Raw genomic sequence first — 144,179 nt, forward strand, 5'->3', positions numbered from 1 at the left:
CAGATATTTGGCTGACAGCCAGTCTATATCCGTTTCCTAAATAAGATCTGAGACTTTAAAGTTACAAAGTCAAAAAGTCAATAAATCCTCATATTTCAGTGCCGTTGAATTCGGGCAGAAAAAATGTCACATTACTGACAATCCATGCAAAGGCATTGTGTTTTAGAGTCCTGAAAAAATTTCCGGTCTGGCTTCAAATTTTGTGCTGACGAAGCTACTCAGCGGTTGCTTTTCTCGTATGGTCTGCAATATGCCCTCAAAAGTGTGAGAAGAATTTCATGCAATACCAGTACTCGCTACATATATGTGTGTACTACTATCGTGGAAAAGGTGAACCAGTCGCAGCAACCCGTCGCTAGATGACGCGAGATCTGTGGGCAGATCGCAGATGTGTGGGCAAATCGGAGATAGTAGCGATCGATTGCTGATCCCTTGTAATTCCAAAGCAATTTGGTTGATAGCTTTTGATGAAATGTGGCTGTCTGATTGCCTCTCGTTTGCCAAATAGTAAATGTGGTACTGTAGTTTTGTTACATTTCGCTATGCCCACATGGAGATTTTTTTGTCTGTGAAACATACTGTAAAATTTATAGTTATCAAGGGAGCACGAACCAGCCCGAAAAGTGAATCTGAAGCCGGGTTTGTGACTCACGTTAAGGAAGGACACAAATTTAGAAAAAAAGAAACATTCGTACTGCCATATTTTTAGGAAGCAACATTTTTAAATTCGTGCTGTAGAAGCAGAAATTCGTTTGAACATCACAGTGATAATCTCAAAATACTACGTTCCTTACGCTAATTGTGCGTTATTTATGAAACATCTAGACGCAATATTAAACTTTGTAGTTCCCGTACAGAATAATGTACTATTATTAGGATATTTTAGTTTAAATATTTATAGCACGCCTATTCTAGAGAAATATTTAAGTACCTTGAAATTCCATATAATATAACTCTCCTTCATGTAATTTACAACAGTAACGGAAACCAGCAGTACCGGTACTACTATTGACTTGATGGCATTTCTAAAGACACATTGAGACTGCAAGGCTGTAATATAAATATTTGTAATTAAATCGTAAGACTAATACATGAAAAGGAAATTGAGGACTTTAAGATGGATTTGCGAAATCAGGAGAGGAAAGAATTCTACAGCACATTTGGCGTTACTGGTGTGAAATGGACTCTGTAAATTCTGTAAGATAGCCTACTGTTTTACAGTTCCAACAAAAACCGTTCCAATATCATAGCTGAACTTCACGACGCAGTCATGTTCGAAACACTGCTCGAAATTGCTTAATAAATCATTCGTGTGTGTCAATGTCGAAACTAACTCCCGATGACGGATAACTTCTCTCGTCTGTGCGGCCCCCAAGGCCGGTACGCTATCAAATTTCTTTGATAAAAAAAATTGATCAAGTATTCCTCATACTTATTCGACGAAAATTTTTGCGTTGGATCGAAAAGGGGTACAGCACTGTCGTCAAGTATTTTGTCATAGTTCCTTCCGAATGGCCGACGGAGGCTTCGTTACTATGCTCTGCAGTTGTGCGTACTGAAATTGCATTGTGTTTATATTTCGAAAAGGATCAGAAGCAAAGGGAAAGTACATGGGTGAAACTGTGAGTTTCACGGTGAAATAATAAAAGTATTCTACAAAATTTTTTGTAGGAGTTGCAAGTCGAGGTCGTAGAATTGTATGAAAGTTAATGTCGAATGCACGAGAGCGCATTTTCAGTATGTGCTCCTTACATACTACGAAGCAGAACACTCACATCAGATGTGCTATATCAGCAAAGGGCAGACTAGCGAGTGGAATAGGAAAGGAAATGACTAGTAGTGGTATACGGTACCCCTGCCACGCACCTTTCTGTGGGTTGTGGAGTATACACGTAGCTCCAAATGTACATGTAGAAATACTACAACAACGATTTTTCGCGACACAAGAAAGATTCTCTAGTTGACAGCATAGGCCTCGAATACCGCACTGCACATTGAAGTAATACCAAAGACGTTTGAGTTAAATCTATGGTGATGCGCTACATTTGATCAAAGAGATTTGACGAAAGGCAAAACTTGACGGAAGGTCGCTGTTACACAGCTTCAAAGATATTAGACACATCAACATTTCAAAAAAAAATTGATACTGTACTACCCTTCGACCGTAAGTATAATAGACTGTCCCTGACGTCATTTTCGTGGCTCCATCCTCTCTGGGATGAAGTCACGTGAATGTTGGCAAAACATGGTTGTTTCGTGTTGCGCTGTACTCAGCGTTTTGTCGGGGGAAATGGCATTACATTTCACGTGTAAGTGTTTCTATGATAGAGCAGATGCGTTTGTTGAAATCTGATGAAGAGACTTTTATATGTTTTTTACACTTGAAAAAGAGTATCACGTAAATTAAAGTGTTGAAAGTGATGCCTGTAAAATCAGACTCCTATTGCATTTTGGAAAGTATCTGTGATAATTCGGTTACAGAAGTAAGTATAACTGTTTCTCGTTCCTACTTCATATGTTCCCTAAGGATGAAAAAAGCCGAAGGCAGCTTTGGATACAGGCCCTTTCATCTAAAATATCTTTTTTTTAAAAACTGATAGCTTAAACTTTTGTAAAAATAATGGCATCTGAACCTTTGAAGTGCACTTAAAATTGATACTCTAAAACGGACCTGCTCCTAAAGTCGACAATTTTGGCACCTATTGTTAACATAATTCCCATATCCCATTTTCTTTTATAAGTGACTAGAACTCAAAACGCGGCGACTCCAATGTTTAAAGTTTTGACACGACCTCAATCATACTTTTTAAAAGAATTTTAACGACATTTTACTTTAATTGATAGTTTATAGTAATTTCATCCCACTGCCCAGCAGAGTGGCGTTCGATGTATTTGTTAGATTTTATAAATGGTACTGTGAACAAATCCAGGGCAAATGTAGTTCTGGCATAATTTTTCGAAAATAAAAAAGTAATTTTTGTTGGCAGTGTTTGGCAGTCAATTGAGAAATGTGGAGAAAATACGTTACAAACATAGGATGGCAGACCGCTGATTTGAAATCCCGCCACGTTTTGCCAACAGTCCCGTGGTTTATGTTGGAGCCACACCAGCCCTATAGATTCTGCACAGCAAGGCCAGTCTACTAGTATCTATGGTCGAAGGTGCTACCGGCCTAAGTCGTTTTCAGCGGCGTTCGTAAAAGCTTGCTATGGTCGTGTGTCGTCAGGCGCCGAGGGGCGGTTCCGCGACGCGCATGCGCAATGCGGGCAGCCGCAGGACGGAGCGAGGCGCTGCCCAGGCGGACCGGCAGTCGAGCGCCTGCGGCCCGGCTGAACGCATCGCAGCGCAGCGCAGCGAGCGCGCCATGAAGCGCTCGTCGACGTCATCGTCGTCGCCGGCGGCAGCGGGCGAGGTGCGCGCTGCGGCGCGGCGGCTGGCGCGCCTCGTCAGGGGCTGCGAGGCGGAGGCGGCGAGGCTGCCCGCCGGCCGGCAGCTGCTGGGGGCGACGGCAGCGGGGGCGGCGCCGGGCTCTGGCCAGGGGTTGGCTGGGGTGGCAGCGGCGGCGGCCGCATTCCTGCTGTTCGCGCTGCTGCTCTGGTTGTTGCTGCCGCACGACCACCAAACCCAGGTACTGCATCTAAACTCTGTGTATGCCGCGACGACTGAGCTTGCAACCAAACAAAACATTAGGTGCTCTAGTACAAGCGTAGGCTTCAATGTTCTAGTGACGTCAGTCACTAACAAGATATCAGGGAGGAAATTTTTCTCACGTTACGGCCACTATTGTCGCTGTTCTATGTCGCTGTTACGATGCAATTAATTTGTTACATCGTGAACTATCTTCTTAGAAAGGCTGTAGATGTTTGTGTAACAATTTAAATAATAATACGACTGCGCCAGTTACATGTCTTCTTGTATAGCACAACGTGTACCAAGGATTTATCCTCGTTTCAGAGTATTATGGTGGCCTGCGTCATTTTTGCATGTCTATGGTTCTTCCTCTGTTACCGTCGGTCAGCTTTCATTACCCACAAATCTTGATATACATAATAAATTTTCCACAGGTTTTGTTTTCATCAAATCATAACACTGTAACTTTACCATAAACATCACACTAGGAATGTTCTTAAAATTGCGCTGCACAGCTATCATAACAGATATTTTGCTGCAAAAACCACCACAAGCAGCTAAAAATTTTATTTGTATTATTCTGAAGGTTATTCCAATATTGAGGTTATCATCTGCTCGAACCTGGACGATAAGTAATATGAGCATAAATTTTATTAAAGAAGATACATAACGCAGCATGAAAATAAAATTTTTCAAAGTGAACTCATGTCTACAGTTTCAAAATGTAAGCCATGTTTATTTATCGCTAAATATACATGAGGCCCTATAAGTAAATGTAAGGTATACGAATGAACCAAGATTTTGCACTTTAACAACAGCTGGGAATGCTGTCTGGCCTGTGTCTGAATTTCTGCGTATGAAGGCACGATGCTTTTATAACATAAAAAAACGATTTCTGCGAAAAAGAGGCAGGAAAACACGCACATAGTCATCACTTCCTAAACTAATGTACAGTCTTACAGTGCTCGAGAAAGTGCACATATTGTTGAAACGCATTGTACTCCACAAGATGAAATGTAAATGGTGCACTAATATTATTACTATAATGACTGACACAGTTGCAAGCTTCCACGTTATCGAAGTCAGTACGACATGTATAACTCCAAAAGGCGGATTGTGGTTCCAAAAAATATGAGAGCACCCTTGTGTTTACATCCGAAACATAAATATAAGAGTATATTGTTGTACAAAGTGCCGAATATTATAAGAAAAAAACAGGGCTTATGCTTTATTTTGTTTACTACCTATTATATTTCGCCGGTGGTATGCATGGATTCATTTCCAGAGTAACTGTCTGCTGCCGATTTTGTCGCGGACGATACTGACGACTTACCTGCGAGCACTTCGACTGTACTATGATGTTGAGTCAGTAATCATCAAGGCTGACCATCATACGTAACACCAAAAAAAACGTCAGAAGCTACTTCACTGTAACTTTTATGTCGCATTTTTCCACCGCCATTCTCTCTTTTCCTCTATATATCTTCATCAGCCTTCGTAACCTCCAAACCAACATGTAACACCTCTCTGAAAAGTCGTTTACTGAGATCGTTTACAGCGTATTCGTTGCCGAAAAATATCAAACACCATTTTAGACCTGAAAGTGCCTGTAGCTTGCCACACATCAAGCTGCTTTCAGTTACGACTAGGAGCACCGGTAGTTTTGCTGAATAAAATCTATGCACTTTTTCTTGTTTCCTTATGATACGAACTTCTAGCCTTGCAGAGAAAAAGAATACACAATGTATCTTAAGCTGTGCTGTATAACTGTTGTGGTTATGGTGTTTAAGACATATTACTGACAACACTGCGAATTTCCTGCGTTTACGAATGATTACAACAACATTATATTTCCACAAGACAATTTAAAAGTTTACCTTCTAAGCAAGAAAGTCGCAAATAAATAAATGTACAGTAAGTAATATGTGTGAAATTTTCAGGTTTTCATGAGAATATATATGATTCCTAACACTCTGTCATTGCCAACTTCAACACGTCATATATCACAATACTTTTATTCTGCAAAGCTCTTGACTGTCATTAAATAACCTACATGGCACCAGTTAAGGACGTCAGTGTTGTTTCCGTTCCTCAGTAATGAACAAGGCAACAGATAAGGACTATACTAAAAAAATACGACGATTTACGTTTACCTTATTTTTAGCCGTTTATGAGAACTGGATGTGTCTATTATGCAGGGAACCACTATATCCATTAAAAAATCATCATTTCGATTTTAGGAAAGCTAAGCACGTTCCTCGATGTAGGATAAAGCTGTATTCTCAACAGTCGAAAATAATACCTATTCTGCATAAAATTTTGCGCAAACGAGTTTTTGGTACATTTCATAACAAGCGTTTGTATTTTGCTAGCTGCGTATAATGCACGTTGTAATAAGTTATTTAATTTGAGAATTTCACATTTTGTGACTTAACTATGTCTTAGTTTGTTGCATGGTTACATGTTTACCAATAAAAACACCAATGCGTATTTCAAAAGAGTTTAGACATCTTTAGTTTTTAGCATAAATTTTACGAATTGTGGAGCCATAACACGAGTTAGTTATGAAACTCACAATTTATTATGTTTATTATCTTTTTCCAAGATATTGGTGTAAACCAAATACCAATATAAAAAGGACATTAGTTTTCAGAGTCAATGTTGAAGAGAAAACTTTCATAGTGCTATGTGATACGGATGGTAATTACAACTGGATCACTATGACAATTATGTGATAAAACTTGATATGGTAATCTATTCTTTTCTTTTTACTTTAAAAATAGTGGAACACTATCGTTCATATTCCTCCAAACAAATTTCGACATCTTCCGTTTTGGGCTGTGTTGTGTGAGATCCATTTACGTGATGGAGAAAGTCTCGCTTTCTGACTCCTCACAGGAAACAAATATTTGCAACTGTAGAAAGTGCAAAATAACTTTTCAGTGTTTATTATTGTAGTGACTTTTACATAAACTCACAAATCTTATACAGCACCGTTAACATACCTGATTCACTAACAGTACAATTGCCCGGAAGACCTCATTATTTATTCTATCACTAGATAGGTCAAATACGTCGGCTAATTCTGAAGATCTTAATTAAATAACTCACGATATTACAGCCAATGTAATGTCTTCTTCAGCTAAAATATTTCAGTGAAGTAATTGTTCCGATATTTACAGATCTTCTTCTTATACATAGCATTTACAACGTCTTTGTTATTGTGTCATTTGCAACTATAAAGCCGCCTAGAAATGATAGTATGGTGGTACTTTGTGATATTCACGTAATTCTTATTCTGGCAGACAGCACTTAAGGCTTTATACTGTAGATGTCATAACAGATAGTATTCATTATAATTTCATACAATGTGTTGAAATATGTCCATATTAATAGCACAGTACACAAGTTGATTCAGATACTAAACTGTTTAAAATATTGTAATACTCCTTGATTATGCTTTATGACGAATGTGTGTTTTTGTGTTATGTTAAAAATTTTTTACCTCACAGAAACCTTAACAACACTATCGATTTCATACAAAATCCGCTTGGTATCCTATTGTCAGGGTGATAGTGACTATTCCCTAGAAGCAAGACAGTAGAAAACGCATGCAAGTGTTTGTTTACATTAACAAAAACTGATATGGTTCATACAAATATCAAAAAATAACAAAGCAACAAAACATAGTGTAGACCACTTGTTTATTTTATTTGTAACTGAGCAAAGAGACTAAATTCATACATGGACTACTGGGAAGCTGTGTTTTATATTGAAGAGAATGCTTTAAAAGTGAAGGAATCGATTACAGCAAAGAGTGGTACAACCGCACTCTACAGTTTACTGCAGGATAACAGCAAAACATTATATTTCCATACAATTTAAATTATGCAGAAATTAAGTTTTCGCGAATGACACCTGCCCATTTCTACGTATCGATAAATTTGCATTCGCAGTAAAATGACTTCTTTTCTTAAAGCAGACGTACGATGCGATTTTATTGGATATTTCCTAAAGATGCCTAATTAATGCTCTTAAGATTTCGCATACAAAACCCTGGTTTGACCAATTCTTGAGTATTGTTGCTCAGTCTGGGACGGATTAACGAAAGTGATAGAAAAGATTTACAGAAGGAATGTTCATTTGGTGTAAGAGTATAGTCGCACAGATGCTCAACATACAGCTTGGGGAGGCGGTACATGAAAGACGATGTGCATCGCCAATGGCCTTATTTCCTTATTTTTGAGAGTCACGATTCCAAAACGCGTGAAGAAAAACATCCCTCCAACATATATCTCGGGTAATGCAAGTAATGGAGAAATGCGGGCCCATACAGAAGGCACGACAGACGGAAGAAGGACGATATAACAAGTAGACAGCACAGGAAAATATATAATTCCATACTAAAATAAGTATCAGACACACCCCTCAACTTGTGTAAGGCATTTATGATAGTTTATGTCTGCAGTACAGCATAATGTGGAAGCGAATCATGGACTGAGACAAAACTTGAGCGGAAGAGAATCGAAGTGTTAGAGGTTTTGTTACAGAAGGAGGTTGAAAATGAAGTGAATCGGGGAGGACATGTATGTATGAAAAGCGCTAACTAGAAAATGTGATAGTATGAAAATACATCTGCGGCACTAGAGGTAGGAGCAGAAGGAAAAAATCCAAGGAAAAGACCAAGTAACTGAGGAATTTTGAATGTTGGTGCGTCTCTGAGATCAAGAGATTGGCTCCAGTAACCTGATGAACGAAACAAAACAGAACAACAAATATGTGATTCTCTTCCCATGTACCATCTGTGAATTGAAATGTTGGTAACTATGAAGCTAAATGACAGAGACGCCTAAGGAAAGTTAAGTTTGCCGTCCACGTCTAGATAATCAAAACCGAACTCGGACTAGACAAGGGAGAGGAAGATAATCGCCCACGTCTTCGTTAAAGGAAACATCTCACCATTCCTCTGATGTGATTTCAGGAAATGACATAAAATGTAAAAGGACGACAAGACTATGCAACTACCAAGTAAAAGTCTATTATGATCGATAGGATGTCAAGTGACTTCAGAATCCAGGCAACTCTCACGTGTACGGAGACACTACTTGCAGACGGTAGTGTATTGTTTGATCTTAGTTGAAATTATTGGACTCTATCGGGATGCTGTAAGTGAATTACTGGCAAACCGTCCACCAACAACTCTTTGGGTAATTTGTATGTGAGGAACCACAATCGGAATGCCGCGGGTGTGCTTCTATGCACGTATCGTAATAGTACCAACCCTTCACCCTCACATACAATGTCTCCATTAAACCAATACATTTCGACATGTCGAAGGATACCGTCACCGTCTAAACTGTGCACTGCGAATTAAATCATCAGATGTCATAATTTTCCGCATACTGGTGAGCACAACTGGTGAACACAACTGGTGAGCATCCTAACTGTACGACACTATCTCATTTACTGCCTGAGTCATTGGGAACCCACCATCTGAACCGTAATCGACTGACTACATTCATGCTCATAAATTAAGGATAATGCTGATACATGGTGAAACAACGCTCTGGTGGGCGGTTTTCGGGTTTAAATCACCTCGGGGTATGACCATGAGGTGCGTTTGACCTGCGGTCGAAGAATGGTGGCACTGGCAGAAGTCCACATACGCAGAGGTGTGCTGGCGCATGTCAGAGTACGGTGCAGCGAGTAAGGATGCAGACGTTTTCAGACGTGCTAACGGTGACTGTGTGTTGAAAATGGCTCAAAAGACATATTGATGACGTTATGAGGGGTAGAATAGTAGGGCGACTGTAGGCTGGTCAAACACAGCAGGTTATGTCCTCCGTGTGCCACATAGTGTGATCTCAAGATTATGGCAACAATTCCAGCAGACAGAAAACATGTCCAGGCGCTAAAGTACGGGACGTCCACAGTGTACTGCACCACAAGAAGACCGATATCGCCCCATCAGTGCCCGCAGACGGCCACGGAGTACTGCAGGTAGCCTTGCTGGGAGCCTTACGCAGCCACTGCAGCAGTTGCCTCCAGACACACAGTCTACAGACGACTGAAAAGACATGGTTTATTCGCCCAGAGACCTGCAAGGTGCATTCCACTGACCCCTGGTCACAGGAGAGCCCGTAAAGCCTGGTGTCAAGAGCACAGTAAACGGTCATTGGAACAGTGGTCCCACGTTATGTTCACGGACGAGTCCAGATATAGACTGAAAAGTGATTCTCGCCGGGTTTTCATCTGGCGTGAACCAGGAACCAGTTATCAAACCCTTAGTGTCCTTGAAAGGGACCTGTATGGAGGTCGTGGTTTGATGGTGTGGGGTGGGATTATGATTGGTGCACGTACACCCCTCCATGTCTTTGACAGAGGAACTGTAACAGGTCAGGTGTATCGGGACGTCATTTTGCACCAGTATGTCCACGTTTTCAGGGGTGCAGTGGGTCCCACCTTCCTCCTGATGGCCCTACAGAGCTGCCATCGTGGAGGAGGCTAATGGAGTGGCCTGCCTGTTCTCCAGACCTAAACCCCATCGAGCATGTCTGGGATTCTCTCGATTGACGTATCGCTGCACGTCTTCAAACCCCTAGGACACGTCTGGATCTCCGACAGGCACTGGTGCAAGAATGGGAGGCTACACCATAGCAGCTGCTCGACCACCTGATCCAGAGCATGCCAATCCGTTGTGCGGCCTGTGTACGTGTGCATGGTGATCATATCCCATATTGATGTCGGAGTACACGCGCAGGAAACAGTGGCGTTTTGTAGCACATGTGTTTCGGGACGGTTTTCTCAACTTATCACCAATACAGTGGACTTACAGATCTGTGTCGTGTGTGTTCCCTACGTGCCTATGCTACTAGCGCCAGTTCCAGCATTCTGCAATTATCCTTAATTTATGAGCATGAGTGTAGATGGCTGAATAAGCTCAACCATTCGAATTGTACACAACTGACAAGAGGTCTGAGAAGTAAGCTCGTCACTCTATGTACGTACTATCCTCGTCTCACCAGTGTTCGACGACCAGGCCGGCCTTCGGTGCTAGTTTATTATGGTCCACTGGGTGAAACCAAGGTCGATACGGTATTGTAGTGCCTTTGTTGTTCTGAATTACGATGCATGTATGACCAAAGCAGCAGGAACTGCGGCGACTACAGCTGTTAGGAAATACATTAAATGTTTTCGCAGTTTCGAATATGGACAACCATCATCTGTAGAATGGAATGACGACAGTGTAAATTTGTGCCGAACTGGGCCTCGAACCCGAATTTTCCGCTTATCGCGAGCGGTTGCCTTAATTTTTGGCTATCCGTGCACGACACAAGGCCGGTGCTAAACTTGCATAAGTCGTCAACTATGAGTCCACAGGGATGTTTGGGTCTGACCATGAGTCATAGCTCGCTATTCGCGGGAAATCCGGGTTCGAATCCTAGTTCGGCACAAATTTTCACTGTCGTCATTCCATTCTACAGCTGATGGTTGTCCTTATTCTCAATTACGAAAACACTTAATGAAACCAAGATGCGTCCAAGAAACGATAAGAGTCACACACTGTTGTAAAGTGTCATTCTTGTTGAGGGGAGGGGTGTCGTCACCAGTTTTCTTACTGGTTTGGTGCCACCAGCCGAGAGCCCCCTCTTGCCACCGTCTCCTACGTTAACGTCTCCATCTCAGAGTAGCAGTTGCAATGAAAGCCCTCAATTATTTGTTACGTGTTTTCTACTCTCTGTCTTCCACTACAATGTTTGAACTTCGCTACTCCACTCCAATGGACGCTGCTATTGCTTGATGTTTTAATCCATGTTCAGTCTTTATAAGCGAGAGAACTTCAAAAAGTAAAGTTATACACTATTACGGACAGGACAAATAACATTTATATAATGATGCTCTACATTTCAAACTGACACGGGAACGTGACACTATTTTTCAACTTTCATCAAGTCTTAGTAAATAATGGACGGAAGGTTCTACGAAACCATTGAAATCTGTTCCTTGGTCACGGACCATTCAATAACTTCCGTGTGAACGTCCTGCACGTCGGCTAACCTACGATTGTACCCGATCAGTTCTTCGATGGACTAGACATTACTGTCTGTGGTAGGCGTCGTTGGCCTTCCTTCTCAATCGACATCACACACATCCGTAGGGCCTTTGTCAAATTGTTGACACCATTTCATTGCGGCTGGAAGCGTCGCTGCGTTTAGTACTTATAACACCAGAATTACACTGTGAATCTTTGTGCTATTTGCCCCAAGATTGGTTCTGTCCCTCGTATTTTAACTTTGGAATACGTCTCCACTTGCCATGCAATTTCACTCCAATACTTTGCCTCAACTGTCATCCGTACCACAACAGAACGGTGTCTGCAGGAAACCCAGTATGTGACTGAGCCGTGCACGGCTCGTGTTCATGCCATTTATTGTTTGTCATCTTCTCTTGCGGTACTGACACCTCGTTTTCTTATTTCATTTACTCGCGTCACTAACTTCCTGCCTTACTTGTCTGTGAGCGGCAGCAGCAGCGCGTATCGATAAGTGCACTGTCGTAACATCTTTGGAGCGACCGATAGTATTTCCGGGTCACCGTGTGTCTGGCAGTTAGCTGGAGATCGGACCTGGAGCGGCGGGAGTTAGAAAGCGGCAGAAGTGCAGTCGGGACGTAGCAGCAGTCGGGGTGGGAGCGCTGGGGAGGCGCGGACATCCAGTACCTGCCGACCGCTCTCGACGCAGGATGAACTGTCCGAAGGATGGAGATGGCAGCGGGATCGACCGTTGGTCGGTCGTTTAGTTGGTAGCCTCTTTGGGCGACGTGTGTTTGGTCTTTTGACCGTTTCTGGGTCTCGTCACTGGGTCATCTTGCTGGACGTGGCTCGGTTCCTTCTTGTGCGGAGACGTCGTGGCCAATGGGCAAGAGTTACCTCTGCATGATTAAGTCCGAGCCAGTATGCCCGGATCGCCGTGTCTCCCAGTTCCCGACGGACATCGGGTTGCCCGCATCTCGTGGTCGTGCGGTAGCGTTCTCGCTTCCCACGCCCGGGTTCCCGGGTTCGATTCCCGGTGGGGTCAGGGATTTTCTCTGCCTCGTGATGGCTGGGTGTTGTGTGCTGTCCTTAGGTTAGTTAGGTTTAAGTAGTTCTAAGTTCTAGGGGACTGATGACCATAGATGTTCCATAGTGCTCAGAGCCATTTGAACCATTTTTGAACATCGGGTTGAGTCGGGCTGGAGCTGCAGTGAGCTCCGGATAGGCAAGACTCGCCCGACCGTTGCTGACACACATGGTTTGAGTGCCAACGACCTTGGTTGGTTGTTGGTCGGTCGTCTGGTCAGACAACATGTGTTTCGTCACCTACCGTCTTTCAGTTTCGTGTGTGTGTCCGCCTGTGATTTGTTCTAGTTGTTCATTAGTGATTCGTTTTACGAGTGCTCGAGTTTCTTGTGGTAGTGTTTCGTGCAACACTGTGTACTCTGTAGTTTCGACTGAGCAATGCTTTAAATGCTGTAATGCTGTCTTCGTACTGCAGTAGCCAGTCGGTCGGTTGCGACAGAGCAGCGAGTAAGTGTTTTCTTACCGTGTTGATGCTGTTCGCCATGGCGTGTAGTTCCACAGCCGTTGCGATGTTCATGTGTGTCAGTAGGTATTGTGCCTTGGCTTATTAACACACCAATATTTGAAGACGAGTGTTACTGGTCTCTTCGCCTCTCTGGCATTTTGGTTGTAGTGTTTTTGGTCTGGTGACCGAAATCAGGTAGTTGGTTGGTTCGTCGGCTGTCTGTCGGTTGGGTTGCCTTCCGATTTAGAGATTGTTGGTCAGGCTGCCTGTCTCACCTAAACGGGCGTTAGTGTTACAATCCCAGATCGACCCTTGGAAACTTCTGAGCGCCGTTCCTTGCGTGCTACATAGTAATTTACCTGTTTGCATTTTAGTTATTTGGTTGATGTGCTGCTTTGAACCGAGTTTTAATACTTCTTAAATTAATGTTCTTGTTCCGCCCTTTTGCATGAAATGTTTTAAGATAAGGCCTTCTGCCTTTTTAATTGAAACTGTTTTTCTAGGCCTTAAGCCGTTAAACATATTTGTTTGATATGTGGCTTTCAGCCGAGTTTTAATATTTCTTAAATTCATGTTCTTGTCTTGCCCTTTTGCATAAAATGTTTTGAGATATGGGCTTCTGCGTTGTGATTGTAACTCTCCTTATTGCTTAATATGCAGCCTCCAGCCCAGTTCCATTTAAATTAAATTGCCAAGGCATTCAGCCTGTTTTGATTGAAGATTTAGAAAACATTTTTGGGCGAAACCTCCTGAAGAACCTTGTAATTCAGTTTCTTGCTAAGGCCATGTGTCTTGGATTTTGAGGGAGGCCTATAGCCGATCTAAAGTTAATCACTGGAGGTCGATTAAAGTTTTAAGTGTTTTGCATCCTTGTTGTAATATTGTGTGTTGATAAATAAAGTTTATATGTTGATTGTAACTGACAGGAACTCATTTTGGCCCCTTTCCACAACCTAATCCGCTCTGTCCTGGTAGGCTAAGCATTTCAGTGACATTGTACTCTCCTCCGACAATGTGTCATTCTTGTTGAGGGATGATGACATATGTAAATTACAGTTCGAAGCCACTTCGTACATTGTTCTGGTTGTTGTTCTTCACATATTCCTTTTCTAGCTCATTCTGCCGATAAGCTTCTTATTTCTTATGTTAGGTGTTTTCTCATAGTGCATATCTACCATTCCTCGCACCAGATGCACATGCTAAGAAACAATCTTCTGAAATTGTATCGCATTTTTAATTTTTTTGCATGAAATCCCTTCTTTACTGTGCTAGTCTTTTTGTTATCTTGCTTCATCCGTGATGTCTTATTTGTTTTCATTATAACTTAATTCCTTTATATCGTGAACTACGTGGTCCCCATTTTCGATAAGAATATTCCCACTAATCCGATTTTTTGCTGCTTTTCAGATCTTTCACCTACCTTTGGTTTACCCTCAGCCCATACTGTGTGCTTATCCGTACGGAAATCGTGTAATGGTATACATGCCAGTGACGTGATGAACACTGATGCCGCCCTGTAGGTCCCTTCCACAATATGGAAACCTTACGCAATGACTCGAATCACTGAGAGACTCTAGAGAAAATTACCCGTATAGGGGAGACTGTCCCAATGTTCCTGGGTTTATTTACTGGGACCGAGACAGCACTCAATCATTTTTTGGGGCCTTTGTGTGAGGGGGCCGGGGGGGGGGGGGGTGAATCTGACGGTTCGTCAAGGATGCAGAGCACCCTTTAGAAGCAGAAGATACACTCGCTCAGTGCAGCTTTCCCAGTGAACGCTGAAGAAAGATTTATAGCTAGGGCAGATCTTGTCCCGTTGGACGTCTGCGGCCAAAATAACGAATCTCGTGCTGGTTTTTATTACATAATCCATCTTGCCGATAGTACCATTATTCCACCCTCTGGAATTTTCCCCACAGTCGTAGAGGATGCTGCGTACTGACGACTGGCTGCCCCTGTTCTGCCAACAACTCATCCATCATGTTATCTGAATATGTTTACTGTTGCAAATGGCTTCCCTAATAGTGTGGAACGTGTACAGCAGCCTGTCAGAATCACTGTACACATGGGTTCCCTACATGGATGAAAACAAGGTCAGCGGTCTCTTCCTCGTGAATATGACGCTGTATGCGCATTCGGGAGGGCAGCGTAACAAATCTCCGTCCGGCCTTACTGTTTACCTTATGTATGAATTCCGTAAATCTCTTAAGACAAATGCCGTGATGGTTCCTTTGAAAAGGTCGGCCGATTTCCTCCCCCATCGTTCTCCAATACTAGTTTGCGCTCCGTCTCCTGTACTGTCGCCGCCGGGGGGACTTGAACCCCTTACCGTCGTGAATGTTAGAAGTTTCTGTGTTTTTTAAATGGCTTTAAGCACTATGGGACTTAACATCTGAGGTCATCAGTCCCCTAGACTTAGAACTACTTAAACCCAACTAACCTAATGACATCACACACATCCATGCCCGAGAGAGGATTCGAACCTGCGACCGTAGCAGCAGCGCGGTTCCGGACTGAAGCATCTAGAACCGCTCGGCCACAGCGGCCAGCTTCTGTGTTTTTCCACCATGTCATGATTCGATGTTATTTCGTGATTTGCAGAAATGAGTGCAAGTTTTTCATCTGTCTTCGCTGCTACCGTCTTTATTTCGCATCCATTCCTTTCCAGTCCGCAACGTGGATTTACACTGTCGAGCCACATTAATGTTACAACTCGTCAAAAGCTTGAATAACCAACTTCTGCAGCGCGGACCACTGCGAGATGTGCAGGAAGAGAGTCAGTGCGGTTCTGGAAGGTACCAACAGGGATGTGTCGCCGTGACGACTAGAATGACGCGGCCATTTGCCTAGGTTTCTCGGATGAGAACCCATGGCCCGTACAGCCCGATAGAGATGGCCTCGCATGTTCACGACTGGGTTTTAATCCAGCGAGTTTAATGGCTAGAGCATTACGCTAAACTCTTTCCGACGCTCTTTGAACCAGGCAAATACACTGCAAATTGTGTAACACGTTGGCTAATCCTGCTGGTTGATACCACAGTGCTGAGGGAAATCAACTGTATGTAGGGAAGGCACTGTATCCATGAATATATGCATACTTGTGTAGATCAATTGCAGGCCGCGGTGGCCAAGCGGTTCTAGGCGCTTCAGTCCGGAACCACACGGCTGCTGCGATCGCAGGTTCGAATCCTGCCTTGGGCACGGATGTGTGTGATGTCCTTTGGTTAGTTAGGTTTTCGCAGTTCTAAGTCTATGGGACTGATTACCTCAGATGTTAAGTCCCATAGTACTTGGAGCCATTTGAACCATTTTGTAGATCTATTGTGCCTTCCAGAATGGAGAGATAGCCCAGGGAATTCTACGAAGACATTACCCAGACAATAATGCCCCCTCCTTTCACGCCGATGGAATATTAAATATGGTTCATCTTAAAAGTCCACCTGTGGCCATTCAGTGGACGTCCAGTTGGGGTATTGGCGTGCAAATTTCAGCTTTCATCGGCGATGAGCAGCAGTCAGCATGTGTGCTCGAACGATGCGCTTGCTACAGAGGCCCATACGTAGCAACGTTTACTGATTAATCGTTGAGCACATACAGTCAGTAGCCCCTTTGTTCATCTGGGAGGTCTACATCTACATCTACGTCTGCATGGTTACTCTGCAATTCACACTTAAGTGCCTGGCAGAGGGTTCATCTAACCATTTTCATACTACTTCTCTACCATTCCACTCTCGAATGGCGCGTGCGTAAAAGGAACACCTAAATCTTTCCGTTCGAGCTCTGATTTCTCTTATTTTATTACGATGACCATTTCTCCCTACGTAGGTGGGTGTCAACAAAATATTTCCGCATTCGGAAGAGAAAGTTGGTGATTGAAATTTCGTAAATAGATCTCGCCGCAAAGAAAACCGCCTTTGTTTCAATGGCTGCCACCCCAACTCGTGTATTATATCAGTGACACTCTCACCCCTGCTGCGCGATAACACGAAACGAGCTTCCCTTCTTTTCGCTTTTTCGATTACGTCCCTCAATCCTACCTGGTAAGGGTCCCACACTGCGCAGCAATATTCCAGCAGAGGACGGGCAACTGTAATGTAGGCTGTCTGTTTAGTGGGTTTGTCGCATCTTCTAAGTGTTCTGCCAACAAGGCGCAGTCTTTGTTTCGCCTTCCCCACAACATTATCTATGTGGTCATTCCAATTCAAGATGCTCGTAATTGTAATTCCTAAGTATTTAGTCCAATTGACAGCCCTTATATTTGTGCGATTTATCGTATACGCAAAATTTATCGTATTTCTTTTAGTACTCGTGTGGATGACCTCGCACTTTTCTTTGTTTAGTGCTAATTGCCACTTTTCGCACCATACAGAAATCCTCTCTAGATGATTTTGTAATTGGAAATGATCGTCTGATGATTTTACTAGACGGTAAATTACAGCATCATCTGTAAACAATCTAAGGCGGCTGCTCAGATTATCACCTATATCATTTATATAAATCAGGAGCAGCAGAGGGCCAACGACACTACGTTTCGGAACGCCAGATATCACTTCTGTTCTACTCGATGATTTACCGTTTATCACTACGAACTATAAACTCTCTAAGAGGAAATCACGAATCCAGTCACACAACTGAGACGATACTCGATATGCACGCAATTTGATTAATAGTCGCTTGTGAGAAACGCTATCAAAAGCCTTCCGGAAAACTAGGAATATGGAATCGATCTGAGATTCCTTGTCGACAGTACTCATTACTTCATGGAATAAAGAGCTGTGTTGCCCAAGAACGATATTTTCTCAAACCGTGTTGGTTATGTATCAATAAGTTATGTATCAATAGGTCAGTTGCTCAACAGCTGCACGTCTGTTCGCCAGTACACATCTCCACAGCCGTCGTTCACCCCTGTCATCTACGGCCCATGGTGAACCACAGTTGCCACGGCACCGGTTTTGGATAGCGCCATTTTGCCATGCAATATATTCTTTGACCACAGCGGGCGCTAACAGTTTACAAACTTAGCCGTTTCGCAAATGCTTCCACCCTTGCCCCGTAAGCCAACGATCATGTCATTTTAGACGCGAGATAACCCGCTCCGTTTCCGCATTACGACAACGAATGCACCGTTGTCCGCGTCCCCGCGACACGCTTTGGATAATCTCGTCTGCTTGTGCTACCGCCTGTCGTCTGTGAGTGGTTCCGCTTTATGTTCCCTCGACTGCTATTGCTGGCCTCTGCTCTCTGCGAGTGGTTATTGCATGTTGACGTCGAACGTAGGCGGTGGTCAAATTAATGTGACTGAACCGTGTATATTACAGTCATCGCTCTACCAACAGCTCTATACCTTTATAAAAGGACATTGCTGCCATGGCAAGCCCTCTGTCTCCTGTGGTGGCCAATTATTTTATGGAGGACTTTGAAGAAGAAGCACTACAGTCAGCCACTCTCAAACCCTCTTCTTTTCTGTGATATGTGCATGATACAGTTTTGGTGTGGCCACATGGGCTTGATACTCTACCTACGTTTCTTCAGCATCTGAATTCGCTCCATACGAATATAAAGTTCACAATTGGAGTGGAAATAGATGGTGCTTTACCTTTTCTTGCTGTCTTGGTACGAAGGAAATCAAATGGAACCTTGGGACACAGCGTCTACAACAAGCCAACGCATACAGATCTATATCTGGAGGCCACAAGCTGTCAACATCCTGCACAATGCGGTAGTGCATTACGTACCTTAATTCATACAGCACATGTGGTATCTGACACTGTGAGCCTGTCGAGCGAAATACAACATTTGAAGACAGTGTTCCGACAAAACGGTTATTCTGAGAGACAGATACGTAATGCATTCAGGCCAAGGGGAGTTCAATCTGTGGAGCAGAATGAAGATACGATGGCACCCACCACTTTGGTCTTTTTGCCGTATTTTGGTGCCATGTCGTCAAGAATCGGAAGAGTCCTCGGTAGATATAGAATTAAGTGTGATTTTCAACCTTATTCAAAACTGAGAAATCTGTTGGGTTTGGTTACTTTGCCTGAGGAAACGTGGTGTGTACAAGATTCCTTGTCAGTGTGGGGCAGCGTATATTGGCCAGACATGCCGCACAGTACAAGAACGTTGCGATGAACATCAGCCCCATACACGCCTTCGTCAACCAGAAAAGTCGGCAATTGCCGAACACTGTCTGAATACAGGACATCGTGTGATTTATGAAAAGACAGAAGTTTTGTCCTCGGCATAACCTTGCTGGGATTGCGTCATTGAGGAAGCAATACATATCCGTACAGCCGATAATCGCATCAACAAGGACACGGGATTTCAACTGAGCACAGCGTGGAACCTTGCATTGGCTGCTATTAAATCACGACTCGAAGATCAAGATTCTTCGATAACTGGCCCATCATAATGTTGACTTAGTGCAGCCGTTGGTGAGTAGCGTCTGGCCGCACTGTTGACAAACGATTTTCGGCAAAGGGAGTTTGAATATGGCAAATCATTGCGCATGCGCGATTTCCGCGGCTGTGCACTCTTCGCGCGCGTGTTCTATAAACAGGGCGTCGGCGTGCGGATAGCATCAGCCGTACCTAGCCACCAGCTAGGGTGAACCACCTGAAGATGTCGGACAGTTGCTCCGAGGAAACACTGTGGAAACTGCACAACGTGATCCGGCGGCAAACCCGTGAAGACTATTTACAACACATCCGCCGGGAAAGCTTGAAGAGTCACAGCTCTATACCAGCTTATAGTTTGACTGCTCCGCGTGTTCTTCTTTGGATGAGCTACCTTTTGCACTCTTTTTAGCTATTCATTTTCATTCAGCTTATTGAGGCATCCGTGCCAGATTACACTTCTTGATTCTTTTTGTTATTGATGCATTGCCTACTCCTACAAACCACTCCAAAAACAGTGTTGCATCTCTTTCATGATTCCTACAGTGGGTGTTTGTTTTTCTTTTTCAACGAAAGTCTCTCACTACATAACGTTTGACCATAGAAAATCGCTATGTACAGCCATGTGTATAATGAAAGTAACAGTAAATCTGTTTTCTCAGTAGAGTGAAAGTACTGTGCCCCTTCTGTTCAGTGTTCGGTCTGCCAACGTGCCTTGTACTGCCATTTCAAGCGTAGAGTACGTGTGCATTATGGCTTTACGGCAAGAAGAGGTGTCAGTAAGGGAGTAGGGGTTTGCCCAGCAAATTGATGTTCACTGGACGAGTACGACTCCAGGGACATGCCAAAGGGGAAAAGGTGGGGGAGGAGAGAGAGGGGAGGGTGTAGATGCCAGTGGCAGAGGAGAGGGGAGGGGGAGGAAAGAAGGTAGGGGGTATGGGAAGCCCAGGGAAGAGGAGGGAGGGGGAAGGGAGGAGGGAGAGAAGGGAGAGAGGGTGCCCTTGGAAAAAAAATTCAGGGGGTAGATGGGATCAAAGTTGGTACGAGGGGTAGATGGAGGGGATGAGGGCATCATCAGGGAGGGGGAGTTGGTGGAAGCCACCTTGGGTGAGGGTATGGAGAGTGGAGAGATGGAGAGCAGGTGGGACGTGGGAATGCAGGCACAGCAGCGGACGGAGGCGGGAGAGGATGGGAGGTGAGGGTGATCAAGTTTGCAGGAGGTGTAGAGGATCCGTATCCGTTCGAGGAAAAGGAGGAGGTGTGGGAATGGAATGAGGTCATACAAGATCCGCATGGCGGATGGGAGGCAGATGCGATATGCGAGGTGGACCACAAGGCGTTCTAGCATTTGAAGGGATTTGTAGAAGGTAGGAGGGGCGGAGATCCAGGCGGGATGGGCGTAGCAGAGGATAGGGTGGATGAGGGATTTATAGGTGTGGAGGATGGTGGAGGGGTCCAGACCCCATGTGCGGCCAGAAAGGAGCTTGAGGAGACGGAGGCGGGAGCGTGCCTTGGCTTGGATGGTCTGGAGATGGGGGGTACAGGAGAGGCGACGGTCAAGGGGGACGCCAAGGTACTTGAGAGTGGGGGTGAGGGCGATAGGATGGCCATAAATGGTGATATAGAAGTCGAGGAGTCGGAAGGAAGGGGTGGTTTTGCCTACAATGATCGCCTGGGTCTTGGAAGGATTGACCTTGAGCAACCACTGGTTACACCAAGCGGTGAGCCGGTGGAGATTGGATTGGAGAAGGTGTTGGGAGCGTTGCAGGATGGGGGCGAGGGCAAGGAAGGCGGTGTCATTAGCGTACTGGAGAAGGTGGACGGTGGGTGAATGCGGCGACATGTCCGCCGTATATAAAAGGTAGAGAAGAGGGGAGAGGACGGAACCTTGGGGCACCGGCGGAGGGGTAGAATGTGTAGGAATCCGTGTTATGGATAGGAGCCGTGAGCGGCGCGGGCGCGGTCTTAAATACCTGTTCGGCGGAGGTAAACTTCCTCCTGATTGGCTGGACGTCACTTTATGGGATGCAGCAAAGGGTCGTGACAGGAGCGCCCTCTCTTGGCCATTTGCACGCCTTCTGTGGTTTGGTCCGGTGTATGTGAAAGACATCTGCAGGTCGCGCAGCAAATAGTGGTGTAGGAACATTGTGTAGTCGCAGGGGCTGAGCTGGCAACCAGCCATACGGCGGTGTGTTGGCGTGCGGCATCGGCGCTTGACGGCTTTTGCGACACGCCACTTTCCTTGCGGATACATGAGAGTTGTGTCGGGTATGTATTATGTTTATGTTGCATGATGATGATGTAGTGGTGGTGGTGGTGGTGATGAAGGAAGGGGGGGGGGGAGCGGAACTTGGTGCCAGCAAACTGCTTGTGCTTCTCGAACAGCACCAAGTGGAACGCCAAGCTTAACGTCCCCATCCGATGGACGGATCACCGTTAACAGTATCACATGCCGCCCCTCCACGAGACAGTACGGAGAGGATCGGAATGTAAACATGGACAACGGCTCAACGTTTAATGATCAGCAACCTACTCCACCACCTCTCCTCCCTTTCCCGGACAAATACTGCCGATGAAATTTTCATCCACACCCAAGATTTGAATCCGCTTATCTCCGAGTCGAGCGCCAAAGTACAGGCATAACTGAGCAGCCTTGACTACGGAGGTAGATACTGGGATCGCTTTAGCATAAACTTAGCCTTTTTATTTGGAGATTTCTTTGTATTATGTCTTCCATTTCTGTCTGATTTTTAATCTGATAATGTTTAATACTGGTCTAGCTGGTAATTCCGCATGTCCCCTCTCTGTCTCCGTTGTAGACGACAGGTTTGGCTAGCATTCCTATTGTTTCTACAAGTACATAAATACTCTGCAAGCCACCTGATGGTCTATGGTGGAGGTTACTTCTGGTTCAACTAACTGGTCTCGCCGTGAAAACGGCGTACACGATATACCTAACCGTGTCTTCAGTATTACGGCAACTGACGATGATGCTCCAGCAAAATTTCTCATATGTACTGAGACCTGGTTTATCAGGATGGGGCAGGATAAGATTACGATTGTGGACGGGGCCATAATCAGTTACTCTTGGTTGCACAACAAACACATAAACTTTATTTAAAGAAATCAAAATTTTAAAACAATCTCTTAAAAAACACATTTGACTGTGTGACGACTGAAGGCCTTATCAGAGGAAAAAAATTTCACAATTTTAGGGCGTAAGGCCACCAACAATAACCTCAAACAACAAACGGCTGAAGGCCGGAATTAGAAGTCAGGAAAACAATTCCAAATAGCACACATCTCAACAAATACCTTGCTTTTAAAACAACTTTGCTTAAAAAAACTATTGTAACACGGTTGAAGACTTTATTATTAAAGAAGTGAAATTATTGCTCGGCTGAAGGCCGCACACAACTTCAAATCACAAACGGCTGAAGGCCTAAATTAGAAATCAGAAGAACAATTTCAAATAGCAAAAAAAAAAAAAAAAAATGGTTCAAATGGCTCTGAGCACTATGGGACTTAATATCTGTGGTCATCAGTCCCCCAGAACTTAGAACTACTTAAACCTAACTAACCTAAGGACATCACACACATCCATGCCCGAGGCAGGATTCGAACCTGCGACCGCAGCAGTTGCGCGGCTCCGGACTGAGTGCCTGAACCGCTAGACCACCGCGGCCGGCTTCAAATAGCACATATTAAGATAAATACTTCGTTTTAAAACGAACTGTATCACGGCTGAAGGCCTTATTATAAAAGAAGTGAAATTATTACTCGACTCAAGGTCATAAACAATTTCAAATAACAAACGGCTCAAGGCCTGAATTAGAAGTCAGGAAAACAGTTCCAATTAGCACTTTTAAAATAAATCCCTTGTTTTTTGTGGTGTCACCGCCAGACACCACACTTGCTAGGTGGTAGCTTTAAATCGGCCGCGGTCCATTAGTACATGTCGGACCCGCGTGTCGCCACTGTGTGATCGCAGACCGAGCGCCACCACAAGGCAGGTCTCGAGATACGGACTAGCACTCACCCCAGTTGTACGGACGACTTTGCTAGCGACTACATGGACGAAGCATTGCTCATTAGCCGAGCCAATAGTTAGAATAGCCTTCAGCTAAGTCAATGGCTACGACCTAGCAAGGCGCCATTAGTAACATTGCATGTATCAATGGAGTCTCACTTATATCGTCAATAGCGATGTACCAAGGATGGATTAAAGTTAAGTATTACAGAAGTTACGTATTTTTCTTTATAGCATTCATTACGTATCCTGTTACAGACCTATCTCTTGCCTGTTAAACGCGTGCCTTTCGGCTACTTCCGTGGCGTGGCTGTCTTGCTACGCCACAACATTTTTAAAACAAGTTTGCTTAAAAGAACTTACTGTAACATGGCTGAATGCCTTATCACGAAAGAAGTGAAATTATTGCTCGGCTGAAGGCCACACCAACAATAATTAGAAAATTACAAATATCCTTAAGACAAACATCACCATCTAAGGAATCACGACAAGTGGTTCTCAGAAAGTGTTCCAAGGGTCACCCTGGGAAGGTAACTCAAACATAAGGTAAGGTGAGACAGGCAGCCAAGAGTTGTAGTCACGTAACTCAAATTAGGTGCAGCTTAAGCGCCGAACTTCACAGAATTATTATTTCTTATGGTGAACAGTAGCTTGATCTGAATCTGTAAAAATGTAATTTAATATTTTTTTGAGTTACCAGTCTTCTGGCTGGTTTGGTGCTGCCCGTCACGAATTGCTCTCCTGCGCTGACCACTCCATCTCAGAGATATAAATTACGTATGCTCCGTTCTCCTCCAATTCTGCGGAGAACCACCTCATTCCTTCCCTTCAGTCCACCTACTTTCCTACTTTTAAACGTTGCTCAGCAGCAGCACAACTCAAACGTTTCGAATCCCCTCTGTTCCGCTTTTCCCACTGTCCATAACCACTGCCATACAACGCTGTGCTTCAAATGTACATTCTCACAAATATCTTCTTCAAATTAAGGTTTATGTTTGACACCAGTAAACTTCTCATTCCCAGGAGTGCCTTTTCTGCCTGCGCTAGTCTGCTTTTTATGTCTCCCTTGTTCGTCCATCGTGAGATATTTTGCTTCCCTAACTTGGCCTTCTACCTGATTTCCAGTTTCTCGTTTCTGTTACTCCTCATTATTTTCATCCTTCTTCGGTTTAATCTCAATCCACATCCTGTAATAAGTAGATGGTTCATCCCATGCAACAGATTCTGTAATTCTTCTTTACCTTCACTGAGGACAGCAATGTCATCAGCGGCTCTTGTCACTGATATCCCTTTACCCTGAATTTTAATACCACTCTTGAGCCATTGTTTTCTTGCCCTCACGTGTCTTCGATCTATAGACTGAACAATAGGGCTGAATGATGTATCCCTGTCTTACACTCTTTTTAATCCGAGTACTTCAGTTTCCTACTTCCAATCTTATTGTTCGCTCTTGGTTCTTGTACTGTAAATGTTGTACGAGTATATCAACCTTCTTTTTCTAAAGCTTACTCCTGTTTTTCTCACAATTTCGAACATCTTGCACCATTTTACATTGTCGAACGCTTTTTCCACGTCGAGAAATCCAATGAACGTGTCTTGATTTTTTTTCAGCCATGCTTCTATATCAGGCACAACATCAGAATTGTCTCTCTGGTGCCTTTAGCTTTCTTAAAGTCAACCTGACCGTCATCTAACAGATTCTCAGTTTCATTTTTCATTTTTTTTGTATATTGTTCCTGTTAGCGGCTTGGTTGCATGAAATGTTAAGTAGATTGTGCGATACCTCCAGCAGTTACCTGCCCTTGCTACCTTGGGAAGTTCTTCTGAAAGTCTCATGGTATGTCGCGTCTCATAGAGTCTACGTGCCAACTTGAATATTCTTTTTGTTGCCACTTCTCCCAATGGTTTTAGAAATTCCGATGGAATTTTTTCCACCCCTTCTGCCTTATTCGCTCCCAAGTCTCTCAGCACCCTTTTAAATCGTAATTCTGGATCGCCAATGTTTTCCATGTCGACTCCAATTTCTTCTTCTATCGTGTCATCGGACAGGTCCTCCCCCTCATAAAGGCCATCCATCGACTTTTTCCACCTGTCTGCTCTCTCTTCTGCATTAAGCGGTAGAATTACAATTGCACTCCTAATTTTACTATCCTTGCTTCTAATTTCACTGATGATTGTTTTGATTTTTCTGTATACCGAGTCAGTCCTCGCGAAGACTATGTCTTTTTCGGTTTCTTCATGTCTTTCTTGGAGCCATTTCGCCTTGGTTACCCTGCACTTGCTATTTATTTCATTCCTACGGAATTCGTATTGCAGTATTCCTGTATTTTCCTGAACCTTTTTTGTACTTCTTTCGTCGATCAACTGAAAATTTTTTTCTGTTAGCAAAGGTTTCGTCACAGCCACACTTTCTGGTACCTGTATTTGACTGCCCAAATCTGTGATTGCACCTCTTAGAGATGTCCACTCCTCTTCATCTGAACTGTCTAATCAGATAATCCCTATCGCAGTATTCACATCGTTAGCGAACTTCAATGACGAATCATCATTCCTCATTATTTCAGTATCCCACTTCCTTCCACACTGATTACTAAGTAAGATTCTCTAAACTGCAGTCAGCATTAGTAAATTGCGATATTATCTGTACCCGCTCATGGGTAAGCATTAAAATCCTATGTCTGATATCAGAATCAGTGCATGAGCACGACATAATCCAGCTGTAATTTTCCTGTGACTTCAGATCTTTTCCAACTAGTAACTCCTCATGTGATTCTTGAACAGAGTAAACGCTATTACCATGTGAAATTTATTTACTCTTTCTCCCCTTTCATTCTTACTGCCGAGCCCATATTCTTCCATAGTCATTTCTCCTGTTCCTTTCCCTACAACCACGTTCCAGTCTCCCACGAGTATTAGATTTTCATCTCCCCTTAAATACTGATCTGACCGTTCAGTATCCTCATATACTTTTTCTGCATCTTCATCTTCTACTTACGATGTTGGCATGTATACCTGAACTATCGTCGTCGGCACTGGTATGCTGTCGCATCTAATGATAAACCTGGAACTGTATTGTTCACAGTAGTTTGACTTTCGACCCTAGTTTCCAATTCACAACGAATCCCACTCCCGTTACACCCTTTTCTGCTGATGCCGATTCTACTCCATATTTGTTTGACCAGGAACTATTATCTTCTTCCGCTTTCATTGACCCCCAACTACATCTAGTTGGGACTTTAATTTTCAGATTTCCTAATTTCTCTACTGCGTTCAAACTTAAGACATTCCATGCTCCGACGCGTAAATGTTATCCCGTCGTTGGTTATTCAATTATTTTTCACGATGAAGTCCCCTTGACAGTCGCCAACCGGTGATGAGGATGGGGGACTAATCCTGAATCCTTTGCCAATGGAAAGATCATCCTGACACTGTTTCACTCTCAAGCCACATGTCCTGAGGATACATATTATGTGTCTTTACAGGAGTGATATCCATTGCCTCCTGCAACCTTATCCCGTTATCACTGCTGACTCTGCTGCCTTTTTGAGACAATTTCCCAATCAAAGGTCGAGAGAGTGCCCTGAACCTCTCGCCGCTCCTCCGCCCTCTTTGATAACGTCGTTGGAGAACAAGGAAGGCCTCTGATGCCGGAAGTCTTCGGCCGCCATTGGTGATGATTTTTAATCCAAATTTATTCCGTGACAGGAACCCGGGGCCTTGAACGTTTAGGTTACTAGTCAAGGCACCCTAGAGGGCACACGTGAACATAAACGGTTAACTCATATGAGTTGGAAAACCGATCCCGTAATGTTCGAATACAGCTATGTGCTGCCTGACACAGTCACATCATTTAGGTATCTAGGTGGGCAGATGCAAAGCGATATGAAGTAGAACGAACTTGTAGGGTGGCCTGTAGTAAAGGCGAATGGTCGACTTTGGTTAACTGGAAGAATTCTATGAAGGTGTAGCTCATCTAGAAATGAGACCGTGCAGAGAATACTTATGCGACGCATTCGTGAGTATTCCTTGAATGTTTGGGATCTTCACGATTTCTGATTAAAGAAAAACGTCGAAGCAACTCAGAGGTATGGTCCTAGTTATCTCTAAGTTTTATCAACGCGAGATTGTTATGGAAATGCTGCGTTAACTGAAATGGGAACACCTAGAGGGACGAAGACATTTTAGTGTAACACTATCAAGAAATTTAGAAAACAGGTAATTTAGACATACAACTGAACGATTCTGCATATCGTGTAAGTATCGCTAAGATGAAATAGCAGACATTTGAGATCGTATCGAAGCATGTAGAAAGGCCTTTTTCCCTAGCTTCACTAGCGAGTGGAACGAGTTCAACATACCGTCGGCCGTGCACCGTTTACTGGCTTTCGAGGTACATATGTAGATATAAATGTGCGCTGCTATAATTATTGAGCATAGAGATTTGCTGACATCTCACGGAAGACACCGCTTTATCGTAGCACTGTCCACGCGGGCGAGACTACTTGCGTGTTTCCATGAAGTGGAGGACTCTACCGGCGGTAGCGTAGCTACTGGCAGACTCTCCCCTCATCTGCGGAAGAACGAGACGCAAAGTGCTTCCCTACGTCCCATCTGTCAATCATCCGGCCCTGACATTTTCTTTCTTTGTTTATCGCACGGACAGAGCTCAAAGTTCTGGAAAGGCTGTATGACTAGGGGATGGCAACCCGAAATACTGTCTGTTTCTCCAGGGTGTGCGCTGAATCGCTGGGCCCTCACGCATTTTTAAAATACACTCATGCTCTTACCACAACGTGGCACTACACAAAACTGGCGCTAACAGCATAGGTACATAGGGAACACACACGACACAGATCTGTAATTCCACGGTATTGGTGACAAGTTGAGAAAACCGTCCGAAACACATGTTCTACAAAACGCCACTGTTTCCTGCGCATGTACCCCGACATCAGTATGGGATATGATCACCATGCACGCGTGCACAGGCCGCACAACGGGTTGGCATACTCTGGATCAGGTGGTCGTGCCTCCAGAAGTGTCCTAGGGGTTTGAAGACGTGCAGCGATACTTCGACCGAGAGCATCCCAGACGTGCTCGATGGGGTTTAGGTATGGAGAACAGGCAGGGCTCTCCATTCGCCTGATATCTTCTGTTTCAAGGTACTCTCACGATGGCAACTTGCTGGGACCATGCGTTATCATCCATCAGGAGGAAGGTGGGACCCACTGTACCCATGAAAAGGCGGACATACTGGTGCAAAATGACGTCCCGATATACCTGCCCTGTTACAGTTCCTCTGTCAAAGACATGCAGGGGTGTACGTGCACCAATCATAATCCCACCCCTCACCGTCGAACCACGACCTCCATACAGGTCCCTTTCAAGGACATTAACGGGGTGGTATCCGGCGAGAATCACTGTTCTGACTATACCTGGACTCGTCCGTGAACATAACCTGAGACCACTGTGCCAATTCCCATGTACTGTGTTCTTGACACAAGGCTTTACGGGCTCTCTTGTGACCAGGGATCAGTGGAATGCACCTTGCAGGTCTCCAGGCGAATAAACCACGTCTGTTCAGTCGTCTGTACACTGTGTGTCTGGAGACAGCTGTTCCAGTGGCTGCGGTAAGGTCCCGAACAAGGCTACCTGCAGTACTCCGTGGCCGTCTGCGGGCACTGATGGTGAGATATCAGTCTTCTGTGGACGTCCCGTACTGCAGCGCCTGGACACGTTTCCTGCCTGCTGGAATCGTGGCCATTGTCTTGAGATCACACTTTGTGGCACACGGAGGGCCCGTGCTACGACCTGCTGAGTTTGACCAGCCTCCAGTCGCCCTAATATTCTACCCCTCATAATGTCATCAATATGTGTTCTTTGAGCCATTTTCAACACACAGTCACAATTAGCACGTCTGAAAACGTCTGCACACTTACTCGCTACACCGTACCCTGACGAGCACCAACACACCTCTGCGTATGTGGACTGCTGCCAGCGCCACCGTGCGACGACCGCAGTTCAAATGCACAGCATGGTCATACCCCGAGGTTATTTAAACCCGCAAACCGCCCACCAGAACGTTGTTTCACCATGCGTCAGCATTGTCGTTAATTTATGAGCATGAGTGTATGTTTTCTCGGCTCAAAAACTTCGTCAAAAGTTTCGGAAAAATAACAGGGTTGGACCATCACGTAGCCGAAAATGGCTACGGAAATGGACTATGTTTATAACAACTTGGAATGCGCAGAAGATTAAGCACAAAGAAAAGACACTATTCCAGAATTAGGGAGGTTGAAGGTAGCAGGGTATTCTCCGTAAAAAAAGGACAAGGACAAGGAAAATGAAAACATAGTAGATTACATTCATTTTTACAGTGGCGTTAAAATGGAGGAAATGGCCAGGAGAGGGATCTCAGCATCGAATAGTTCAAATGGCTCTAAGCACATCTGAAATCATCAGTCCCCTAGACTTAGAACTACTTACACCTAACTAATCTAAGGACATCACACACATCCATGCCTGAGGCAGGATTCGAACCTGCGATCGTAGCAGCAGCGCGGCTCCGGACTGAAGCGCCTAGAACCACTCAGCCACAGCGGCCGGCGATCTCAGTATAGGCTTATAAGAAGCGAAGATGAGATATCACATGCTGAGAGGAAACTGAAGAGAGCGTTATGACTTAATCTCAAAGTACACTGTAAGACAAGAAAGAAAAAGCATCACATCACGAATGAATTATCCGAACGGGACAGACATCGGTAGATTTGATGTACCTGAACAGACGAACAAATTATTACAATTTAAAAAGGAAAGGGGCAACAAAGTGTCGTCGACATACAGTTTTGCTGTAACGATGCCACAGATTACAAGCAAAGGGGTCCTGTTATGAAATGAAATGACACCTCAGATCATCACTCTTAGTTATCGGGCCATGTGGCAGGCAACAGGCAGGCTGGTATCCCACCACCGTCTGGGGCGTCTCCAAGGTGGGATCTCATTGATTGGATTGGAATTATCTCCAGTGATGGGTTTCGCTTGGAAATGAGGTCCGATGAACAGCGGAGATGTGTCTTGAGACGCCCCTGATAGTGATCTGATACCAACCTGACTGTCACCTGCCATACCGCCCGACATCCAGAAGTCTGGGATGGTCTCCGGCACCATTTCATTTCGTAGCAGGACCTTCGTCGCTGTCATCCGCGGCACCCTTAAAACACAGTTGACGATATCTAAGGCTCACATTTCAGCAAGATAATGCCGGTACGCGCAAGGCGAGAATTTCAACTGCGTATTTCATTCTTGTCAAAGCCCCTACCTCGGCCAGCAAGGCTGCGGTATCTCTTCGCATTCAGAACGGGTGGAGTATTATCAGAAGGTCATCCAGCTCGCGATTCGTCGATCTACAATCTGGCACGACATCCTTCAGGAGGACAGCTAATTACTCTATCAATCAATGTCAACACGAAAAACTGCATGTATAAGGACCAGAGATGGACCAACGCCTCATTGACTTGCTCAATTTGTGAAGCTCTTTCTCTTGAATAAATCATCCAACTTTTCTGAATGTGCAATCAAATGGTTCAAATGGCTCTGAGAACTATGGAACTTAACTTCTAAGGTCATCAGTGCCCTAGGACTTAGAACTACTTAAACGTAACTAACCTAAGGACATCACACACATCCATGCCCGAGGCAGGATTCCAATCTGCGACCGCAGCGGTCGCGCGGTTCCAGACTGAAGCGCCTAGAACCGCTCGGCCATCAGGCGGCCGGCGAATCTGTAATCGTTTGTGTGACTGAATTACTATCATCATCATTGTTTGAGCTAATGCACCTGTAAATGAATCTGATAGTATACTCAAAAATGAGTTTTACGAAAAAATTAAAAAGGGTGCCAGAAAGCATAAATGGCTGGAAAGAAAAAAAAAGTACCATTTTAATAAAAGGTAGGGGAAGATGAGGAGATGATGCAGCAAAGGAGTAAGAACCTTCAACATCTGTTAGTAGACACAAAATATCACAAGGGGATACTGTTACGCCATCTTGTGCGATAATGGTAAGTTATTGACGCAGACGCTCGTCTCAGATTATTTAAAAACTGATATACAGTAAACAGCACGTCAGTAAAATTTACCTGTCGTGTTGAGTTCATTGTACTGTTTTTATACCCGACGACTAATATTCTCTTCATTAAATTATTATTTTAATTACTTGGTAAATGGTTCTGACAGATAGGGTTCTAAGAATATCAACACTCAAGTAAAATAGAATAAAATGAAGTGAAACAGTAGAATATTACGAATCAATTAAGTGGGATGCTTTTCTCGACCTCTGTGTACAACACTGTATGGAAGTCAAACGTAGTCCTCAGGAAAATTAGGACTAACAAAAAACTGGAGGCATTTCAATGCTATGCTATCGAAGGACGTCAGAAATTCATTGAACAGTTACATCTACAGCTACACTGCAAAGCCGCCTTGTGGTATATACTACTTAAGCCACCTTACAGTGAGTGGCGAAAGGTAATATGGACACCACTGTTGCATTCTCGACCAGATGAGCGGGAAAACAGTCTGGCGGGAAATCTCTGTCTCAGCTCGGAATGCTCTGTCTTTCCCTACATCATCGTCATCAAAGTGCGAATGGACTGTGTCTTCTTGAAACAAACGCCCTCAAAAGTAAACCTCTCGGTATTGTTCAATGACTCTTGTAGAGTTTGCTTCTGTAGTTAGTTGAGAACCGTTGTCATGGTCAAACGCATATTTATCGAAACTGTGGTGAAAGTCGCGATTCCTTGCATTGTTTCTCTTTATCAGTCCTATCTCGTAAGAGACCTCGACTGAAGAAGAATAACCGATAATCGCTCGAACGACTCCTTCCAATGAATCTCATCCTGCGATCTTCATTTGTTTTATTTTCTGGCTTTTCGGCTTGTATACAGGATGGGTCCGTGATGATGTTACAAACTTTAATGGATGATGCAGCTGGATAAATGTATCAGGTTGATCTAAGGAACCCTGGTCCGATGGACCAAAGCAAAAAAAAAAAAATGTCTAGTGAACCATGGGCTCTGAAATTTACACTTTAAGAGCTGTGAGCACATGTTCAGTAGAAGGGATGTCTTTCACAGTAGCAAAGATGAACAGGTGCTTACAGCTCTTAAAGTATGCATTTTAGAGCTGATGTTTACTGAACATTTATTTCTTGTATTGCTCCATACAACTTTCTCCCAAAATATAGAAAGCAAAGAGCCTGCATTAGAAGATGTCCACTGCCATGGTATCAGAAGGAATTTTCCGTATAACTTTCGAGTTGTTCGTTTCCGGATTACGGTCCCTGATTTCAAATTGATGTATTTACCAGTCTCCATAACCTCTATCAGTTCGTAACATCGTCACGGTATCACCTTGTGCAACAGTAACATCTGCAAACAGGGTTACGGGACTGTTCATCATATTAATATAAATCGCGAAAATAGCGCCCTTATAATAACCCCTAGCAATGCACTCAAAGTTACTCTGTCGGTTGAGCACTGTGAAGAACGATGTGTTGAGCATCCTCTGTTAGCACAGTGAGCTCTTATTCTTGTGACTAGTGTGCAACTGTATTAGTCGCCTTCCGGAATGATAAGAGGAAGTGGTAGAAGAAGAAGACGCACACGGTATCAACCTGGACTTCATTAGCTATTGCCTCCTGCGTCTCGTGGATTAACTGTGTGATCACACGACCATGAGACTGATGTTTTCGGTACTGACCCTAACTCCTACAGATGAGATTTTCGGTCTCTAGTAATGTCACAGGAGAGCAAAAACGTGTTCTATATTTCTACGAAATAAAGAAACACTTATAAGAAGATTTAAGGAATTAATCTTTTGTAAAACGTTTTCCATAAGTAGAGGTAAGCAAATACGACTTGTGCTACTACGTCTAGGAAAAGTCAACTATGAGTTGCAATGAGCAGAAAGAGGGTAAAGATTCTTGGGAGAGAGTCAACGTAATTGATTGTGTATGACGTTCAGCAGTAGGTATGAAACTATGAAAAGATCAGCAGTATAAGGGAATATGTGAAGCACAGTATCTAAGCTGCAAGAATGATTCTTGAGAGCTGCATCAAACCAGTATCAGGACTGAAGACCACAATAACAACAACAATAAATAAAAAATCCTGTCGAGAGTAAGATAGCCACTATCATCCCTAAAAGATGAGAGAATCGGCTACGGCGTCAGTTGAGGAACTAAATCGAAATTGTTTTAAACATCTTAATAAAATCATTATAACGCAATTACGACCTTTACGGGGGCCAAAAGGTCTTCTAATACACTCTGGCAGTATATAACCAGATCATCTAGAAAAGTCACTAAAATTGTCTGTGCAGACAGTGGCATATAACAGTTCCTTCAAGAAATTCTTTGGCAGCATAATTGAGATACCTCAGGTTCAGCGACCACAGAAATGGTTATCTTGCAGGAGTAGCCTTTAAAACACAACGAATGCAATCTTTTATCGTGTATGGTCATCAATGGTGAACCCAATAATTACTGCATTACGAAAGCTAGCTAGTTGGAGACGGTATCGAGCTTCTATCATGGGAATACCCAACATCGACGTGCCTCTGTTTCTGGAATAGACCTGCATATTGAGAGCAAGCTAATGCATATTCATAACCGCTTATTGAAGCTGACTTCATGTGGGAACAGTTTCAGTAGCAACACATTTTGTTGCAAAAGCTCATCGACTTTCATACGACAGCGCTTAGACACCGGTATGTATTCATGAGAACACGGAATTGTTCTACATAATGTTGGCGTAATCGAGAAGCGCATTCCTCTATACAGATCTGTCTGTTGCAATTCGGATTTGGTACGTCACGAAGAACAGTAATTTGTAATGAAATTTCTTTGAAACCACGCATGGATACAATATAAACCGGATTAACACACAATCGTTTCAAGACAATGACGCATTACTAATCTAATGTTTCAGTCTTTATCTGACTGCACAATTATTTATGCTGAAGGGCACAGTTTGGTGTTTCCTCAATTACTGACAATTTCAGTCAATACCGTATAAAGAGTGAAGAAAAACTTCGTCATAGGAATATTTTCAGCAGAAAAGATAGTTAAAGAACGGCAGTTTCACAAGACTCCAATCATATGTATATGTACAAGATGACCTAAAAGTCTGTTAACTTTCGTAAATTCAGTATTTCACGAAATAATGTAAGTAGAGAGGGAAAAATGAAGACATGCTTGAAATGACAACAGGCGACGCTTCGTATGACACAAAAGCAATAATTAGCATACCACCTGATTTTTAGCAAAGACTACGTTCTTTGCAACAAATACTCGACATGTCGGCTATCATTCATCAACAGTAGGGGAAGGGAGAGTAGGATGACGACAGTTAGCTTTCGAATTTCTTTACTCTCATGGTTTTGAACGGATTGCCTACATTAATAATTAAAAAACGGATTTTAAAAGTTTCCTAAATCTACAATTTATGGTGAGTATTTCAACTTTTGTAAGATGATGTCAAATTCGTCATCTTACCCTCGTTTGCGGGTATGATGACGTAAGTAGGTGAGTAAGATGGCGAAGGTAAACAACTACAGAATAGACATAAAAAACCATTTTGATATAGGCACAGTACTTGCATGCATATGCTTTACACTTTGCTTTTGCAGCAGTGAGCCCAGTATAAGCAGCATTGGCCCATTTGTGACAGCGAGAACAAGCATACCAAGTCTCTGATATTCCATAGTCATTACAGATTGTACAAAGTTCTTCTCCGACGAGATCAATATCTTCGTCATCTTCATTGTAATTGATTGATATCGAGTAATCTGAGGAATCTTCCACAAAATTGTTCCTTATTACATTTATTTTTTCTTTTTCTCGTAACCATCTTTTTGGCATTTTGTTTTTCATCTCTTTTTTTGTTTTCTTCTTTCTTCTTTTCTTTGGTTTTCTTCTCAGCTTCTTGATTTTGTAAAGCTGTTTTGACAGGACTGCTCGTGATGTGGAATGAGAGCAATTTTTTTCTCTGCTTCCTTTCTTTTCTAGCAACGTTAGGTGAAGGAGGCAGGGAAAAGTAGGATGATTCTGCGCAAGATGGTCAAGGCTTTGCAGTTCCATCAGTGTTAACTTCAGGAGCACATGACGGTCCACCTAGGCCTACTGTGGTGTCATCTGCGTTACCTGCAGAGGCGACAAATGGTCTGATCCGTTGGTGGGGAGGCTTGCGTGCCTCAGCGATACAGATGGCCGTACCGTAGGTGCAACCACAACGGAGGGGTATCTGTTGAGAGGCCAGACAAACATGTGGTTCCTGATGAGGGGCAGCAGCCTTTTCAGTAGTTGCAGGGGCAACAGTCTGGATGATTGACTGATCTGGCCTTGTAACATTAACCAAAACGGCCTTGCTGTGCTGGTACTGCGAACGGCTGAAAGCAAGGGGAAACTACAGCCGTAATTTTTCCCGAGGACATGCAGCTTTACTGTATGATTAAATGATGATGGCGTCCTCTTGGGTAAAATATTCCGGAGGTAAAATAGTCCCCCATTCGGATCTCCGGGCGGGGACTACTCAAGAGGACGTCGTTATCAGGAGAAAGAAAACTGGCGTTCTACGGATCGGAGCGTGGAATGTCAGATCCCTTAATCGGGCAGGTAGGTTAGAAAGTTTAAAAAGGGAAATAGATAGGTTAAAGTTAGATATAGTGGGAATTAGTGAAGTTCGGTGGCAGGAGGAACAAGACTTTTGGTCAGGTGATTACAGGGATATAAATACAAAATCAAATAGGGGTAATGCAGGAGTAGGTTTAATAACGAACAAAAAAATAGGAATGCGGGTTAGCTACTACAAACAGCATAGTGAACGCATTATTGTGGCCAAGATAGACACAAAGCCCATGCCTACTACAGTAGTACAAGTTTATATGCCAACTAGCTCTGCAGATGATGAAGAAATTGATGAAATGTATGACGAGATAAAAGAAATTATTCGGGTAGTGAAGGGAGACGAAAATTTAATAGTCATGGGTGACTGGAATTCGTCAGTAGGAAAAGGGAGAGAAGGAAACATAGTAGGTGAATATGGATTGGGGGGAAGAAATGAAAGAGGAAGCCGCCTTTTAGAATTTTGCACAGAGCATAACTTAATCATAGCTAACACCTGGTTCAAGAATCATAAAAGAAGGTTGTATACCTGGAAGAATCCTGGAGATAGTAAAAGGTATCAGATAGATTATATAATGGTAAGACAGAGATTTAGGAACCAGGTTTTAAACTGTAAGACATTTCCAGGGGCAGATGTGGATTCTGACCACAATCTGTTGGTTATGAACTGCAGATTGAAACTGAAGAAACTGCAAAAAGGTGGGAATTTAAGGAGATGGGACCTGAATAAACTGAAAGAACCAGAGGTTGTACAGAGTTTCAGGGAGAGCATAAGGGAACAATTGACAGGAATGGGGGAAAGAAACACAGTAGAAGAGGAATGGGTATGTCTGAGGGATGAAGTAGTGAAGGCAGCAGAGGATCAAGTAGGTAAAAAGACGAGGGCTAATAGAAATCCTTGGGTAACAGAAGAAATATTGAATTTAATTGATGAAAGGAGAAAATATGAAAATGCAGTAAATGAAACAGGCAAAAAGGAATACAAACGTCTCAAAAATGAGATCGATAGGAAGTGCAAATTGGCTAAGCAGGGATGGCTAGAGGACAAATGTAAGGATGTAGAGGCTTGTCTCACTAGAGGTAAGATAGATACTGCCTACAGGAAAATTAGAGAGACCTTTGGAGAGAAGAGAACCACCTGTATGAATATCAAGAGCTCAGATGGCAACCCAGTTCTAAGCAAAGAAGGGAAAGCAGAAAGGTGGAAGGAGTATATAGAGGGTCTATACAAGGGCGATGTACTTGAGGACAATATTATGGAAATGGAAGAGCATGTAGATGAAGATGAAATGGGAGATAAGATACTGCGTGAAGAGTTTGACAGAGCACTGAAAGACCTGAGTCGAAACAAGGCCCCGGGAGTAGACAACATTCCATTAGAACTACTGATGGCCTTGGGAGAGCCAGTCATGACAAAACTCTACCATCTGGTGAGCAAGATGTATAAGACAGGCGAAATACCCACAGACTTCAAGAAGAATATAATAATTCCAATCCCAAAGAAAGCAGGTGTTGACAGATGTGAAAATTACCGAACTATCAGTTTAATAAGTCACAGCTGCAAAATACTAACGCGAATTCTTTACAGACGAATGGAAAAACTAGTAGAAGCGGACCTCGGGGAAGATCAGTTTGGATTCCGTAGAAATGTTGGAACACGTGAGGCAATACTAACCTTACGACTTATCTTAGAAGAAAGATTAAGAAAAGGCAAACCTACGTTTCTAGCATTTGTAGACTTAGGGAAAGCTTTTGACAACGTTAACTGGAATACTCTCTTTCAAATTCTGAAGGTGGCAGGGGTAAAATACAGGGAGCGAAAGGCTATTTACAATTTGTACAGAAACCAGATGGCAGTTATAAGAGTCGAGGGGCATGAAAGGGAAGCAGTGGTTGGGAAAGGAGTGAGACAGGGTTGTAGCCTCTCCCCGATGTTATTCAATCTGTATATTGAGCAAGCAGTAAAGGAAACAAAAGAAAAATTCGGAGTAGGTATTAAAATTCATGGAGAAGAAGTAAAAACTTTGAGGTTCGCCGATGACATTGTAATTCTGTCAGAGACAGCAAAGGACTTGGAAGAGCAGTTGAACGGAATGGACAGTGTCTTGAAAGGAGGATATAAGATGAACATCAACAAAAGCAAAACGAGGATAATGAAATGTAGTCAAATTAAATCGGGTGATGCTGAGGGGATTAGATTAGGTAATGAGACACTTAAAGTAGTAAAGGAGTTTTGCTATTTAGGGAGTAAAATAACTGATGATGGTCGATGTAGAGAGGATATAAAATGTAGACTAGCAATGGCAAGGAAATCGTTTCTGAAGGAGAGAAATTTGTTAACATCGAGTATAGATTTAATTGTCAGGAAGTCGTTTCTGAAAGTATTTGTATGGAGTGTAGCCATGTATGGAAGTGAAACATGGACGATAACCAGTTTGGACAAGAAGAGAATAGAAGCTTTCGAAATGTGGTGCTACAGAAGAATGCTGAAGATAAGGTGGGTAGATCACGTAACTAATGAGGAGGTATTGAATAGGATTGGGGAGAAGAGAAGTTTGTGGCACAACTTGACTAGAAGAAGGGATCGGTTGGTAGGACATGTTTTGAGGCATCAAGGGATCACAAATTTAGCATTGGAGGGCAGCGTGGAGGGTAAAAATCGTAGAGGGAGACCAAGAGATCAATACACTAAGCAGATTCAGAAGGATGTAGGTTGCAGTAGGTACTGGGAGATGAAGAAGCTTGCACAGGATAGAGTAGCATGGAGAGCTGCATCAAACCAGTCTCAGGACTGAAGACCACAACAACAACAACAACTGTTTTTTCATCCAGACTAACCATTGAGGCATTGTGTGGTCTCTCTGTTGTCATCGATGGCTCAAAGTCGTGATCACCGAATATTTGGGAATTCAGTGGAACAAATCCAATTGCTTTAAAGCCGTTTACGGCGTTACCTATTCTAGCAACCTAGCTATATGCCACATTAAATAACCCAACAACGTCTTCAATAGTTGTCACTTTGCTGGATGTCCCATCACAAGCTGGAGTGTAGACAGTTTTAAATGGGGCATAGAAAGACGCATCAAGTGGTTACATACGATTGCTGGTATGTGGGGGAAAACCCAGTAAACTAATATGATTTTTTCGACATAAACTCACAGCATTCAATGTAAAGTGCAATGTGTGGTTGTCCATCAATAACAGAATTTGGTTTTCCTTACTTGGTCTTACATTGTTTATGAAAGATTCTAACCACAGGACAAAGATTTCAGCGTTCATCCACTTAGATTCATTACACAAACCTACAGAATCTGCCGCTGAATTGTTCATAAAGTGCTGCTGCGTCCGCACCCTGGGGTATATGAAGAAAGGTGGGACATAATGATCAACAGCGCTGAAGCTGCATGCTAACGTTCATACCCCTTTCAGGAGAACATAATTTGATAAACCTACTATTTATTTTGGGCTTAAGACGCTCAAAGTTTTAGTGGGGAAAGTTGAGCAGTTAGTCTCATCGTTATAAATTTCATGAGGCCCATACTTTTTCTCACCTATAATCTGTGAGTACAGATTAAAGAACGCTTCAACGCTAGTTTTGTTAAAAGCTGCCAGTGTGACTGCAGATGTAGCTTCTGGTTTTCTGAGGGAAAAGTTGAATTTGTCCTTAAAGCTCTGGATGAAATATTTACCCACATTCTTCTTTTCCTTGTTGAAGCCGTGTTTCAGCGTAGTCAAAGGCGAGTTTTGCGAATTGTTCCCTTGTTAAGCAGAAAGCTTCTCTGTTCAAGTCCTGGACGTATTCCTTGAGGTTTTGCAGCTGCTCATCAGTGAACGTACAACGAAACAGTCCGGTGCTGGTCGGAAAAGTCTGAAAAATAAATAACGTTTAATTTTTTCGAACGTAATACATTAATTAAAGACCATTATATTTAGCTCCTGTGGTGCCTCCAACTTAAAACTGTGGTATTACATTTAAAAATATTTACTTCTTTCGTGTATTTTTTGGCGTGCGCTTTTTCGCAGTTGCATATACTGTCGCACAATTCTTTACCTTCTGCACACCTAGGGTCATAGATTCCTCTGACCATTGCTGTCTTTTATATTTGTTACTCATTTTGAATACTGCAAATAAAATTGAAAAGATTATTAAAATAATTTACGAAATATTCGGATAAGATGGCAAATTCGTCATCTTGTCTGCGAAGTACATTCCTCATCTTACCCGAAGCTGACATTTGTTTTCAAAACCTAAAAACAACAGTTCACTAAATTCTCTTTTGAGATTGCGATATACATTATAGAAACAGCATAGTTTATGGTTTACGAAAAAACTGAAACCAGGATGGAAAAACTTACCGCTTGTAGTCCATATGTTATTTTGATGCACCGAAATATTACAACGAACATGCGTGTAAACACAAATGATGGTATCTCACGGCTAAATGGTGATGGTTAGATTTAATTGCTATTGGAGCACACGTGGAGCGCTACCATCTAGCAAGGCAAGTCTTTGAAGTGGTGCTGTCTCTCGGCAGTCCCATTAAGTTAATGATTCGTCATCTTAGACTCCTCGTCATCTTACCCTCCCTTCCCCTACCTATAGTCGAGGGACCATAGTGTGAACTGCAAAGCGGTTCAAATGGCTCTAAGCACTATGGGACTTAACATCTGAGGTCATCAGTCCCCTAGACTTAGAACTATTTAAACCTAACCAACCTAAGGACAACACGCACATCCATGCCCGAGGCAGGACTCGAACCTGCGACCGTAGCAGCAGCGCGGTTCCGGACTGAAGAACCGCTTGGCCACAGCGGCCGGCTGTGAACTGCACTGTACGGCCTATCAGTAGGTATGGTGAGAAACTACCTAAGGATGTCTTTTAGCTTTTCTAATGAAGTGGGACGATCGCCGTAGATTTGCGTGTTCATGTGATCCCACTACCAGTAATGACACGAACTCAGATCTGAGGACCTGTAAAGCCAAGCATGACAGAAGTTGTAGCTCACTACAAGATCCTCACCAAACGACGTGCGCAAGAAATCTTTCACGTTCAGCAAGCCGATGTGTTTGTATCATTATGTTTAGACTGTTCAGCCTCTGATGCTGTCCTCAGCAGCGAAACACTAAACCTCAGTCCGAGAATTATCCATTGGACCACGGCCTAATGAGCACAAATCAAATATCAGCAAAACTGTGGACTGTTTCGATATTGCGTTACCGATAAATCTGAAGAATAAATGACTACGAACCCATAACTTGATTCTTTTCTGGGTCATGCAAAGTATCGCCGCACATATTTTGAAATGGTGAAGGCAGATACCAGATATCACTCAATGGAATTTTAATGGTTTGGAAGAAAATCATGAACTCACATGCTGCACTCTGGATGCCTATCGTCTAATCGGAAGTTGTATTAAATCAATATAAAGAAATATGGAGAAAGTTCAAAGAAGAGCAGCGTGTTCTTTTGTTGTTGAAAATGTCAAGAGCGAACCACCATACAACGCCACAGCTCATGTCGATGAGTCATTCCAGTCAGTACGTGAGCGAACGAGTGCAGATGCAAAGTGGAAATCGGATTGCAGTTCTACTATTGTTAAAATACAGCCTAAGACAGAAAGCCACCACGAAGGAATTATCCGAATGGGACGGAAACCGTTATATGTGATGCATGTGTACACATAAGCAAACGATTACACTTGAAGAAATTTCGTATTATTTATTCAAGAGAAAGAGCTTCACAAATTGAGCAACTCAATTACGCGTTGGTCCACCTCTCTCCTTTATGCAAGCAGTTCTTAGGCTTGACATTGATGAACAGCTGTTGGATGTCCTCCTGAGAGATATCGTGCCAAATTCCGTCCAATTGGAGCGTTAGATTGCTAAATTCCCGAGCTGGTTGGAGGGCCCTTCCCGTAATTCTCCAAATGTTCTCAATTGAGGAAGGATCCGGCAACCTTGCTGACCAAGGTAGGATTTGACAAGCACGAAGACAAGCAGGAGAAACACTCACCTGTATGGACGGGCATTATCTTGGCAAAGTCCAGGATAGCTTACCATGAAGGGCAACAAAGCGGCTTAGAATATCACTGAAGTACCGCTGCGCTCTAATGGTGCCGCTAATGACAATCAAAGGGGATGTTTCCAGAACGAGATTTTCACTCTGCAGCAGAGTGTACGCTGATATGAAACTTCCTGGCAGATTAAAACTGTGTGACTTCCTGTGTGCAAGGCACACAGGAAGTTTGCCAGGAAGTTTCAACCAAAGGGGACTTGCTATGAAATGAAATGGCACCAAGACCATCATCCTGGTTATTGGGCCGCGTGGCAGTTAAGAGATAGGCTGGTACCCCATCGCTCTTCAGGGCGTTTCCAGACAATTCTTCGCTGGTCAGCGGGACTCAAGTCGAACTGGACTCATAACTGAAGACAATTCTACTCCAGTCAATAAGATTACAGGTCGAAGATGTGTCTTGAGATGTCATAGGCACCAGTTGGATACCAACCTTACTATCGCTCGCCCATACGGTCCCAAAACCACGAATGATGGTCTGAGGCGTCATTTCATTTCACAGCACAACGCCTTTGGTTATTATCTGTGGCACTCTTACAGCACAGTGACAAGTCGACGGTATTCTACACCCCGTTTTGTCGCTCTTCATGGCAAATCATCCTGGGCTTACATTTCAGCAAGATAATGCCCGGTCGTGCATGACGAGTGTGTTCAAGAATGTGTGTGAAATCTTATGGGACTTAACTGCTAAAGGTCATCAGTCCCTAAGCTTACACACTACTTAACCTAAATTATCGTAAGGAGAAACACGCACACCCATGCCCGAGGGAGGACTCGAACCTCCGCCGGGACCAGCCGCACAGTCCATGACTGCAGCGCCTTAGGCCGTTCGGCTAATCCCGTGCGGCATGACGAGTGTTTCTGCTGCTTGTCCTCGTACTTCTCAAACCCTACCTTGGCCACCGAGGTCGTCGAGTCTCTCCTCAGTCGAGAACGTTTGGAACGTAATGGGCGGGGGCCCACCCACCAGCTCTAATGCGCCAATTTGACGGAATTCCTCAAGAGCACACCCAGCAACTCTGTCAATCAGTGCCGAGCCGAATAACAACTTGCACAAGGGTTAGAGGTGGGCCTACGCGTTACTGACTTGCTCAATTTGTGAAGCTCTTTAAACTGAATAAATCATCCAAGTTTTCTGAAACAGTAATCATTTGTTTTTCTGCACGTGTACGTCATATATTCCGATTTCCATCCCATTAGGATAACTTCTCCTTAGTGCGTCGTTGTTTCCGTCTTAGATTTTATATCATTTTGATGTCAGCTCGAAGAAATGACAACCTGTACGGCTCAATGGGTCTTCCAAGGATGTTTACTGGTGTGGGCATCTAAAGGGAATAGGTGGGAAGTAAAAGAAACATTTCGACCCACTTCCTTGTATTCTGAAGTACAGAATACAACATATTGGGTGCACCCAGTGTAGAAAGGCAGATCATTAGCCAGTCAAAGAGGTCATGAAAAGATGTCGTTTTGTCCCAACAAGTTTGTAAACAACTCTGAGAGCTAGAGGAGATGGTGCACATCGTGTCTAACTGGAGGCCTCGACCACAGACAGCGTCCAGTGTTGGACCGACTTTCCGGGTGCATCCTCCAGCCAACACGTGGCGTATCTTCTTCGCTCCTTATTGGCTCCCGGGTTCGATTCCCGGCCGGGTTGGGAATTTTCTCTGACCGGGGACTGGGTGTTTGTGTCCTCATCATTTCATCATCATTCGTGAACGTAGTGAGATTGAACTGTGTAAATACTGGGAATTTGCATGGCTGCTAATAACCGCACAGTTGGGCGCCCACAAACCAAACATCATCATCATCCTCATTGGCTCTTCAGAAAGTAGTGCGTAAGAGCGCTTCCTAGTCCCTGCATTTTACGAAAGCAAACAACATCTGCTCAGGTGACTAGACTAGCCGGGTGGGCTACAATGAGCTGTACTCGAATACAGTAAACGAAAATTTCAGTGCAAAAATTTTAAAAATATTAATAAATACTCCAGTTTTGCCATAGAGCGACTAGGCTTCCTGCAAGAACCAGTGGATCACCTCTGCGTGCAACATAGCAACTACGTTACGTAGTAATGTATAAATGTATCCTCCTCTATTTTTCTTTTTACTTACTTCTTAATAATAAAACTAATACTAAAGGCTTCAGCTAAATTTATAAAGAGAGGAATTTCACGCCACCCGTAAGGCGACCTGAAATACTTTATAGTCAAATTAAAGCAAGAGGGAGCATTTGAAGAATACCAGACAGGCGGACGACTGAACGTTACATATAGAAGGCGGTGAGTTGCTTAGAACGGGAAGGCGACCGTGAAATAGCTGGAAGTTACATGGACGTGGCGTTTGCGTGGCAACACAGGAAACACCTCGATTATTCTAGAAGGATCTTCGTAAAGGTAGACCTTTCTGTTAGCTTAAAAGCGAGTGGACTGGCTATGCCGAAAGGGAATTCTTGTTTGGTCTGCTATGCAATAGATCGGGATATCGCACAAAGAGATAAATCAGTTCGAGGAGTTCTTAAACCTTCAAGTTAAGAATTATTTGTTTGAATTGTGATCTAAAGAAGGTAATAGAGGACAATACATAATGGGTCAGATTCCTCTGTTTCACTTCATATATTTTCATTCAATTTCGGCGTATGCATCTAATGTGTCTCACGAGCGCAGAAGCGTACGCTCAGTGAAGTGTGCACCACCTAAGGTGTTGGCGCGCTCGGAGAACGGAGTCACTAGCAGGCCGTCTCAGAGGCACGTCACGTAGGTGAACGCGTGCCAAAAGAAGTTCATTTTCTGACGTAGTATAGTATTTTCAGTGTATTATCTCTTTTCGGACAGTGTTCCGAGTGTCCAAAACAGCTTGTGAGTAGCGATTGCTTACTCCGCAAATATTACATGCAGTAATGTGTGCTAGTGGTAAGTGACTTTGAATGTACATACAAGTACCATTTACAACTGTGACGGTTATTAGAACGACGATAGGACCGCGTCCTCAAGTCGACATGCTGCCTCAACATGATTTGTAAGTGATTTCGACGCATGGCTTGCCACTTGCGAGATTTCTGATGGTTGTGTCTTGATGGTTAAACCACGCACATGGCCGACTGGTCGTGTGACGGAAGTACTGAATCACGATACCTTAAACCGTTGATTATGTGCAGAAGAGGAAGAGTATAGTTCAGAATCAGTATTTAAAAACTCACGTGGAAGTGCAAAACCGATTAACAAAAGTGAAAATATCTTTACCTATTATTTTTCTTTGTTGAAATGTTAAAATACCTACTTGTGATGGATTTCTGGAGTTCTAGAAATGGCTAAGGTGAATAAGGATTCTTATACCGCGAATCACAGGGAGTGTTAGGACTGGCTTGAGCTGCAAATGGTTTGTGCCCCTCACAAATTTTTTTAAATTTAAAAAAGCTCTCAATATTAATTTGCTAATATACAGGATGATCCATTGATCGTGACCGGGCCAAATATCTCACGAAATAAGCGTCAAACGAAAAAAACTACAAGGAACGAAACTTTTCTAGCTTCAAGGGGGAAACCAGATGGCGCTATGCTTGGCACGCTAGATGGCGCTGCCATAGGTCAAACGGAAATCAACTGCGTTTTTTAAAAATAGAAACCCCCATTTTTATTACATATTCATGTAATACGTAAACAAGTATGAATGTTTTAGTTAGACCACTTTTTCGCTTTGTGATGGATGGCGCTGCAATAGTCACAAACATATGGCTCACAATTTTAAATAACCAGTTGGTAACAGGAAGGTTTTTTTAAATTAAAATACAGAACGTAGGTACGTTTGAGCATTTTATTTCGGTTGTACCTTTGTGAACTTATCATTTCTGAGAACGCATGCTGTTACAGCGTGATACCTGTAAATACCACATTAAGGCAATGAATGCTCAAAATGATTTCCGTCAACCTCAATGCATTTGGCAATACGTGTAACATTCCTCTCAACAGCGAGTAGTTCACCTTCTGTAATGTTCGCACATGCATTGACAATGCGCTGACGCATGTTGTCAGGCGTTGCCGGTGGATCACGATAGCAAATATCCTTCAACTTTCCCCACAGAAAGAAATCCCGGGACGTCAGATCCGGTGAACGTGCCGGCCATGGTATGGTGCTTCGACGACCAATCCACCTGTCATGAAATATGCTATGCCATACCGCTTCAACCGAACGCGAGCTATGTGCCGGACATCCATCATGTTGGAAGTACATCGCCATTCTGTCATGCAGTGAAATATCTTGTAGTAACATCGGTAGAACATTACGTAGGAAATCACCATACATTGCACCATTTAGATTGCCATCGATAAAATGGGGGCCAATTATCCTTCCTCCCATAATGCCGCACCATACATTAACCCGCCAAGGTCGCTGATGTTCCACTTCTCGGAGCCATCGTGGATTTTGTGTTGCCCAATAGTGTATATTATGCCGGTTTGCGTTGCCGCTGTTGGTGAATGACGCTTCGTCGCTAAATAGAACGCGTGCAAAAAAATCTGTCATCGTCCCGTAATTTCTCTTGTGCCCAGTGACAGAACTGTACACGACGTTCAAAGTCGTCGCCATGCAATTCCTGTTGCATAGAAATATGGTACGGGTGCAATCTCAACACCGACGTTTTTGAGATTCCCGATTCTCGCGCAATTTGTCTGCTACTCATGTGCAGAGTAGTCACGACAGCAGCTAAAACACCTACTTGGACATCATCATTTGTTGCAGGTCGTGGTTGACGTTTCACGTGTGGCTGAATACTTCCTGTTTCCTTAAATAACGTAACTATCCAGCGAACGGTCAGGACACTTGGATAATGTCGTCCAGGATACCGAGCAGCATACATAGCACACGCCCGTTTGTCATTTTGATCACAATAGCCAAACATCAACACTATCGACCTTTGCCACAATTGGTAAACGGTAATGAATCACGAAGCAAATACCATCCGCACTGGCGGAATGTTACGTGATACCACGTACTTATATGTTTGTGACTATTACAGCGCCATCTATCACAAAGCGAAAAAAGTGGTCCAACTAAAACATTCATATTTCTTTACGTACAACAAGAATATGTAACAAAAATTGAGGTTCCTATTAAAAAAAAACGCAGTTATCCGTTTGACCAGTGGCAGCGCCATCTAGCGGGCCAACCATACCACCATCTGGTTTCCCCCTTCAAGCTAGACGAGTTTCGTTCTTTGTAGTTTTTTCGTTTGATGCTCATTTCGTGAGATATTTGGCCCAGTCACTATCAATGGACCACCCTGTATACGCAGTACATTTTTGAGCATATCTTAGAGCAGTTTTATCTTCCAAAAGAAGAAGTAGTACAATATGAGTCAATTCAATAGCAGTCGAATAAATAAATATTTAAAAAATCAACAAGATGCCCAAGTAATAATGTAAAAACTAGTTACATTGGAAAACACCACACATGAAACACCGGTGTTGCTTTGAAATCAAACTCAATTAAAACTAAATACACTGTAAAGAATAAATTCATTTCACTCAATAGCTTATTAACTTGCCAAAAAATTGTCAGTAATTTTTATCAGACACAAAACCATTGTTCACTATTCAGATCTTGAAATACACACTAAACAAGGAGCGGGTTGGTTACAGAAACATAAATGCAACTCAAATGACGTCAAACAGAAAGTGGCCGACCAGACAGGCACCTAACAGCAATATATATAAGGAATTCAGAAACATGAACCCAAGTGACACAGCGAGTACTGGTAATATAATGTGTGCTGATCAGGCTAATATACACACAGCACATGCAACGGCCCATAGTGGTTTATAATATTAGCTGACACCAACCAGCAGAGAACAGTCTCGTCTTGCCATACACTCACACAAGAAAACTCGCTGTCTCCACGTTCTTCTTCATAAATGACCAGCCGGACAGCCGAGAAGCAAACAGCGCCCAGCCTCGCCGTATCGCAAGTATCCTGCCAGCGGACTCATCTTTGTTGCCGCTGACCCACCACGGTAGCTTCTGCGAACAGTCAAAGCGAATGGCCGTTTGCTCTATTAGTATACACCCGCTCCTTACTGCTCGCTCGCTCTCCAGGTCAGACTCCACTTGGCTTCCTCTTCTCCAGAAGGTCCTCGTGGTGGCGCCTGTGACGCAGCGCACGCCGCCACTGCGTTACTCGATCATCCATGCCGCACCGGTGGCGCGGATTTTAAAGGGCCGCCGCTGCGTCACGTCTTATGACGGCAAAGTTCTCTTCGTAATGAACAGAATTAGATTTAACATGACTAATGGGAGTGTCGTACAAGACACGTAAGGGAAGATGTTCGCCTGATACCGTTGCCTTTTGTGCCCGTTCAAGCAATGGGATTAACTCTAAATCCATTGCTAATGTAACTGCTGTTTATTACAGGATCAACTGCATTTCAGTTACATTTGAAGATTATTGCAGTTGTGTTTTTTTTTTTTTATTCGTGGTTAACCAACCCTGCTACCCAGGCCACATCACTAGAATTATAATTTGGATAATTGCTGTGTGTACCTACGAGGGCGGATTAGCAGGGCTATCCATGAGTGCCTTTTCGACGAGATAGTGAAATATTGGGGTTTTTTGCGCTCGCAGCACATCAAAATCGTAAGATGGCCGTTGACATACCGCCCACTCTGGTAAACGAAGAAAGCAGCACCTTTGCATTGAATTAATTGGTCACTGGCATCCAACCAATACTATTCAGACACACTCACGTTTAGGTTTAGAAACGAAAATTAGCATTTTACTAGTTACTAAGATAGTAAGGTGGGTTTGATTAGTACATCTACATCTACATTTATACTTCGCAAGCCACCCAACGGTGTGTGGCGGAGGGCACTTTACGTGCCACTGTCATTACCTCCCTTTCCTGTTCCAGTCGCGTATGGTTCGCGGGAAGAACGACTGCCGGATAGCCTCCGTGCGCGCTCGAATCTCTCTAATTTTACATTCGTGATCTCCTCTGGAGGTATAAGTAGGGGGAAGCAATATACTCGATATCTCATCCAGAAACGCACCCTCTCGAAACCTGGACAGCAAGCTACACCGCGATGCAGAGCGCCTCTCATGCAGAGTCTGTCACTTGAGTTTGCTAAACATCTCCGTAACGGTATCACGCTTACCAAATAACCCTGTGAGAAAACGCGCCGCTCTTCTTTGGATCTTCTCTATCTCCTCTGACAACTCGACCTGGTACGGATCCCACACTGATGAGCAATACTCATGTATAGGTCGAACGAGTGTTTTTTAAGCCACCTCCTTTGTTGATGGACTACATTTTCTAAGGACTCTCCCAATGAATCTCAACCTTTCACCCGCCTTACCAACAATTAATTCTATATGATCATTCCACTTCAAATCGTTCGGTACGCATACTCCCAGATATTTTACAGAAGTAACTGCTACCAGTGTTTGTTCCGCTATCATATAATCATACAATAAAGGATCCTTCTTTCTATGTATGCGCAATACATTACATTTGTCTATGTTAAGGGTCAGTTGCCACTCCCTGCACCAAGTGTCTATCCTCTGCAGATCTTCCTGCATTTCGCTGCAATTTTCTAATGCTGGAAATTCTCTGTATACTAGAGCATCATCCGCGAAAAGCCGCATGGAACTTCCGACACTATCCACTAGGTCATTTATTTATATTGTGAAAGGCAATGGTCCCATAACACTCCCCTGTGGCACACCAGAGGTTACTTTAACGTCTGTAGACGTCTCTCCATTGAGAACAACATGATGTGTTCTGTACATTTTATAATTTTCCACCGTGCCTTCTGAGTCCCATGCGGCGGACACGACAGGCTGGAAAAGCACTGTGGATAAGCTAGGAACTTGACAGTGGTGACATGACACCAGTGGCCTAGAGAGCTCTAAAAGAGAAAGGAAGATCACGGTTTAATGTGTCAACGACCAGATCAACTGAGACAGGATAACAAGCTTGGATTTGGAAGGAAAAGGGAGGAAATGGGCCGTGTCCTCTTCGAATGAATCATTCCAGTATCTGGCTCAAACTTTTCAGGTAAACAGCGTTAGAAGGCCAGATGGGGATTTGAACCACAATTGTACCAGGTACCAGCCGAGTGCATCGCTACTGCTCCTCGATACCCCCTTCGACGCTCAGGCGTGGCATTGTCCCGACTGTGTCAGTGTATCAGGTTCTAGGCAGGCAGTGCCTAAATGGAAGGGTGAAGCTCGCTAGTATTTCTGCTTGGTATCATGTCTACAGCATGTGACACCTGGTAAGTTAGAGGGTTCGGGCTCCAAGGCCCATAGCGGCGGCCCACGCGATCTTCCTGGCTTCGAGGTTCTCAGACGCTGCATAGCTCCGACTAGTAGAAAGTAACTCTGTGGCAAACATTTCCTGACAGATTAAAATTGTCTGCCTGATTGGGACTCGAATCCGGACCATACCTTCCTTTCTTACGTGATGAGCTATCCAGACCCGACTCCAGATCTGCAGTCAGAACCTCATATCTACCTGTAACTCTTATACTTCCCAAATCCCGAAGTAAAGCTGTGAGGGCAGGTTGTGAGCCGTGCCTGAATACCTCACTCAGGAAGAGCATTTACCGGCGAAAGGCAAGGTTCAGCTTTCGATTCCGGCGCTGGCACTACCTTTTAATCTGGCAAGAAGTTCAATAACACCGCAAACTCCGTTGCACGATTAAACATTCATTTTGCAAACTCTGTCAGTGATAGAGGTTACAGAGGCAGGAGACGGTATCAACGACTTGCAGATAACTGCTTTTCAGAAATACACTATTGGCCATTAAAATTGCTAAACCAAGGAGAAATGCAGATGATAAACGGGTGTTCATTGGACAACTATATTATACCAGAACTAACATGTGATTACATTTTCACGCAATTTGGGTTCATAGATACTGACAAATCAGTACCCAGAACAACCACCTCTGGCCGTAATAACGGCCTTGATTCGCCTGGCCATTGAGTCAAACAGAGCTTGGATGGCGTGTACAGGTACACCTGCCCATGCAGCTTCAACGCGATACCACAGTTCATCAAGAGTTGTGATTGGCGTATTGTGACGAGCCAGTTGCTCGGCCACCATTGACTAGACGTTTTCAATTGGTGAGAGATCTGGAGAATGTGCTGACCAGGGCAGCAGTCGAACATTTTCTGTATCTAGAAAGGCTCGCACAGGACCTGCAACATGCGGTCGTGCATTATCCTGCTGAAATGTAGGGTTTCGCAGGGATCAAAAAATGGTTCAAATGGCTCTGAGCACTATGGGACTTAACATCTATGGTCATAAGTCCCCTAGAACTTAGAACTACTTAAACCTAACTAACCTAAGGACATCACACAACACCCAGTCATCACGAGGCAGAGAAAATCCCTGACCCCGCCGACGCAGGGATCGAATGAAGGGTAGAGCCACGGGTCGTAACACATCTGAAATATAACGTCCACTGTTCAAAGTGCCGTCAATGCGAACAAGAGGTGACCGAGACGTGTAACCAATGGCACCCCATACCATCACGCCGGGTGATACGCCAGTATGGCGATGATGAATACACGCTTCCAATGTGCGTTCACCGCGATTTCGCCAAACACGGATGCGACCATCATAATGCTGTAAACAGAACCTGGATTCATCCAAAAAAAATGACGTTTTGCCATTCGTGCACCCAGGTTCGTCGTTGAGTACACCATCGCTGGCGCTCCTGTCTGTGATGGAGCGTCAAGGGTAAGCGCAGCCATGGTCTCCGAGCTGATAGTCCATGCTGCTACAAACGCCGTCGAACTGTTCGTGCAGATGGTTGTTGTCCTGCAAACGTCCCCGTCTCTTGACTCAGGGAACGAGACGTGGCTGCACGATCCGTTACAGCTATGCGGATAAGATGCCTGTCATCTCGACTGCTAGTGATACGAGGCCGTTGGGATCCAGCACCTCGTTCCGTATTACCATCCTGAACCCATCGATTCCATATTCTGCTAACAGTCATTGGATCTCGACCAAAGCAAGCAGCAATGTCGCGATACGATAAACCGCAATCGCGATAGGCTACAATCCGACCTTTATCAAAGTCGGAAACGTGATGGTACGCATTTCTCCTCCTGACACGAGGCATCACAACAACGTTTCACCAGGTAACGCCGGTCAACTGCTGTTTGTGTATGAGAAATCGGTTGGAAACTTTCCTCATGTCAGCACATTGTAGGTGTCGCCACCGGTGCCCACCTTGTGTGAATGGTCTGAAAAGTTAATCATTTGCATATCACAGCATCTTCTCCCTGTCGGTTAAATTTCGCGTCTGTAGCACGTCATCTTATTGGTGTAGCAATTTTAAAGGCCAGTAGTGTACTTGTTTACGCTATGTGATAAAAGTATCTGGACACATATTAATGGACATTAATACGGGGTGTGTCCATCCTTCGCCTTTATGACAGATTAAACTCCCTGGGTGATCTCATCATTCTTGGAGGCGCAATGGATCAGCACAAGTCCGCATCTGTTCTCGGGGACTACGTCCACTCCTACACGCAGTTTGCTACTCAAATGGCTCTGAGCGCTATGGGACTTAAGTTGTGAGGTCATCAGTCCCCTAGAACTTAGAACTACTGAAACCTAACTAACCTAAGGACATCACGCACATCCATGCCCGAGGCAGGATTCGAACCTGCGACCGCAGCGGTCGTGCGGTTCCAGACTGTAGCGCCTAGAACCGCTCCACCACTCCGGTTTGCTACTCCACGATGATATCTATCAGCAGGATAATGCAACGAGCCACACAGCTTGCTGAGTACGAACATGATTTGAAGAGCACGAGGATAAGTTTACCGTACTCCTGGCCAGCAAACTGCCTGGATTTAAACCCAATCGAGAATTTGTGGGACCACCTCGATTGGGCTGTTCGTGCCATGGATCCTCAGTAGAGAAACGTAGCTCATCTGGCCGCGTCACTGGAGTCAGCGTGGCTCCGCATATCTGTCGGTACATTCCTGCATGTCTAGCAGCGGTTCGCGGTGCCAAAGGTGGTGATTCAGGCCTTTGACAGGCGATCACATTAATGTGACTGGGAATGTTTTTCTGACCTTGAGACTCGTCGAAACATGATCTTTATGAGGTGGACTCAGAATGACAGTGTGGCAAGGACATGATACAGAACCAGAATTATACTGGTAAAGGAAACTCCTCTTCGCATCCCTCCCGGATTTCGTGGTGAAATGGACAAGTGGATTTCCCGTCAAATACAGAACACATATCATGTATGAAATCGAAAGGAAGAAGTCTGTGTAAGCGGAAGCACAATGGAAACAGTGAACGGTCCACGCTTAAGATATGCAACGTCTTGCGAATTACGAGAACGACGGCGTTGTCGTTCAGTGTCACGGTGTTGGACTGCCAAGTGGGAGATCAGTGCTAAAATCGCCCTTGAGCCAATGTTTTTCCCAGAAATTTATGAACTGTCTGCTCTCCCATTGATACGTTTGTTCTGCTTCTGTAGTCTTGGCAGTTTCCATACTATTCATTGGTTATAGAAGATGAGTCATGTGGTAAGAATAAATTACTGTCGCCAGTAAATGTGATGAACAGTGAGAGCAGGTGAGATGCCGTATAGGCCCCTCACACAAATGAAAAAACAAATATATCGGTGTGAACTGTGATACAAAAAAGGAATTCAAGAGTCAAAACTTCCAAAACGGAGCGCAGAAGTCATAGCATGCGTTACCTGTGTAGAACAAATAGGAAGTACGTACGTGTGGAGGTCCCTTCGCTACATCTCGCTGTTGCAAACGCACGTTACATCACGACACGGGCACCAATCTGAATACATCGAACAGACACGTCAACGGCCGGACGGACAGTTCATAATTATGTGGAAGAAAAAAAAAACAGAGAAGGGGGCGGGGGGAATGATGGAAGTTTGAACATGGATATCACCATAACCACAGAAACACGACGCCGACGCTAATCACATGTAGTCGATGTTGCAAGACTTGACCTTGGGCGGTTCATTGTTTCTATTTTGCTTCTTTTTTATTTATTTATTTATTTATTGTTCCGTGGGACCACATTAAGGAGAAGTCTCCATGGTCATGAAACGAGTCAATACATGAAATTATAACACGATTGTAGAAACAGGTAAAATGAAATATAAGAAACATATTCAGGTGACACGTCGTTAGTTAAAATAAAGAAAATCAAGAATGTAACACTGGAATTTGCTCAATTTTTTAGCTCTTCCAGGAGCTCCTCGACAGAATAGAAGGAGTGAGCCATGAGGAAACTCTTCAGTTTAGACTTAAAAGCGTTTGGGCTACTGCTAAGATTGTTGAGTTCTTGTGGTAGCTTATTGAAAATGGATGCAGCAGAATACTGCACTCCTTTCTGCACAAGAGTCAAGGAAGTGCATTCCACATGCAGATTTGATTTTTGCCTAGTATTAACTGAGTGAAAGCTGCTAACTCTTGGGAATAAACTAATATTGCTAACAGCAAACGACATTAAAGAAAATATATACTGTGAGGGCAATGTCAGAATTCCCAGACTATTGAATAGGGGTCGACAAGAGGTTCTCCAACTTACACCACACATAGCTCTACCAGCCCGTTTTTGAGCCAAAAATACCCTTTTTGAATCAGAAGAATTACCCCAAAAAATAATACCATATGACATAAGCGTATGAAAATATGCGAAGTAGACTACTTTTCGTGTTGAAATGTCACTTATTTCAGATACTGTTCTAATGGTAAATAAAGCGGCATTTAGTTTCTGAACAAGATCCTGAACATGGGCTTTCCACAGCAGCTTGCTATCTATCCGTACGCCTAGGAACTTGAACTGCTCCGTCTCGCTTATAACATGCCCATTCTGTCTGATTAAAATATCAGTTCTTGTTGAATTGTGAGTTAGAAACTGTAAAAACTGAGTCTTACTGTGATTTAGCATCAAATTGTTTTCCACAAGCCACGAACGTATTTCATGAACTACATTATTTGATAATGTTTCAATATTACACACAAGATCCTTCACTACCAAGCTGGTGTCATCAGCAAACAGAAATATTTTTGAATCACCTGTAATACTAGAAGGCATATCATTTATATAAATAAGAAACAGCAATGGCCCCAGCACCGATCCTTGGGGAACGCCCCATTTAACAGTGCCCCATTGGGACTGAACATCATTACCACTCTCAATATTGCGGAGAATTACCTTCTGCTTTCTGTTCTTAAAGTAAGAGGCGAACCAATTGTAAGCTACTTCCCTTACTCCATAATGTTCCAACTTCTGCAGTAATATTTTGTGGTCAACACAGTCAAAAGCCTTCGTTAAATCAAATAAAACACCTAACGTTCGCAACCTTTTATTTAATCGGTCCAAAACCTCACAGAGAAAAGAGACTATAGCATTTTCGTAGTTAAGTACACCTTCTTCCTGTTTTCATGCTTGATCTGTGTTCAGTTTTTGTTGGCTATCCACTTGGCCATATTACCACTAAATATGAGAGGGCTGCGATGGAGAGTTACCCTTGTGAGTGACATTTTTTTATTTTCAGTGATGAGTCAAGTTTTAATTTGTGGCGATAAGGTCGTCGGTAACAAGTGCGGTCTGGTGTAAAGTCACAGAAAACTGTGATACCACTACAGCTCCTTGTATCGTGGTGTGTGGAGCTACTGGATACGACAACAGCACTGATTTGGTAATTAGTGAAGGGAGGTATATGTTCGTCAGATTGTGGGAGGCACATCTTTCATAGCGAAGTTACTAGATGACATAAGTCTGTGGGATAATATAGGGCTCCACTCTGAAGTGTACTTGAGAATATCGGGGTATAAAGGGAAGACGTGTACTTTCATACCAGCCGTACTTCATAAAGCGACACATCATAAGCTCGAGGTATGGCACGAAATTTTTCAAGATATCCAGAGGCCAAAACGAATGGAAGAGCGCATTCGCACCTGTGGGTGTCACACCTCACGCTGACGTTAGTGACGCACATCAGTTACCAACTGAATGAAAATTAGTTTTAATATCCATTATGTAACGACTATTTTCACAAAGTTTGATAAATATCGGACTGGTGATTCATAGTGTAACCCGTCCATTTCCGTCAGTGTAGAAACAAATAAGTGAGAGCGGCATTGAAAACTAACTGAAGTTGCTCCATTGATGATAGGCCACTGAGACTCGACAGTGCCTGCTCCGTTCTCTCGCAACAGTATATGCCTATCCCAGTGACGTCAATTCATTGTAAAATTAAAATTTCTACTTTATGCTCATATATGATGAAATTAATAGGGATCGAATGTCTCCTCTGTATGAATAAACACGGATTTCGCAAGCACTTTTCATATTGAATTTAAGTTGCTCTGTTGGTTCACGAGATTCAGAAGTTGTCATAGCATGCCACTGGTTGATGACGTGTTCTTTACTTCCAGCAGGTCTTCGGTATACACTCCTGGAAATGGAAAAAAGAACACATTGACACCGGTGTGTCAGACCCACCATACTTGCTCCGGACACTGCGAGAGGGCTGTACAAGCAATGATCACACGCACGGCACAGCGGACACACCAGGAACCGCGGTGTTGGCCGTCGAATGGCGCTAGCTGCGCAGCATTTGTGCACCGCCGCCGTCAGTGTCAGCCAGTTTGCCGTGGCATACGGAGCTCCATCGCAGTCTTTAACACTGGTAGCATGCCGCGACAGCGTGGACGTGAACCGTATGTGCAGTTGACGGACTTTGAGCGAGGGCGTATAGTGGGCATGCGGGAGGCCGGGTGGACGTACCGCCGAATTGCTCAACACGTGGGGCGTGAGGTCTCCACAGTACATCGATGTTGTCGCCAGTGGTCGGCGGAAGGTGCACGTGCCCGTCGACCTGGGACCGGACCGCAGCGACGCACGGATGCACGCCAAGACCGTAGGATCCTACGCAGTGCCGTAGGGGACCGCACCGCCACTTCCGAGCAAATTAGGGACATTGTTGCTCCTGGGGTATCGGCGAGGACCATTCGCAACCGTCTCCATGAAGCTGGGCTACGGTCCCGCACACCGTTAGGCCGTCTTCCGCTCACGCCCCAACATCGTGCAGCCCGCCTCCAGTGGTGTCGCGACAGGCGTGAATGGAGGGACGAATGGAGACGTGTCGTCTTCAGCGATGAGAGTCGCTTCTGCCTTGGTGCCAATGATGGTCGTATGCGTGTTTGGCGCCGTGCAGGTGAGCGCCACAATCAGGACTGCATACGACCGAGGCAAACAGGGCCAACACCCGGCATCATGGTGTGAGGAGCGATCTCCTACACTGGCCGTACACCACTGGTGATCGTCGAGGGGACACTGAATAGTGCACGGTACATCCAAACCGTCATCGAAGCCATCGTTCTACCATTCCTAGACCGGCAAGGGAACTTGCTGTTCCAACAGGACAATGCACGTCCGCATGTATCCCGTGCCACCCAACGTGCTCTAGAAGGTGTAAGTCAACTACCCTGGCCAGCAAGATCTCCGGATCTGTCCCCCATTGAGCATGTTTGGGACTGGATGAAGCGTCGTCTCACGCGGTCTGCACGTCCAGCACGAACGCTGGTCCAACTGAGGCGCCAGGTGGAAATGGCATGGCAAGCCGTTCCACAGGACTACATCCAGCATCTCTACGATCGTCTCCATGGGAGGATAGCAGCCTGCATTGCTGCGAAAGGTGGATATACACTGTACTAGTGCCGACATTGTGCATGCTCTGTTGCCTGTGTCTATGTGCCTGTGGTTCTGTCAGTGTGATCATGTGATGTATCTGACCCCAGGAATGTGTCAATAAAGTTTCCCCTTCCTGGGACAATGAATTAACGGTGTTCTTATTTCAATTTCCAGGAGTGTAGTTGGGCATTATTGCACAGTAAAGGAAATACGATTTCACGGAACATTCGTACCAGGTTGCGATAGGAATGAATGTGTCCAAGCAATAACAACCCAGTGAATTCTTATTTATAAAGACTCGGAAGCAAAATAAAAGTACGATTATCACATTATCGGCACGTTGGGACTAAATAGATAATCCACGCTCACTAAAGATCATTTACATAAGTAATTATGCAAGCGAAATGACGTAGCTGACATCGAAATTTATTAGTCACCAACCTTCTGTGTTTAGTTTAGAATTGTGACGAAGGTGGACAATTAAGTCGCTGCCTTTCCACGATACCGGTAATTTTATTTTGTCATCAGCTATTAATGAACGGCTACCTCTCGTGCACTATGCTCTTCATCTCAGACTAGAACTTATCCTCAACGCATATTGTCAGTTGTATATAGTCCAGTCTCTTTCTTCCCCTAGAGTTTTTACCCCATAGTACCATCGGTACGCATGCAATACCATATGCTACCAATATGTTCCAAAACGCGGCACATAAAAACGGGATTCTTCGGAGGTTCATGCCACAGGTACTATTGGGGATAGAGAGGTATAGTCAAGTGTTTTGTATAGCGCTTGGACTAGGGACCATTTCTATACATAGCAGAAGGATCGTCCTATTGTATCTATCCTACAATTAGGGTCGAAGTTTCAATATAACATACACACTTCTTCCATCTAAGGCAAATGAAGCGAGTCGCTGGTTGTTTTTGCATTCATTGTGGTGTACGGTACGCCTTAAGGGGCTTACAATATGAAGGCACTATTTAGTTTATGGTCGGTTCCTGAGAATATCCGACAAAAAGCATTTTTCACCATTTTTTCGGCGTCAGCAGTGGATATCTAAATAACTAACAGCAGCAAATTGCTCAAATGGTACAAGTACATTATCTAGGCATTTATCCAGAAGTGCCATATTCCCATTTTCAAAAATCATCATCCGCTATCTAGAAAAGCCTCAAAAACACAGTTTCTGGACACCAAAACCGAACCGCAGATTACAAGACAGTTATGCACAGCACACAGATTAAATTTTTACGGTATATTGCGAACATCCCAATCTCGAGCAAGCCTGAAAATTTTCTTGATATGTTTATCCATTTACGACACACAGTGGTTCAAACTTAACCTAAATACGTATAATACGTAAATATAGTTTACATAGTTTACAAAGCTACACAGCATGAAGTAATATGCTCTAAAGTGCTCCAGTCATCATCAGAAGAGTTCTGGGAACCCCATGTGTAGTTCAGAATCACATGCAAATTTTTTGTGCTCAGAAAGTCCGACATGAGGTGTTAAAATAGTTTTACGTTATTTCAAATTCACATTAGTAAAATGTCAAAATTTTATTTACCCATTAAGTTCTTGCAGGCCGCTGTGGTCTAGCGGTTCTAGGCACTCAGTCCGGAACCGCGCGACTGCTACGGTCGCAGGCTCGAATCCTGCCTCGGGCATGGATGTGTGTGATGTCCTTAGGTTGGTTAGGTTTAAGTAGTTCTAAGTTCTAGGGGACTGATGACCACAGATGTTAAGTCCCATAGTGCTCAGAGCTATTTGAACCATTAAGTTCTTTTCATGTGAATGCAATGCCATGTTGTGGCAAAGAAAACTGCTCCTACTGGAGCACGAAAAAAGCGAATATGCTCCTGTTTTAAAGACTATGACTGAAAAGTCACGTAACAGCTGCTTCATTCTACCTTTAAAAATTTTTCCCAAAAATTTTAACATGCGAACATATTCCTGCTCATTTACGTTGAGAGAGAAGGAGACGTGGCATCGGGAAAAGAGAAGAAATAGTAAAAAAATAGTGAAAGATAGTAGATAGTGGTTAGTGTATAGAAAGAGTGCTGGAGGTAATGGTACTGTGAGGGAAAGAGAGAGATATAGTGGCAATGGAACATAGCTGACAGGGGCAACACACTGCTAGGAAAAGCGTGAAAGAGACAGTGGCGCTGGGAGAAGAATAAAGAGAAGGAGTAAGTGGAAGTGGGGAGAGCAGTTGATAATGAAGCTCCGAGAAGAGAGAGAGAGAGAGAGAGAGAGAGAGAGAGAGAGAGAGAGAGAGAGAGAGAGAGAGAGTGACAGTGTGAAGAGGCGATAGAAGGGGAAATGGATGAATTAGACAGTACAGTAGCAGTAAGAGAGAGCAAGAGGGAGACAGTGACAGAGAAAGTATACAGTAATAGGAGGAGGACAGAACGAAGGAGACTATAACTATGATGCAGGAGACGTCGACAGTTAGAGTGGATGTGTATGAGCGACTTACACTGATGGAGCAGTGTGTCTGAGTGCATTACAGTTAGGGGAAGTTGTGAGACTAGAGGTGAGTTGCATGTTGGAAAGCTCACGAATATGTTCGCATGCCAAAATTTTAGGAAAAATTTTTAGAGGTGCTGAGGAAGATAGAATGGGGCATCTGGTATGCCACTTTTCAGTCAGAGGCTAACAGGGGCAGTAATACGATCTTCTGACTTCAAATATCACGGCATTAGAATTCGAACGGAGGACTTTTACCTACTACAATAAAGTGAACTTTTAACTAGATAATTGAACTAAACATTACTTAGACAGTGATTTAGGCAACGAACACTGATAGACAATTTTCATTCAAAATAGCCAGTGGTTTATGGAACGTCAGTGATAGGTCCGAAGCATATAATTTAAATCCCCCCAACACCTGGGAAAGTTTTCTTCTCAAGGCTCGGTTAGGAAGTGACTGATATTGTGCAATAAAACACCCTCTCGTGCCAAGTCGTGCATTTGTGATTTAAAAATTCTATCAAATTATTAACATGAAACTCCCGAGTAATAATTACGCGAAGCGATAGCATTTGACTGCAGCGCTCGGTGCTTGTGTAGAATCTTTGACTCAAATAACAAGCCCACTGTTACGATTTCTTAGATACTTGAAATTGCGACCAGCTTGTAGGGAATTTGTTGTGGATGTGACTGTATTGGTTTTATCATTAATATTTCATCATTAATAAGTTAAACATCGATTACGAACGATTAATTACGATTCTTGGTGAAGTAAATATCTCACGCACGTCGACATTTCGGTTCAGCACTGTTATTTTGTGTAACGTCGTCTTCGTAACTTGATAACGATCTCAACACTCTACCGACTGTTGCCGAGTTTTAGCCGAGGCCAAGTACAAATCAAACCAAATCATCAAGAAGAGCCGTTATACCGGTTCGGAAATGCTTCCACCCTTGGTTCAAAGAGCTAATGATCATGTTCTTCTCCCAAAAGATAAATCGCTCCGTTTCCGACACGTCTTATATTCCTTCCACTGTTAGTGCTACCACCTGGTTATTGTCGAATACAGGCAATGGTCACATTAATGTGACTGGACCGTTCAGTAGTAGACTTTATTTAGCGAAGAGTGCCCCCTTTCTCTGTGTTAGTCTCTTTCTTATATCTGAGAGCTGGTTTCTCAGGATGGGGTAGGATAGGGTTACAATTCTGGATGGGGCCGTAATCAGTTACTCTCGGTTGCGCTACAAATACGTAAACTTTATTTAAAGAAATTAAAATTTGAAAACAATCTATTAAAATAACACAATTTACTGTATGACGGCTGAAGGCCTTATCACAGAAAAAAATTCCACAATTTTAGGGCCGAAGGCCACCAACTATAATCTCAGACAACAAACGGCTGAAGACCTGAATTACAAGTCAGAAGAAAAATTCCGAATAGCACATATTAAGATGAATACTTCATTTTAAAAACAAACTGTAACAAGCTGAAGGTCTTATCACCAAAGAAGTGAAATTATTGCTCGACTGAAGGCCACACCAACAATAATTAGAAAATTACAAATATCCTTAAAACAACCATCACAATTTAAGGAATCAGGACAAGTGGTTCTCAGCAAGTGTTCCAAGAGTCGGCCTGGGAAGGTAAATCAAACATAAGGTAAGGTGAGACAGGCAGCCAAGAGTTGTACTCACGTAACAGGATGACAAATCAAACTAGGGGCAGCTTAAGTGCCGACCGACCGACTAACCAATCCGCCTAACGTTCGATCACCGATACAACGATGGAATATTTTTAAGCAAGGGCGAAGACACAGACAGCACTACGTCTTCAGAAAACACCCAAGGCCGAAGGAAACACGAGAGCCAAGGTAGACTTCCCAAAAAAATATGCACAGTACAACACAAGCGGCTGTCGAACTACACATCGTGTCGGGCAGCGTCAACACGACGACGAAAGGTACACCGCCGGAAAAGTCCCCTAACCTCCAGGGTAGGTAACTGGGGCGTCAGCGGCTACATGGCAGAAAATAACGCTGGTTGCACTTCACTAATAAGAATAATACTAAATTCAGTGATGAATAACAAATAGAGAAAGACGGCTGCAATATTTCACCGCCTCGAACACTTCACTCGTTGCCGCCAGGCTCAACGGTCCTGGGAGCAACAACCCGCCGACCAAAGGCGGGATCTCAGTATAGTCGCGGTTGAATTAGCATTAACTCTTCACTCAACACGGACGAATTATAAGTCGGCACAAACACAGAGGAGCTACGAGGCCTGTTCAGAAAGTAAGCTCCGATTGATTGCCAAATTGAAACCACAGTGAACATCAGAAATGTTTTACTTGTAACAATTAGCTACACCTTTCAGCTACTTCTCTACGTAGTCGCCGTTCTGACTTAGACTTTTGTCATAGCGTTGTACCAACTTTTCAATAGCCTCATCATAGAAGGCAGCCGCCAGTGCTTTCCGCCAATTCTCCACGCTGGCCTACACCTCGTTGTCTGTGTCAAAATGTTGTCTTCAAAGACAGCGGTTCATGTGACCAGAGATGAAACTCAGGGGGAGACAATTGCGGACTGTATTGTGGGTAATCTCACATTTCCATTCGAAAACGATGCAGGAGCATCTTCATTGCCCCTGCAGAATGCGGCTGAGGATTGTCTTGAAGAAGAAACAGCACGACAGTTATGTAATGTTAGCTGCATAGCTTCAGGCGAAATTTCTCACCAGGCCCTCGTACTTGGCGGCAGACACTATTTTCTAGACATCTTTACGCACTCACTGCGAGCTCAGAAATGAGAAGAGTGACGTGATGCTAACTGGGGTTATACTAGAGACACTACCCAACACATCTGTGCAAAGCTTTATCGGATTTTCATAGTCGTTTCCATTTCGCGACCGATCGGAGCTTACTTTCTGAACGCCCCTCGTAGTAGCGGTCGGAAGGCCAAATGCCCGTCGTCCGTTGCGACAACCGACCGAACGACCAACCAACGGTCGTCCCCACTCAAGTCAGGCACGGGAAAGATCCCAGTATAAATCGTCGACTGACAACTTATTGCCATGAGGTCACTTCGACACACACACACACACACACACACACACACACACACACACACACACACAGGTGAAAGTTGTACTACTCGAATATCACGATACATTCTACCGAAACTCGCTGAATCCGATTCTTGACGTGGTCGTGCACTTTCGCGACCACATCCTTCCGTCGGACAGTCCATGTGTGTCGCCAGCGGTCGAGTAATGGCTGTCCGGAGCTCCCTGCTGCTCCGTTCCAACTCCACTCGCTCGACAAACGATGACCGGTACGCGCTTTCGATAAACGCTGCTGCTGCTGCTGCCACTCACGAACAGACAAGGCGAGCAAACGTAGTGGCGCCAGTGAACACACTAAAAAAACAAGACGCCACTATCGCTATTACCAGATGCCAAGCTATGAACGGCATCAACGCGAACCGCACACGGCTCAATATCCTCATTGCCTCGGCCGTTACACATAATTTTGTTTTCTTCATTTCGTCTCTTTTATCGTTTTAATGTTAGGCTTACCTCTAATTTCATTTTTTCTACTCCTCATCCTTTTTGTCTTTCTTTGGTTTACTCTCAACCCATATTCAGTGCTCATTGTTAGTACATATCGTGAAAATTAACTTTGCAATGGACTACCTTGGGACCACTGTAGGGAATAAACAAATATAATTCCACTTTAAAAAAATCCAAAACATTCCTACGACACTAGACAGCATTTGCAACACGTGTTCAGCAGTGTTTATTTGCTCACACTGTACTAGGCACTGAAAAAACCAAATTGCCAATATCTGCTGAAATACGAAAAAAATGTACCTAATGACTGTCCAGGGAGACAATTGATAAGTTGAAACTTCCTCGCAGACCGGACCGAGTCTCGAACGCGAGAACTTAGGTAGCTCAGATGGTAGAGCGCTTGCCCGTGAAAGGCAAAGGCAGTTTGACTCACGGTCCTGCACACAGTTTTAATATGGCAGAAAGTTTAACATCAGCGCACACGCCGCTTTAAAGTGAAAATTTCATTTGGAATCGGCAAGTTATATTATGTACCTATCTGAAATGAAAGTATTTTGCCGACCGTGGTGGCCGAGCAGTTCTAGGTGCTTCAGTCCGGAACCGCGCGACTGCTACGGTCGCAGGTTCTAATCCTGCCTCGGGCATGGATGTGTGTGATGTCCTTAGGTTAGTTAGGTTTTAGTAGTTCTAAGTTCTAGGGGACTGATGACCTTAGATGTTAAGTCCCATAGTGCTCAGGGCCATTTGAACCATTTTTTGAAAGTATTTTGTGGTTTTTAAAAAGAGGTTTCTTATATTAGCACATCTAAAAAATGCTGATTAGCACATTTACAAAATCCTGAAAGCACTTGAACTAATAATTCAAAAAAATCAACAGAAAACATTGATGGTAAATATATGACAGCAAATCCAGTTACATATTAATGTCCACAGAAATCAGCAGCACAGAATGATAGTGCCTCTTTTCTTTCGGTTGGAATACAGATCGCCATTCATTGTACCGGAAAAAATACACTGGTGAATTTATGATGTCTCCTTGGTGTGGCCAGCTACTTGAGAGAAGCAGTTTGAAGACTTAACGTTGCCAAATGGCTGCGCTAGAATAGGAGACTCAGCGTATGTTAGCAGAGACGCCCTTATGCAAGACGTAGGGGGGCACTGACTGAGATTCTCGGCGCGCCACTAAATTACTGGAATTTCTTCTGGCCGGCGCTCGGAAGACGTGGCAGTTCTCGGAATGTGCCATTACTCGTGCGAGGCTCATAATAAAAATACGCGAAACTGCCATGGCGGACGTGCGGAATAGTGCCGGGTTGAACGCTGCCGCCAGAGAGCGGCCAGAAGACTCCGAGATGCCGTTAACAGCTATTATAAATAAGAAATGTGTTTCCTGTTTTACGAGGGAAAGCGTCGCATTGTAAATATTGCCATATCGACGTGATATGTTTCAAGCATCATAACGTGCTGAGCTATATACACAGTTGCACATGTAACGGACGAAAGTCAGTCTGTTGAAACGTATAATACGTTTGAAGCCTGGAGAAACATAGACGGATTTTCAGATACAAAACGCGAACTGTTTTTCAAGCAATGCACACTTTCAGCTGCAAAAAAGTATTTTCTGGCAGATTCACATTTGTGCTACGTACATAATCAGTCGGTCATTGTCTTATATTTACAGAAACCCGCATTCGGCGAATTATGAAATATTACTTTACTTTCATTACCTTGTACATGGTGCTCAACTCAGTCACTTAAAATTGATGGATATGGAAGCTGTTACTTGGATCTGGACGAAAATTCTTCCTCAGTATGCCATTAAGGCCAACTTCCGACATAACGTGCCATGATTTTTTGTTGTTGTTGTTGTCTTCAGTACAGAGTCTGGTTTGATGCAGCTCTCCATGCTACTTTATCCTGTGCAAGCTTCTTCGTTTCCAAGTAATTACTGCACTCTACACCCTTCTGAATCTGCTTATTGTATTCATCTCTTGGTCTCCCTCTATGATTTGTACCCTCCACGCTGCTCTCCAATACTAAATTAGTGATCCTTTGATGCCTCAGAACATGTCTACCACCTATCCCTTCTTCTAGACAAGTTGTGCAACTATTTCCTGTACTCCCCAGTTCTATTCAGTACCTCCTCATTAGTTTTGTGATCTACCCGTCTAATCTTCAACATTCTTCTGTAGCACAACATTTCGAAGCTCCTATTCTCTTCTTGTCTAAACTATTTATCGTCCACGTTCCACATCCCGACATGGCTACACTCCATACAAATACCTTGAGAAAAGACTTCCTGATCTTTTGTACAGGAAAGCAATTTCTAGTACCCAGAATTTTGCTCCAAGAGTAAATATGTGACTTCTGCTCCTCATCTTAGGGCATAATTATTTGAAAGTTAGTTAATGAAACTAAAAATGTTTCATAAGTTACCGGCTGCAGATATGTGTAGTTATAATTTCTATTCAGAATGCTTCCAACATTTTTGACGCGGTGGTCTCTCTTCCTACCTGCGCTTATCTGCCCTTTCCCATGTATCTACCCACTGACTAGATTCAACTATGTCACCACAATTTCACGTTCTTATTGCTAGTATCTGCGCTAGGCTTACAATTGCAGGAATGCTTAACCCCATCCCAATATCCTGTTCATTGTTGTAATAAGAATTTCCTGTAATCTTCTTACCAAACTTAGTTCTTAGCATGCTATTTTAGGGCCATATCCCAAGTAGATTTTGATTGTCGTATAATTGTTAAGGGTCCACGTTTCTCTTGCACTCAACATTGTGATACAGTTGTTCAGTCTGAGAAAAATTCTCAATTCCAGCTTAGTATTTGGTATCAGAGCAGCTTATCCCTTGAAAACAGTGCTCTTTGCATAATATAAACTGCAGCACCCAGGAATACCACTGCCGCGTACTACAGTACAATCTTTATTACAAATGCACAACACCTATAAGAAAACAGAGAACATTTACGAAATTCTTCAAATGGTTCAAATGGCTCTGAGCACTATGGGACTTAACATCTGAGGTCATCAGTCCCCTAGAACTCAGAACTACTAAAACCTAACTAACCTAAGGACATCACACACATCCATGCCCGAGGCAGGATTCCAACCTGCGACCGTAGCGTCGCGCGGTTCCAGACTGAAGCTCCTAGAGCTGCTCGGCCACAACGGCCGGCCCACCAAATCTTTGTAATTGTCTTGAACAAAGAACTACCAGCCAGTCCGGATTACAAAAGAGTCAGTGAAGTGTGGTAAACCGATAAAAGCAGAAGTTTCACCGCGCTCTTAATCAGAGCAACAATCGGTACAAGCAGTAAATCTTTTATCTTCGAATTACGAAGTCAACAGTGCAGTACGTGCGACGCATGGAGACTTGTGATGCTGCAATCCAAGCTCAAAACCTTTCTGCTGTGACGAGCGCTTTTGTTATTTGCCAGTCCTTTCATTCTCCGTGTTTGTGTTTGCAGAAGCCATATTGCTGCTCTTCAACGTAATCATACTGAAAAAATACTCATAGTTTTGCACCGTTGTGAGGAATAAAATAATTAGATTACAACACGATTCCTTTTGATGGTACTAAAACAAAAAGACAACGGTATTGACACCATGAATGCTGATACGATGCAGATGACAAGTCCATTAACTAAGTATCGTGATGGTAGGAAAGTAGGAAATGAGGGGTAATGCGTATGAGTTGTCCTGTTGGGAGCGAGTAGGATTATGTTGGTTTGATAAGTGTCTGATCTGTGTGTGGAGCCAGCAACAGGGTGGTTAGAGGGTAAAATTATGACGGCATGGAAGCTGGGAAGAGTACTGGAGGCTTGATCTAAGGACAGCATATGGAAACTACTACTATTACAGCCGACAGCTTGCGTGAACGTAAGCGTCCTAAATTTGGGCATATCCTGGTCAACTGACTTTCATATGTGACTGCGAGTGCGAACCTCCTAGCATTGGCTACAGTGTGAGAGGCCGTTTGGTACTGATATCCGTGTCACAGGATGTGCGAGGCAATCTGCTTCTGCGCTAAGTTAACTAGTCTCGATAAAGTTGCTACTTAGGCTTTTCCCAAGTTTCCATCATATTATTAAGACAATATCTTCAGCGGTACCTCCAACTGTACAATCATTAATTTCACAACATAAGATAAATAGCTCCATGTCATACTTTTAACAGCATTCAGTAGTATCCAACACATTTCTAACAATACTAGTAATATGCTAGATACCACTGAATCATATTACAAGTACGGCATAGAGCTATTCTTATTTTGCAGCTTTTCACTGAGGTTTTATAATTTTCTTTTACTTTCCACAACTGGTGATTAATCATATTAGGAGCTGATCGTTAATTACAGAAATTAGTTAAATGTTCCAGACAATTTGCTAGTGAGACTGTTAAAATAAATATTTAATTAATAAAAGATACATGAGTACCACACACCGTAATCTGGCTTCCCGAGCGTTGTAGCAATACATACCGTTTGACCAAAGAAGTGGACCACCCAGAAGTAAACGAAATGAAACCTTTTGGGTTGGGAGGGTATGTGATTCCATGTTAGTGATTACAAAATCGAGTCACTTTTATTAAGGACTTGGTGGTACGAGCTCACTATTCAGTATGACGTTGCATCCCTCTGGCGTGGACGCATGTTCTCATTCGACTGGGGAGAGTTTCGTAAGACCGTTGTATCCTCTCCTGAGGTAAATTCGCACATAATTGTTGTAACTGATCCTTGACTTCCTGAATTCTGGCTCCGAGATGTCGCTGACGTCTGAGCTGGTATTAAACATGTTCTATCGGGGGAGATCTGGGGATCGTGCTGGTCACGGGAGTATTTCAACATCACGGGGGCAGCTCATTGAGACTCGTGTCAAATGTGGAAGAGCATTGTCATGTTGAAAACTGTATGAAATGTATTCCCGGTTGCTAACACGGACAACCAATATTTGTATAATGGAATAATGACGAAGAAAATCTCTGGCGGTGCGGGACTACCACCCGGATTTCCCGCTTATCGCGAGCGGTCGCCTTACCATTTGGCTGTCCGAGTCTATGGAGGCCAGACCCAGGTTTCCCTATGTCATTAACCACGTGTCTATAGCTTGCACTCGTACAACCATTATGTATATTCCCATACAGTGGACACGTTTTAATTGAAATACGACATTGCAGGGCCTGTGTTATTGTCGTCAAATATTTGATCAAATCTAGGGCCTCGCTGTAGATTTGATCAAAGAAGTCGCTTGTCTTCTGTTCAGTGCAATGTGACATGTTACCACGTGGAGGGCTAGCATCGCTGCAGCGTTCTGTCATCTGCAGTGTTTTTATAAACATTGCCGGTAAATACAATTGGTGTGTACCAACAACTACGAAATTAATAGAGATGTATGAAGCTGATGAGGTGCTTTACAACGTGAGGCACCTTGAGTACAAAAATAGATTAAGAAGATTGGAGACCTTACCTAACCTAACCTAACTCTCTCTTGTAGCAAGGAATCGGAGTGTTACAGTGAGCCTGTCTTCTGCAGATATCGCAGTTCGTAAGTGAGTATTGTGCTTTGTGATATGAGGGTACACTTCATTGAGCACATGCAGAAATGTATGCTCATCCATTCTTAAGTGATTGATGTACTACTTTACGTCCTCCCCTATACGCTCACGTAACAAGGTTTGTCGAGTGCTTTTGTCGTGTCGTCGTAAAACCCACGGCTTCACCCAGGTACGTTTCCTTTTTTTCCCCCGCTTCTCTTCCGCATGTGCACACAGTGCAGTTGTGGTACATGCAACTGCTGCGGTTAATGACAAGTTGTTGTAGTCTGCCATCTTGAACTTCGACGAAAAATATGGCAGTATAATACCCATTTTTAGCACCACGTCAAAGATCTTTGTCAAATACATTTGACGAATATTTGATCACATATTTGATCAAATCTTAGACAAAGAAATTTGATAGTGTAATACCGGCATTATCGCGTGTTTCATAACGGGCGTAATCACCGCAGTGGCTGCTCCTTCGGACGTGCATGCATGTCCGAAGGAACTTCGCATCGTATCAGAATAAGACAGGCACAGTAATGTCGTATTTCTCTGGCCATATCGAGCAAGCGACTTTCAAGTATAACGTTTGTCTTGTACGGGAATACACATAATGGATGTACGACTACAGGTCACAGACGGATGGTTGGCGACTTACGGAAGTTTTGGTCTGGCCGTGAGTCGAACACGGGTAGCAGCGCTCGCGAAAGGTTCGAAATCCGGGTTAGTGTCCCAGTCCGGCAGAGATTTTCACTGTCGACATTCCATTCTACAGCTGATGGTTGTCCTTATTCGCAATTGCGAAAGCATTTAATTTGTTTTAATTGAAGGTCGCTTGGCGGGTGTCAGCGGATAAAAAGGATATTGCAGTGTTCAGAAGTACGACGCAATCTAATGTTCGTTTGGACATACTATCTACTTACAGCTCATACAAAATAGATACGTATTTGAAAGTTTTACTGACCTTCAAAGTAGTCACCAGCATTGCGTATAACCCGTTGCCAGCGATGTGAAAGTCGTAGAATATTCCTAGTAGTGCCAATTATGTTGACAGTTCGAGCGGCTCGGTCAGTTCTGAAGCGAATGCCTTGAAGTGTTTCCTTCAGTTTAGAAATCGAGTTGAGCTCACGAGGGCTTAAATCAGGGAAGTGCAGTAGGTGGTATAGCACTTAGCAGGCCCATCAGTCAAACAAATCAGTAACAGCTTGCACTGAACGTGCTTTAGCATTGTCCTGCAAAATGATGGTCTGGTCCTGCAGAAAATGTCAGAAACAGATACCGATGTGTGGAACTTGGGTTACTGTGTGTTGACATTCGTCGTCAGCCGTTACAGGAATCAGATGGCGCAGCAGACACGGTCTCACAGGCCCTACACTGACGGCCACCGTCATCTATAGGGAAATTCCTGTTTCATACTTCTGCACCTGGTATTCATCTTCACTCTCTAGACAGACATTGGTTATTACTTTCTCTATTGCTTCCCCTACTAAGCAATCTCTGCGCCAATAGTCATTTTCAAAAGATTTTAAGAGAACGTTTGGTACTCTTAGAAAAGGCTCAGTGGTCATTTATTTTAAGACAGTTAAATTAATGGAAGAAACATTATTCTGCTGTTTTTTGTTTCATTTGTTGCAGGTTAGCTCTATAGGATTCAAATCACAGTATATCACAAACACCATCTACTGTAAAAACCGGCTCTGCTTTATTATAACAAACAATTTGTAAGAACTCGGTTCAAAAGTGGTTTGTTCTGAATACGCTATTAAATTCTGTCCTTTATGCGAGTTGCAGTAGTGAGGGGGGGGGGGGGGGGAGGGGAGGAGGGGGCTTTATTTCTTTATCCACTATAATACACTGCGCTACCCAGAGCAACAATACTACCAACGGGAGCGTCAGAAATCAGTTTTCCTTCTAACCATTTGTGATTGTCCCTATGAATATAATCGAGATACTCTTGGGATTTAAATTCCGAATCATAAATTGACTGCTTTCTCAATGAAACCCCTTACTCCCTCGACTTGGACAGCAAATACCTATGTAGCTTGCACTAGTATCAGTCCTTATACGCCGAACTTCATGCTGCCAGCACTTTTTCACGGTATAATGCGTAACCACCAACGTTTTGTCCGTGAATACCACTGGTGTGTTTGTCCCCATATCATTATTTGTGATTGCTCTCAAGTATTCCACACTCTTTGCAACAATGTGGGAACCTTGTGTTCGGATGGTTCTCTTATTTGGAATTTTTTTTAACTCGAACTCCCATCTCTTTCGAAATTTTGCGGAATGTTCTGAAAACGCTTGCTATGGCGTGAATGGGAATTCAGTTTCATCAAAATTTTACTTTGCTGCATTCGATATTTTGTGCGTTTTTACGGAAGATAGTTACTTCATCATAATACTGCTGTACTTCTGACATTTTTGATATTGTTAACACTGCCACGAAAGTAAGAATTGCTTATGACAGTGCATGCAAAATTATTGCAAGAGGTAATAATTATTCGGCGTAGGATTGTTTACAATTTTGGCAGATACACAATAAAATCAGCACTTTCGGATCAGCCCTTTCAAGTCAGCTGTCCATGAAGCATATGACTACCGTGACTTCTTGCGATAATGAGACGTCTAACTGCTAAGATACGTGCTTACAGCTCGTAATGCTTACAGATAGAACTAACTGTTCTAAACACTCAGGTGTATTCGGTGATGTCTTTTATGGAAGACACATTACTTGGGGGTTTATAGGTAGCTGTGAAGCAGGGCTATTCAGCAACGTCGGTTATGCTACTCGTCTTGAAGTGGATGAACAGATGTGTTGTATGAGTCTCAGTCTTCGCCTTCTGGATGAAATGATGCGGATGGTGCTGGTGGATGTTGTCCTGACTTGATGAACTGTAGAATATTGTTGTAGTAATCCGATACATCCCTAGGGTTTTACCCAGAACAGAATCCATCTCACTTTGACCGCTCACTTTATTACTTTGATTTCAGCGTTGAGGAGTGTGACAGGCCGCATTTGCTGCATCGTCTCGGCGTTTTTCTTTAAGTCATTACAACCGCAAGTCCCACTTTCAGTTCTCGGATATTCGGTCAGCACGCCATATGTCGTTTGCCAATTTCAGCAATGATGCTCCGATGATGTGCCAAAAATCTTGGTAAAATTCAGCAGAAAGCCTCTCAGGACTCGGTAATTTTCCGCTCGCTGCTTCTTCCGCAAAGGGTGTGAACGAAAAATTATAAACTCAGGAAGCAGGAAATTACATGTAGTTGCACATGAGCATGTGCCGTATGAAAAACAATAGTTATAGAACAACTGACGTAAAAATTAACCATTAGAAACGAAAAGCACAAAATTGTGATTGTTCTGGAGTATTAATTTATTCACCGACAGTTTTTGCCTTTCAAGGCCATCCTCAGACTTTAACTGACTATCGTTGTCAAAGAGGTTACAGTACTAGCGAACAAAATTGCCAAAGATCCAAAGATATTACACATGTGATGATGCAAATTTCATCCTTGACTGTTTAATTGTAACGTAATTCAAAATCACATAGTTGAACGGTAAATAAACGTCAGAAGAGCAACCCATAAAAATATTAATACTAATGGGCCTTACATCATCAAGTCTGGTTTTCGGCTTCCTTGATCATGAGCCATTGTACATGTAGAATAGGCTGAAAATAGTTCCTATTCTACGCAGCTATAAGTGATTGACCGCAAACACCAATATATGGGGAGCATTCAGTAAGTAACGCAACACTTTTTTTCCTGAAAGCAAGTTGATTTTATTCAGGATTCCAATACACCCTATTATTCTCCTCTACTATGGCTACAAACCCTATTTTACAACAGAACCGACATTTAACGCGGTAGCAAAGAGATCTTCACTGTAAATTTAAACGCAGCCAAAACCTCTCAGACAAACAGAAGCTAAATGATGTCAAAGTTAGCGTAAGGAGGGCTATGCGTGAAGCGTTCAGTGAATTCGAAAGTAAAATTCTATGTACCGACTTGACAGAAAATCTTAGGAAGTTCTGGTCTTACCTTAAATCAGTAAGTGGATCGAAACAGCATATCCAGACACTCTGGGATGATAATGGCACTGAAACGTAGGATGACACGCGTAAAGCAGAAATACTAAACACCTTTTTCCAAAGCTATTTCACTGAGGAAGACCGCACAGCAGTTCCTTCTCTAAATCCTCGCACGAACGAAAAAATGGCTGACATCGAAATAAGTGTCCAAGGAATAGAAAAGCAACTGAAATCACTCAACAGAGAATAATCCACTGGACCTGACGGGATACAAATTCGATTCTACACAGAGTACGCGAAAGAACTTCCCCACCTTCTAACAGCCGTGTACCGCAAGTCTCTAGAGGAACGGAAGGTTCCAAATGATTCGAAAAGAGCACAGGTAGTTCCAGTTTTCAAGAAGGGTCGTCGAGCAGATGCGCAAAACTATATCTCTGACATCAATCTGTTGTAGAATTTTGGAACATGTTTTTGTTCATGTATCATGTCATTTCTGGAAACCCAGAATCTATTCTGTAGTAATCAACATGGATTTCGGAAACAGCAATCGTGTGAGACCCAACTCGCTTTATTTGTTCATGAGACCCAGAAAATATTAGATACATGCTGCTAGGTAGATGCCATTTTCCTTGACTTCCGGAAGGCGTTCGATACAGTTCCGCACTGTCGCCTGATAAAGTAAGAGTCTATGGAATATCACACCAGCTGTGTGGCTGGATTGAAGAGTTTTTAGCAAACAGAACACAGCATATTTTTCTCAATGGAGAGACGTCTACAGACGTTAAAGGAACTTTCGGCGTGCCACAGGGGAGTGTTATGGGACCATTGCTTTTCACAATATATATAAATGACCTAGTAGGTAGTCTCGGAAGTTCCATGCGGCTTTTCGCGGATGATGCTCTAGTATACAGAGAAGTTGCACCATTAGAAAATTCCAGCGAAATGCAGGAAGATTTGCAGCGGATAGGCACTTGGTGCAGGGGGTGACAACTGACCCTTAACATAGACAAATATAATGTATTGTGAATACATAGAAAGATGGATCCTTTGTTGTATGATTATATGAAAGCGGAACAAACACTGGTAGCAGTTACTTCTGTAAAATATCTGGGAGTATGCGTACGGAACGATTTGAAGCGGGATGACCATATGAAATTAACTGTTGGTAAGGCGGGTGCCAGGTTGAGATTCATTGGGAGAGTCCATCAACAAAGGAGATGGCTTACAAAACACTTGTTCGACCTATACTTGAGTATTGCTCATCAGTGCGGGACCCTTACCAGGTCGGGTTGACGGAGGAGATAGAGAAGATCCAGAGATGAGCGGCGCGTTTCGTCACAGGGTTATTTGGTAAGCGTGATAGCGTTACGGAGATGTTTAGCAAACTCAAGTGGCAGACTCTGCAAGAGAGGCGCTCTGCATCGCGGTGTAGCTTGCTGTCCAGGTTTCGAGAGGGTGCGTTTCTGGATGAGGTATCGTATATATTGCTTCCCCCTACTTATACCTCCAGAGGAGATCACGAATGTAAAATTAGAGAGATTCGAGCGCGCACGGAGGCTATCCGGCAGTCGTTCTTCCCGCGAACCATACGCGAGTGGAACAGGAAAGGGAGGTAATGACAGTGGCACGTAAAGTGCCCTCCGCCACACACCGTTTGGTGGCTTGCGGAGTATAAATGTAGATGTAGATGTAGGCTTACGCTATTTTACTGGGAGGACCTGTATACCCGCATGGTACCGCTGTATTGGTCGACGTCGGAGCCAACGTCTTGCTGCATCAGTAACCTGCCCATCATCCACCTACTGTTTCCCGACGAGGACATCCTTCATGGCGCCAGACAGCCGGAAGTCCGAAGGTGCTAGATTTGAGCTGTAGGGTAGATGAGGAAAATTAAGTTTCGGGAGCTCCTACGGTGCACAGCACCACCAGCAGAGACGTTCAGTTGGGCAGCGTGGTGTTTGATTGTGAACTGTCGATTACCTCGAATGAGAGTGTCCGCACGTTTCAACATACCAGGTGTCACAGTCGTGTGCGGTCGGCCGGCACGCATGTGATCGGACAGGTTTGCGCGACCTTGTTGCGATGGAGACCATTGGCTTAACCCAACGACTCATCGTGCTTTTGTTCACTTCCAGGTCTCCTTAGCCATTTGGCAAGCCCTATGAATATCTGACATGCTGTTTATCTGCCAAAAGAAAGTCAACGGCAGCTCTCTGCTTGGAATGCACCTCTTTACAAACGTCATTTTGAAGGCTACATATACGCCACTACCTATCAGAACTTCATGAAACTATAGGTGCTGAAGCGGGAATATTACACGACGTCCCACAGCAAATTGTCTTTTTTCGAAGGAAATTGGCCAATAAAAATTTTGTTGCAGTACTTATTGAACAGCCCTCTTATATGGTTGTCTGTTCCTTCGGTCATGTCCAAAAGACCAGATGCCATCGTTGATCCTGCAGCCTTTATTTGACAATTAATCAGTGGAATAGCGACATTAACTGCTAGAAAGCTTTGAAATCAGGCCATGGGGAAAATTGAAATTTTGTGCTGGGTCAGGACTTGGAACCGGATTTTTCCGTTTCTCGTGAATGGCCGCCTTGACCACCTCGGCTATCTGATCTCGGTCCCTGACCGACCCAAATTCCTAGCTTGTCCAGACAATACTGACCTAGTGCCCCTAACCTTTACCCTCACTACCCACAGCGATCCCTGATTCTCGTAGGAGTTGGGCTTGTTTGTGCATATGCACTGCAAGGTTCACTGGTCCTCTTGCTATATATATATATATTATTATTCACGTTTGGGCCCTACTGGACCACGCGAAGTACAATCACGGGGCATTCAGTTATTTTCTTTTAGCCTTTCTCTCTGCCCAAATTGTTTTCATTCTCTCGGAATGAGCTCTTTTCCTTTCATCAGACCATGTGGTTCCAGTTTTCTTTGGTTTTTCAGCTTGACCAACTACCCAGTCATGAATTTTTTGCCCAAATAATTTTCTGTCTTGAATTTCATCTTGTTTTATATCTGCCTCTTTCATGTCCTCTTTTATAGCAGCAATCCATTTTATTGTCTCAAATTTAGCTTTACTTCGATTTTCGTAGAATTCCACTACTTGTTTAGTTAGTCTGGTAGCATCCATTCTTTTAATATGCCCATAAAATTTTAATCTGCGTTTTTTCATATCCGAATATATGCTGGTGTATTGTTGAATTTCACTATTTGCTCTTAGCCTGTATGTTCCTTCTTCAGTATATTTTGGACCTAGAATTTTTCTGATTACTTTTCTTTCTCTTTTTTGGATTTCTTGAATGTCCTTTTTTCTGTTTAAAATTAGCGTTTCAGCCCCATAAAGGCACTCTGGTTTTATGACCGTGTTGTAATGTCTCAATTTAGAGTACCTCGAGAGACATTTTTTGTTGTAGATGTCTTTTGTAAGTCTAAAAGCTGTCTCCATCTTTTGACAACGAATTTCATTTCCAATTTTTTCTAGACCAGTCTCTGAGATTGTTTCACCTAAATATTTGAATTGCGAAACTCTTTTGATTTTTCCATACTTAGTTTCCAAAAGTTTGGGTGCCAGTTTGTTGCTAGTCGTATACTGTGTTTTTTCAAATGAGATTTGGAGACCTACTCTTTCTGCTGTTTCTTTAAGAATTTCTATTTGCTTCTGAGCAATTTGGATGTCCTGCGTTAGAATAACCAAGTCGTCTGCAAAGGCCAAACAGTCTATTCGAATATTTGTTCGTCCTAATTTCACTGGTTGGTCAATTTTGAACTCCAATTTTCGTTCGCGCCACTCTTGTATTACTTTTTCTAGAACGCAGTTAAATAGCAACGGAGAGAGTCCATCACCTTGCCTCACGCCTGTTTTTATTTCAAAGGATTCTGAAATTTCTCCTCTGAACTTTACTTTTGATTTTGTACCAGTTAGCGTGTCTCTGATAATTGCCGTGGTTTTAGGATCCAGGCCTTGTTCTTTCACAATTTGGAAAAGAGATTCACGATCCACTGAGTCATAAGCCTTTCTAAAATCTACAAAGGTACAAACTAGTTTTTTATTGTAAATTTTTTGATGTCTGAGAATTAGTTTGAGGACTAAAATCTGTTCTGGGCAAGATCTATTTGGCCTGAAACCTGCTTGATATTCGCCAATTTTCCATTCAAGTTGTTGTTGTGCTCGGTTCAGAAGACATTGAGAGAGGATTTTGTATGTGACTGGAAGAAGAGAAATTCCTCTGTAATTATTAACATCAGTTTTGTCTCCCTTCTTATGAAGTGGGTGAATCAAGGCGGTTTTCCAAGGTGGCACACTCATACCTTTCATTAGCACTATGTAGAGGTTGAATGTCGAGCTATTCGTTTGTCTCGGTTCGACTCGGATATAAGGCTGGTTGGAAGGGCCAGATGTGGTTGTTTTTGGCGGTCAGTTGGGGCAGGTGCCCACGATTGTATATATATATATATATACAGGGTGGTCAGAAAATGTCTGAAACGCTTGTAGTGATGTAGTAGGGAAAATTGTACTGAGACATAAATGTTAAGAAAAAAATTCGATACGTTGCGCCGTTTCCGAGTTATTTAGCATTGAAGTTAGCCAATCAGATCGTCGCGCGCGTAAATTCAAGTTTCAGCTAACGATACAAAGCACTCGTTGGGCAAAACCGCCCCTGGCACGCCGCTTGAATGTGAGCGCGCGACGCCCCGATTGGCTAAATTCTATGCTAAATAACTCGGAAACGGCACAACGTATCGCATTTTTTTCTCAACATTTATGTCTCAGTACAATCTGCCCTACAACATCACGACAAGGGTTTCAGACATTTTCTGACCACCCTATATATATACGGACCTTGTGTTTTCTGTGGTTGCAGACTTAATTTTAGTATTGACATTAATCATACTTTCTCACATGGTAATGGTTGGCTCACCGAAGCCATTGTACGTGGAGGCACTGGAGTTCCTAACGTACCTGGACTTGAAAGTTTGTTGATAGAGACATTATTGCCTATCGCACCTATATATATATATATTATATATATATATATCAAGAGGGCCAGTGAACCTTGCAGTCCATATATCTTCAGACATATGGACAGGGTGGCCAATGAACCTTTCAGTCCATATTCACAAATAAGCCCAGCTCGTACGGGAATCAGGGATCGCTTTGAGCAGTGAGAGTAATGCACAGCAGTATGTCAAAAGTGTCTGGACAAGCTGCGAATTTGGGTAGGTCAGGGACATCTGGATAGCCGAGGTGGTAAGGCACCAGTTCACGAGAAGTGGAAAAATCCGGGTCCGAATGCCAGTCCAGCACAAATTTTCAACTTTCTCCATGGATTGACTTCAGTACCCACTAGCAGCTAATGTCTTAATTCTTTTGATTACTTGTAATGTACTGTACAGCTTCTGCCGCTATGTGGCTACATCACAAAGTTTCTCGTTGACATTGGGGAAAACGACCATTCTGCCCGTAAAATTCTGCAGTATATTACACACGATACGGCCACCATTTCATACGTCACAATTATAGCAATCGTGGGCACTTGCCCCAACTGACCGCCAAAAACAATCACATCTGGCCCTTCCAACCAGCCTTATATCCGAGTCGAACCGAGACAAACGAATAGCTCGTGATTCATCCTCTACATAGTGCTAAGGAAAGGTATGAGAGTGCCACCTTGGCACATAAATCACGTAATAATTTCTATTGAATTGTATGATAGCTAGGGCCCTGATTTTAATGAGAAGTCATATTTTTTTCTGAACTACTAGGGTGAATTTTAGAACAATTTATACACAAATCTAGGCCTTTTTTGTGTCGAAAAATGTATTTTGATTGTGCATATAAAGTCATATTTCAACAAATTTTAGTAATAGGTCATATTGCGGCTAACTTTTAATATAATAGGTCATATTTCCGTCAACTTTTGCCAAAAATGCTTATGCCATTTTTCTCGTATCTTACGGGACACACGAATAAGAAAATGAATATGTCGCTCACGAGACAATATTTAACGTGCTATTATGAAAGATAAACACGTAAACTAGTACACAGCTTTATTCTCAGGACTGTAGCAGAAAATCGGTGTACCACAACAGTCGTTCCGCGAACATAAAACATTGTTGCGCAGCGTCGACAATACCCTCTCAGAGCCAACAAAGGCGGCTTCTGCCGTATAATCATCGCAGTCGCACTGGTGTTCCCAGTAACCAGTTTGAATACAGCCTTTGCCTTGTTCAACATGCCTAAAGCGAAGTGCTCCGACAGCGTGAAGTTGCGAGGATATGTTCGAGAATTTGGAGAGAAGTTCTTTAGTACTGATTGGAAAATATTATTTTGTAAATTGTAAGTTAAAGTTAGTGGAGAAAAGTGCTTTAATGTGCAACAACACTGTAATACCGCTAAACACAGCAGCTGTGTGAAACGAAGTGCTGAAAATAACAGTAGGCAAACGCTGTTATTCGAACAGAATTTGTGTGAGATGATGGTGTCCTGCAACATCTCATTGCAAAAGCTGAAGAATCCACGCTTGAGACGGTTCTTGGAGAAGTACACAACACATCCAGTTCTAGATGAATCTACACTGAGAAAGAACTATTTATCCGTATGCTACAATGATGTGCTCAACAAAATACGAATTATTGCTGAGCAAAACATCTGGCTGTCGATAGATGATACTACGGATATTAGTGGACGACATATTGAAAATGTTGTTGTTGGTGTTCTAAAAGTTGATGGGCCTGGCGATATGTTCCTACTAACGTGTGAAGCTCTCGATACAGTAAACAATTCAACGATTGATATTTTGTTTGACAACTCTCTGAAGCTACTGTGGCCGAATGGTGTGAAAGAAGACAACGTTTTGCTGCTTGTAACAGATGGTGCTTCATGTATATGGCTAAAGCAGCCAAAGGGCTTCAGATTCAGTACCCCAGTATGGTGTACGCCACTTGCCTTGCACATGCGTTGCACAGAGTTGCCGATGAGGTGCGATCAAATTACCCTGATGTGGACAAATTAACTTCCTGTGGCAAGAAAATCTATGTGAAGGCTCCGCTACGGGTGCATAAATTCAAGGAACAAACACCTTCAACGCCCCTCTGACCTAAACCTATTCTTACACGATGGGGTTCATGGCTTAATGCTGCTGAGTATTATTGCACCAACTACACCCAAATAAAGACAATCTTCTGTGAGCTTGATAGCGATGAATCAAGTGATATCAAAATTGTGAAGGAAGTTTTTACAGATACATTGTCTCGAAACTTGGCATACATCAACGCCAATTTTTCAGTGAGATCAAAAGCCATCAAACGACTGGAAGCTGTTGGCACTCAGCTACGTGAGGCCCTGAGTATTGTGCAACATGTGCAGAGTGAGTAGGATCGAGCTCGTGGTCCTGTGGCTGACAAAGTGAAAACCAAATTGCAAAGTGTTCTCCAGCGGAATCCTGGATATTCTATACTGTGCAAAATTAGTGACAGTCTTTCAGGGATTGCCGCAACATTTGAAGATACTGAAACAAAGCTGAACTCCAGTGACCCGACTGCCTTCAAATACGCTCCAGTGGCGTCTTGTAAAGTGGAGAGGAGCTTTTCCAGGTACAAATCTGTCCACAGCGACAACCGTAGGTCTTTGACAATGGAAAACTTGAAGATGCACCTTGTGATCCAGTGCAACTTTGCAGATACTGAAGATTGACATACGATATTAAATAATGTGAAACGCTTTAGATACTATGAAGAAATACAAAAAATTGTTTTACTGTTTCGACAGATGATCTTTTCACTGTACTTTGTGTTCAGAAAATAAAACATTCAGGCATTCAAAAAATAGGTGCAAATTAGCCAAAACCCTACAGAAAGAAAGAACTATACTTACAATATTTTGAGAAGTGAATTTTGTATTACTTTATGGTGAATAAAAAATTAAATAAACAAACAAGAATGCTCTAAATTAACTTCTATTAGGTCATATTTAATTTTTAAGGTCATATTTATGTAAGTTTTAGATCATAAATGCTTGCATATTTCACTGTTTTTTAGCTAATTAAAATGCGGGCCCTAATGATAGCACTCTCTAATTTCCACTAGTGTGCATCCGGTGCTATCTCTGACAAAGTTTGGCTCGGTGCTTCGTGGTGTAACACTCCCCAGCTCCGTCAGTGCAGACGATAAATCTTTTCGGTATTCTCTGAGGGTGGAGTGCGTGTGCCTCTACGGTGGGCGGGGTGGGCCTTCACATGCTGGTGGGTGGCGCCCCGCAGGATCGCAGAGGCGGCCGGCATGCAGCAAATGCACCGGCCGAGGCTGGCGGGCTGCGGGCTGGCCGCTTTGTCGCGCTCGCCGCCGCGTGCCACGGCTGCAGTGCGGCCGCCGGCCGGCAGCCGGGACGCTGGGTCAATGATCCGCCGCCGCCGCCACACTGGGTCGCCTTTAAAGGGGAGCCAGCAGCGCCGGCAATCAATAACGGGGCGCGCCACAGCACAGGCATGCCGCGCGCCCGGGGCCAGGCCTCGAGCCGCCCTGACGATGATGTCGCCGATTGCTGCAGAAACGTCTCTCAGCGGAGATCAGCGTAACTGAGAGCAACCTTGTTTCGCTAAAGACCATTACACGAGGAACCAAAGTAGGATCATTCACAGTGTGAGCTGGTGACAAATCGACGCAGCTGCTGCTCTGTACGTTTGTCCCTAATGATGCTGCTGCAGACTGCTGTGGAAACGATTCTCCTCAGAAATTAGTGGAACTGAGAACAACACACTTTCGCTAAAGACCTTTACCCATTGCACCGAAGCAATAGGAAATGTGTGAGCTAGGGAAGGTCAGGCACTGCTGCCACTCTATACATTCGTCCCTAATAATAATTTCGCTCATTGTTGTCGTATCGACTCTCAAAGGAAATAAGTAAAACTAAGAGTAGCTCACTTTCGCTTAAGACCGTATAGTTAAGCCCACAACGCGTGTGTGGAGTACTTCCTTTCAGCCCCGTCGACGGGACGAGGTTCTCCTCACTCGGCTTCGGATCGGCCACAGTCCTATGACGCATGGCTTCCTGCTCCGGCGGGAGGACCCTCCAATGTGTGGTGCTTGTGGCGTCCAGGTCACTGTGCGCCACGTTTTATTGGATTGCGTTTTATTTTCTGACCAGCGGGCAGCAGCTGACTTGCCAGCGGACCTGCCATCTCTTTTAGGCAACACTCGGACGAGTGTGGTTAAAGTTTTAAAGTTCTGTGCCATGTCAGATGTTTTTACAAAGATTTTAGGGAGAGGATCTTAATTTGCTCATTGTGTGACAAGCTCGCCCATATTTTATGTAAGTGGCTAGTCAATGACAATTAACTGTGGCATTCTTGTTGCTACGTTTTCCCTTTCCTTACGTTCTACTTTCTTATGTAGCATTTTCCTTCTTTTCCTGCTTTCTTTGCGCGTGTGCTTCAATTTTATTAGGTCCTTTCCCTTTAATGCGTGTCAGGACGCCGATGACCTCGACGTTGAGCGCCCATAAGCCCCAACACAAACAAGAAGGAAGATTCATAGTGCAGCGAGGGCTCATACGACGCTGCGTGCCACTCCTTGTGGTTGCCCTGATGACAGTTAACTGACTGCTGTAGAAACGTCTTTCAGCGAGCATCATTGTAACTGAAAGTTGAAGACCATTACACGTGGGACCAAAGTAATAAGAGAGATGATTCATAGTGTGAGCTGGTGCAGGGCCACTTCAGCTGCTGCTCTGCATGTTCCTCCCAGATAATAGCGCCGCATATTATTGTCGCAACGAGCCTCCTCAAAGGTCAGTGAAACAGAGCCACACGCTTTCACTAAAGATTTTTACACATTGGACCGATGAAGTAGGTAGCGTCTGAACCAGGTTAGGTTCGACACTGCTGCTACTCTGTGCGTTCGTCCTTGATTATGATTTCGCTGATTGTTGTAGAAACGGCTCTCAACGGAAATAAGTAAATCTGAGAGCAATTAATTTCCGCAAAAGACTTTTACGCATTGGACCAAAGAAGTAAGAAGGAAGATTCCTTGTGTGAGCAGGGGCTGGGCCAGCTCTGCTGCCACTGTTTGCAGTCGCCCCTGACAATGTTTTAAAGGACTACTGTAGAAACGTCTTTCAGTGGACGTCAGTGTAACTGGCACCAACACGGTTTCGCTGTAGACCATTACACGTGGAACCATAGTAGTAAGAAGGATGATTCATTCTGTGAGCTGATGCTGGCCAGCGTAGGTGCTGCTCTGTACATTGCCCCCGGTAATGGTGTCGCAGATTCCTACAGAAACCACTCTCCTCAGAGATCAGAGCAACTGCGAGATACGCTCTTTACCCGCTGGATCGAAGATGTACGACACATGACTCATAGTGTGAGCTGGCGCCGGGCTTGCGATGCTTGCGCTCTGTGTATTCGCCCCGATGATGGTGTCGCTGACTGCTGTTGAAACGCTTCAAGAGAGATGAGTAAAATTGAGACCAACACACTTTCGTTATTGTAAACGTGACTGAAAGTCGTATGTAGAAGCGTGCGACAATTATAATCACCTTGATGAAAATGGCTTTAAAACAGAAGGTTGCCGCCCGGTGAGGCCGAGCGGTTCTAGGCGCTTCAGTCTGGAACCGCGCGATCACTACGGCCGCAGGTTCGAATCCTGCCTCGGGTATGGATGTGTGCGATGTCCTTAAGTTGGTTACGTTTAAGTAGTTCTAAGTTCTAGGGGAGTGATGACCTCAGATGTTAAGTCCCAAAGTGTTCAGAGCCATTTGAACATTTTTTTGAACAGGTTGTTCGCAAAGTTGCTGCGCCTATTTATCATTCAGTATGCGTTTCGGACTGCCTACCTTCAGATTGATGACTAATCTAAGGACATCACACACATCCATGCCCGAGGCAGGATTCGAACCTGCGACGGTAGCAGCAGTGCTGTTCCCGACTGAAGCGCCTAGAACCGCTCGGCCACAGCGGCCTGCCCTTCAGATGACCTCGTGACAAATTGGTAACAAAGTTTTTTGTTTTACAAACTTGCAAATTTACAAAGTGTCTTAAAAGAAGATTTATGCAACATCACGACTGAATAACATAGACATTTAAAACAAAATACATACTTGTATGAATGCATGGTTTCGTAGCGACATGAATTAATAAAATTTTCTAGGGCTTCCAGCCGCGTCAGGTGGTTAAAATCTCATGAGCTTTCGACCGAGCTCTCCCCAGTCATTGTCAAGTGGTAAGACTGACTACTGTGTCGCCGTGGTCGCGTCGTTATATAGCCGCACTGCTGGCTGTGACGTCACTGGTACTCTCTTCCTCGCCATATATGGTGTTTTCATCCCGCGTCCGCCGCGCCCGTTTTAACATCGCGATAGCCGGGTCCCAGGCTGTGCTGAGCTTGTTGATGGTATTTTCAGAGGTTTTTATTTCAATGGCTTCTTTTATGACTCCATCCCAAAATCCATTCGTCTTCATAACGACAGATGTTCTGTCGAATAGATTTCGATGTCCATTTTCTAAGGCGTGTTCTGCCACGGCTGATTTTTCTGGATAGGATAGGCGTAAGCACCTCTCGTGTTCCGTCCACCGTTGCTCCACAGTGCGTACTTTTTGGCCGACGTAGTAACAGCCACACTGACACGGTATCCAGTACACTCCAGGCGTTCTAAGCCCTAGATCGTCCTTCACAGGCCTCATGAGCTGACGAATTTTTGCTGAGGCCCTGAACACCGATGAAATGTTATATCTCTTCAGGAGCCGGCTAATCTTTCCCGACAATGTACCAAAGAAAGTCAAAAACGCAAGTTTCTTGCTTTCTTCTTCGGTGGTGTTCTCTTCTCTATAGGTGTGTTTCTTGCGTGTCACACCGGATATAGCCTGTGACCCCTGTCCGTGGCTGTACCCGTTTTCCTGGAAAACTTTTCGGAGGTGGCTCAGTTCTTGTGGCAGACTTTCTGCGACTGAGACGACTTTAGCACGATGGACAAGGGTATTCAGAACGATCGTGGGATTTTAACCACCTGACGCGGCTGGAAGCCCGATAAAATTTTATTAAAATATATACAGTTTAGTACAGAATCAGTATACGACTTCAACAATAATGTCAATTAATGTCGAAAGAAACAAAGTTTACTAGTCCACTAAGCAAATAACTATGACCTAAAACGAGTTTTGCCTTCAGCCGAGTGATGTGGGTGGCATATAGTACCACATAAGAAGGCTTTCATTAAAAACCTTTACTCACTGTACCGAAGAAGTAGGAACTGTGTGAGGTACAGCAGGTCCGGAACTACTGCCATTCTGTTTGTTGACCCCGATTATCTCGCTGGTTGCTGTAGAAACCATTAACAGCGGAGATGAGTAAAACTGAGGACAATACACTTCTGCTGAAGAAATGTACCCGATGGACTGAAAAAGTAGGTAGGAAAAGTGTGAGCCAGAGCTGGGCCAGCGCTGTGCGCCACTCTTTGCGATCGGCCCTGACGATGGTGTAAAGGACTTCTGTAGAAACGTCTTTCAGCGGAGGTCAATGTAACTGAGAGCACAATGGTTTCGTTAAAGACCATTACACGTGGGACCAAAGAAGTAAGAAGGATCATTCATAGTGAGAGCTGGTGCCAGGACGACAAAGCTGCTGTTCCGTGCGTTCGCCGCTGATGATGATGCTCAAGACTGCTGTAGGAACGATACACCTCAGCCGGCCGAGGTGGCCGTGCGGTTCTAGGCGCGTCAGTTCGGAACCGCGAGATTGTTACGGTCGCAGGTTCGAATCCTGCCACGGGCATGGATGTGTGTGGTGTCCTTAGGTTAGTTAGGTTTAAGTAGTTCTAAGTTCTAGGGGACTGATGACCTCAGATGTTAAGTCCCATAGTGCTCAGAGTTATTTGAACCATTTTTTTGATACACTTCAAAAATAATTAAAACTGAGAGCAACACTATTTCACTAAAGACCTTTGCCCGACACACCGACTAAGGAGAAAAGAAGTCTCATAGAGTGAGCTGGGGCAAGGCCTGCACTACTGCAGCTCTGTATTTTCACCCCCGATGATGGTGTTGCCGATTGTTATAGAGATGTCTCCCAAAATGAGTAAAATTGAGAGCAATACACTTTCTCTAAACATCTTCACCCAATGGTCCGAAGAAGTAGAAAGTGTGTGAGCTAAATTGGTCAGACACTGCTGTCACACTACAGTGTTTTCATTTAACTGAAGACATTGAAATATATCAAAGACTGCACATCGGCTAAAAAAGTTGTAATTGCGTTGTTGACCCCCCACCCCATCCCATTCCATTTGTGGGTTGCGGGGGGAAACTTTGAAACCTTTCCTGAAAACCCCTGTTTTTTTATCGCAGGTTGTGCAAAATCTACGTACGTTTTGTTTGAAGCATTTTATTTGTTTCGCTACAGATTCCGCTGTAATCGAAGGAATTGAAATGGCTAGACAATCGTAATTTACGACATGCTACTCAATGGCCCATGAATATCCAGTGACATATGGAACCCCACCTCCACGCTGCGAGGGTAGGACAGGCCAGTATTTCATAATTGGAAACCTCATTCGCAACGTTGTAATCCTCCAACTTATCGAACAGGGGACTACTCGACGCGCCACTGTGACAGTGGCTCGAGGTGAACGCTGCTCTAATTTTCCAATTGGAGAAAGTGTTCAAACGTAGTACCTCCATCTTCAACACTTAGTCATCTGTTTCTCAGATGACCGTACACGGGACAAAAGCATATCGGCTGGAATGTCAGCACAGCCGCATATGATGCGGTTGACCGTGTCTTCACGGCCTGTTGACACTTGCTGGTACATCTTATTTTTTTAAATATCCCCACAAAAAGAAATCCAGCGACGTCGTGAGCTACCGGACCAATTAATAGGGCCACGTCTGCCGATCCACTGACCAGTGTAAACACGGTCGAATACCTTCCATCCTTCATTTGCTTAATATGCTGGGCAATCTTCATGCTGAAGCCACACACACTGCCGAGCGTCCAGGGCAATATCCTGCAGCAGTACCGGTAGCTCCTGTACCAAAAATGTTCGATATTTGCGTTCATTCAACGTGCCGTCGATCAAATACGGACCACCGAGTTTGTTCCCTACGACGTCACACCATACATTTTCGTAACCAACACTCCAGTAATTCATGCTATACCAGTGAACGGTACCATGATTGGTCAACATAGACTCATCGGAAAGTGGTACCTCGGCGAAGAATGTGAGAGTCGTTTGCATTTGTTGACATGCTCACCCACAAAATCCTGCGAGTTATGGAAAACTGCGACATGAATTTCTTGATGCAGTGACACTTGGTATGGATGATACTTTCAACGATACAGTAGTATTGTGACATACCGGAATCGCGGGGTGATTTCCGGGCTCTTATCCGCGGGTTGTTGTGCACTGCTACTACTGCAGCTATTTCATTAGCTTCTCCTGTTACACGTTTGCTTCGTTTTCTTTTGCAGGTCTGTACGCTGCCGTCAGGCATGAAGGAGTTCACAACCTTATAAAAGAACGAACGAGAGCGAGCTTTCTCTGGAAAACGCTCGACATACAAGGCAACAGCAGCCTCAATATTTCTCCTACATTCTCCGTAAATCACGATCATATCAGTTTTTTCTTCTGTGGTTGCAACATTCATAGTCCACTTGCAAGTCTGTTCTCCAGGTGATATGTAGGTGTGCATGCAGTAAACACTGTGCAAGTACTGAAATGTTTAGAGCCGTTATCTGTTCTACGTCTGCGCGATACGTGAGCTCCGCTCGCAATGTACTGAATGTTGTGATGCGTCGTAGTTCGCTTCACGGCCACGGTGCCGCATCGAGTGGTCTCCTGTTCGACATGTTGGTAGAATACAATGTTGCGAATGGGGTTTCCAATTATCAGTTATGAAATACTGCCATCTTGCATGGAGGTGTGGTCCCACGTGCCATTTGACATTCAAGGGCCATTGAGTAGTATGTCGTAAATTACGATTATGTACCAATTTATATTCCTCCTATTACAGCGAAATCTGTGGCGAAAGGAAGGAAATGCTTCAGACAAAACCTATATAGATTTTGACGTAGAACCTTAAACTGCAATAAAAACCGAGCACTCCCATTGTAGATTTCAATGTTACCACAGCCACGCACGCACGAGGTGGGTTGGGTGGTCGAGTGTGGTGTCATTGGATGTTCCCCTCCGAGACAAACAAATTGGAATTATAACTTTCTTGGACCCGATGTACAGCTTTCGAGATATTTCAATGCCTTTTAAAATGAACGCCCGTAATACATTCGCCCCTAATGATGATTTCGCTGATTGATGTGGAAATGGCTCTCAAGGGAGGTGAGTAAAACAGAACGGCAGACTTTCGCTTACGACCTTTGCCTGTTGAAGCGAAGAAGTACGAAGGAAGATGCAAGCTAGGGCTGAGACGGTGGTATTTCCACTCTTTGTGTTCGCCCTGATGATAGTGTCGCTGATTTCTGTAGAAACGTCTCTCAGTGGAGATCAATAAAATAGAAAGCAATACGTTTTCCCTATACTACTTTCCTCTTGGATCATAAAGGAGGAAGAAAGATCTGGAGTATAATGTTCCATCGATGTCATTAGATATCGTAGCATCTATCAAACGGATAATTGCACTTTGTTCTTAATGGAGCGAAATCTTCAGACATAACTCTATCTTCTCGGGTACCCAAGGGGGTATTATGGTACTATTTTTGCCATATAATCGTCGCGTATGATAATTAAAAGCGAAAACTGACACTGGGTAGTGTATACGATAGTAAGAGAAAAAAATACGATCCAGTAAAGACAGCTCCTGTACTGTATATAAATGAATGATCGACAACTCATTTAATAGGCAAGAGTGTAAATTAAATCACAAAAGGCAGTGTGCTGAAACAATACTGTAAATTTTGTAAAGTTAGGCCCAACGTGGAATTTGAAGCCTATTGGATGAGTACTTCTTCGAAAAGTTAACATTTCCACCACATTTGCAATGACTAGGACAGTATTTCATTCTCAATCAGTAGCTGTTGCTGCTGAATACATATTGGCGGCATTAGTACAAACGACCATTTGCGGACGGATGTTTTTGCTTCATCCGTGTCAGCTTTTCTGTGTATGAATGACGTTATGGGTAACATCGGAAACACCACGGGGCTGTTCGTCAATGGTACTGTTGTATGTAGAGATGTCGCAACTGCAGAATGTTGTAGCGAAAGACAGGAAGACCTGGAAAGGATCACCGCTTTGTGCAGAAATTGAGCGTTGACCCTAAGCATAAACAAATGTATTGTATTGCGCAAAACAGACGGAAGGACCAGTTTTTGTTTGATTACACAGTTGATGAATAACGTATACGTTGAATATCTGGGAGTAGGTGTCACGAACGGTTTAAAGTAGAGCGATCACATAAATGTAATGTCCGAAAGAATACGCATTCACATGAGTGATTCGCTTCGATGAAAAATGAATTCACCACTTTCACTGCGGATGCACAATTACGATCGACCTCCTGCAGGAATCTCAATAGAAGCGGGCATGAAGAATGACAGGGACAGCGTATAGATGGCGGTAGGTATGACTTTGGATCCGCCGGAAGGCGTGCCGAAACAATCAGCGCGATTTTGATCAACGCTATATCTGGATGACGCAATGGTTAATGCAGCTGCCTAGTAACCAGGAGATTCCGGGTTCGAATCCTGGTCCGGCACGCATTTTCACTTACCGCCACTTATTCAGCATGGAAATACCGATGCAGCAGACATGAATAGTTCCTTCCCTTTCCTTTCTCCCCATTCCACCTCCAGTTTACATAGAAACAGTGGAACCCACAATTGTGGACAAAGGGATGTAAGGCGGAAGGTTAGGGCCCGTGTACCACCATGTGTCATTTCCTGTTACTACCTTGTTGACATAACACCTCTGAAACAGCTAGGTCTTTATCAGTCACAGTCATTTAATTACAACACAGACTGAGTAAGATATCATATCTCAATAAGAGGGTAATAAAAACAGCTAGGCATTGATTAATGAGGGTGTCATCTAACCCAAATTATGAAGCAGCTCTTAATTTAATTAAGAAGGGAACAGGCAGGCCTTCTGATGTAAGGAAATATTGTTATTATTGTCAGACTGAAAAGGGGAAGCAACATATACTTACGTGGCTCCCTTTCCCGTTTATAAAGTGCCTCGTACCATTATAGAACAGCGAGGCTTTGTGCGAGCGATGTACGATTTGAGAAGTACAGTTTGCTAAGAAATTCCCGGACGTCACACGCACTGAAAATGTACCTAAGGGCCAGTTTACAACAGAATTTATCAATAGACCTAAATAAATTACAAATCTTATAATGACGCATATCTAATGGTGCGTCCGTATTATACAGGAGATAAAAAGAGAGTGATATCGTCCGTCAGTGGACGATGGGTTGGGCGCTTGTTTTTTGTAATATTCAAATCTCTTCAGAGTCTGTCTTTAATATGTGCGTTGAGTTAATCTATAGTTTCTTAGGCGCGTCAGTGGCGCTGGATTCATTTCTCCTTGTAAATCGTCAAAATATATCATTACAACGCGTAGTTAAATATTATACATTGGCAAATAAATGACTCGTGGACTCTTTCAGTACCGGTTCTCAAATCAGTGTTTTATGTGACGAGATGTGACGGTGTGAAAATACAACATTTCATCGCCTCCCGTGTGGAGAACGAGAACTACTACTGGCTTCTCGTGATCCACACGTAATTCCAGAGATGCAGTAGTTGCACACAGTACATGCATTCATGTAAATTGCAAAATCACACACTTAAATTAATTAACATGACGTACACATGATAATATCAATAATATTTATCAAATAAGTGCATAGAAGTGTTTATGCCTTAAGCTAGAAGTCCATTGTTTTCGCACTAGTATGCTTCAATTCATTGTGGTCGGTGCCACGGTCATTTCTGTTCGTCTGTCAATGGACAAGCGGTGACCTTCTTTCCTTTAAAAATGATTGTACAACACATTGGTGTAGCTTTCATATTCTTAAATTTAATAAATTCAGTCCTGCTGAAAAGAGAGAAACTTATAATCTAACACGAAAATCAAATGTAGATGGCTTATACACTAATCAATGTCTGTGCATCTGCACGATGTTTTAGTTAGCTCAGGGATTTTGTCTCTTTTGTAGAGTTTTACTTTATGTGCGAGTTGCACGTCACTTGCTTATCACTTAAATTCACACTAATAAACTTTCATGTTGCACACGAACACAAAACACTTTGGCGTTCTTCACTTTGGGCTGTCGATGGTAGTTTGTGGTCTTGTCTGCCGGCCGGAGTGGCCGAGCGGTTCTAGGCGTTTCAGTCTGGAACCGCGCGACCGCTACGGTCGCAGGTTCGAATCCTGCCTCGGGTATGGATGTGTGTGATGTCCTTAGGTTCGTTAGGTTTAAGTAGTTCTAATTTCTAGGGGACTGATGACCTCAGATGTTAAGTCCCATAGTGCTCAGCGCCATTCGAACCTTCGTTTTTTTTTTTTTTTTTTTTTTTTTTGTGGTCTTGTCTCACCACATCTTGGCATGGTTAGGTGGGCAAGACAAGGACATTGCGAAGCAGGAGTCTCATTATGTTAAATGTCCGTCCATGTAGATAAATTTCCGTGACGTGAGTTCGTTTTGGTGCATTTTTTTCGTGAAACAGTAAAGAAAACCTGAGTTAGGTTCTGCTTAACACTAAGTTTACATCACTAATAGGTTAAGGGATAAGGATGTGAACATCAGATCTACGAAGGTAGCGTGAGTACTCGCTCACTCCATTTATACACTGTTCATTAATATCTTATTTTCGCTCCGAAATGACTATACCACTGTCCGTGTTTAGTGTACAATCGGTACTTGACATAAGTCAGTTCGGATGCATTTATTGTTATACAGGTCTCTATATTCGGGGAAATGTCCATGTACATATTTTGAATTGCCTCTGGGCACGCGGAATTATTATTATTATTTCTCTTTCCTGTCTCAGACGTTATGTCTGGTTAAAAATGGAAGGTGACGCGGACCTTGATCAAGCGTGACTTCCTTTTAACTGTACGGTATGTGTTACATTGCATTTAGGAACTTTCGGGCAATTGAACAAGTGTCAATAATTACAGATTTCTGTAGTTGTATATATAAGTTTGGATGTAGCTGTATTGCATTGATGTACTGGTGGATATTGTGTGGTATGACTCCTGTAGTTGATAGTATAATTGGTATAATGTCAACTTTATCCTGATGCCACATGTCCTTGACTTCCTCAGCCAGTGGATGTATTTTTCAATTTTTTCTCCTGTTTTCTTTTGTATATTATTTGTATTGGGTATGGATATTTCGATTAGTTGTGTTAATTTCTTCTTTTTATTGGTGAGTATGATGTCAGGTTTGTTATGTGGTGTTGTTTTATCTGTTATAATGGTTCTGTTCCAGTATAATTTGTATTCATCGTTCTCCAGTACATTTTGTGGTGCATACTTGTATGTGGGAACATGTTGTTTTATAAGTTTATGTTGTAAGGCAAGCTGTTGATGTATTATTTTTGCTACATTGTCATGTTTTCTGGGGTATTCTGTATTTGCTAGTATTGTACATCCTCTTGTGATGTGATCTACTGTTTCTATTTGTTGTTTGCAAAGTCTGCATTTATCTGTTATTATTATTATTATTATTAAGCATCAGATACTTCAATAATAACAGCTCCAGTTAAGTAAAATTAACAAATAGAAAACACGTTGACCTACAAAAATAACAACTTCAGTTAAGAAAAATTACCAAAAGCGGCAGGCCTTCAAAAACAACGGCTTCAGTTAAGTAAAATTACTAAATGGAAAACAGGCAGGCCTTCACTAATAACAGCTAAGACCTCAAAATCCAAAGTTAACAGAAGCTGAAACTTGCGGGTTCCAAAGCGGCACGGACTTCAGTACAGCGCAACTGGCTTCAACTCTCTCACCGGTGTGCCACGACCCAGAGCTGGCTGGACAGGCTACGTACGAAGACGGCACTCGAAGTCAGCCACGGGTTCAAATCGGCCCACAAGTATGCCGAGCAACCACTCGCCGGACTCTGTGCCCAAGACGCCTGAGCAAGCGGTCGCTTTACTCGCCGGGCGGACCTCTCACACCGCCCTCCCTCCGTTACCACTCAACAACTCGCTACGACACAACACGTCCTGTCCCCCATCAACAACCAAATGGCTCTGAGCACTATGGGACTTAACATCTGAGGTCATCAGTCCCAAAGAAACTTGAACTACTTAAATCTAACTAACCTAAGGACATCACACACATCCATGCCCGAGGCAGGATTCGAACCTGCGACCGTAGCGGTCGCGCGGTTCCAGACTGAAGCGCCTAGAACCGCTCGGCCACATCGACCAGCTACCAACAACCTCCAGCAAAGATCTTAGTGGTCTCAAACCAGAGGGACGTCAGAGGACAGACCGAGCTAGTGGCGCCAGGAATTCGAAAGGCAATGCCCTCAACCACGCCACGGCTCAACAATATTGTGTTGTCAGAAGACAAGCAGTAACATCAAAATGCGTCTGTCAGAAGAGCTCAATGATTTCGAACTTGCTTTAGTCATTGGTTGTGTCCTGAGTAACAAACCTATCAGAGACAGTTCAAACATTCTAAAGCTGCCCAAGCCGATTGTTGGTAATGTGATTGTGGAGTGACAACGCGGCGGAACAACCAAAATTAAACCGAGACCAGACAGACTTCGTGTACTGACCGACATGGAGCCTCGAGCATTGCAGAGGGTTATTGTAAAAAATCGCATGAAATCAGCAGAGGGAAGAACCCGTACATTCTGAACTGCTGCCAGCAGTGCGGCTGGTACAATAACTGTGTGTAGTGAACTAAGTGGTCCAGCAGCTCTTCATACGCCACACATTTCTGTAGTCAATGCTAAGCGACGCTTCAGGTGGTGCTGTGACAGTCGGATAGAAGGGTTGTGGTTCGGTGAATGCGTGGAGCACATTACCTGCCATCACGTGTTGTGCTTCGTAGTTAGAGTGTGACCGCTTTTTGTGCCTAAGAAAACGGTAAATGCTGAAGGATATGAACACATTTTTCGCCAGTGCGTACTGCTTACAGGAGAGTAACAGTTCGGAGGCGATGATCGTATCAGCATCACAGTGCATCCTGCCGTAAAGCAGCATGTGTGAAGGAATGGTTCGTGGACAATGTTGTTACTGTTGTGGTCTTCAGTCCGAAGAATGGTTTGATGCAGGCTCTCCATGCTACTCTATCCTGTGCAAGCCTCTTCGAGTAACTACTGCAACTTACATCCCTCTGAATCTGCATACTACACTCCTGGAAATGGAAAAAAGAACACATTGACACCGGTGTGTCAGACCCACCATACTTGCTCCGGACACTGCGAGAGGGCTGTACAAGCAATGATCACACGCACGGCACAGCGGACACACCAGGAACCGCGGTGTTGGCCGTCGAATGGCGCTAGCTGCGCAGCATTTGTGCACCACCGCCGTCAGTGTCAGCCAGTTTGCCGTGGCATACGGAGCTCCATCGCAGTCTTTAACACTGGTAGCATGCCGCGACAGCGTGGACGTGAACCGTATGTGCAGTTGACGGACTTTGAGCGAGGGCGTATAGTGGGCATGCGGGAGGCCGGGTGGACGTACCGCCGAATTGCTCAACACGTGGGGCGTGAGGTCTCCACAGTACATCGATGTTGTCGCCAGTGGTCGGCGGAAGGTGCATGTGCCCGTCGACCTGGGACCGGACTGCAGCGACGCACGGATGCACGCCAAGACCGTAGGATCCTACGCAGTGCCGTGGGGGACCGCACCGCCACTTCCCAGCAAATTAGGGACACTGTTGCTCCTGGGGTATCGGCGAGGACCATTCGCAATCGTCTCCATGAAGCTGGGCTACGGTCCCGCACACCGTTAGGCCGTCTTCCGCTCACGCCCCAACAGCGTGCAGCCCGCCTCCAGTGGTGTCGCGACAGGCGTGAATGGAGGGACGAATGGAGACGTGTCGTCTTCAGCGATGAGAGTCGCTTCTGCCTTGGTGCCAATGATGGTCGTATGCGTGTTTGGCGCCGTGCAGGTGAGCGCCACAATCAGGACTGCATACGACCGAGGCACACAGGGCCAACACCCGGCATCATGGTGTGGGGAGCGATCCCGTACACTGGCCGTACACCACTGGTGATCGTCGAGGGGACACTGAATAGGGCACGGTACATCCAAACCGTCATCGAACCCATCGTTCTACCATTCCAAGACCGGCAAGGGAACTTGCTGTTCCAACAGGACAATGCACGTCCGCATGTATCCCGTGCCACCCAACGTGCTCTAGAAGGTGTAAGTCAACTACCCTTGCCAGCAAGATCTCCGGATCTGTCCCCCATTGAGCATGTTTGGGACTGGATGAAGCGTCGTCTTACGCAGTCTGCACGTCCAGCACGAAAGCTGGTCCAACTGAGGCGCCAGGTGGAAATGGCATGGCAAGCCGTTCCACAGGACTACATCCAGCATCTCTACGATCGTCTCCATGGGAGAATAGCAGCCTGCATTGCTGCGAAAGGTGGATATACACTGTACTAGTGCCGACATTGTGCATGCTCTGTTGCCTGTGTCTATGTGCCTGTGGTTCTGTCAGTGTGATCATGTGATGTATCTGACCCCAGGAATGTGTCAATAAAGTTTCCCCTTCCTGGGACAATGAATTCACGGTGTTCTTATTTCAATTTCCAGGAGTGTATATTGATCTCTTGGTCTCCTTCTACGATTTTTACGCCGCACGCTTCCTTCCAGTACCAAATTGGTGATCCCTTTAGGTACTAGAACGCGTCCTACCAACCGATACCTTCTTTTAATCAAGTTGTACCACAAATTTCTCTTCTTACCAATTCTATTCAGTACCTCCTCATTAGTTCCGTAATCTACCCATCCAATCTTCATTCTTCTGTAGCACCACATTTCGAAAGCTTATTGTTTAAACCAGGGCTTCCCAACCTTATCAGCTGGTGGACCCCTTCTTCAGACGAAAATCCATGGCGGACCCCTAGTCAGTCAAGAGCACAGTATCTTTAAATTTCAGAGCGAAACCCATGGGAACTGGAAGCTTCTTAATGCTAGTTCCATGTTCCCAATGACCCCCCCCCCCCCACCCCAAAGTATGGCTCTGAGCACTATGGGACTTAACATCTATGGTCATCAGTCCCCTAGAACTTAGAACTACTTAAACCTAACTAACCTAAGGACATCACATAACATCCAGTCATTCCAAATTATCAATAGTCTTTGGTTTAGAGATGAATGAAAACAAGTTGAAAGTCAAAAGTCGACTTATGAAATACTTAGTGCACTGACAAAGCAAGTTTAACATTTAATGATGCCTGGGGCCGCATACGTGCCAGCGAGCGCTGTGATTGGTCGACAAAGCTGGCTCCGCGCATGCGTAAAAGGTTTCAGCGCATCTACCGTCGTGAGCCGTCGCGCAAACGACCCCCGTATTGTTGCGAAACAGCCGATTAGAGAAGCCGCATTCTCCGGCGCTAAACTGTGTATACGTTCTCACTTAGGAACCGCAAAGGCTGCTTGGGAATACGACCTAAAGTAAAAGTACTGATGTTTTTCACACGAAAAAAAAAATAGTGATGAATTTGATTTTTATATTTTACAAGATTTCGTGAAGGGTGGCCGCGGACCCCCTAGAAAGAGTCGGCGGACCCCTAAGGGGTCCGCGGACCACACGTTGGGAAGCCCTGGTCTAAACTATTTATCCATACATGGCTACACTCCATACAAATGCTTTCAGAAAGGACTTCCTGACACTTAAATCTATACTCGACGTTAACAAATTTCTCTTATTCAGAAACGCTTTTCTTACCATTGCCAGTCTGCATTTTATATCCACCCTACTTCGACCATGAGCAGGTATTTTGCTTCCCAAATAGCAAAACTCATTTATTACTTTCTACTAAGAGTTTGATTTCCTAATATAATTCCCTCAGCATCACCTGATTTAATTCGACTACATTCCATTATCCTCGTTTTGCTTTTGTTGATGTTCATCTCATACCCTCCTATCAAGATACTGTCCATTCCGTTCAGCTGCTCTTTCAAGTCCTTCACTGTCTCTGCCAAAATTTCGATGTCATCTGCAAACCTCAAAGTTTTTTATTTCTTCTCCCTGGGCTTTAATTCCTACTCCAAAATTTCTGCTCAAATGAACTGACCTGCCGAGAGGAACACCTCTGGGGTGAGTTAGAGAGTCGACTTCGCTCCATACCCAAGCGTCCAACATCACTATCTTCACTGGTTTCGGCTCTTGAGGAACAGTGATCTGAAATTCCTCCACAGACATTCAGACACCTCGCTGAAAGAGTCCCCATCGGAGCTAGAGCCGTTGCAAAGGCGAAGGGTGAATATCAATGTTCGCTAAGAGGTGTCCACACACTCTGGTTCGGTCAGTGTTCATCTGCGATTGGTACGAGAGCAAAGCAAGCAACAGTGTATTGTAAACAAGCAGTTGTTTTTGCAGATAAGGGAATTACTGTCTTTGAAAATATGAATTTGTTGATGTAAATATTACGCTATCCGAGAAAGTAAGCAGCAGCTATTTCATAGCTGATATAATTTTCACCTTTTCCAAAGTGTCAGCATTCCTGCTAATGTACGATTATAATTATCAAGAATAGATATAAGGAGTATTAAGCTTTGGACCTAATTTCCCAGTACTTAGTAAGTGACGTGGTCGAGCTATTTAGGCACACTCTTACGTCGTCCTATTTCGTGTACAACGGCCACTATTGTGATCAGACAGACGGCGTAGCAATGGGTAGCCCGTTGGCTCCAGCTGTTGCAAACCTCTTCATGGAGAATTTTGAGGATATTGCCATAGATACTGCGCCACTGAAGCCGAAGTGTTTCTTTGGATATGTTGACGACACGTTCGTCATTTGACCACACGGACGCGAGAAACTTGACGAGTTTTTGGAACACCTCAATGGCATCAACAGTAATATCCAGTTCACCATGGAGGTGGAAAAAGATAATGCATTGCACTTCCTCGACGTCCTTGTCCACCGTAAACGAAATGGGTGCCTTGGCCACAGTGTCTACAGAAAACCCACCCACACAGACCTGTACCTGCACGCCACCAACCATCATCATGCAGCACAGAAGCACACAGTATTACAAACATTGGTGCATTGTACAAGAGTAATATCAGACGACGATAACGTGCCCCATGAATTGAGCCACCTACGCAAGGTTTTCAGGAATAACGGCTATAGCGTCCATCAAGTGAAAGAAGTGATTTCTGGGAAATTTCAGAATAAGACCACCGACGAAGAGCAGGAAAAGAAAGTTGCTTTGCTGCCATTCTGTGGCTCTGTGTCGGGTAAGATAAGCCGCCTGTTGAAAAGACACAAGATCAAATCAATCTTCAGGCCTCCAACGAAAAACCGTCAATTACTGAGACCAGTTAAAGACGCAGTAGGTCTCAGAACACCTGGAGTCTTCGCAATACGTTGTGAGTGTGGCCAGAAGTACATCGGACAAACAGTGCGCGCTGTGAAACAACGCAGGAAAGAACATGACAGGTGCTATCGCCTACGCTATCCAGAGAAATCTGCGTTAGCTGAGCATGAGTTAGAAAACGGTCACCACATAAAATTTGACGATACCTCTGTCGAGGCTCGCACTAACTGCTCCTGAGACAGTTTAATAAAGGAAGCTATTGAAATAAAAATTACCACAAACACTCTGAATAGAGACGGTGGCTTGCAGCTCAGCGCTGCTTGGGATCCAGCGATCGCGCGGTTGAAGAGGGCACATCGAACCCCGACTCAAAACATGCCCATATATGGCAATGCCATCGACACCAGTGACGTCACAGCCGGCAGCTAGCGTATATAAGGGCGCACCAACAGCCCACTGGCAGTCATACCACTTGACAATGGCCAAGGAGTGCTTGGCCGAAAGTTCGTGTAGTTTTAAGCAATGGACGTGGTTGGAAACCCGAGAACATTTTATTCAGTGTTATCGCCGCGAGACTCTGTATTCATACACTTAGAATTTGTTTGGTGGGTTTTTACAAAGGATTATTACCCACTGTAAAATAATTGTATGCCTGATTTCTTTATCGATGTCAGGTTAAAGATGTCTGTTTGTTATACACTAACGGAAGTAGACCATAACACCAAGAAGTAATTAATGTAGAGTAATGATATTCTGGGAATACATTTGTCTAAGTGACATATGTCAGTCATTTACTTTGCAAGATCACAGGTTAATTTAATCACGAGAAAAGACATTGCTTTGTGAAATTCTGGTACATTAATAACCTGTATAGTCTTCAGAATGATGAAAGTAAGTATGCGAACTTCCATACAATGTGTTGCACCGGTGACGGTACAGTATATCCCTTATTATATTTGTGTATGTCGTTGTATGTATGTGTGGATATAATTTACCGAAGGTGCAATTAATCGTGGAAAGAAATCGATTAAACTTGAAATAATAATAGGCTAACTTAAAAGATAATAAAGACAAACCAATGTCTAAATCTGTGTCTACTGCTCTACGCTGAGAATGTTTGTGCCGTGAATAAGCAAAAACTCTCTTGCTAATGCTTGGAAATCTCATTTATTAGAGCACTAATTACTGTTCCTGTTGTACCTGCACAGTCTTACAGAAGACGAGCGTACATCATGTAGCCTTGTTAAAAAACATCCGGCGATAAGATTTTAACATAAAAAGGATATTAGATCTGCAGTGGTGAAATTTCATTATCTCGCAGAGCACAAGCAACTGCCGATATCCTCCGGTTGCCTGTAATACTTTTACTGATCATAAATAGGAACTTGTGTAGGAGCCTCGGATACTGAATCTGTGCGACTCAGTCCACATTCCGATATACGATGCGTAGCCGACCACAGATTTCTGTTAATAACTGGAAAACACTTCTAAATTCCCATGACCGTGCTTGCAGATCCACCAGCAAATATCATCAACCAAACGTCCGTAATTCCTAAAGAAGCTCAGCACAATTTACTTCCTCAAAATCCACTTCAGAAAATAATTGAGAACGACCGAATTACCTTGTATAGAATTTCAATATATTCTCGCGTAGGTTTACAATGATAAAATCTCAGACCTGTCTCTCTCTCTCTTTCTTTATACAACTCTGTACCAGTTTACGTTTTACAAAATGGTTCTGAACAATCGATAATTATGCCCATCCGAGTCCCATAGGTCCATACATTAAAGCTTCTCTATAGCCCGTCCCTTTTCCGTTCACAAAATTTTTTCTATAGCCGACCGCACCCAATGGAGCAACTCTGAGTAAACGCATCCCTCCCGCAGGCGAAATGCACTGATTCCACGTATTTTATTGATTGTAGCTGCAACAATGGTAAGATCAATGATCAATGTTTGGTGGATCAAGCATTGAAAGCATTAATGTTTACCATAACGTTCGCGGGGCTATTACACCGCGCTGCAGGATATGGATGATGCTGGAGTTGTTGCTAGATGATGTCCCGTACATTCTCGATTGGAGACAGATTTGGTAACTGAGCACGCCGAGGCGAGATGGCGACACTGTGTAGGGCATGTTGGACTACAACTACGGTATGTGGGCGAGCGTAATCCTGTTGGAAAACACTCCCTGCATTGTTGTTCGTAAATGACAGCACAAGAAGCCAAATCACCAGACTGACGTACAAATTTGCAGTTACGATGCGTGGGATAACCATGAGAGAGCTCCTGCTGTCATACAATATCGCAACCCAGACCATAACTCCATGTGTAGCTCCAGCGTGTCTAGCCCGCAGACATGTTGGTTGGAGACGCTCATCTGGCCTCCTTTTAACAAACACAAAGCCATCACTAGCACCGACACAGACCTTATTTTCATCAGGAAACAGAACAGACCTCCACTTCGCCCATCACTTAGCTCTCGCTTGACGAACTGAAGTCGCAAACGGCGGTGATTTGGGATGAGTGGAATGTACGCTACTTAGAGGTGTCTTACTCGGAGCTGTCCTTGAAGTATCCGATTCATAACAGTTCCTTGTGCCATTGTAGTGCCAACTCCTGCTCGAAATACTGCTGCAGATGCAGTACGGTGCGCGACAGCCTTATGCCGAACACGACGGTCTTCCTTCTCAGTAGTGCCTCGTTGCAGTACGGAGCCTGGTCTTCTTACGACCATGCTAGAGCCACTATAATGCTAGTGGCGCGAAATTGGAAAAGACATCGTGTTTCAGATGCAGAATCAAACCTACCAACTTTCGATTATCTCGCACAACTCATTCTTGGGGTTGTGATTTTTTTTCCCGTCAGTGTGAATTAGTTGGGAGACTATGTGAAAAGAAACTGTCTTGGAGAGTCAGCCTACTAAGACATTTCTGTTGCGTATCTCTGTATTCTTTCCTGGGAAGGGGGGCGCACTGAATCTTACATGTTTGCTATTGGTTCTTGAATAAAATGAACTTAGTTTTTCCTGAGCTCTGTAAAATATCGTTTGACTATCGGTGATAAATTCGCTTTCTTTGGTCATAAAGTAAGCGTTGTCAACGTACAGATTTAATTTAGACACCAGAAACGCAACATATTCTATTTAAATTCGGGCCAAGTACTTTATATATTAATAGTACCTGAGTGGATCAAGAAGCCACATGGTTTGCAAAGTGGAAGAACTAAGGTTTGTTTAAGATTTCACCAATTAAATTTATTAGCAAGTCCAATGGACACAAAAATCGACCTGAGGCAATCAACACTCTACATAAGATAACAATATGAATTCATGATAAGATTAATCCTAAATGAACAATTATAGGGGCGTGGAATGTCAGAAGCTTGAACGTGGTAGGGAAACTAGAAAATCTGAAAAGCGAAATGCAAAGGCTCAATCTAGATATAGTGTGGGTCAGTGAAGTGAAGTGGAAGGAAAACAAGGATTTCTGGTCAGATGAGTATCGGGTAATATCAACAGCAGCAGAAAATGGTATAACAGGTGTGGGATTCGTTATGAATAGGAAGGTAGGGCAGAGGGTGTGTTATTGTGAACAGTTCAGTGACCGGGATGTTCTAATCAGAATCGACAGCAGACCAACACCGACAACGATAGTTCGGGTATGCGTGCCGATGTCGCAAGCTGAAGATGAACAGATAGAGAAAGTGTATGAAGATATTGAAAGGGTAATGCAGTATGTAAAGGTGCACGAAAATCTAATAGTCATGGGCGACTGGAATGCAGTTGTAGGGAAAGGAGTAGAAGAAAAGGTTACAGGAGAATATGGGCTTGGGACTAGGAATGAAAGAAGAGAAAGACTAATTGAGTTCTGTAACAAGTTTCAACTAGTAATAGCGAATACCCTGTTCAAGAATCACAAGAGCAGGAGGTATACTTGGAAAAGACGGGGAGATACGGGAAGATTTCAATTAGATTACATCATGGTCAGACAGAGATTCCGAAATCAGATACTGGATTGTAAGGCGTACCCAGGAGCAGATATAGACTCAGATCACAATATAGTAGTGATGAAAAGTAGGCTGAAGTTCAAGACATTAGTCAGGAAGAATCAATACGCAAAGAAGTGGGATACGGAAGTACTAAGGAATGACGAGATACGTTTGAAGTTCTCTAACGCTATAGATACAGCAATAAGGAATAGCGCAGTAGGCAGTACAGTTGAAGAGGAATGGACATCTCTTAAAAGGGCCATCACAGAAGTTGGGAAGGAAAACATAGGTATAAAGAAGGTAGCTACGAAGAAACCATGGGTAACAGAAGAAATACTTCAGTTGATTGATGAAAGGAGGAAGTACAAACATGTTCCGGGAAAATCAGGAATACAGAAATACAAGTCGCTGAGGAATGAAATAAATAGGAAGTGCAGGGAAGCTAAGACGAAATGGCTGCAGGAAAAATGTGAAGACATCGAAAAAGATATGATTGTCGGAAGGACAGACTCAGCATACAGGAAAGTCAAAACAACCTTTGGTGACATTAAAAGCAACGGTGGTAACGTTAAGAGTGCAACGGGAATTCCACTGTTAAATGCAGAGGAGAGAGCAGACAGGTGGAAAGAATACCTTGAAAGCCTCTATGAGGGTGAAGATTTGTCTGATGTGATAGAAGAAGAAACAGGAGCCGATTTAGAAGAGATGGGGGATCTAGTATTAGAATCAGAATTTAAAAGAGCTTTGGAGGACTTACGGTCAAATAAGGCAGAAGGGATAGATAACATTCCAACTGAATTTCTAAAATCTTTGGGGGAAGTGGCAACAAAACGACTATTCACGTTGGTGTGTAGATTATATGAGTCTGGCGACATACCAACTGACTTTCGGAAAAGCATCATCCACACAATTCCGAAGACGGCAACAGCTGACAAGTGCGAGAATTGTCGCACAATCAGCTTAACAGCTCATGCATCGAAGCTGCTTACAAGAATAATATACAGAAGAATGGAAAAGAAAATTGAGAATGCGCTAGGTGACGATCATTTTGGCTTTAGGAAAAGTAAAGGGACAAGAGAGGCAATTCTGACGTTACGGCTAATAATGGAAGCAAGACTAAAGAAAAATCAGGACACTTTCATATGATTTGTCGACCTTGAAAAAGCGTTCGACAATATAAAATGGTGCAAGCTATTCGAGATTCTGAAAAAAGTAGGGGTAAGCTATAGGGAGAGACGGGTCATATACAATATGTACAATAACCAAGAGGGAATAATAAGAGTGGACGATCAAGAACGAAGTGCTCGTATTAAGAAGGGTGTAAGACAAGGCAGTAGCCTTTCGCCCCTACTCTTCAATCTGTACATCGAGGAAGCAGTGATGGAAATAAAAGAAAGGTTCAGGAGTGGAATTAAAATACAAGGTGAAAGGATATCAATGATACGATTCGCTGATGACATTGCTATCCTGAGTGAAAGTGAAGAAGAATTAAATGATCTGCTGAACGGAATGAACAGTCTAATGAGTACACAGTATGGTTTGAGAGTAAATCGGAGAAAGACGAAGGTAATGAGAAGTAGTAGAAATGAGAACAGCGAGAAACTTAACATCAGGATTGATGATCACGAAGTCAATGAAGTTAAGGAATTCTGCTACCTAGGCAGTAAAATAACCAATGACGGACGGAGCAAGGACGACATCAAAAGCAGACTCGCTATGGCAAAAAAGGCATTTCTGGCCAAGAGAAGTCTACTAATATCAAATACCGGCCTTAATTTGAGGAAGAAATTTCTGAGGATGTACGTCTGGAGTACGGCATTGTATGGTAGTGAAACATGGACTGTGGGAAAACCGGAACAAAAGAGAACCGAAGCATTTGAGATGTGGTGCTATAGACGAATGTTGAAAATTAGGTGGACTGATAAGGTAAGGAATGAGGAGGTTCTACGCAGAATCGGAGAGGAAAGGAATATGTGGAAAACACTGATAAGGAGAAGGGACAGGATGATAGGACATCTGCTAAGACATGAGGGAATGACTTCCATGGTACTACAGGGAGCTGTAGAGGGCAAAAACTGTAGAGGAAGACAGAGATTGGAATACGTCAAGCAAATAATTGAGGACGTAGGTTGCAAGTGCTACTCTGAGATGAAGAGGTTAGCACAGGAAAGGAATTCGTGGCTGGCCGCATCAAACCAGTCAGTAGACTGATTACCAAAATAAAAAATAACTCCCGTTTACTTCAATTGGAAGCAGGGATCAGTGTATCGTAATATGAAAGCAGAGGAAGACACACGTGGTTTCATAAGGTAAACAAATAAACACAGAACTAAACACCATCACTGATGCAAGATTAGGTTTTACAACGGAGAAGCTACCACACCACCGTATCTACTGAAGCTACTAAATACTGGGCAGAGAAGCAAGTCATCACAATGAGTAGATACGAAAGTCGCAAAAATTTGTTAAATGAGGAAAATAAAAATTGGTAAAATCCTGCCACGCCTATAGGTACTCACATTGCTTCAAAGAGAGAGAGAGAAAGATAGACAGACACAGCAGTGGATTACAGAAAGCTATAAAACGCATGTACGTCGACAGAAACAATCACATTAGAAAATTACGAAAATACAGTAAATCAGAAATGCAGACAAAATTTAGTTACACTTATCGGTAATCGTTTCACGAAGAAAATGTAGCAGAATTCACTGACGGACACTAACAGACAGATGACGAAATTATATTGAACACATGGTAGAGCACTGTCGAATCCGCGAAATGTGAAACCTATTTCGCCACAAGAATTATATTTTATTGAAAAACAACCCGCATTCCAAACAATCATTGAAGGTTCAAACACGTATGAAAGAATGCAAAAGAGGAGATCTCGATCCTATCTTAGAATCACACGATAACGTGCCTGAAAGGAAGACCTAATTACAAAGTAGTTACAAATCGAGAGATTGACAATTTCAAAGTCACGTTTCGTGTTAGCAGACACATTCTTTTTATTTAGAGCCTTGAGGGTGAAACAATATGATAAATTATCTAGGCTCGGTTTCTTTTACTTACTACCACACATGGTAGCCAAAAGATCTCTAGACAAGACATTGCTCATTTGAAAATCAGAAATACTCACGCACATGCGAAATTATACTTAGAACGAGTAACTTAAATTTTCTCATAACATCATAAGCCTGAAACCGCACTATAAAATGGTGTATAAAGTATACCAAAGCCATTCTAATGTCTGTGTCTACATCTCGCAATGTGTACGGGATACACAATCTCACTTACAAGAGCTCTTGCGATCCGACTGAACGCGCCTCGCATCCTCCGAAAGCCAGAGAGGTAAGGTTTTCAGGCTGAAAGGGGGGGGGGGGGGGGGGTCTAAGGGCTAAGCCACAGACCACAGCTTACCTGTTACCTACGCGCTCGTAAACTCTCGTACAAAAGCACCTATCTCTATCTGTTGGTAAAGCTCTTTGCCTTTCTGCCTAACCAAGCTACGTTGGCAAGACTGCCTTTGCAGACTAAATGACTCCCTTCACCTACAAGAAAACACTGTCGTCTCACATTCTCAGACCAGGCATACAGAATCAAAACGCACGGCTAGGATATGTGAGAAACGATTAGTATAACAATACTCTCTGGCTTTCGGAGCGTGCGAGGCCTGTTCCGTCGGATCGCAAGAACTGAAAGAAAATTGCCAGGTGTGATAAAGACTCGCGTTCCGAGGCTTCTGTATTAACTTAAACATGTGTATAGACAATTATCCATCCAGAGGGTCAAGGATAGCTAAGGTTTATGCCAGGTATTGACAATGATACTGGCAAGATATAGGTCCCGGAAATTCCAAGACTTTTCGGAAATGTTTCAGTTTTACGTCTGGTAGGATTAAAAATGACCAAAGGAAAGATTTTTTCTTGTGACATAATTAAAAATTAACAATTTTCAGATTCTTTATCCTTTACTTGCATTATGAAAACTTGTTTCTTGCCAAATCGCATGATTCTTGCTAAACAGGAAGTACCCTAGAGGTTTTTATGGTGAGTTTGCAAGTATCACAATATGTGACATAAATGGCCGTATCTTTTGAGTGCATTGACGTAGAAGCTTACGTTTATTACAACGTCAAAGGCCTGTAGACCTGAATATGTGATAAGTTTCAGCTTGATATGCTTTCCGATACTAAGAAAAAGAGGTCTTAACGGACGGATAAAAGGACAGTTTCACAGAGAGGACAGAGAAATATTTGTTCTCCCTGTGATATAGTAGCAAAGTAACAATTTTCGTTTTTTTTTCCTGTAATTGTTCTGGGAAAACTTTGCTCTTGGCATATTTCATGACTGTAGGTTAACGGGAAGCACCTAACAGGTTTTGACGAGTTGTTCTTAGCCGTCGACAGACAGACAGACACGACTGGCAGACAACAAAGTGATCTATAAGTGCTCCGTTCTTACATACGGAGACACGGAATGATAAAAAGGAAAGACAACTCTTTTCCTGCCTTGACGTTCACTTCCGTCACATACAAGAAGCTAGAGACATCGAGAAAGAAGGAAGAACACAACTAAGCGCCACAATCAACTCGATTCCCTTTAAAAAAAATAGTTCAAATGGCTCTGAGCACTATGCGACTTAACTTGTGAGGTCATCAGTCGCCTAGAACTTAGAACTAATTAAACCTAACTAACCTAAGGATATCACACATATCCATGTCCGAGGCAGGATTCGAACCTGCGACCGTAGCGGTCGCTCGGCTCCAGACTGTAGCGCCTAGAACCGCACGGCCATTCCGGCCGGCGACTCCCTTTAAGTGGATGTTTAAAACTGGAAATACTTCTGTCGTGATGGCTTTTTTTTTATTATCGTGAGCCGTTGTCGGTTTTTCATTGTGTTCTTAGGTCTATTTGGGCTGTGTAGCAGTGCGCGACAACCACTACAAAATTATCATCTCAGTTGTGTGTTCATTTGTTCCAGGAGGAGCCCCTGCCCCAGTCAGCGCGTTACGGGTTGATTGAGACAGCAAAACCTGAGGTGGCGTCATGGCTGGCGGCGGAACAGATTCTGCGGGACCCGGCGCCCGCACAAGCAAGAAAGGTGGCCAACATAACGCGCTGATGGTTGCTGCCCAGCGGGCCCTGCGAGCTGCGCTGACGACTCCGTCACCAGCAGCGCAGTTGGCAGCACTGCTGCGCCCTGTTAAGGACGAATTCTGCTCAGCGGCTGTCCACCGAGTAATACTGGAGACCTGTATTCGAGCGTTGCGCAGTTCCTCTCTTCCTATTTAATGACTGTGTGAGAATAGGACACTAGGTGTGATGGAGACAGTGTTCCAAGTGGTCTTCGTGTGCTACTGAGAACTCTTTCAGTGGAGTCTCACTTATTCAACATAGTGCATTGAGTACCCCTACTAAGGTATAAAAATTTGTATGTACGATATGGAGAGAGGGATTCCTCGGGATCTTAGGAACGTGCTAATTAATTCCATTGGTCGTCATTACACCCCTTTCGACTTGCTGTCGAGTAATACGCATGCTTACATGATGCTTGTAATTCAGCCGAAGGTAATCAGGGGTTTGGAAAGAATTTTGACCCCTGTGGCTGACCACCGTCGTCAAGATTCCATTAATTGGGCGGGAAGCAAATTGATGCGCTATCAGAACTAACGCCTAGAGGTCCCCTTAGATTTTTCAGTACCATCCATCAGAGAAGCTGAAAGATTGGTCAAACCGTGATGTTTATGAAAAATTTCAAAGAACTCGAAAATGTACATTGTATCAGAGGACTAGTTTCCTGAAGATGACCTTACCCTACTTAGAAGCTAATCTACTGAAACATATTCTAGCATCATTACACTTAAATGCTGTTACACTCTAAGATACCCCTGGACCACGTATGGATAAGTAGGTAGTTTACTAATATGCGAAACAAATTTTTTGTGTTAATAAATGGAACAAATACATTTCTTAATAAGCTAAGCCAAACTAAACATGATTCTGACCTTTTATTGAATACGTCCAACCTATCCCTTTCCTCAGCAACTCTGTAAATCCTTCTGGAGAAATAATTTCAGGAATTCAGTTCGTTCTGTATATTCACATATAGATTCAACAGACTAATTAAATGAGTAAATTAAAAATATCGAATATCAAGGGTTTTCTGAGTGAAAGCCAGTAAATTGTGAAACAGAATACGAATGCATTTAAACTCATCTTCTATTGACATAAATAGTCAAAGCAATTGCAATACAGTGCAGAATAATAGGTCATGGCGACATTCAGCGATAAGGTAATAAAATCTTTAATACATCGTGCTACATCATGTAGACGATCAAGTTTTCCTTGCTAATACCAACGAAGAACTATCTAGGTGTTACAGTACAAAACTATATTGTAGTAACCTCTACAACGAAAAGTTAAAGTTATACCGTTAATGAGAAAATGTCTTTCAGAAACTAAGTTTTTGTAGGCAGTAGGGTGACAGACCAATTGATTTTTCAAAATCCTCCGGGTACACAATATCTTATACAGGTTAAACCAGAATTTCATCGATAAACTCCAGCAAAGGCGTGCTTATAGCTCTGAAGGTGTGCATTTTAGAGCCTATGTTTACTAGAGTTTTTTCTTGTTTTGGTCTACACTAACACCTCTGAAAGTTTGTCGCTGCAGCTCTGATTTGCCGCCCTGTGTAAATGTTACAGATATGTTATACAAACAACAAAACTACAATACAGCACTCATAATACTTAATCATCTTTCACTTCAAATAAACTGCTCTCCTATTGAATCTATACCATGTGCTCACAGCGTTCTATCAGTCTTAATTTGTTATGGAAACAATTTATTCATCTCTCTTTTAATAACATGTCGATTCTGAATGTCACATTAAGTTCAGAATACCTGTTTTGACTCTTACCCGTATCAGCGTTATAGGTCTCAATTATGGGTGGTACGGAGGAAGTCTCAACACAGTACGACCATGTTCGGTTAAAATACTGTCTATTTTATTAGCGATGTGACCTGGTTTGTTCATTTTTACCAGTGAATACATCTGGGATCTCAGAAAATCCTTGTAGAAATGAATTCCCTTTTCTGTTAATCAGCACATCATTTGTCCCCTTGTGGAGTTTCATATTGTAGCAAGAGTCAGTTGCATTATCTGTAAAGAGGACAGTATGAGGTACCAAATTAGATATCAACCTCTCCCAGAACCACTTTTCATAATTTGAGAGCTCCTTGTTGTTGTATAATCCCCTTTCTTCTGACCAGATTTAAATCTTATTAGGCATTCGGCACAAAACAGTCCTTCTCCGCCAGCGTGGATGATAATAATTCTGCTTCCTTTCGAAATAGATTTCAGCACACCCTGTAGTAAATTGTCAGTCCATCCATACAGTGCTTTGTGACAAGTGTTAATATGGCTCGTCCAGACAGACAACTGGACGACACTCACATCTGTGCTTTCGGATACTTTTTAAGTACACAATTTGTTTCGCCCCGATGCTAATTAGTTCCTGAAGAACTTCTCGGCTATTCACCATCTTCTTCCACCTAAATCATACAGTAAGAAGAACTTTACGAAAAGTGTTTATATTTCTTTCTAAATTTATTAAAGTCTATAACTTTTAATGAATTTCCTTGAAAGTGGGTCTTCTTGTATCTGTAACACAGAAATTAACCACCATCCAGCGATCGACTCACTAATTAAAATTGTTTAAAGTAGCCTTCGAATATCGTCTGAATATTTCCTTACGTGCCGCTGAAAATGTCGAGGATTCATCTCCCCGTACACTTTCCAGTTCTCTGTCGATCAACCTAACGAGAGTAAACGATACACTAGTTACATCGTTCACTTTTTCGATGTGGATTTTAGTTTCAATGGAGCACCTAACGCAGCTTCTTTCTTCACAAACTGGTAAACATCTCAATCACTTCGCGTTGGACTACGAAGAATTTTTTGCTTTAACTTGCTTTGTACGTGTCGCATCTTCTACTTCAAATGTCTTCTCCCAGAGCAGTAGTAGAGCGCTCCGCCTGATGAGATGGCAACATGTTCGACGCTGGCGATGGAATGAGCGTGGTCTATTGCGCATCTTGCTTACGGCGGTCGCGTCTGTATGCTATTGCCTCACATCAGTGACATAAACACGACGGTGCTCCTACCCTGACCACGTCTTCACTTTGCCGTGAAATATACAAATGGTTGAATTGGCTCTGAGCACTATGTGACTTAACATCTGAGGTCATCAGTCCCCTAGAACTTAGAACTACTTAAACCTAACTAACCTAAGGACATCACACACATCCATGCCCGAGGCAGGATTCGAACCTGCGACCGTAGCGGTCGTGAGGTTCCAGACTAGAACCGCTCGGCCACCCCGCCCGGCCAGGAAATGGTAACATGATATTACAAAGAACGAGAACATTAACGATGTAACGTATTGTACCACTGAATCACATAGTAAGCTAGCATCATAATAGATATGGTAAGCACTCATACAATCATACATTCGAACTATACTACTGATTATGATCTAAGAAAGACTGATATTAATAGAGATGGTGCTGTGTAGCTAATAAACCTAGTGCTTTACTGCGATAGTGGAACAGAGGGTTTCTAAAGCAACTTCATACTTTAGTGTCACACTTCGATCAAAAACCACTGTAGTTTTATGATGATGAGTTGTAAAATAGTCACTAACAAAAGAAAGTTCTCTAAATCGTATTTAATATTCGAACTGCAGAACGTGAACTAAAAGTGTCATCGAGAAGCTGCATTTTATAAAAAAATGTGTGACTTCTTTAGATTGCTGCCGTGGATGTGGTGACACAGTGTCAGATAAACAAGTTTAGTATTCTGTATTATTTCTTGTATTGCAGTGTTACGTTTAATATTTCACAACGATCAACTTCTCCCTCCGACATCTCAGTGTATACCCAGCTTGTATGTATGTTGCCACACGATTTTCCTCGGACATCATGAAAATACACAGTTGTACTAAGCAACCACTACCTCCAGTCACAGACTATTACTCCTGCTGCTGTTACAAAAAATTCTGTGCCCAACCAACGGAGTTCTCTTGCCGGCGTAATAAAATATTTTGTATATTTTAATTTCTTTTTATTACACACTTTACTGGTTCTGTGTTGTTTAGGATTTTAGAAAATGAATCACAAAAATAAAAATATCTACAACTCCTGGTTTGTGCAATCAGGCCAATTAATGATATTCACAAAAAAAATGGTTCAAATGGCTCTGAGCACTATGGGACTCAACTGCTGTGGTCATAAGTCCCCTAGAACTTAGAACTACTTAAACCTAACTAACCTAAGGACAGCACACAACACCCAGCCATCACGAGGTAGAGAAAATCCCTGACCCCGCCGGGAATCGAACCCGGGAACCCGGGCGTGGGAAGCGAGAACGCTACCGCACGACCACGAGATGCGGGCAATCATATTCACACTCACATTTTTTTATGCTAGTAATAGATGGCTGTTACTTATTACTTTTACAGAAAATTGGCGCGTACTTCAAAATATCTTAAACTGAATTATCAATCGAAATTAACAAATAAGCGCGCGAAAACTAAGCTGCACCGTTATTTTTTTTTTTTTTTAAATGTATGTTACTGTCTTGACTTCACTGTGTCATTACAATTGGAAGGTAAGTTCCTGCTCATGGCCAAAGCGATATCCCGGTACTCCCATGGATATTTTCCTGCGGATTCACATTTAGTCGCTCGAGTATAAAACGCCAGTGTAACATGAAAAGAAGTAGTTAGATCCCAGTCAGTTGTCTCATCAGGCAACGAACAACCTGGGATAATTGAAAACTTCACTTGCTTTCAGCTGCTTGGAAGGACTTCGGTCAAAATAAGAGGCGCATAACAAGCTGTAGGCAACAGAGATAATTTAGTGCAATAAACAAAATTTTCTGTCCCTTTGTGAGTCTTGCATTGAGACTTGGTGTTAGTGTGTGTTCGGTCAGAGGGTTAGCTACCCTCTGTAATAAAAAAAAGAACTGAGTGAACGACTCAACGAAGAACCTGAACGGATGTCATCGGACGTCCGCCCCGAGCAAATTCAACGAACAACATAGAACAAAACAAAATTAAAAAGAAAGATGGATGGAGCGTCTGCCATGTAAGCAGGAGATCCTGGGTTCGAGTCCCGGTCGGGGCACACACTTTCAACTGTCCTCGTTGACGTATATCAACGACTGTATGCAGCTAAGGCTATACATTTCATTGTATTGATTTAATTGTAATAAATAATTGTGTAACAGAGGAACTGGGAGCCGACGCTTTCTCTTTCTTTTTTTATTGTTTGCTTGTTTGTTTTTCACATAATTATATCCGCACCATTCAGTTTCAGTTCATTGCATATTTTATATCCTTACAGAATATACATTACGTTTAATAATAAATAATAATTAGTTGATCGTATAACTTCTGCTCTTTTATGTAACAAAAGCAATTACTTTTGATTGAAGTACAGTTTAAATACAAAAACATGAAATTTTTTGTAGTTATTGTTGTTATTTTGTACTCAGTAGAACGTTCTTCATTATGATCAAAGGCAAGAGTTTCCTGTTAATGTCGATAAATGCGGAAGTTGTTGCTGATAACAGAAACATGTACATATAGGTACTGGAGTACTGAAGCGATGTTTTATATATTTTTGTTCTGTGGTTTTTTAATTTCGTGATTTATTTTTAGGAAACTGCGTTTTGTTGCAATGTATGGTAAATTTATATTGTATTTTTTATTTTTCCTATAACATCCCCGTGTTTCACGTTACAAATCAGTTATTTTAGAATGAATCCGGAATTAAACATTGTCAGTTTCAGTTTTATTATATATACTGTTTATTTTGAAGTAAAAGACAGGAGAATAAGTGTGTAGAACAAAGATATTCTGTAGGTTACGCGGGCCTTTTATACATCCTTACTCAGTTTCTAGACTATTAACCACTTCCCGTTTCTGGGAAATCTAGTAACTGATCGCGTGCGTAAACAAAGCGCTCTATATGAGGTAAAGACCGGCAGGTATGCAACACCCCTAACGTACAGGTAACGTGGATACTATCTTAACTGACCAAGGCTACTAGGAAAACTACCCTAGTCTACGCTTACTTAGTCTCTGGTAGCCCATGGTAGTTCTGCGGAGAACCTCTTCATTCTTACCCTACCAGTCTGCCTAATTTTAAAGATTCGTCTGAGGCACAACATCTCGAAAGCTTCATTTCGCTTCTGGTCCTGATTTCCTACAATCCATGTGTCAGTACCATTCAGTGCTGTGCTTCAGTCGTACAGTCTCAGAAATTTCTTCCTCAGATTAAGGCCTATGATTGATACTAGTAGATTTCTCTTCGCCAGGAATGCCCTTTGTGCCAGAACTAATTTGCTTTTGATGCGCTCCATGCTCCGTCAGTCATTGCTTATTTTGTTGCCTAGGTAGTACAATTCCTTAACTTTATCTGCTTTGTAACTGTCAGTCGTGATGTTAAGTTTCTCGCTGTTCTCATTTCCGCTACTTCTCATTAATTTGGTCTTTCTTCTATTTGCACTCAATCCATCTCCTGTACTCATCAGAGCTAGACTGTTCATTATATTTAGCATATCATGTAATTCTTCACTTTCACTAAGGATGGAATTTGTCACCAGCGAATCTTATCACTGATATCCTTTCACCTTGAGTTTTAATCTCACTCCTGAGCCTTTCTTTTATTTCCCTCTTTTTAATCAAAGCACTTCATTCATGGTCTTCCACTCTTATTATTCTCTCTTATCCCTTGTAAATATTGTATATTACCGGTCTGTCCCTAAAGCTTGCCCCTACTTTCCTCAGAATTTCGAACATGTTGCACCAATTAACATTGTCGAACGCTTTTTCCAGGTCGACAAGTCCTATGAAGGTCTCTTGAATTTGCTTTAGTGTGGCTCCCATTATCGACCGCCAAGTCAGGATTCCCTCTCTGAGGCCTCTGCCTTTCCAAAAGCCAAACTGATCATGTTGTAACACATCCTCAGTTTTTTTCCATTCTTCTGTACATTATTCTTGATACAGCTTGGACGCATGAGCTGTGAAGCTGGTTATGCGGTAGTTCTCGCACTTGTAAGGTCTTGCTACCTTCGGGATTGTGTGGTTGATATTTTTCCGAAAGTCAGATGGTATATCGCCAGACTCATACAATCTATATACAACATTTTTCTCGCACTTCCGTCAATGATTTTAGAAATTTCGGTGGAAAGTTATCTACATCTACAGCCTTATTTGATCTCTAGTCTTCCAAAGCTCTTTTAAATTCTATTTCCAATACTGGACCCCTTATCTCTTCTAAGTCCGCCTGTTTAGCTGAGTGCCGGCACAGTAGCTCAGTGTGTTCGGTCAGAGACCTGGCTGGTCTCTGTGATAAAAAAACTGAGTGAAAGGATCAACAACGAAATCCAATGGACGTCATGTGACGTCCGCTACGACCAGATACAACGAATAAAATGAAAGGAGGAGAATGTGGTAATGTGTTTGCCTACCATGCACCGGGCTCGGGTTCGATTGCCGCCGGGATGGAGATTTTTTCCACTCGTGGACTGGTGTTGTGCTGTCCCCATCATCAACGACGCACACATCGCCCAATGTGACCTCACCTGAAATAAGGCTTGCACCCGGCAGCCGAACATTCCCGGATGGTGCCTCCCGGCCATCAATGCAGTACGATCACTTCATTTCATTTCATCTCTTCTAAATCGACTCCTGCTTCTTCTTCTATCACATCAGACAGATATTCACCCTCATAGAGGTCTTGAGTATACTCTTTCCACCTATCCGCTCTCTCCTCTGCATTTAACAGTTTAACAGTGGAATTCCCATTGCACTCTTGATGTCACCACTCTTGCTTTTAATCTAACCGAAGGTTTTTTTTTTTTTTTTTTTTTTTTTTTTTTTACTATATGCTGAATCAGTCCTTCCGAGAATCTTTTATTTTTCAATTTCCTCCTTTTCTTCATGCAGCCATTTCTTCTTAGGTTCCCTGCACTTCCTATTCATTTCATTGCTCAGCGGCTTGTATTTCTGTATTCCTGAGTTTTCTTCTTTCATCGATCAATTGAAATATTTATTCCGTTACCCGTGGTTTCTTCGGAGTAACCGTCTTTGTACCTAAGGTTTTTTTTTCAACATATGCAGTTTCGCTTTTTAGAGATGTCCATTCCTATTCATATATACTGCCTACTAAACTCTTCCTTATTGCAGTATCTTTAGCCTTAGAGAACTTCAGGCGTATGTCTTGGTACTTCCGTATCCCACTATTTTGTGTATTGATTCTTCATGACTAGTCTTTTATACTTCAGCCTACTCTTCATCGCTACTATGTTGTGATCTGAGTCTACATCTGTTCCTGGGTGCGCCTTACAGTCCACTGCCTGATATCAGCATCTCTGTCTGACCATGATGTAATCCAGCTGAAATCTTCACGTATTTCCCGGCCTTATCCAGGTATTTTCCAGCCACAGCCATAAGAATATAAATGATCGGAGAGAATGTTGAACTTATGAGTTTCCAAGAAACGATGACCCGCCATATCTGACAGAAATAGATTGGCAACCAGCCATTGATTAACATATAGGATTCTGGCACGAAGCGTACAATAAAAAATGGAGGAAAAAAGGCCTATGAACATGTGTTCGGAGATGCATCGTTGCCACAGTAGATGGCACTGACGAACGAATGTTTCTCTGACCACATGTCGTGTCTTCCCTGTACGTAACAAATGGTTCAAATGGCTCTGAGCACTATGGGACTTTTCTTCTGAGGTCATCAGTCCCCTAGAACTTACAACTACTTAAACCTAACTAACATAAGGACTTCACACACATCCATGCCCGAGGCAGGATTAGAACCTGCGACCGTAGCGGCCGCGCGGCTCCAAACTGAAGCGCCTAGAGCCGCTCGTCCATTGCGGCCTGCTGTACGTAGCAGGCTGTGTGATTTGACGCAGCGTATTGTAAGCAGCAGAATGGTCCGCCATTCATGTCGGAAACAGGCCGAGATGGTGTTTGTGTACGGTCAAGCAGATGAAAACGGTCGAGAGGCCGCACGGCTATACAAATAACAAGTGCCCTCACAGACACCAACCTCATCACACAACAATTCAAGCCCTTTTTGGGCGTTCGTGGATCATGGGTCCTTCCAGACAGACGAACGCGTAGAGGACGGCGGACTGTGCCTCCACCATATTTGGAGGACCGGGTTGTACAGATTATTGAGGCGAACCCTGTACTAGCTCAAGCAAGTGGCCCGCCAACATGGTGTACGCCAAAGTACAATTATGTGTATCCTGCACGACAGGTATGTGTGAACGCGTGTGTTGTATCCCATGGAAGTTACTTTGAACATCTGTTGTGGCATGGATGCGATGCACCTCTGTACTGATTTCCGGGGCCATTTGTTATCGTTTCACACACACCGTCCATTCGAGACACTTGTTCATAGAAACTTTATTTCCAGCATTTCCAGTCGGGAATCCGTCCCTGCATTTTGTCACTTTTATTAATGCTCACGCTGTATAGATTGAACAACGGAGAAAAGACTGCATCCCTGTAATATACCCTTTATAGTCTGACCACTTCGTTCTTGGTCTTCATCTACATTTACATATATATGACTCCTCTGCAATTCACACTTAAGTGCCTGGCAGAGGGTTCTTCGAACCACCTTCACACCATTTCTCTACCGTTCCATTCTCGAACACAGTGTGGGAGAAATGAACATAGAAATCTTTCTGCACGAGCTCTGATTTCTCTTATTTTATTATGATGATCGTTTCTTCCTATGTACGTTGGTGGCAATAAAATATTTTCATATTCAGAGGACAGAGTAGGTGTTTGAAAGATAGCGATATGATCTCGCTGCTGCAATTAAAAAATCTTTGTTTTAATGATTGCCATACAAACTCGCTTATCATATCCGTGACAGTATCTCACCTATTCCGCAATAATATAAATCGAGCTGCCCTTCTTTGAACTTTCTCGATGTCCTCCGTCGATCCTGTCTGGTAAGGATCTCTTACAGCACAGTAGTACTCTAACAGAGGACCAACAAGCTTGAAACTTCCCCTTTGAAAAATTTATACACGACTGTGCTTAAACTGATACACAATATTTTGTTAGCGCAACGCAATCTGACTTTCAAAATTCCCTACAAAAGAATGGCCCTGACTAACATTAAACTATACCTTTCACAAATCACTTACCTCACAAAAATCTTCGCTGCTCAAGCTACTGCAATACAGTGAGCGCCACTACTGCCAGCTAAATAAAAGATTCAAACTACGGAAGGCACTAACTACTGATAGGGATAGTTAGCAAATGAAAGATATTAATAGAGAACAAACAATGTATTTACCTTGATATCATCATATATAAATATAGCAGTTCATGACAAATTTCAAAACTCCGCCATCTCTCTCCCCACATCCACCACTGCTGGCGGCTCACCTCCAACTGCGCAACGCTACGCGCTGTTCACATCCAGCTGCCCCTCTACAATGGCAGACAACAATGCAAACTAGCCACAGACTGCACACAGCACAGCCAGTGATTTCATTTTCATACAGAGAGCGCTACGTGGCGGCGGCGTTACCAATATAAGAACCTAAACAGCCTACTTACATAAAGAAAACATAAACAGCCTACTTACATAGCCCCCATGCTCCCCACAAAAAATTTTACAAATTGGATTGGGCAGTGGCCAATACAGATTTGAAAAATTTTTTTCATAATTACAATAACAAAGAAATCAAATGCAGACACTTATTGATACAATGTTTGTCAAAAGCTAAAATTGTCTCACAGTCCATAAAGACAGTCCTAATCGTACATAACAGGAGAATAGCAGTGTTTTTCTCAAAGTCTGAGCAGTAAAAGAAAATGCACACGGAAGTAGTGGATTTCCATGCAGTCTTGAAGAAGTAGTATTGTCCTTCCAACGGAAAGACAGTGCTGACTCTCGACATGCAGACAGGTAATGGGCCACAACAGAGCAAACCCACAACAGAGTCAGTCGAAATTTTGAAGAGTATTGGTAGGTAGGTCATCACAGAGCAGACCCACTGTAGTCCTGGTAGAGATTACGGTATTGGTGGGCCACCAGAGGTGCAGACCCACTGCAGTCCTTGTAGAAATAATGGCATGGTGGGTCATCATAGATGCAGACCCACTGTAGTCCTTGTAGAGATAATGGTACTGGTGGGTCATCAAAGATGCAGACCCACTGTAGTCCTTGTAGAGATAGCCAGCAGCCATCTGTTGTGACTGTGCAGGTGCACAATCACCATTGAAGAGTCTTGCGGATAATATAGCAAGTCCATAAACCACCACTTGTGCACTCACAAAGTTTTTGAAATTGTCCTTAGAACCAGCAATGCTGTTATCCAGTCCCTTGCTGAATCATTAACACACATGCAAACACTATCAGTCCCTACTTCTCACATATTGTTCATATACTATGACCAACAGAAATGTGTGCAGTGAAATGTAACTAACAAGTTAATAATATCATGAACTGGTGACAATTACAATTTTATAACATAAGAATACAATAACAAAGGTACAAAACACATCATTAAAAACATAATAAAACAGATAACGTTTGTAGTAGTAGGGGCTTTACAAAAGAATAGAAATAAACATATACATCAGTGTTACAGGAATTATGACATAAGTAAATACATAAAAGATCAGAATAACTTTTGAAACATCAACTTTACACATGAGCATTAAAACAAAACAGAATTAATGATGTCTAACATCTTTACAAAGTAAATAACATATTATTAACGCAAATTATATTTGAGGATAACAGTATTCCTCATCATAGTTCATGTAGCTGAGTATGAGAAAAATTCTACAACAAAAGTCTGATGAGGTAAACATATAAAGACAGGAAGAACATATATACACAAGGGTACCCAAACACATAGTGGGATAACACAAAAGGAAAGGACAGGGTTTGTTTCAATGCAGTATTTTGCAAACAAAACTTTCTTTGCTTCTTGGAGATCTCCCTTCATTCATCATTATTCCCAAAAGTCCTATCTGAGCCTGCCTTCTGTATTTCGTTCACATCCTCTGTCAAAAATAGTTTTTCTCTCTACTTTCTGTATTCTGTTCACATCCTCTGTCAATAATAGTTTTTCTCCACTGTACAGTATCCTTTTTATTTTGCCAGACCATTTTCTGATAGCTTCTCAATGCATATCTTATAAATTTATAATAGTTAGTTTCTTATATAGTCTCCTCTTAAGCTAACTTAAATCTACTGAGCTCAGATACTAAACTAAGGGACGAGGCAATGCAGCAGCACATAACAAATTAAAACAAACAGCAATGCAAAAAAAATGGAAAATTGCAAAGCAAGCTACAGTAAATATAAATTACCAAGCAATGCAACATTACAACTAATATGAGCCAATGTACAGTAGCAAGAAAAATAAGTCAGTAGTAAAATTAGCTTAACAGAGTAACACAATTTAAAATTCAGTAGCACTATGCCTGGCAAACAGCAGCAGCAAATATAAAAAATATAAAAAATATAAAACATATATCTATACATGACAAAGCTCAAGCAGAAAAAAATTACAGTAAAAACAACAATGCAGATAAGGGAAATGTATATTCACATCTTAATATCTATGTAATTAAAGTGGTGCACCACAACAACTGATTGTAAAAAGAAATATTACCATGTACTTGAAAAGAAAATTATGTGTTACTGTTACTAGTTCCTTCTTATTGTTCTTTCCTTTCCAAGTGCTCCTTTTTTAAAGAATGTGGATCATAAAATAATTATTTAATAGATCTGTTGACAGAAAGTGTTCACATTAGCAAATGCATTTTATTTTATAAAAGCAATGCTGCAACACAGCTGGAAACCAGATATCAAGTGAAATAAGCAACTACGAAAAGCAAAGCATAAAAATATCATTCAATAGTCATGTGGCATTTCGTAAGTCAGTAGCTCTCAACTCTCATAGAAAGACACTTGTCATAATCAGGTGTGCAGATGTACGAATATTTCCCATCAATTCATAAGCATTGCAGTAATTCGCACAAAGTACGAGTAATCATATGTTTTCAGGTAATGAGCGTGTAATATTTGCGATGTTTTCTACAAAGGAATGTCAATAGCAAGGTTAATGGAAGTAATGAGGGTGTCGCATTTGCAATATTTTCTCTAAAGGAATGCCAATGGCGAGGATAAAGGCCTGCCTTTTTTCTTTTTTTTTTTCTACCTGTGCTTCCGGAAAGGCACACCCTAATGGCTTGTTCTCCAGGTGTTTGACACAGCTGCGTGCCCACGACGCATTACGTGCAGGTGGTCACTTAACTTTCTTACGGAAATATTTACGACACCAGTTTCCGCTACAGTGACAGTCTCACATAAAAATATTTCACAGGTCAAGAATTAGCGTTGCAAATCTGTAGAAAGAAAATCCTATGAATATAACGTTGTCCAAAAAATTTTCGCCGGCATTGTGATACATTCACGCATTTACACACATTTCATAACTCTTAAAGTACGATTCTTGGTTTCCAACATCCTTTTTCACAAGTCAAGAGTCCCTACCCACTATTCATTACTCCTTACCTTATTACACATATACGTATCCATTGACACTCGTCAATATTTCGTCATTATAAATATGAAGCATAATCAAATAACTCATATAGCCTCAGCCTATTAATCGTAAACATACCTCAGCAGCATAATACACATCGTCGTCGTAAAAATAACATCATAACACCTCAGTCAAATCTCAAAATCGTCGTAGCTTCCTCCAATAATTAAAAAAATTCTCTGCTCATGTCAAAAGTGTCAGCTGCCTCAAACGTACTTTAAAAATCATGAATCCATACCAAATACATCATTCAAAGCTCTCATAGTATCACAATGGTTCCGAAAAAATATGAGCATTTCACAAAGTACAGACAAAATACAATTTCATAAGTGTGAAGTTATCCAACTGTGTAATTGCGTAAACATCTGTCACTGACGTAATAAAAAAAGTTTATCTCTCAGTTACATGATCAGATAGCTGTGTAATTTGTGTGTTAGAGAAATATGGTACCGATGTGTAAAGTTGTATAAGCAAATACCATATTAGCTAGGGTTCCTTGTGGTTGCCAAACACATGGTACACAAAGTAGGCGTATACCCCCCTGAGGATTAATGTAATTATACCCTCAGGTGTTACAGATTACAGCAATAGAATGAAATATATCACGGAAAACTTTCTTTGTAATTCAAAAATCTTGAAAAATAAATGGCTTAAGTACAAAATCTCTCAAATGCGTGTCCTGTAGCGCTAAATGTGCGTCTTGCTGTAAGATAATTCTGTGGAAGTGTCGTACTTATCGTCCTCCGAAAGCCAAGTTCTGCAGAAGTCAATGTACTCACCTCATGATAAACAAAAGTGAAATGCTTTATGTATAGATATCTTAGTTATTACGCTTATTGCCGTGATGAAGAAAGTACTGTGCTGTAACGTATTGTTGTGCTACAGAAAAGACAATCTCATTGTTGCTGTACCACAAAAGTTACTACTAAAACATGTTTTACTTTCCAGAAGAATTCAGAAAAACTGTGCAGATATAAAACAGAAACACTGCAAAAGCAACATTGTAAATTGTCACTCATTAGTAGTGTCGTGATAAAATCGTGTAGCTGTCACATAAACTAACCACTGTGCCATCTGGTATCTCACTGAAAGTACTTTAAATCCAGAATATATTTTCAAGTAAACCAAAATGTTGCATTAAAATCTCATTAGCAGTACTGGTAAATGTTCTAAGTATGTAAGCCTTATAGTCGTTCCATAATCGTGCAACTAACAAGCAAGAATGTACACACACAATAACACTGTGACGTCTGTTCACTATAACAATGCATTCGTCATTTCTGTTTAAGTAAGTTCTCTTGGTTCTTGATTGGATATTTAACTTCAAACATTGTTGCATGTTAACAGTTTCTAAAGCATACTAGTAACGTGAAGTGAAACGTTTTATGGCAAAGACAAAGTTAAAAAGCAGATTATCTTTCAATAATCGGTTTTACATGTGAAATGTGGTACAATCTTTTACTCTTCAAAGTACTCAGAATTTCAGCTTGAACGCAATTATCATGCAGTATACGTCGGTAAAGAATACTGGAATTTTTCACAAGGTTAGCGTCTATGTTATTTTTCTCTGAGCCAGCCGGCGCACGTGGGTACCTGCGGCGCGAGTCATTGTCTGTCTCTTTGTTGGCGCGCGTTGTTATTGGGATTAGGAGACCTAACTTCTACAAATTCGCCTTGCCGAGAGGGCCCAGCTCTGTTAGAATCCCGCCAGTTCTGATGAAATTCACGTCTGTCGTTTTGTCGGTAGTTTACATAGTTTCTTGTTTGTCGGTCACGTGGTGGAGAATTTCTCCCTGAATCGTAACTCTGCGCCGAAGTGTTGCGTCTGAAGTTATTCTGCCTCCCTTGATAATACTTGTTTTGGTTCCCATATTGTCTGTTTCTAAGGTAATCTCTGTCATATTCTTTACTACGGAAATGCGATCTTTCTCTGTAACTTTTATTACTCTGCCAACGGTTGTCGTACGGGTGGTGTCTATTTTGGTCACGATTTGCGTTGTAAGAATAGCCTTGTCGCGTCCAGTTATTATTTCTTTCATCGCGGAATTGCGACTGATGTGATCTGTAATTGTTGTGTTCCTGCGTTCTGCGATTGTCAGTGTCACTTTCCAGTTCTTGTAACAGTCCCTGAAAAGCTTCAATGTCGTCTTTGCAACGTCCTGCCAAAATAATATGTCGTAAATGTTCAGGTAATTTGATTAAGCAAATGCGGATGAGTTCTGAGGGGCTGTATGGGTTTGACAGGTACTGATTCTTGTGCAACATGTCTTCAAAATATTTCACAAGACTGGAGAATTCAGATTGTTCGAAATGTTTCATCATTATGATACCATGTTTTACGCGGTCTTGTGTGGTTTGAGACCAATATGCTGAGAGGAAGGCATGGTAAAATTCTCCTTCACTGTGGCAATCGTGAATGACCGACCGCATTCTTACAGCTGGTTCATTCTCTAAGTAGCCACACATAAATTCTAATCTGTGCTCTAACGACCAGTTGGGAGGAAAACAATGAGAGAATTGATGGAGCCATGCTTGTGGATGAATGTCGTTGCCAGAATTCTTAAATGTTTTGAATTTACGTGTAGTAATGAACAGCTTATAGTCGAAGTCATCATGTCGGCGAGTCGCATATCGGTCATTGTTACGTCGTTTCGGCGGTTCCATTTCAAAATTCGGTGCACCTTGCCAATTTCTTTCATAACTTACGAAGTGTCCTGTGTTATTATTTTGTGGTTGTTCCGTATTTCTAAGTCCCTCTTCCCGTATTGGAGCGCGAGTGGCCTCTGAAATACGTAAGTCTTGTATTACCTGAGTCAGCTGATCTTGTACTTCCCGGATTTCTCTTTGGTGTTGCGTATTAATTTGATTCTGATTTTGTTTGAATTTCCTAATTAGTTCGCACTCTTCTGTGTCATTAAAGACTACCGGTTTTGTGTCGTTCAGATTATCATCTACCTTCGTAGATAAGTTAGTGAACTGATCCGAAAGTTCGGCTACTTTCTCCGATAGTGAACACATTTCCTCAATGTGTTTTTCTGAACCAAGTTTCAGAGCGTCCATTTGTGTTGAAATCGAATCTACTGTGTTCTTTAAGTTTTCCTGAGTTTTTGCAAGTTGCGTAACCGAATCGGTAGATGCAACTGAGTCAATTTTAGCCCACAAGGTCTCATGATTTTCATGAACAATGGTTTGCAGTTCTTTTATGGCTGCTTCGTGATTCTGTAATGCATTTTCATGACGCGAAAAAATAGGTTGGAAATGCTCACAAATTTGTGTTTTTACGTCATTACAGACTTTTTGACATTTCGATTCAATGTTATGTAACTCAGCAGTTAAATCTTCACGTGTTTGTTCGAGAGTTTGTTCCAATGAGTCTAACTTTTGAAGCTTTTGCTGTGTTTGTCTCTGATTTTGTTCCATTGTATCTAACTTTTGAAGATTTTGTTCCATTGTGTCTAACTTTTTAAGATTTTGTTCCACTGCGTCTAACTGTTGCTGTGTCTGTCTCTGGTGTTGTTCCATTGTGTCTAACTTCTGAAGCTTTTCTCCCATTTGTTGCATTAATTGTAATAACAATGCATTGGTGTCTGAAACACTTTCCTCAGTGCTTTTCGGCAGTGAATTTGCACCGGCAACATTCACATTTTGACAAGCTGAAAATGTGTCTTGACTTATTTGAGAAAACGGCGAGGACGCAAAACCTGAATCTACAGTATTTGTAAAACTGTGTCCTGTGATTTCGGATTCCTGAGGCGAGCTGTTGCCGACCGATCGATCGATAATGCTTCCCTGTTCACTACCTGTTTCACTGTCTACACCATTATTTGACGCCCGCTCCATTTCCCTGTGCACAGTTACCAAATTACTACTTTGAACATTAGTAAATTCATTACTCGGCGGCGCTGATAAGCTACGCTCGTCGTCACTATTATTTCTAAATTTAGTTTGGAGCCTAGTGTTACGTTTTTCACACGCCATTATTGTCACAATATTTCACACGATAACACAGAAAAGCACAATTTGAATAGCAAAAATAGGAGAACACGTTAACATAGCACTGAAAATAATATCTAGTTAATTGCAAGCGTAGCTGCGAAATACTTGGTGCAAATCTATATGCATGCCACAACTGTTTTACTGTACAACAATGAAAGACTGCAACTACAAAGGAGATTTTCTCTACAATTACGCGCTAGCAATAAACAAAATCTACACTAATTACACAAACTACAACAAAAAATCAGAAGATTCCAGTGAGGTATCCTCGGCTAAGGGTCGACATATGAAACTTCCCCTTTGAAAAATTTATACACGACTGTGCTTAAACTGATACACAATATTTTGTTAGCGCAACGCAATCTGACTTTCAAAATTCCCTACAAAAGAATGGCCCTGACTAACATTAAACTATACCTTTCACAAATCACTTACCTCACAAAAATCTTCGCTGCTCAAGCTACTGCAATACAGCGAGCGCCACTACTGCCAGCTAAATAAAAGATTCAAACTATGGAAGGCACTAACTACTGATAGGGATAGTTAGCAAATGAAAGATATTAATAGAGAACAAACAATGTATTTACCTTGATATCATCATATATAAATATAGCAGTTCATGACAAATTTCAAAACTCCGCCATCTCTCTCCCCACATCCACCACTGCTGGCGGCTCACCTCCAACTGCGCAACGCTACGCGCTGTTCACATCCAGCTGCCCCTCTACAATGGCAGACAACAATGCAAACTAGCCACAGACTGCACACAGCACAGCCAGTGATTTCATTTTCATACAGAGAGCGCTACGTGGCGGCGGCGTTACCAATATAAGAACCTAAACAGCCTACTTACATAAAGAAAACATAAACAGCCTACTTACAAGCTTAGTGTACGAAATCTCTTTAATAGACGTATTGCATCTTCTAACTGTTCTGCCAATGAAACTTATTCTTTTCGCACTCTTCAGATACCGTGTCTAAGTCATTTTGGCGTTGATTTTGTTCTTATGATGACTTTACTACACGCAACTAACAGCATCATCTGAAAACAATCGAAGAGGGCTGCTCAGTTCATCTCATAAATTTTTTACATAGATTAGGAACCTCAGAGATCCTATAACATTTCCTTGGAAAAAAATGATTCAAATGGCTCTGAGCACTATGGGACTTAACATCGGAGGTCATCAGTCCCCTAGAACTTACAGATACTTATACCTAACTAAAGGACATCACACACATCCACCGTAGCATTCGCGCGGTTCCGAACTTAAGTGCCTAGAACCGCTCGGCCACCACGGCCGGCTATTTCCTTGGAGAACGCTGGATATCGCTTCTGTTTCACTCGATGATTTTCCGTCGATTACTACGTACTGTAACCATTCTGAGAGGAAATCTCTGATCCATTTCCACAATTGAAGTGATACTCCATAGGCACGAAATTTGATTACAAGTTTCTTATGAGGAATGGTGTCAAAATGTTTTAGAAATCTATGATTATGGAATCAATATGAGATCCTGTGTCGATGGCACTAATTATTCCGTGTGAATGAATAACTATATGTTTCCTAAGAACTATAATTTTGTGAATCTGTGCCGACTGTGAAGCAAGAGACCGTTACATTAAAGGTAACACACACTATTCAAACACAGTATATGTTCCAAAAAAAAAAAAAAAACATTAGTGATACGGCTCTGTAATTCAGCAGATTACTCCTATTTCCTTTCTTGAGTGTTGGTGTGATTTGTGAAACTTCCCAGTCTTTTGGTACAGATCTTTCGTCAAGCAACCAGTTGTATGTTATTGGTAAGTATGGGCCTATTGTATCACCTTACTCTGAAAGGGACCTTCTTGATATGTTATCCGGACCAAAGGACTTAGCCTCCTTAAGTGCTTTAAGCTGCTCCGCTAAACTGAGGATGTCTACTTCCAAGGTGCTCATATTGCAGGTATTCTGCATTAGAATTCTGGAATATTTACTTCGTCCTCTTTGGTGAAGAAATTTCCGAAAAGAGTGTTCAATAACTCCCGTTTAGTGGCACTTTCATATTACCATTGGTACCGCGCAGTGAAGGTATGGATTATGTCTTGTCGCTGCTGTACTTTACAGACAACCAGAATATCTTTAGATTTTCTATCAGATTTCGAGGCAGAGTTTCATTGTGGAAGATATTAAAAACATCTCGCATTGACGTCTGTGCTAAGCTTTGAGCTTCAGTAAAATATCGTCAATCTGTGAGACTTTGTTATTTTAAATTTAGCATGCTTCTTTCGCTGCTTCTGTAACTGTATTCTGATCTATTTTGTGTTCTGTGGTGGACCAGCTCCACCTTTTATTAATTTATGTGGTATAAACCTCACAATTGCTTGGATACTATTTCATTAAATTTGAGCCATACCTTGTCTACAATTACCTAGCTGGGAAGGAGTGAAAGCTGTCTCTTAGGAAGGCGTAAGTGAATTTCTATCTCCTTTTATAACAGATATATTTCGCGTTTATTTTTGGTGGATTTTGAATGTTGCGATTGTCACTATCGCTACAACCATCTTATAGTCACGAATTCCTGTATCCCATATCTATTTGTTCAGGATTATTTGTTGCTGGAGGTCACGTATGTTTTCGAAACTATTTACACTTGCAGTGAGCTCAAGATAATTTTCGGATACAGCGTTTGGTACAGTTCTTGACGATGTTTTAGACCTATCATCGGGTTTGAATACGTATTCTCTCCAACAAATCGAGGGCAAATTGAAGTCACCACCAACGATAATTGCAAGAGTAGGGTGCCTATTTGTGATGAGACTCAAAGTTTTTTGAACTGTTCAGCAACTGTACCGTCTGAGCAGGTGAGGTGGAGGGGGGCTCAGTAACAGGAACCAATACTTAATTTATTCCGAATGTCAAGTATAACCCCTACCCTAAGAACTCATAAGAACTGTCTACTTCAGTTTCGCTACGAGATAAACTACTTCTAACAGCGACAAAGAAGTCGTCACCAACTATATTTAATCTACTCTTTTTAATCACGGTAAGGTTTTTTTCCACCAAAATTGTCACTAGTTAAAGCCAGCTTTAGGTACCTTTAACGATTTGAGCTTCAGTGTTTCCTACTAGCGCTTGGCGCTCTGGTTCTGTCTCAGCACAGCTAAGACGGTTTGTAACCACGCCCCTTGAATATGAAACCGTTACTGCGCTTTACCGAGACCCTCTAACATAGAAGCCGCCCAGTCCATTCCATACTCCCCTGATCGCGGTGTAGCCGCCGCCTGCGTGTTGTGGACATCTGACGTATTAAGTGAAACCCGAAATCCCGTCATCCTACGACGCTAGTCGAGAAATCAGGAACCCACACTGTCGTAGAACCATCCGAGCCTTTTATTCAGACCCACCACTTTGCTCAATACCAATGATCAGCTGTCAGTCCTGCTACAAATGGTGAGTTCCAGATGCCATAGATGATCAGCTCTGCTTTCATCAGCCTTCACCACTTCAACTAGCCACCCGAAAACAGAAAGAATCTGTTCTGACCCAGAGCGACACACATCTGTAGTGCCATCTGTTGTTGGCTGCACGCTGTGCTATTCATATCATCTGGAAAGACTCAATCCACAATTGGAATGGCTCCTCCCAGTTGGGCAAGGCGTATCTATTCCTATGGATCAGAGCGAGCGACTCCATCTGGCTCAGGGAGGACCACTGATCGTCCGTCAGAAAATCTGTAACTGCCTGCCACACCGTCGGCCAACGTCCCACTCGACCATTAGTGAGTGGTCATCCTGACTGCGAGCTGTACCCGAGGCAGTCACAGTTGTGGACCAAAGAGGGGATGCAGGGAAATTGCTGGAGGTACCCTGCATCCGGACATCCAGCCCCGCCCTCCCCCCCCCCCCACCCCCCCGCCCCTAGCCCGTCCCACAACGATGCCCACTGGCAGCTTCCTCAAGCTGGGTGAAAGAAGCCAGCACAGCCAGGAGCTGCAAACGAAGGGTCACCAACTCAGCTCGCATCTTAACACAGCAGCCACAATCACTGTCCATTCTAAAGTTGTAGGAACAAGAGAATAAATTGTTTTTTTGAATGTGTAACTCATAACTGAAACACTGTGCTCTGAAGTACTGCTGCCTAGATGCGAGCTACTGACCAACTAACGATTTCTGCAGCTGTAATTAACTTCTCAAACTGAAAACAACACGCCTGATACAAAACAAAAGGTGGAAATACACATGACACAATATTTAAAATTCGAAAGTGTGGCTACTACAAACACAAATACGTAGGAAATTTAAGATTTTAAACTGAAATACAGCAAATAAAACTATGTAACTTCTTGTTATTAGAAGCTCGTTGCAGCTTACAGACGGAACGCTATGCTGTGAACCGCTGCTGGCTGGCGGTATCTGCTGTCAGCAGAATTCTACAGCTGTAGCTAACTACTCTCACTAAAAGAAATGGTTCACAGAAAACAAACGACGGAAATGTACACTAAACAGCGGTTAAAATGCGAAACTGCCGCCACTAGAAACACAAATACTTGAGGAATTTAAGATTTTAATCCGAAATGCACACTTTCTTATAGTTTCTTCTTGATTCATATAGTATATTACCCATTGTTCCCTAAGACTTACTCCTAATTTCCTCAAAATTTCTTGTTTCCTTTATAAAGCGCAACATCAGAACTGTGTTTCTGGTTCATCATTGCGAAAGTAAACCGATCGTTACGTAACAACTCCTCGATTTTCCTTAACATACTTCTGTCTGTTATTCTTGTCAGTGACATCCATACGTGAGCTGTTAATCTGATTGTGTGACGGTTCTCGCACTTGTTTGGACAGTAAGTAATACAAGACAATTTTTTCTCGGTCAGTTCCTGTTGAAAAAATGGGGAATTTTTTATGGGACATCTTAGAATACATTCACTTCGGGCCCTATAGTTTCGTCAAGTACCGACAGGTGGCGGCGCTATACGTAGCTTTCAAATGTCTGTAGCGGAGGTGCGTTCCGAGTAGAGACCTGTCGTTGGGTTCCCTTTCACAGAAAATCGGAGCATCGCAGATATTTTTAGGCATTTGCAGAATGTCGACGGAGACCTGGAATGAGCAAAAGCACGGTGAGTCGTTGGGCGAAGCGTCTGTCATCATCGCAACAAGATCCATCTCCCGCATGTCACCCGGTCACACACAACTGTGACTCCTGCAATGCTGGAATGTCCGGACATTCTCATTCCAGGTGAAGCAAACGAACTTCTTGCCTCACACAAGTCTGCGCATCCTGGGGGAGCTCACGAAAATTCATTGAACTGTTCTTCTTCATTCACACTGCAGCCAGGATCTCGCTCCTTCCGTCTTCCATCTGTTTGCTCCAATGAATGACGCACTCCGCGGGAGGCTGATGTGGAGGTTTTTGATGCCGCAAGACATCGACCAGTAGAGTTGTATCATGCAAGCATACAGGCCCTGCCAGTAAGTTGGAGCAAGGCTATCGCATAGAACGAAGATTATGTTGAAAAATAAGTTTCTGGAGCCAAAAGACTGAGGAATAATATGTTGTATTGGAATCCTGAATAAAACCAACTTTCTTTCCAAAATATAATATGTTGCATTACTTACTGAATGCCCCTCGTAGATTCTACGCACGAACTTGAATAATCGTTTGGTTCCCGCTTCTCCCACTGATTTTATAAATTCCAAAGCAATGTTTTCTGCCCTTTCTGCTTTATCTGACAGCCTGATTTACAAGGTTCTGTTAATACTGTACCCAATATGTCTCCTATATCAACTCCCCTTCCTTTTTCTATTACATTATTAGACAATCCCGCTCCCTTACAGAGGCCTTAAATGTACTCTTTTCACCCTGCCCCTCTCTCCGCTGCATTTTTCGCTGGAACTCCCATTGCAGTCTTATTGTTGGCGCTCTTGCTGTTAATTTCCCCGAAGGCTGTTTTGAGTTTCCAACATGCTGAAATTAGTTCTTCCGATGACCATTTCACTTTCAATTTCTTCGTACTTTTCCTGCAGGTATTTAGTCTTGGTTTCCATGCACTTCCCATTTATTTTACTTCTGAGTGAATTATATTGCTGTAATTAAAGAAAACGAAGCACCACAGACGTATCACAGAAGAAATTTATTTCAAACGACTAGTTCAATCACAACACTTGCGCCATCTGGGGTCCACTATAAACCAAAAGGGTATTTTCATCCCTTGGCTCTTGTATCGGAGAACACATATAATACTAGTTGTCATGGACTGCTTGCATCCGGAATGTGAAGTCTATTCTACGCTACATGGGCTAAGGAATGAAACTACTCTTTCGGTTTATAATGGAGGTGAAGATGGCGTAAGTGTTGCACCGAAACTAGTCGTTTGAAATAAACTTCATTGATGATAAGGCTGTGGTGTTTCGTTTTCTTTATATATATCCTTAGTCACTGTCCAACATCCGAGACGATGGACTTCCAAATATTATGTATCTTCTTTTTCTTGAACATTTTTGCACTTCCTTCTGTCGTCGATCAATTGGAGTATTTCTTCAGTTACCTAAGATTCATTCACAGTTACTTTCTTTTTTACCTGTATTTGTTTGTCCAACTTCTGTGAGTACCCCGTTTAGAGACATCCATTCGCCTTCAACTGGTCTATCTACCGTGGTACTCACTTTGGCAGTAGCTACAGCCTTAGAGAATTCAAACTCTTTTTATTATCCCTCACCACTTCAGCATCCCAGTTCTTATCACATTCATTTTTCCCATTTTTATAAACATTCCAGTCTTTCCTTCGTAATTCCTAAATTGTCATTTGAGTCTACAATAAATATGCTCCTGCGTACGCCTTACAACTGAGCATCTCATTTCGGAATCTCTGCCTGACCATGATGTAATCCAGGTGGAATCACCTTGTGTCTCCGGCCCTTTACCAAGTATACCTCCTCCTCTTGTGATTTCTGACAGGCTATTTGTTATTAATAGCTGAAATGTATTTCAGAACCGAGTTAGTCATGCCACTCCCTCATTCCTAACACCATGCCCATATTCTCTCGTTGTTCTGTCTTCTGTTCTTTCCGCTACTCCTGCCTTCTATTCCTTGAGGATTATTACATTGTTGCCTACCTTCTTTAGATACTGTATTACCTGTTCAATATTCTCATGTGCTTTTTCTACCACTTCATCTTCTGCTTGTGGCCTAGGCATGTATACCTGAACTACTGTTCTTGGTGTTGGTTTGCTGCCGATTCTGAAGAGAAGAATTCTATCACTGAACTGTTCACAGCAACACACTCTCTGCTAACGAATCCTACACTTGTTGCACAATTTTCTGATGTTATTTGTTTCACCTTATATGTGTCTGACAATAAATTCTTACCTTCTTTCCATTCCACATCACTAAGCCAGCTGTATCTAGAAGAACCTTCGTATTCTGTTTTTAAATTTTCTAGATTTCATATGACATTCGTACGTCCGACGTTCCACTCTTCCACCCATCGGACGACGCTGTTGTTTTCTCATAGTCACATTGTCCATTGCTCTCCCTTACAGGATATCTGAATGGGAAAGTAATCCGTAATGTTTTGCCAGTGGAGAGATAATCATGACACTTCCTCAATTACTGCCCACATATTTTGTGCGCATGCATTGTGTATATCTTGCACAGTGATTTCCATTGCCTTCTGCATCGTCATGCCATTCATCATTGCTGATTCTTCTGAGTTAGAGAGACAGTTTCCCAACCCACGGGCGAAAGTTTGCTCTGAAACTCTCTCTGACCCTTCTGCTTCTTTGACAAGGCCGTTGGCAGTACGAGGGTGATTCTTAAAAACGGCAGGTTTACAACCGCTATTTCTCATGTTCTTTTTCCAAAATTTAAGTACTACCTGTCTTCAAACCTGGCACAAAGGACGCTTTGATTGCTATTCACAAACGCTACCCCTAGACTGCTGGTGATTTGTACTATATGAACACTGCTAGGAATCACCTGCGCCCCTCCAAGCTTGATGTCTTTCTAGATGGCGATGCCATCTTCCAGCAGGATAAATGTCGGTGTCACACGGCCAGATAGTGGTACAGTCGTTTGAGGAGCATGACAGTGCACTCACGTATATGTCTTGGCCTCCAAATTCGCCTAATCTTAACCCGAAAGATCTGGAACACTCACGAACGACAGTCCCGTAATTTACAGGGAATTGTATACCTGTACCTCCGGTCTATGGAAATCTGCCAAGGAGTTGTCTAAACCATGCTGCTGCTGGGTTGCGTTCCAAATGTGGATCAACATGCTATTAAGCTGCTGGTCATAATCTCATGTCTGTAATTTTAATGTGTAGTGGATTACATGCTGTTATGAACGTTTGTGACAAGATTAAACTGTGCCCCAAACTGCACACTGTCAAGAATATTCATTAAATGTATTCGCAATTTCGAATAATGACAACCATCAGCTGTAGAATGGAATGACGACAAGAAATTTCCATCAGACTGTTCCTATAAATCCGAGCCTGGCAATTGCTTTTCCTGTGGCCGCCCACTTCATACATAGTAGCGCCTACTGCACCGGCATCCCTCTTTACGTCCAACCAATACGGGATGTCTGCATGACAGGGCGAATATTCACCAGGAACACCTACGTCGTCTGTGTTGCCAACACAAATATTTACAGGCGGCCACAACACATTGTAACACCAGCTCTACCAGGTCTCCACCAAGGGTCGCCAGGGACCGCTACCAGTTTGCGGAGCCTGCAGAACAGCTTCACCAGCGGTTGCAGCTAGCCCAGAAACTACTTTGAAACGCCAGGCACGTGATCGCAAATAGTTCCGGCAGATACATCCACCAAACGGGCTTTATAGGCCAGAGCACTGCCGGCAAAGGGCTGGAATCCATCCTTACCCGCCGCATCCACCAGCATATCCGCCAGCACCGCCTTCTTCCCGTTACCCAGTGTGGCTTTCGGCCGTCCTTCTATACCGATGACCTTCTCCTTCACCTCAATTTTCTCCTCTCCGAACAGCTTAATTCAAGTCGCTCCGCTATCTTTCTCTCCCTTGACCTCGAACGCGCCTATGGCCGTGTGTGGCACTCCGGTCTTAAGCTCCAAACCTTCGCCCTTCCTATTAACTACGTCTGTCTGATCAGGTCCTTTGTTTCCCAACGTCCTTCCTAAGTCACCATCCATAACACGGATTCCTATACCTTCCCCTCGGCTAGTGTGCCCCAACGTTCCGTCCTCTCCCCTCTTCTGTACCTTTTGTATACGGTGGACATGCCGCCGCCTCCGCCCTCCATCCACCTTCTCCAGTACACCGATGACACCGCCTTCCTTGCCCTCGCCCCCACCCTGCAGCGCTCCCAACACCTTCTCCAGTCCCATTTGGACTGATTCACCACTTGGTGCAACCAGTGGTTGCTTAAGGTCAATCCTTCCAAAACCCAGGCAATCATTGTAGGCAAAACCACCCCTTCCTTCCGCCTCCTCGACTTCTATGTCACCGTCTATGGCCGTCCTATCGCCCTCACCCCCACCCTTAAGTACCTTGGCGTCACCCTTGCCCGTTGCCTCTCCTGGACCCCCCACCTTCGGACAATCCAAGCCAAGGCACGCTCCTTACTATATCTCCTCAAGCTCCTTTCTGGCCGTACATGGGGTCTGGACCCCTCCACCATCCTCCATACCTATAAATCCCTCATCCGCCCTATCCTCTGCTATGCCCACCCTGCCTGGATCTCCGCTCCTTCTACCTTTTACAAATTCCTTGAGGTCCGTGAACGCCATGCTCTTCGCCTCGCCTATCGCATCTGTCTCCCCTCCCCTTGCGGATCCTGTACGACCTTATTCCGTTCCCCACCTCCTCCTTTTCCTTGAACAGATGCGGATCCTCTACACCTCCCATAAACTCGATCCTCCTCACACACTTGTCTCTCCCATCCTCTACCGCCCCCGTCCACTGCCACACCTATATTTCCACGTCCCACCTGCCCTCCATCTCTCCACTCTCCATACCCTCTCCCAAGGTGGCTTCCGCCAGCTCCCCCTCCCTGATGATGCCCTCCTCCCCTCCATCTACCCCTCCTACCACCTTTGATACTCTCTCCCTCTTCCTGTGTTTGTTCCTATGGGCACCCTTTCTCCCTCCTCTCGCCTTTCCCTCCCTCCTCCCTTTCTCCCCCCTCCTCCACCGGGCCTCCCCTCCCCTATACCTTCATTCCTCCCACCGTCTCCTCTGCCATTGGCATCTTTGCTCTCCCCTCTCTCTCCCCCACCACCTTCCTCCCCTCTTGGCAGGTGCCTGGACTCGTACACACTCTGTGGACATTCGCGCGCCGGAGATGACCGCCATCAGTTTCTCGTGTGTGTGCGATCGTGTTTGTGATTTAGTGTTTTTCGCCGCCACGCTCCTTCGTTCACTTATACCGTCTAAGTCATCACTGTTTGTGCGCAGTGCCGACAGTTTTTCGTGTTTTTTCGTCAAGTGTGAACGGCTTCGGGTTTTTAATTTTTGTATATACTGTTTTTTAACCACCAATTTGTTATTTTTCTGTTTTCATTTTCTCTTTTATTGTAATGCTTGTGGCTGAAGGGCGGAGTAGATTTATCCGCTCCCAGGCCGCCTTTGTATGAGATGAAAAATAACAATAAAGGGAAAAAAACCGGCAAAGGGCAGTTTGACGCACCGCTTGCAAGTATACAGAGCTGCCACCCTGGCAGCCACGGCCAGACGCCTCTTCTAGCTGGCCGATCTCTTGCATATGAAGTTGATATAGTCGACACACATCTAGACATTGTAGAAGTGTTTTATTGCGATCTCTCCCCGTGAAGAGACGGCTCTTTTCTGTTATTATTTGTTATATACAGTGGCAACAAAATGACTGTTCACATTGCTGTGTGCAATGTATGAGACTAACAGGATTTCAAGAGTCGACATTTGCGAGAATTACTGCGCAATCAACTTAACAGCTCATGCATCCACGGTGCTGACAAGAATAATATACATAAGAATGGATATGAAAAGTGAGAATTGCTACTTGGCGATCAGTTTGACTTTAGGAAAGGTGAAGGCGCCAGAGGCATAGTTCTAACGTTGTGGTTGATAATGGAAGCAAGTCATAAATCGGAGCAACACACGTTCATAGGATTTGTCGACCTGGAAAAAGCGTTCGACTACGTAAAAAGGCGCAAGATCTTCGAAATTACAACAAAAATAGGGGCTAAGCTATAGGGGAAGACGGATAATAATATATATAAGAATCAAAGGGGACCAGTAAGTGTGGAAGACCAAGAATGAAGTGCTCGAATTAGAAAGGGTTTAAGATAGGGATGTAATCTTCCGCCTCTATTGTTCAATTTATACGTCGAAGAAGCTATGACTGAAATAAAAGAAAGGTTGAAGAGTGGCATTAAAATTCAAGGTGAAAGGATATCAATCACAAAATTCGCTGAAGACGTTGCTGTCCTCAGTGAAAGTGAAGAAGAATCGCTTTTTCTGTTGAAGGGATGAACAGGCTAATCACTACAGAATATAGATTGAGGGTAGATCGAAGAAAGACGAAAGTAATGAGAATTAGCACAAATGATAATACCGAGAAACTTAAAATCGGAATTGGGGATCACAAAGACAGATGAAGTTAAGGAATTATGCTACATAGGCAGCAAAAAACCCATGACGGATAGAGCAAGGAGGACATAAAAGGCAGATTAATACTATCAATAGGGCAGTTCTGGTCAAGAGGAATCTACTAGTATCAAACATGTGCCTTAATTTGAGGAAGACATTTTTGATCATGTACGTCTGGAGAACAGCATTGTGTGGTAGTGAAATATGGACTGTGGAAATACCCGAACACACGTGACTCGAGGGACCTGAGATGTGGTGATACCCAACAATGTTGAAAATTAATTCGCCTGATAAGGTAAGGAAAGAGAGGGTTCTCTGGAGGATCAGTGAGGATAGGAATACATGCAAAACCATACTAGGGAGGCGGGACAGGATTATAGAACAAGTGTTAAGACATTACCGAATGACATGCATAAATGAAGCTGTAAATGGTAAAAATTGAAGACGAAGGCAGATATTGTAATACATCCTGCAAGTAATTGAGGACGTACAGTCCCAGTCAGAAGAAGAAGAAGAAAAACTGCTACTAGAAGGTGAGTAGATTCTTTCGCACAATCTCTGCAGTACCTTACAGCTATCTCATCTGGTTTAAATGCCTTTCCATTACTAAGCGATTGAAATTTCCCTTTCGCTGTTCCTATAATAATTGAAATAACAGAAGATATTAAGGTCTTGCACGGCCAAACAGATCCGGAAGACCGAATTCAGTATTTTGGCCTTCTCTCTGTCATCTTCCGATTCTGTGCTAGTATAAGTACTGAGCGACGGAACAGATGATTTTGATCTGCTTACTGATTACATAAGACAACAAGTTCTTAGCGGTTTTAGTCAGATCGGTAATCAAAATTTTACTTTCCGATCCACTGAATGCTTCTCTCATTGCTCTCCTTACGCTCATTATTGCTTCGTTCAGCTTTTGTTTACCAGCTATATCTTAATTTAAATCTGTGATGAAGTTGTCCTTGCTTTTGCAGCAACTTTCTAACACGGTGGATCTTTACCGTCCCTCAAAATCTTGCTTGGAACATTCTTGCCTAAGGCATATTGAACGATGCTTTACAATTTTTTCCGTTTGTTTTCCACATCTTCATCCACAGAGATGGAAATATACTGTTTGTCTGCTGTCACTCTTGCTAACCATAATTATTGTCTTACCTAATTCTACATTCCTTGTAACAATAGTAGTTACTGATGCTATCACAACATCATGATAACTCTAAGTTAACTGATTCGCAAAGTTCAAGTTTGTTAATTTATACGAGGTCTGAGACATTATCCTCACGAGTTGGCTCTCTATCTGACCGAAGTAGTTTTCAGGCAAGACATACAGAATAATGCCACAGGAATTCCTTTCCCGTGCACCAATTTTAAACGCATGACTCTGGCATTCTGTAGCTGGCTAATTGAAGCCTTCCTTTATTACAATAGCGTGATTAGGAAACTTACGGTAGGCGTCCTGTGCAAGTTCTCTCTGAAACACTCTGTCACTATGGCTTTTGATGCAAGGGATCTATAAAACCAAAAGATAACAATGTTTGACCCACGTTCAGTGCTTAATATCACATTTACAATTAGTAATAACCTCACTAACACTACTGAATTCCTTTCCGCAATAAATACACCACCACTGCTGCTATCTTCCTAATGCGTGCGAAACACAATTGAATCTGTACTCAGAAATCTGCTGCGACTTACCTGCTCTTTCCATCAACTTTACACCTTCTTTCTTTCTTAGGGCATTTATCCCGATTCAACGCCGGGTCGGCCGTGTTACTATTGATTTAGAAGGGTGAGTGACAGAGGGTGGCAGGATGCCCTTCCTGCTGCCACCCCAAACAAGGGACGGAATCAGTGTACCCAGGCTGTCAGCGTCTAGTGGAAGTCATGGAAGAGTGCGAACGTTTTCAAATGTCGTTGAGTCGTGTAACTGAGGCGGAACGTGGGGAACAGCCAGGTATTCACCAAGAGGGATGTGTAAAACCACCTAAAAACCACATCGAGACTGGCCGGCACAGCGGCCCTCGTTGTTAATCCGCCAGGCAGATTCGATCCGGGGCCGGCGCACCAACCCGCGTTCAGGAAGCAGCGCATTTGCACTCTCGGCTATGCTCTTAATCGACTTCACCCTGAGGTGACAAAAGTCATGGGATACCTCCTAACATACTGTCGGGCCTCCTTTTTCCCGGCTATTGCAGCAACTCACCTGGCATGGACTCAAAAAGTCGTTAGAAGTCCCCTGCAGAAGTACTGAGCCATGCTGGCTCGATAGCCGTACATAATAGCGGATGAGTGGCCGGTGCAGAAATTTTTATACGAACGGACCTCTCGATTATGTCCCATAAATGTTTGATGGGACTCGTCAGGCGATCTGGGTGGCCTTTTCATTCGCTCTGATTGTCCTGAACGTTCTTCAATCCAACAGCGAAGAATTGTGACCCAGTGATATAGCGCATTGTCATCCACAAAAATTCCATTGTTGTTTGATAACATAAATACCATGAATGGTTGCAAAGAGGACCCATTCCATTCCATGTTCACATAGCCTACAATATTATGGAGCCACCACTAGCTTGCATAGTGCCTTGTTGAGCACCTGGGTCCATTGATTCGTGTGGTCCGCGCCACACTCGAACCCAGCCATATGCTCTTATCAACGGAAATCGGAACTCATCTGACAGACCACGTCGTCTAGAATCAACAGATACCTTCGTCGTATGTCTCATATTGATCTCTGAGGTTATTTCAGACAGTGTTGCGTGTCTGTTAGCACTGACAGCTCTACGGACTTGTCGCCGCTCTCGATCGCGAAGTGGACACCGTCGGCCTCCGTGTTGTCCGTGGCGAGAGGTAATGCCTGAAATTTTGTATTCTCGGCACTCTCTTGACACTGTGAAACGTCTCCTTTAGAAAAAATATAAATGACTGTGCTGATAAACCTCTTAAGTTATCTTATTTTCAAGCAGCTAAGTAAAACTTAACGTACTCAGACATTTCTCTCTTTACTTATTCTGATCATCACTAAACTGACACACAATATTTTTAGCGCAACGCAATCTGACTTTCAATAATCCCCACAAAAGAATGGCCAAGACTAACAATAACCTATACCTTTCATGAATCACTTACCTCACAAAAATCTTCGTTACTCGAACTACTGCAATACTGCGAGCGCCAATAGTGCCCGCTAAATAAAAGATTCAAACTATTGAAGGCACTAACTACTGATAGGCATAGTTAGCAAATGAAAGATTTTGATAGAGAACAAACAATGTATATATCTTAATAATGTTCAAAAGTTATCATATATATATATATATATATATATATATATATATATATATATATATATATATATATATAGGGTGAATCACTTAACGTTACCGCTGGATATATTTCGTAAACCACATCAAATACCGACGAACCGATTCCACAGACCGTACGTGAGGAGAGGGGCTAGTGAAATTGTTTAATACAAACCATACAAAAATGCACGGAAGTATGTTTTTTAACACAAACCTACGTTTGTTTAAATGGAACCACGTTAGTTTTGTTAGGACATCTGAAGATATAAACAAATACGTCATCAGTGCCGTTTGTTGCATTGTAAAGTGTTAATTACATCCGGAGATATTGTAACCTAAAGTTGACGCTTGAAACCTCCGACGTTCAGCTGCGTGTTGTAACAAACACGGACCACGGTCGGTGAGCAGCATCTGCAGGGACATGTTTACAATGACGACCGTGTTTACGAGTGTGGCTGTAGTGCACTGTTATGGTTTGGTCTAGCTGTCGCAGTGTCCGCATGTAGCGCTTGCTGCTATTGTTATTCTGCATTCGTCTCCGCACCCAGACCAACTGTAGTATACCGTGTTACCAGACGTCTGTGATAGTGTAGTGTTGTAGGAACTGTGACCATGGTGTATTCGAACTCTGAAAAGGCGGACATGATACTCGTCTATGGCGAGTGTCGACGAAATGCAGCTGAAGCCTGCAGGGTGTATGCAGAACGGTACCCGGACAGAGAGCATCCAACGTGCCGCACATTAGAAAACATCTACCGCCAACTGTATGGAACAGGTATGGTCGTAGCACGCAAACGGGTCCGTAACAGGCCCGTCACAGGAGAAGCGGGTGCAGTTGGTGTGTTAGCTGCTGTTGCCATGAACCCACACATGAGTACACGGGACATTGCAAGAGCCGGTGGACTGAGTCAAAGTAGTGTCATGCGCATACTGCATCGTCACCGCTTTCACCCGTTTCATGTGTCGCTACATCAGCAATTACATGGTGATGACTTTAATCATCGAGTACAATTCTGTCAATGGGCATCAACAGAGAATGCGTTGCAGTTCTACCTGTTTACCGATGAAGCGGGTTTCACAAACCACGGGGCAGTGAATCTACGGAACATGCATTACTGGTCCGTGGACAATCCTCACTGGCTCAGACAGGTAGAGCGACAGCGACCGTGGACTGTAAATGTATGGTACGGAATCATTGGCGACCACCTCATTGGTCCTCACTTCAATGCAGGGGCCAACACAGCTGCAACATACATCGCGTTTCTACAGAATGATCCGCCAACGTTGCTCAAATATGTCCCACTGGAAACGCGTCGACGTATGTGGTATCAGCATGATGGTGCATCTGCACATTCCGCAATTAACAATAGGCTGACCCTTGACAGGATGTTCGACGGGCGTTTCATAGGACGTGGAGGACGTATAAATTGGGCAGCCCGTTCTCCTGATCTTACACCTCTGGACTTCTTTCTGTGGGGTACGTTAAGGGAGAATGTGTACCGTGATGTGCCTACAACCCCAGAGGATATGAAACAACGTATTGTGGCAGCCTGCGGCGACATTGCACCAGTTGTACTGCGGCGTGTACGACATTCATTACGCCAGAGATTGCAATTGTGTGCAGCAAATGATGGCCACCACATTGAACATCTATTGGCCTGACATGTCGGGACACACTCTATTCCACTCCGTAATTGAAAACGGAAACCACGTGTGTACGTGTACCTCACCCCTCATGGTAATGTACATGTGCGTCAGTGAAAAAGACCAATAAAGAGGTGTTAGCATGTGGACGTAATGTGCTGTTCCAGTCTCTTCTGTACCTAAGGTCCATCACCGTTCCCTTTGGTTCCCTACGTAATTCGGTGCTCTCCGATACACACGATTGAACAGCGGAGGAGTGGTACTCAAGCGTCAACTTTAGGTTACAATATCTCCGGATGGAATTAACATTTTACAATGCAACAAACGGCACTTATTACGTATTTGTTTATATGTTCAGATGTGCTAACAAAACAAACGGGGTTCCATTAAAAAAAAACGTGGGTTTGTGTTAAAAAACATACTTCCGTGCATTTTATTATGGTTTGTATTAACCAATTACACTAGCCCCTCTCCTCACGTTCGGTCTGTGGAATCGATTCGTCAGTATTTGATGTGGTTTACGAAGTATATCCACCGATAATGTTAGGTGACTCACCCTGTATACACAGGGTGTTACAAAAAGGTACGGCCAAACTTTCAGGAAACATTCCTCACACACAAAGAAAGAAAATATGTTATGTTGACATGTGTCCGGAAACGCTTACTTTCCATGTTAGAGCTCATTTTAGTTTCGTCAGTATGTACTGTACTGTCTCGATTCACCGCCAGTTGGCCCAATTGAAGGAAGGTAATGTTGACTTCGGTGCTTTTACAAGTACGACACAACATGTGGTTCATGCACGATGGAGCTCCTGCACATTTCAGTCGAAGTGTTCGTACGCTTCTCAACAACAGATTCGGTGACCGATGGATTGGTAGAGGCGAACCAATTCCATGGCCTCCACGCTCTCCTGACCTCAACCCTCTTGACTTTCATTTATGGGGGCATTTGAAAGCTCTTGTCTACGCAACCCCGGTACCAAATGTAGAGACTCTTCGCGCTCGTATTGTGGACGGCTGTGATACAATACGCCATCCTCCAGGGCTATATCAGCACAGTCAGCGATTTTCATACAGAGCGCTACGTGGCGTTACCAACATGAAAAAAACCTAAACAGCCTACTTTCAACTGCGTATCTAGGAATACTGAATTCCCTAACGATTTCCGAAATGGAATGTCCCATGCGTGTAGCTCCAACTACCATTCCGCGATGAAAGTCTGTTAGTTCCCGTCGTGTGGCTATAATCACGTCGGCAACCTTCTCACATTAATCACTTGTGTACAAATGACAGTTCCATCAATGCACTGACCTTTTATATCTTGTGTAAGCGATACTACCGCTATCTGAATATATGCATTTCGCTATCCAATGACTTTTGTCGCCACATTCTATGTTCCAAATACTATAAGTGATTGATTTTCCTGCAGTTTACTAATATCGTATTAGTCTTTTCTATTTCAGATTTGCGAGGACGAACGTTCTGTGACAATAAAGTAGCTGATTTGCGATTTCGGCAATAAATTCACCACTGATCCTGAGTAGTCTCTTCCTGCGTCTAATGCAAGCCCTACCGTTGAGGTAATAGCAGAGATAGAGAAACTCGCACGGGATACTGTCGCCATCTACTACTCTCGTTTACATCTTCCAGTCCTCTCCAAGCCAGAGGACCACAGCTGACTATGAGTACGATGCTATAAATGATGAACTGAGCTTACTCATCGCTTCAGATGCTAGCTCTCTCCACCAAATCAGCAAACAGCTGATAGGAACCGAGGCTGACATCATTCGTGCCGA

The 144,179-nt window shown here is 43.1% G+C and overlaps 1 long non-coding RNA gene across 1 annotated transcript; it reads left to right on the plus strand.

Moving 5' to 3' along the window:
* Positions 1-3,491: 3,491 nt before the first annotated feature.
* Positions 3,492-109,154, plus strand: LOC124615913. Its single transcript, XR_006979818.1, has 2 exons — positions 3,492-3,628; positions 108,143-109,154. It is a non-coding gene; the product is annotated as an uncharacterized LOC124615913 (long non-coding RNA).
* Positions 109,155-144,179: the final 35,025 nt, after the last annotated feature.

Source organism: Schistocerca americana, chromosome 5 (genome assembly GCF_021461395.2).
Source record: "Schistocerca americana isolate TAMUIC-IGC-003095 chromosome 5, iqSchAmer2.1, whole genome shotgun sequence".
Lineage (NCBI taxonomy): Eukaryota > Metazoa > Arthropoda > Insecta > Orthoptera > Acrididae > Schistocerca > Schistocerca americana.